Source organism: Pistacia vera, unplaced genomic scaffold (genome assembly GCF_008641045.1).
Source record: "Pistacia vera cultivar Batoury unplaced genomic scaffold, PisVer_v2 Contig344, whole genome shotgun sequence".
In the NCBI taxonomy this organism is placed as follows: Eukaryota; Viridiplantae; Streptophyta; class Magnoliopsida; order Sapindales; family Anacardiaceae; genus Pistacia; species Pistacia vera.
The window spans coordinates 2,065,097-2,209,275 of record NW_022196162.1 but is presented as its reverse complement, the minus strand read 5'-3'; the positions used below and the strand labels follow the sequence as shown (position 1 = coordinate 2,209,275).

Here is a 144,179-nt window from a genome sequence, read left to right as displayed (position 1 = left end):
TTAAAAATATTATAAAACCCCTGGAACCTGAACTAGACGGATAGGCTGTCGGGTCTCGATTTGACCAGCCAATCTGGTCCGGTTTAAAATAGAGGCGGAGGCCTCTATTCCCCACTCCACTTAGGATTTTGGTCCCTATTCAGTATTAACCACTCTATTCCCAAAAATTTAAACGGGGTGGGGTGGGAATCTCCACATAGGAAGAATTCCCTTTCCCTAATTTATTTAAATATAAACTATATAATAAGTATATTAAAAATAAATAGCTTACATAAATAAACTAGTAGTATATATTATTAATGTTCTAAATAAAAAAAGACAGAATAACATAATCTAGTAATATTAAAAATGATGTTTAACTAAGTCATAACCAAACATAAAGAAAAACTAATTATAAAATATTTCAATGTGCTATACCATCATCTATAACCAAGAAAATTTTTCTAAACCAAGTTGAATGTATAAACCGAGGTATTTTAACACTATCCATTTCTAACATAGATAAGACTTCTGTGTATTAGAGTATTTAATGAATAATGCACTAGATAATTTTACTCTTTCCAAAGCAATATATATATATATATATATATATATATATATATATATATATATATATATAGATATATATTTACACTAGATAATTTTACTTTCCAAAGCAATAATATATATATATATATTATATAATATATATATATATTATATCATTATATATAATTATATAATATATTATATATATAATATATATATATATATATAATTTACACTAGTATTTTAGTTTCCAAAGCAATATATATATATATATATATATATATAAAATAAAACTTCTTTATAGTCATAATGGCGGGACTAACTAATTTTATTACTATAAGGAGGTTATAATTTAATGGAGGTGTAATTACAAAAATTATAGTTTTGATTTTTTATTTTTTAATTCATGTTTTAGTAGTATAATATTAGGATTTCAATTCATATTTTAGTAGTATTAGGATTTCAATTCAGCGTTTCAATTGCCTACTTTTGAAATGGATAGAAGACCGTGTCTTGGAACCAGCAAAGATAAGTGTCATTGATATAACTATAAATGCAGTTCATGCATGGTCAATTGATATGAAACCACAGACAATTGTTAGTGGTTTTAAGCATTGCAAAATTAGGACCCTCGATTTCGATGTATTGCAAGTTACAAATGAAGTAGACAAGAAAAATAAAAGAGTCATTGCAAAATTAAGTGATCAGAGTAGACAATTTCACTACACTAATCGAATGGATATTAATGTCTTCCTTGATCATTCAAATGAGCAACAAATCGTGTATACTTTAACCGAAGAAGAAATCATTGCTACAATTAGACAAGGAGATAAAGGAAATAATCCTAAGGATGATAGTACAGAAATACAAAAAGTTTCGTGTCACGAAACTCTAAACATGCTTGAGAAGCTAAAAATATTTTGGTTTCAATAAGAAGGTATCCATGTTAGCAAGTTATTACATACTAGCAAGGTAAAAGATGTAATAACAACTCTAAAAATATAAATCCTTGTCCTATACAACTTTAGATAAATATTTTATTTCATCTTAAACCTTTAATGTAACATAACATATATTTTTTGATAATATACAGATAATTATTACTATGTGGAGGCAACTTTCCTTAAAACGGGGATTAAAAAAATTATAACTTATTACAATGTGGAGTTTATTTTTATTTATAACTATCCCAAATTGGGAATTGAATTTTTTATGACTATGTAGAATTTATTCCTATATTGAGTATCACTATAGAGAGGTTTTACTCTCTCTCTCTCTATATATATATATGAATAAACTCTACATAGTCATAAAAAATTCAATTCCCAATTTGGGATAGTTATAAATAAGAATAAACTCCACATTGTAATAAGTTATAATTTTTTTAATTCCCGTTTTAAGGAAAGTTGCCTTCACATAGTAATAATTATTTGTATATGGCAAAAAAAATATATGCTATGTTACATTAAAGGTTTATGATGAAACAAAATATTTATCTAAAGTTGTTTGGGACAATGATTTATGCTTTAGAGTTGTTATCAAATCCTCTAACTTGCGGGTATATAATAACTCGCTAGCATAGACACCTTCTTGTTAAAGCCAAAATATTTCTAGCTTCTTAAGCATTTTTAGAGCTTCATGGCACGAAACTTTTTATATTTCCGTACATCATCCTCAAGATTATTTCCTTTCTCTTCTTGTCTAATTGCATCAATGATTTCTTCTTCAGTTAAAGCATATATAACTTGTTGCTCATTTTGATGATCGAGGAAGACATTAATATCCATTCGATTAATGTAGTGAAGTTGTTGAATTTGATCACTTAATTCTGCAATGACTTTTCTATTCTCTTCATCCACTTCATTTGTAACTTGCAATTCATCGACATTGGAGGTCCTAATTTTGCAATGCTTAAAACAATTGATATTGATAATTGTCTGTGACTTCACATCAATTGACCATGCAGCAACTGCATTTACAATTCCATCAAGGATAATTATCCTTTCTAGTTCCAATACATGATATTCTATCCGTTTCAAAAGTAAGCGATTAAAGTGTTGCCGATAATAACCTTTGAAATTTCTAATAATGCCTACCTACATCACATGACTGGATTTTGGAAGTGCTAGTTGGTGGTAGGAACATAACAGTTGTGGGATGAAGTGGGGGGAGATTCTCCTTTTTGCCATGTGCGGTACAATTATCCAATATAAGCAAGACATTTCTACCCAAACGGCTATCAAACCACTTAAGCCATTCCATAAAAAACAAAGATGTCATCCATGCATTTGAATTCGCTCGATACTTGCAATTGAGATTGTCACGGTTAACATTATTAAAGCATCTTGGATTAAGAAACTTACCGATGACCCAAAGCGAAAGTTTGTCAGAGTCGTCGCCATTGCAACAAATTACAATTGTAATCCTCTCTTTGTTTTGCTTTCCACCCTCCAATTGCTTTGTTGCAAGAGAGTTATCAGCTTGCATTTGATAAAATAAGTCAGTTTCATCCATATTATAAATGTCCTTCCAAGCCCATTTGTCTAATTCCTCTCTTATTGATGGAAAACTAGCTTCAATTTTCTCCATATTAACTGAACCACTTTCCCCAAAACGACGAAAGGAATGAATTGCATGTCGTTGCTTGAACTTTTCCAACCATCCATTTGAAAATCCAAACGAGGTAGCTTCAGGATAGAGTTTCCTTAGAAAAATATTTCCCTTCTCTTTTAACGATTCACCATTCATATTGACATGCTCTTGATGGCATACAAAACATTCATAGAGGGCAGACTCCATTGCTAGGTACTTTACCATCTTTGAATGTTTTGTGTTTGGGTTCAACAATCCTTCTTCTTGAAGGAGGTCAACTGATCGTTTAAGTGTCTTAGATATTGTTGCTTGTGATACCTTAAGACCATGAGTATCTTCTAACCACTTCACAAGATCTTTCTGCTTCCAACTAGGGTTTGATTCTTTCATTTTGCACAATTCAACACGAATACTTTCAGTCAATTGAGTTCGTGTATTAACTTTGGGTGGCATGATTGATTTGCTAGAGGAAGAAGAAAGGTATCACTTAAATTGGTGGAAGATTTTATTGAAAACTTGATTGAATAAGTTGAAACATAACAACCCTATTCATAGCAGGCTAATCATAATCTACTAGGATAAGTAAATAAGAAATTCTAATACTACTACTAAAACAATGAATTGAAATCCTACTAATACTAAAACATGATATGAAATCCTAGTACTCAAAACATGAATTTTAAAATAGGAAATCAAGTATATATTAAAAGTAAATAGGAAATCCTAATACTACCAAAACATAAATTATAAAATAAGAAACAAGTAATATTAAAAGTAAATAAGAAATCCTAATACTACTAAAACAATTAATTGAAGTCCTAATATATATACTAAAACATGAATTATAAATAAAATCAAAATAGTTTTTTTTGTAATTACACCTCTATTAAGTTATAACCTGCTTATAGTAAAGTTTGATCACAATATTATAACTATAGAGAAGTTTTACTGTATATATATATATATATATAGTATAGTATATATATATATATATATATATAATGGAATGAAGGGTATTTATAGAATTTATGGGGTGCCATAAGGAAAAAAATTAATTTTAGAACTTTGAAATAGGGTGTTTTAAGAAATAGAGTTTTCTTAGTCTATTAGTGGAGTTCTATTGGCTCCAGTTAGCTCCACTGGAGCTTAAATAACACCACTCTTTTGCTAAATTTCTTCTTTTGAAGGGTTTGAGCCTGTACTCCATTTACTTGAGCCTATTCGTGCAAAATACGTATCCAAAACACAAGCCCAATAAAAAACAAATTTGGTTTCTATAGTTAGGACCATGCAAAACATTGTTTGTTCTTTCTATGCAAGGAAAAACGCAAATTCATTTATCCTATTGAGGCGGAGCCACCCTTAGGCCTCAGATTTGTAAGATTTAGAGAATGAGCAAAAAATGTTGTAACCATTATTTTGGTAAAAGCAGTTCAGAATTTCGAACTGAACTTCACAATGAAGAATAATTCTCTTTTATATGAAAGAGAAGAGAATTGAAACTACACCGTTTTTAGTGAAAGAGGATTTTACCGCTAATTTACAACTTTGCCTTTTCTTACTCTTTGGTCAACATCTCCCCTCAATTGAGACTGGGGTATCAATTTTCCTTTCCTTTCTAGTCATCATTTCTCTTCAAGAGCAGGGGCACTTCTTTCACGGCTTGTTACAGCTTCAATGCTGAAATTGAAAGCTTGATATAGCTTCAAAGGAAATTGCTGAACTATTAGTGTTGAAGTTGCTCAGTTGCTGCAGTCAAATCCCCATTCTCTACACAATTAGTTCCAACAGATCTCCATAAATCTGTAAACTCAGAATCACACCCAGTTACTTTGTAAAATTAGAATCACATCAACTGCAGAAGCCTTCCAATCTGAAACTGCACACTCTGGTGCTCCAAAGTCCAAACTGACACTGCATACGCCTTCAACTACATAATTTCCATAAGCTATTTACAAACTGTCATAAACTGCATTGGCTCAAGCTGGAACTGCAGAGTCTGTTTTCAATCATTCTAAAACAACCACAATACTGCTCAACACTCCATGTTTTACACAAAGCAAAAAAAAAAAAAAAAAAATGGAACATAAGCTGACTGAAATTTCAACAGACTGAACAACCACAACATTTGCTCAAGCTGAAACTGCAGAGTCTGTTTTCAACAGACTAAACAACCACAATATTACCCAACACTCCATTTTTCACACAAAAACTTCTCAACCTGCATATCCTATTTTCTCAACACTTCACAAACTGCAACATTCAACACAAAAACAAACACTTTTCAAACTGCACAAAACAAAACTAAAACTGCATATCCTGTTTTCTCAACACTACTCAACCTGCAATATCTTGTTTTCTCAACACTTCACATCCTGTTTTCTCAACACTTCACAAACTGCAACATCCTCACAAACATAAGCTGAAACTGCATTATCACAGGCTACTGAAACTGCATTGTCACAGGCAAGACTGCATTGACACAAGCTAAAACTACATATCATGTTTTTTCAACACTTCTCAACCTGCGATATCCTGTTTTCTCAACACTTCACATCCTGTTTTCTCAACACTTCACAAACTGCAATATCCTCACAAACATAAGCTGAAACTGCATTATCACAGGCAAGACTGCATTAACACAAGCTAAAACTGCATTTTTCACAACTCTTCACAAACTGCAAAAAAAAAAAAAAAAAAAAAAAAATCCTCCACAAGCTTGAAACTTCATAATTTGCTGCTCCACAAAACTAAACTAAAAACTGCAAAACCTGCTACTCCATAAACTGAAACTTCCACAAACTGACAAGCTAACAAGCCTTCCACAAATTAGTTCTAGAGTCTGAACAACTTCATTTTCATTCTTGCTTTGACACTCCCAAATTACTGAAACAGAGGCTATTTCACTAGCACATCAGCCCAGCCAACTACTTAACAGTGTTCTTTTTTTTTTTTTTTTTTTTCTGCAGAAACACTCACTTCAACACCATTGAGTTTTTGTTTGAGCTCTTGAAATTGAGCTACTGATAATGATTTTGTCAAAACATCAGCAATCTGCAATTTGGAAGGGACATATTGCACTATCACTTTCTTGGCTAGAACCTGATCCTTATGTAATGTGTGTCATTTCTATATGCTTGGTTCGAGCATGAAAAACAGGATTGGTTGCCAAAGCTCCTGTACTAAGATTTCACACAAATTACATGAGTTGCAGCACTTAACACCTAATTCTCTGATACGTGTAAGATCTAGAGAATGAGCAAAAAATGTTGGAACATTATTTGGTAAAAGCAGTTCAGAGTTTCGAACTGAACTTTACAATGAAGAATAATTCTCTTTATATGAAAGAGAAGAGAATTGAAACTACACCGTTTTTAGGAGAGGATTTACAGCTAATTTAGCCCTTTCTTCTCTTTGGTCAACAAGATTGCCACCCTTAAGTCTCCATATCTTGAATTTCTTAGGAGAAATCCAAAATCCAAATTTTATTATTCTCTCTCTTACTTATAACTTACTTTGTCCAATATACATATTTTGGATTAAAAATAGAAAAAAAAATAATTTAAAATTTGTTATATATATATATATATAATATATATATATATATATATATATATATATATATAGGGACGTATCTAAGATTTTTAATCAGTGGGGTCAAAACATCAACTATAAACCGAAACCTCAAATCTTATAACTTATACTTTTCAAATAATTTCTACTAATCCAATAAAATTTAACTCATAAACCCATAAAAACTCATCAAATCCAGCTCTAAATATCAAACAATTAACCAATATATAAAAATTAAACCAAATCTCCATATCTCTATAATTTAGAGTTTTATTAATTCTTTAAATCTATTTAAAATTAACTCAATAACTAACCAAAACTTATCAAACTTAACTTAAAACAACAACTAATCAACTCATATCTCAACATAAATAAGACTAAATCCAAACTCACATCAAAATTTAGGAATTTTATCTTCCAATTTCAAACTCATTTATTAAACTCAACAAAAACTCATAATCCATGAATCATGATCTTTCATCAATTAAAACGTAAAAGAAGATATTTTTAAGCAAAATAACAAAAAATGAACATTATCTTACCTTATGACTTCTAAAAGAGTAGTCTTTCTTAATTAATCTAATCAAAAGAAGAAGAAAGTATGAAAAAAGAGAAGAGGAAGAAGGTGAAAAACTATTAATTAATGGGTCAAAACTATCCATTACTATAAAATATAAACCCATATTCTATTAGGAGGTTACGTCCTTTTATATATATATAAAATTTACCGTAAACTAAAATTTTCCCATTTTAGAGTTTATACTGGCTTTTATTTGTGTGGTAGGCAGTATAAAAAATGAACTAGTGCAGTAATACGTGGTGTGGTTTAAACGACCACAAGTGACAGTTTCGGAGTTTTTTTAACCAAACACAAAAGCAATATTGTGGGGTGCTATTTCACTCTATTAGATATATAAAGCTGACTACGTTTTATTCTACAATTTAGAATTTTCTGTACCTGAAAGAGTTACTGTGAGTCTTCTTCTGCCCCTTCTTTTTGTTATGCATTACTTGAATTTTTTATTTTCTTTGATCATAGAATATAAACTAGTAACTTGTTTGTGCTTTTAATTCGTGCCTGTATACATGTGCTATCTACTTCGTTAGAGGCTCTCTGTATTTTTGTTCGTAATCTTTGCCCTCAAGCTAAAAAGTTTCATTGGTTTCAAAATCAGTAAAATGGTCCTTAATCTTAAAGATATAGACATATTGTTAATTTATTCTTGTTTTTTGTTATGTAATGCTTATTTAAGAACATCATTTTGGTGGAAAAGGAAGTCTATAATTTTAACCACCACTAGGTGGTTTGATAGTAAAAAAGTAAAAAGGTCCAACATGGATTCCTAAGTTCGAGTCTTTCTAGGCACTAATAGGGGTGGGTGGCTACTGAGGGGATTTACTCAGTCATTCACTTTAGAGCCTTAGGAGATTAGTTGAAGTACGCACAAACTGGCTCAGATACCCCCGGTCACCAAAAAAAAAAAGTCTATAATCTTTAAAATATGATATATTTTTTTTTTATATATAAAAGAGCTTTTATTCATTTGGGTTGAAGGTAAAATAAAGCATTTGAAGATTTTTCATTAATTTGTTAAATGAAAGAATTATATTGACGGCCTCAATTATTAGGGATCTTTGTGTCTTAATACTCATTGCGGTTGTCAATTCTTTCAATTTATGGTACTTAATTTGTATGACATTCTCATTGTCGCTTTTGGTGTTATACTCTACATGTGAATAATGAATGTTTTCACTTTATTTAAGGAAATATTTATCAAATTACTGGATTATAATTCTTCAATTACAACACATTTAACAAACTGCTGATGATTCTGATTCATCTTTGTTTTCTTGACATCTCACCAATCCCATATAGTATAGTCTTTCCAACATCATACACTTAATTTTTACATTGATAAAGTCATTAAATTTGTAATGATCTTATATGCAGCAATAGAATAATTGAAGGGTTCATCTGCACTAAATATTAACAGATAAAGAAGAGCTCAATTCTGGGATGGAAGGAGAGTCCAAAGAGAATCTTCTAATAAGACAATCTGATATTAATGAGGAAGTGAATCTCAAAGACAAGGTGTGGACTGAGAGCCAAAAGATGTGGTCTGTAGCAGGACCTGCTATTTTCACACGATTTTCTACGTTTGGGTCTGGTTTAGTAACTCAAATCTTTGTTGGCACATTGGATCAACTGAACTTGCTGCCTATTCCCTTGCGGTTACAGTCCTCTTGAGATTCGCTAATGGCTTACTGGTACGCAGTCGCCACTACTTTCATTCATTCTTAAGTTACCATTTCTCAAGTGATAGAATTGGTTTCATTTTCTAAAGTTTATGTTAATTATTAGCTGAATGACAATATTGAGGCTACAAATACACACCGGAGACACACAAAGCGATAAGAAATACTCATATGGGACATTCTTATCACATTAATTAATTATTACGTCACTTGATTGACATGATGAAACAGTTGAATGATATAGTAACATGTGTTGTCATATATATGCCTAATTTCTTTTTTCATCAACCTATTACCATGATTGATCAGTAAAACCACCCTTTATAATTCATTAATAATCACTATCATGATGGGTAGTGTTGATGCTGGATTTTGGCACCAACTAATTGTCACGTGCGCAGTGTTGATTGGTCAAGAAGCACACGTGAGTACGGATATAGAAAGCGAAATAAATACAAAGAGTTTTTAAAGTGGTTCGGATGCTAAGGTAGCAAGTCCTACGTCCACTGATTTGTATTGATATTGATAGTGTGGGTCAGGTCGCAACAGCGGACTGACTTACAAAAGATTTGGAAAGAGTAAATGTGTTGTTTACAGGAGAGAGAGAGAGTTTCTCAGTGTAAAAATGGCCGAATCCCCTTAATGAAGGGGTCTTCTTCATTTTATATCAAACTGAAGCGTGTAATCATCATAAAATCAATGGGTTGGTGAGATTGTCAAGATATAATACAGATTTAAGTCCCATTACTCTCTTACAAAGCTGATTTCGCACGATTTATTGCAGGGGAAAGGGACACATGTGAGCTCCATATCATTTGGCAGGTCTGACGTGTGCTTGTTGCTCTGACAGGAGCAGGTCACTCTCACGTGACTTTCCCACGTCAGCCCCTACTTTCCCAGACATAACAGAAGGCCCCTAGTTTTTAAGGTTTGAGGACCGAACCTTGGAAACTAAGTCACATTGGAGGTTTTGGTCGCTCCGACCTGAATGGGATGAGCTCAGCACAGGGCCTTTGGCGAACACGACCTCGCGTAATTACCAGCCTAAGCGACCTGACAATCTTCATCCTAGCGACCTGGATTCGTCGGACGCTCCTTTCTGTATCTTAGGGATTCAATGAACCTGGTTCTGCGCTGTCAGGCGCTCTGCACGCGCTAAAGCGTTTGTCAGGCACATTAAATGCGGTGTGCTGACCCGACGCCGTTTTGACAGCGTTGGTTGTGCAGCGCATTCGAAACGACGACTCTTATCATGGCATTTAATGCGACGTGGGGCGCATTTAATGCGAGGAGAGAGAGAAGGCTGTCGTTTCGATTCCGAGGGGTGGTAACCGTCGATTCGCAATCCATATAAAATCCCACATTTTCCACATGACGCCACCGAAATCTCTTATGCTTCGAGTGACAAACCTTCGCAAACTGAAAGCTTTTGTTTTTCGATTGGCTTTCTCATATATCTAAAACAAGATTCGACCTTAGTCGCACGTCCCAGAAGGTAAGATCTTTTTCTTCTTCCTTTTTGTTTGGTTGGGCGATGGCGTTGGGTCTCCCGATGTTTCACCAGAGACGTGACGCCGTCATTGGATTCGAGCCGTGGATGGCGACTCGAGTTACTATTAGGGTTTAGGGGATTTGTCCCATGCCGCCGCGCGGGACATGCGATGGCTAAAATGACCTGTCTGTCGATGTTGCAGACTGGAATGGAACCATCAACATCCAGACCCGAGGAAGCAGCCAGCTCGTCCTCGCGGGAAGTTCCCGAGGATGCATCCCTTGATGTCTTCTCGGTTCTCACCCAAGAAGAATTTGATAGGATAAAAAAGCAGTTCGACGTCCGCACGGAGGTGTTCCTCGACCACACCAGGTCGTCACGGCGCCCCTCCGATGGCCTTGCCGCGATCTCCGAAGAGATCTTCAAGGGTGGAGGGAGGATTCCCCTGCATCCTTTCATCAGGTCGGTCCTGGATCACTTCGGGATCGCACCGATGCAACTCACGCCAAACGCGTATGTCATCGCCGTCGCGATGTACATCGCGTGCTACGAAAGCGGTTTGGGCGAACCAACGGCGGTGGAGCTCGGTGTCGCCTACTACCTTAAGAAGAGTAGGGACAAGGACTCATATTATTTGTCTCGGCGACCTACCATTGCCACGGGGATACATAGCTATCCCAGCAATGCGGGGGCCTACGAGACAAAGTTCTTCTTTTTCTGTTATGACGGCTACTGCCGCTTTCAGGAACCAAGTAAGTTTTTCTTCGCTGGGTTCATTATCTGCTCGCATGATTTATAATAACGACATGTTTTTTCCTTTTGCAGTTAACAGAACGACCAGACAAGCCCTACTCGCCGACCTAGATAGGCTCGTGTCTTTTGGAGTACTGGACGAGGAGAACCGGGACGCGAGGAAGCTTGTGACAACCGCAAACTTGCAGAAGTACGGTTTACAGCTACAAAGCGTCTTTAGAACCCCTAGAAGGTAAGTTATATTGGTTTACTTCTGGTCGTAACTAACGTACTTGCGTGCAGCAGCTATGCCTCCAAAGGAGTCTGAGCAGCCTCACCGAGCGCCGTTCGTCTTCCCTCGATCGAGGAGAGAGAGAGCAGTCGAAACTGCTCGTCCTATTCTGGCGTAGCCGGTGCGAACAGTCGCGCCTCCCCAGCCCCGTCCCGTGCAAGAAGCGACCAGGACAGAACAGGTCCCTCAGGCACCATCTGCTCGCCCAAGGCGGAAGGCTCCGACCCAGAGGTCGAAGAAGAGGAAGCAGATTCAGGCCGAAGAGTCGGAGACTGAATCTGAGGAAGAGCCTTTGAGGTCGCGACAAGAATCAAGGAGGTCGGGCAAGGAGCCCGTGAGCGAGGCGGTCGCTATCGACAAGGCGAAGGACGCACCAGTGCTAGACTCATTGGGGAGTCTGCCCGAATACCTGTAGCCAATAGTCTATGGTCTGCTCGAGTGCGAGCTATCGGAGTCATACGACGAGTTTGCTGATACAGTCAACGACCTGATGGCCACGTCGTTCCAGCATCTAAGCAAGGTAAACGAGTTGTATTTGAAACTTCATTCTAATTTATTTCTAACTCATATCTTGCTCGCCGGCGTTGCTTGCGATGAGGATGTCTATGGAGAAGACACGGCTGGGGGCCGCAAAGGGGACAAGCGACCTAAAGAAGGAGGTCGCAAAGCTAAAGCAGAGCTTGGAGTCCGTCGAAGCGGAGAGAACACAAGCGTTTGAAGCGGCGAATAGGTATCTGAACCAAAAAGACGCTGCTTTATGAACAGTGGACTTCCAAAAGACGGAGCTCGATCGACGTGCAGAGGAAGTTAAGGAACTCCAAAGGACAACCGCCAGGCTCTCTAAGGAGGTTGGAGAGAAGGACCAGGAGATCCAGGCAACCTTCACACGGGCTCAGCGAGCTGAACAAGAGAGGGAGGCCTCCGAACAGGAAAGGCAAGCTCTTGAGGCCAAACTCCAGGAGAGTCGGGAGAGAATCACTTCTCTGACTGAAGAAATGTGGAATCAGTCAGAGGAGCTGGAGGAAAAGGCCGCAGACTGGGCAATCGGGTCTATTTACTCCCTGCGAGCAAAGAATCCAGATTTGGACATGTCCGACCTCCCGGAGGGTTGGCGAGAAGCCCTGCGGATTCTGGCAGAAGAAGACGACCAAGCAGCAGCTGCCTCCCGACGATCCGACCAGGCAGGGAGTTCTGGTTCGAAGGATCCCCCCGACCAACCTTAGTGTAACAAGTCGCCCCCATTGTAATTGGGTCTTTTGTTTGTACATAAATGAGAATACATTTTGCTTTTAATTGCTGTTTGCCTTTTCATATATATGTACAATTTACAATCGTGATTTACATAGGCAATTACATACAAATTCTTACATGCGAACAGAACACATGCGAACTGTTTCGAGCGAACAAAGTAATACTTGACATTAAAGAAATTAACAAAAACTGAGCTGAGTTCGGGATTACTGATAGTATGGCCGGAGGTGCTCGGCATTCCAAGATCGGGGCACTTTGGAGCCGTTCAATCTTTTGAGGTGGTAAGTCCCCGGTCTGATCACTTTGTCGACCCAGTACGGACCTTCCCAGTTAGGTCCTAATACCCCCGCACTTGGCTCTCTGGTCCTGAGGAGAACTTCCTTTAGCACAAGGTCTCCGACCTGGAAGTCTCTTCGCTTGACCTTTGAGTCGAAGAACCTCTTTGCGCGCTGCTGGTAGGCTGCTATCCTTAGCGAAGCCTTGTTGCGGTGCTCTTCGACCAGATCCAAACTTGCACTCATAAGTGCTTCGTTCTCAACCTCATTGTACAAGTCCCTCCGAAGAGAACCGGTCCCGACCTCTACAGGGATCATCGCTTCGCAGCCATAGGCTAACGAAAAAGGGGTTTCCGAGGTGGAGGTTCTTGGAGTTGTCCTGTACGCCCATAAGACTTCAGGGAGGTCGTCAGCCCAATTTCCTTTGGCTGCCCCGAGCTTGGCCTTCAGAGTGTGCTTGATGGTCTTGTTGACTGCTTCAACTTGGCCATTCGCTTGCGGTCTGGCGACTGAGGCAAATTTTTTATGGATGCCCAGCTCGTCGCAGAACTGCTTGAACTCCTCATTATCGAATTGCTTTCCATTATCTGAGATGAGGGTGTGAGGAATTCCGTAGCGGCACACTATGTTCTTGAAAACGAAGTCTTTTAGCTTTCTGGTCGTGATCGCGGCTAGTGGTTCGGCTTCAACCCATTTTGTGAAATAGTCTACCGCGACCACGGCATACTTGACCCCTCCCTTTCCAACTGGCATGGGGCCGATAAGGTCGATCCCCCACATGGAAAATGGCCAGGGGCTAGACATAGTAATCAGCTCGTGAGATGGGGCTCGCGGAATGTTCGCGAACCGCTGGCACTTGTCACATTTCTTGACAAAGTTGTGCGCATCTTCTTGGATCCGGGGCCAATAATATCCCTGACGAACAACCTTGTTCGCAAGAGATCGAGCTGCTGTGTGGTTACCGCAGATCCCTTCATGAATTTCCCTCATGATGTAGTCTGCTTCTTCACTGGTTACACATCGGAGGAGAGGGGCACTGAATCCTCTCCTGTACAGCTGATCCCCGATGAGTGTGAAACGAGCAGACCTTACTCGTAGGACCCTTGCCTCGACCTTGTCGCTAGGCAAGGTCCCATCCTTGAGGTACTGGACGATAGGAGTCATCCAGGAACCCGGTTAGGCCACATTTAAGACCTGTTCGGTTGAGCTAATAGTTAGAGCATCGACGAAGCGAACAGGAATATTATCAGGAGCCTCAGAATCCAACGATGAGGCTATCTTTGCCAAGGCGTCCGCTATAGAATTGCTCTCTCTGGGGATCTGAGCGATTTCAAAGTGCTTAAACGACCCCAGAGAGGTCTTAGCCTCTTTCAGGTAGCGGACCATGTTCTCTTCCTTGGCTTGGTATTCCCCTAGGATTTGGTTGACGACCAGCATAGAGTCGCTGTAAATACTGATCGCGGTTGCACCCATTTCTTTGGCAAGTCGCAACCCGGCGAGCAGGGCTTCGTACTCGGCCTCATTGTTGGTCGCTTTAAACCCGAACCGGAGAATACCATGAATTCGAGCCCCCTCGGGGCTCACAAGGAGAAGACCCGCACCGGCTCTTTTCCTGTTTGATGACCCGTCGACGTAGAGGTTCCAGGTCGACAGGTTCTGAATACTTTCTTGCCCGACTTCGCTAGGCTGTTGCTCGCTTGGGAGATAGGAAAATTCCGAGATGAAGTCTGCAACAGCCTGCCCTTTGATGGTCGACCTGGGCTTATACTTTAGGTCGAACTGGCTCAATTACATGGCCCATTTGAGCAGTTTACCCGAGGCCTCTAGTTTCTGGAGGACCTACCTGAGGGGGTAATTTGTCATTACATTGATCGTATGGGCATGGAAGTAAGGTCACAGTTTTCTAGACGCGACCAGCAGAGCAAAAGCTAGTCGCTCCATTTCTAGATACCGCATCTCGGCATCCGATAGACGCTTACTTGCATAATATACTGGCCACTGAGCCTTTTCCTCTTCCCGTATTAAAGCTGCACTGACCGCGAACTGAGACACGGACAGGTAGATGAGCAAGATCTCCTGTGGAAAAGGCTTAGAGAGGAGAGGTGGCTTCCCAAGATGTTCTTTTATACTCTGGAATGCCTGCTCGCATTCGAGAGTCCACTTGAATTTCTTATTGACCTTTAGGACGCTGAAGAATGGTAAACAGCGGTTTGTTAGCCTTGATATGAAGTGACTAAGTGCCGCTATTCGCCTGTTCAGACTCATGACCTGCTTTTTACTGGTCGGGCTCTCCATATCGAGCAGAGCTTGAATCTTCTCGGGGTTTATTTCTATGCCCCGCTGATTGACCATATATCCGGGAAACTTTCCTGACGATACCCCGAATGAACATTTGAGAGGGTTCAGCTTCATTCTGTAGAGTCGGAGTATGTCAAAAATCTCAGCGAGATGCGCAATATGTTCTGAGGCGACCTGGGATTTGACCAGCATGTCGTCCACATAGACCTCTATTGTCCTCCCGATCTGATCGGAGAACATTCGGTTGACCAACCTCTGATAGGTCACACCCGCATTCTTGAGGCCGAAAGGCATGACTTTGTAACAGTATAGCCCCCGGTCTGTAATGAAGGTCGTATGCTCCTCATCTGGCCTATACATCGGGATTTGAATGTACCCCGAGTATGCATCCATGAAGCTTAACAGCTCGTGCCCCGAGGTAGCATCAACGAGCTGATCGATTCTTGGCAGGGGGAAGCTGTCTTTCGGGCAAGCTTTGTTGAGGTCGCTGAAGTCTACACAGGTCCGCCACTTACCATTTGGCTTCTTTACCAAGACCGGGTTAGCAACCAAGGTCGAGTAGAGAGCCTCGCGAATGGATCCATTTCGGAGAAGGTTCTCCACTTCTGATTTTAGTGTGGCGTACCGCTTCGGATCCATCGCCCTTCTTTTTTGGCGAACTGGCTTGGCTTCACTGCTGACGTTCAGTGAATGGAAAATAATGTCCGGGCTGATCCTGACCATATCTACATGCGACCAAGCGAACACGTCAATGTTCTCCTTCAAGAAGCTTACCAGCTCGGAAGCGAGCTGAGGGTTGAGACAGCTTCCGATCTTTAGCACTCGGCTCAGCTCTTTTGGATCAACCGAAACTTCGGACAGATCCTCAACTGGGCCGCTCGGGGGGATTTCCTGAATTCGCGGATCTATGCTATCCTCTGCCGAACCAGGCTGTTGCTCGATCCGGCTGATCGCCATAGCCTGGTGAGGCGAACATCGCGAAGTGCCCTTTCCCTTGTCGGCCATTTGGATCGCTTTTACATAGCATTCGCGAGATGCGCTTTGCGATCCGCTCACCTCCCCTATCCCCGTTGGAGTGGGGAACTTCATCTTGAGATGATAAATAGAAGTGACTGCCCTGAAGGTTCTCAGTAGAGGTCACCCCAAGATTCCATTGAAGGCCGATGGGCAGTCCACGACCAAAAATTCGGTAACCCTAGTCACCTCATTGTGGTCGCCGAGCGTGACTGGCAGCTGGATTGTTCCGTTGGGGATCAGGTGATCCCCTGTAAAACCGTATAGAGGCATCGAGGCTGACTTCAGGTCGGCCTCGACTAGGTTCATTCTATCGAAAGTGGACTTGAACAGGATGTTCACAGCGCTTCCGTTGTCTACAAGCATTCTGCAGACATTATGACACCCTATCAGGGGCGTGATCACCAGAGCATCCTCATGAGGATGCTCTGGTGCAAGCGAGCTGCCTCTTTCTCGCAGAAGGTGATCGGTTCCTCCTTTCTGGCTTTTTGAGGTCGCTGCGAAGTGTTCATTACCCTGATCGGGTCGTGATGCGCTTCGCGAGCATACCTTTCCTGCGCTCCTCGCGTGTTTCCCGCAAGGTGCGGACCTTCGAAAATTATGTTCACACTGCTATACCCGCTGCGATCATGACGCTTTTTCTTTTGCTCCCCTTGGTTTTCTTTTGGGGAGTCATCAATGTACTCCTTGAAGTGCCCCTTCTTGATGAGCTCTTCGATAGCCTGCTTTAAAGCTCGGCATTCATCAATGAGATGCCCATTATCCTGATGGTAACGACAATATTTTTTGTTGTTTCTGGCCGTAGCAGGGGTTTTCATGGGTTCGGGCTCACCAAGCAGGCTGGCCTCCTCGGATTTGTCGAGGATTACAGATATGGACACGTTTAGCGGAGTGTATTGAGTCCTGTCATGGTTGCGACGAGGAACAGGAGCATAGGACTTTTTCTGCTCGTAGAGGGGTTTCTTCCCTTTTCGCTGATCGTCAATGTCTTCTTTGCGATCAGCTCTCCTATTATCTCCCCGACCAGACATGCTACTGGAAGTGTCGTGATCGCGACAGCGGAGCACTGCCAATGAATTCTTTATTCGGAGATACTTTTCTGCCAGGTTATAGAATCTGGTGAGGGAAACATTGTCCTCAGCCTGCAGTTCTTTCCACAGGTCGGTTTGCGGGCGAACTCCAGCTATTATAAGTGTTCGGATGGACTCTTCTGGAGCGTGGGTCACCTTGTTGAGTTCCCTGTGGAAACAGTCAATGTAAGACTGTAGGGATTCGTCTCTTTCTTGCCTTATGTTGCTGAGGTAGCTCAAAGGCATTGAAAACTTTCGATTGGCTTGAAAATGCCGCAGGAACGTCGTGCTCATCTGAGGCCACGAACTGATCGATCCCGCTGGGAGCGACCTTAACCACCGCTTCGCGTGAGAAGTCAGCGTCGGCCAAACAACGACATTTTGCAAGGTCCGAAACCTGGTGGAGCTCCATCAGGTCATTGAACTCATATAAATGATCCTGCGAATCATAGTTTCCATCAAACGGTTGCATGTCTGGCATCCTGAACCCTGGTAGAAGTGGAGCAGCTAGCACTTCGAGAGAAAAAGGGGATGCAGAGGCGACCTGCGCCTGTTCATTTTGCTGCTCCCTTAACCTGTCCAGAGCTCACTATAGCTCCTCAATTTGTGGTAACGGAGCCAATCGGGGATTGCTTTCACCCGTGCGAGCTCAGCCTTATCGGTTGCGGTTCAGGAAAGTCCGGAGGTCGAATTCCTCCTCGCCTCGGCCGGCATTTCCGGTCGCACTTGACACACGCTGACTAGAGGCGTGTGAAGGCGATGGATTGTGCGGGGTATTTTCACCACCCTCGCGGTGGTACGAACCGCCCTGCGAGGTGTGGGGGCCACCGGCATGATAACGATCAGGATCGTTCTACTGGTGGTGATAGGAATCATCGCGCCCAGCATTTTCGCTTGGGTTTGCCTGCGACGTGGCATGGGACAGCTCGAGATTCACTTTTTCACCGAGTCTCAGCTTTGCCGACACCCTGCTCCGGGCGCCTTTTGTATTCGCTGGTCCTTGGGAGCCCGTAGGCTTACTTTTTGCCACTTGCTTACCCTTGCGCCTACGTGCTGTAGTGCTTGCGGCACGGGCTATCACCCTTTGCCGCCCTTTCGGGTGACCTACAGGCGTCTTTGACGGTTGTACCGTCCCGACTGTCGTAGATGACATGCCTTGGTCCAAACGGTCCAGCCTCTAGTTGACCGTCTGGAGAGTATTGTCGAACCTCTCCAAGTAGCTTCTGATAGCAGGGTCGAGTTGCGGAGCTGCCAGGATATCCCCAGCAGCATTTTGCGAAACTGGAGGTATGTTGGAAGGGGTGTCCCTCTAGGCTAAGGGGACTCCTTCAGCACGCTGGTTAGCTTGCTCAGGTTCAGATTGACGGGCCATTTGTAGCTGTAGGACCAATGGGTCGAAGATTCTCCTGATGAAGGGTAGACACTAAATCCGCCCTCCTTCTAGCGCCAAACTGTTGATGCTGGATTTTGGCACCAACTAATTGTCACGTGCGCAGCGTTGATTGGTCAAGAAGCACACGTGAGTATGAATATAGAAAGCGAAATAAATGCAAAGAGAGTTTTTAAAGTGGTTCAGATGCTAAGGTAGCAAGTCCTACGTCCACTGATTTGTATTGATATTGATAGTGTGGGTCAGGTCGCAACAGCGAACTGACTTACAAAAGATTTGGAAAAAGTAAATGTGTTGTTTACAGGAGAGAGAGAGAGAGTTTTTTAGTGCAAGAATGGCTGAATCCCCTTAGTGAAGGGGTCTTCTTCATTTTATATCAAACTGAAGCGTGTAATCATCATTAAATCCATGGGTTGGTGTGATTGTCAGGATATAATCCGGCTTTATGTCCCATTGCACTCTTCCCAAGCTGATTTTGCAGGATTTATTGCAGGGGAAAGGGACACATGTGAGCTCCATATCATTTGGCAGGTCTGACATGTGCTTGTTGCTCTGATGGGAGCAGGTCACTCTTCACGTGACTTTCCCACGTCAGCCCTTACTTTCCCAGGCATAACAAATAACTATGGAAGGGTTTAATGTAATGAATGAAGGAGAGAGAAAAATAAAGCATTATAGCAGTGCTCACCAAATACTACTGGTGGGGGAGGGAGATTTCTCTTTTGCAGCATGCTTGGCCAAAGCTTTTGGCTTTGCTACCAATATGATTGCCACTTCTCTCGACTCCAGAGGTATAAAGAACCGAAGAGCCTGTTAATTTTATATTGCTTATAAATTTTTATGTTGGACTTATTGATTCTAAAACCTTTGTATCGTTTGATCGTGGAAATACTAGAAATGTTAACTCAGAAATACTCGTGTGCAAACTCAAACTTGATAGGGCTGGAGAAGCGTGGATGTACAATTGTGCATGGAGTAGATGCCAATACCATGAGCCATTACCCTCTTTTACGTGGCAAATCATTCGATCGAATTGTCTTTAATTTTCCTCATGCAGGTTTCTTTTTCAGGGAACATGACTCTCTACAAATTGGGTAAGTTAGTAATTATCTAAAAACTAGCTTCAACATTTTATTTGGAGGATCGACCAGGTAAATTTATTAAGTCATGGATAATAATGGACATTCCTTTTTTTTTAAGGATGCATCAAACCCTGGTGAGAGGCTTTCTAAGCAGTGCAGGGAACATGCTAAAGGAAAAAGGGGAAGTTCATGTAACCCATAAAATGGCTGATCCATTTGATAGGTGGGAGATAGAGAAATTAGCAGCGAAAGTAGGGCTGTCTTTGGTTGAAAAAACATGGTTTTACAAATCGGATTATCCAGGTTATGAAAATAAGAGAGGCTTTTGGCACAAATTCAATAAGCTTTTTCCTGTTGGTTTATGCATGACTGTTAGTGTTTTGTTAATGCCGGTTGTGCAAAGAAAAGAGAAAAAGGAATGAAAAACTGGACTGAATTTCATTAGACAAAAGTCTGCATATAACATACTTTTGCTTACTGTTTCAACAACTATCAGAGACTTTTACTTAATCTTAGCTAAACCACTCAAGTTTAACAACTTCATTACAAAATAAGCTGAGTCAACAAATTCAAAAATTTACAAAAGACTTAAACTACTGAACTCTAGAACAGCACCATGCACGTCCATCTACAATAGCAAAATAGCTTCAAACTTTCAGCAACCATACTTCCAGCACAGCACCAACCTTTAACACTCCACCTTGGTGCTTTGGTTAGAAACACCAAGTTCTAGCCTTAAGGCTTCAAACTTGGATTTGCACAATGCCTTTGTCATAATGTCAGCGACTTGATCTTCCCCTCTGCAGTGCACTAAATTAACTTCTCCACACTGTTCAGCTTCCCTAACAGCATGATACTTAATCTTAATATGCTTAGTTCTACCGTGGAGTATAAGATTCTTTGCCATTGCAACAGCCGACTAGTTATCACATAAAATCAAAGTAGGACCACCTTGCACTTGATGCAAATCATTTACCATCTTCCTAAGCCACACAGCCTAGTTCACAGCTGCTGCGGCAGAGACGTATTTAGCTTCAGCAGTAGACTGTGCCACAGTTTCCTACTTCCTTGACAGCCAACTGATTGCACCCTTATTCAGATAGAACACATAACCAGAGGTGCTCCTAGCATCATCCAGGGATCCACCCAAACCACTGTTAAAGTACCCAGCAACCTCAAACTTTCATATTTCCTAAACTAGATGCCTAACATGCTGGTTCCTTTCACATACCTCAGCACACGTTTGGCAGCTTTAAGGTGCAATTCACTTGGATTGCTCATAAACCTTGAGAGGTAGCTTGCAGTGAACATTAGATCAGGTCTGGTGGCTATGTAATATAGCAAACTTCCCACTAAGCTTCTGTATTTCCCTTCATCTACCGTCTCTACACCATCTGTTTTGCTTAATTTTAGGTTGGGAACCAGTGGAGTATTCACTGGTTTGCAATTCTCCATTCCAAACCTCAAGAGAATCTCGGTTGCATAACTTTGTTGACATACAAAAATCTCACCAACTGCCTAATTTATCTCCATGCCAAGGAAGTACTTCATCAATCCCAAATCTGTCATTTCAAATTCAGCTTGCATATCCAACTTAAACTGGTCCAATTCATTAGGATTACTCCCTATCACCAACAAGTCATCAACATATAGAGAAACCACAGCCACTCCCTTCTCAGTTTTCCTAATGTAAAGAGTGTGTTCATTAGGACTTCTAGTGTATCTAAGGCTACATAAATGGTCATTTATTCAGCTGTACCAGGTTTTAGGGGCCTGCTTCAAGCCATACAAGGCCTTCCTTAGTAGGTACACATAGTCCTCCTTTCCTTCAACCTTTTAGCCTTCGGGTTACTCTACATACAGCTCCTCTAAAATCCATCCATTTAGGAATGTTGACTTGACATCCAACTGGAAAATTTTCCAGTTGAACTGAGCTGCAAGTGCCAATAGCAGCCTGATTGTGTCTTGCCTAGCAACCGGGGCAAAAGTTTCTGAAAAATCAATGCCTGGTTGCTGTGCAAAACCCTTCACCACCAGCCTTGCTTTGTGCTTGTAGATTGAGCCATCAAGGTTGATTTTCAGTTTGAAAATCCATTTCACCTAAATAAATTTCCTTTTTTCAGGTCTTGGTACTAATTTCCAGGTTTGATTTTTGTCAATCATGCTCAGTTCTTCCTGCATTGCAGCCCTCCATAATTCAGATTTTGCAACATCAAAATAGCATCTTTGTTCCACCACTGCCACATTGCACCTTTCATACACATCAGCCAGAGTTCTAATTCCTCTAACAGAATGTTTTTCTTCCTCATCAGAATCTGCCTCTTGAATCAGAACCTCATTTCTCTCTTCTTGACATGATTCAGCTTGCACATCAACCCTTTTTTCTTCCCAGTTCCAGACTCCACATTCATCAACCTTTATGTCCCTTGTGATTACAATCCTCTTGGACTCAGGAACATAAACTCTATAAGCTTTAGAGTTGCTGCTGTAGCCTATAAATATCCCAATTTCTGTCTTGTCATCCAGTTTGGACCTTTTGCTAGCTAGGATCATCACATAGGCTATGCTTCCAAATTCTTTCAGGTTCCCTACTGTTGGCTTGACTCCACTCCATGCCTCAATTGGTGTTTGATGTTTGACTACCCTGGTGGGCAGCCTATTCAGTAGGAAAACTGCTATATTAACAACTTCTGCCCAGAACACTTTAGGGAGGTTCTTTCCAACCATCATACACCTGGCCATTTCCATAATGGTTCGGTTTCTTCTTTCACAAACACCATTCTGTTGAGGGGTGTATGCTACTGTGAACTGCTGTTGAATTCCAGCTAGGCTGCAGATTGTCTTGAACTCATTTGAAGTGTACTCCGTTCCATTGTCACTCCTTACTGTTTTGATCAAGGTTCCAGCTTCATTCTCCACCAGCAACTTAAATTGTTTGAACATAGCAGCCACTTCATTTTTCTGCTTCAAGAAATAAACCCAAGCCACCCTTGAGAAGTCATCTATGAAGAGTACAAAGTACCTGCTGCCTTTTAAAGATTCAGTCTTCATTGGACCACACACATCCGAGTAGATCAATTGCAGCTTGTGACTTGCTCTCCAGGCTTGATCTAAAGGGAATAATGGCCTGCTGAGTTTGCCAAGCTGGCAAGCTGTGCACAAAGTCCTCTTCTCTCCTATCTCGAGTAGGTCTAATACCATGTCCCTTGACTTGAGCTCTTTAATCCCAGGCCTGAACCAGCACTTGCTGTCTGGATGTCCTTTCTTTTTGCAGTGGGAACATGATGGATAATTTCTTCCTCCACTCTGCCTTCCCCACTAACCACTAGCCTTCTCTTTTCCTCTCTTATCTCCAGCATATTTTCTATTACATCCCTGCATGTTTACTCCCTTTTGAGCAGCCAACATAGCACCTTCATTTGAGTCCTCCTGCCTCATCAACTTTCTTTGTTCTTGGGCCTGCAGGGCATGAACCAATTCAATGAGACTAATTTGGGAGAGATCTTTTGAATCCTCTAAGGAGGATATCTTGGACTCAAATCTTTCTGGTAGGCTGACCAACACTTTCTCAACTATCATCTTGTCACTCATCTCAACTCCCAACAACCTGATTTTGTTCACCACACTCATGAGTCTATCTACATACTCTTTAACTTTCTCTACCTCTTGCATTCTCAGCATTTCAAACTCTCTGTGCAGGTTCATGACTTGCATGTTTCGGGTTGTATCACTTCCCATGAACTCTTCTCTCAATCTATCCCAAACTTCCTTTGCAGCTTCACATGCCATTATCCTTGTAAAAACAAGGTCTGTTACTGGAGAATGTATGTGAGAAAGGGCTCTTGGAGCTTTTGACATTTCCTCATACATCCTCATTTGATTCAAGGTTGGGTTTGGACCAAGCTATGGTGGTTGTTTCTCCTCTTCCACATATAGCCACAGCCCTTGCCCTCTTAGGTAGGCTCTCATTCTAACAGCCCAGATGTGATACTGGTCTCCATTGAACACTGGAGGTGAGAGGGAAGCCGATTGAGTAGCCATGTAAAAACTGGTTGCAGTTTTTGGAAGTTTTGTTCTTGCGGAAGATTGGTGATTTGGGATGAGTTTTTGAGTGAATTTTTAGATGATAGTTGGTTAATGCAGCTCTGATACCATGTTAGTGTTTTGTTAATGCCAGTTGTGCAAAGAAAAGAGAAAAAGGAATGAAAAACTGGATTGAATTTTCATTAGACAAAAGTCTGCATATAACATACTTTTGCTCACTGTTTCAACAACTATCAGAGACTTTTTCTTAATCTTAGCTAAACCACTCAAGTTTAACAACTTCATTACAAAATAAGCTGAGTCAACAAATTCAAAAATTAACATTAAAATTTACAAAGGACTTAAACTATTGAACTCTAGAACAACACCATGCACGTCCATTTGCAACAGCAAAACAGCTTCAAACTTTCAGCAACCATACTTCCAGCACAGCACCAACCTTCAACAGTGACATTCAAATTTGCTAAGGCATCAGAAAATGAATAATAATAAAAGTTGAAGCTCTGCTGACCAAGGCCAGCTCCCAAGTTCAGATTGTCTTTTACTTGAGCTACAAGTTCTGTATATAAATAATTAATAAGTTTCCAAGTAGTATCCTGACTGTTAATGATTATGTTCTGCAGTATTTCTGTTCAAATTTTAATATTAGTTTATGATCTTATTATTTAATCATTTGTTTCATTATTTCAGATTATTTATTCAAGGAATGATAAAATATTAAAAATCTCCTATCCTATGTAATCAATTTATAGAAAAAAAAATAAAGAGATATATACTACGAATCCTCTGTTGGCATCATACCTTTTGATTTGAACAACTTTAACAAGCTTTTGATGGTGGGAATCAGATTGGCTGTGGTGGATACAGAACTTTCTAATGTTTCTACAAATCGCAATAAATGTTGCATTTCTTTCTCTCTGTTACTTCAAAATGCACAGTTGTGCTGCAGGGAAATTCATTTGAATGTCGAGTTAATAGTTCTTCCACCAAGAATTGATAATTTTGCAATTACGCATTAAGCATTTTAGTTGTTGTTTTTCCGGATACTTCATTGTCAACTCTATTTCCTTCATATGCTAAGTACTTAATTTTGTCAGGTTAACGGACAGTTTGGTGAAAGAAGTGAAGATAATCCTTGACTTATCCACATAGGGATAATGCCACTGTTTTTGAGTGACATTAAATTAGAAAGTGTATTGGAATTTACTATTAATTGATAATCCATGACATATCCTTTCATTTTCCACTGTATATCCTGCGTTTCCCTAGATAAGTGAATTTAAGGAAATGAAGAAAACTAAGAGACATATCTCACAATCACAGATAATGAATCGTGAATCTAACCAAGAGTTTTTGGCTGTATATAAATACCTCTTGACATAATTATATTCTTCAATTAAACTTGGATATAAGTTTATGGCTAAGTAATTTCAGAAAAGGATGCAAACTATGGAAGGGTTTAGTGTAGTAAATGCAGGAGAGAAAAAAATAAAGCATTATAGCAGTGCTCACCAAATACTACTGGCGGGGGAGGGAGATTTCTCCTTTGCAGCATGCTTGGCCTATGCTTTTGGCTCTACTGCCAACATGATTGCCACTTCTCGCGACTCCAGTGTATAAAGAACTAGAGAGCCTGTTAATTTTATTTTTTTTATAAATGTATATGTTCGACGTATTGATTCTAAAACTTTTGTATCTTCTGATCCTGGAAATACTAGAAATGTTAATGCAAAATTATTCCAGAGCAAACTTAAACTTGATAGAGCTGAAGGAGCGTACAAGGAAAACAGCTATCAACAATTCATTCGATCGAATTGTCGTTAATTTTCCTCATGCAGGTTTCATGTACAAGGAAAACAGCTATCAGCAAATTGAGTGAGTTAGCTAAACGTAGTTATCTAAAAACAAGCTTCAAAATTTTATTTTAAGGATCGACAAGGTAAATTTATTTAGTCACGGATAACAATGGACATTTTTATTTTTATTTTTCTAAGGATGCATCAAAATCTGGTGATAGGCTTTCTGAGAAGTGCAAGGAACATGCTGAAGAAGAAAGGGGAAATTCATGTAACCCATAAAACTTCTAATCCATTTGATAGGTGGGAGATAGAGAAATTAGCGGCGGAAGTAGGGCTGTCTTTGGTTGAAAAAATACGGTTTCACACATGGAATTATCCAGGTTATGGAAATAAGAGAGGGTCTGGGTCCAAATGCAATGAGAGCTTTAATGTTGGTTTAAGCATGACATTCAAATTTGCTGAGGCATGAGAAATTTTGTATTAATGCATATCTGCACAGTACTGCCATCGCCCCTTCGAATATTATGGAGTGGTTTGTGAGGAGTACCCAAATAATAACTGTCCAATCCTGTGAAATTTGCTTGTATTATCTAAAAAATCTTCTTGTTTGAACATCAATCTGTAACTTGCAACATTGTCTAATTCGGTTCAAGAGTTCATATATTAGGATCCTCGTGATCCAAGTGCACTTACCAAATCAAACATGTGATTGGAGAACTTAGTCATGGACTTCGCTTTGTTTAATATACAATGCAAATACTTAATTGTTACAGGTAAGGGTGAAATCAAGTCGAGTTAATTGAACTCGACTCAAGTGTTATAGTACCGAATTTAAGTTCGAGTTTAAGCCTAATCGAGCCTGAGAAATCGAGTTCGAATTTGAATTTGGTACCTGAAATTGGAATTCAAGTTTGAATTCAAATTCGTATAATCGAGTTTTACTCAAGTTTTATTCAAGTTCCATTATTAGAGTTTGAGAATACGAACTTCAATCGAATTCGGGCATTCGAGCTTTAATCAAGTTCAAGTTCAAGTTCAAGTTCAAGTTCTAGAGTGATTGAACTCAACTCGACTATGTCGAGCTGAGTTCGAGCCAAAATCAAGCTTAGCTCGATTTTCACCCTAGTTACTGCCCAGTAGAAGTGAGAGAAGACGGTTGACTTTCATTTAGTGATAGATTAAACCAGGTTGCTGCTGTTTATGCATTTTAGTAAGGAAATTACCAGGCCAATTGATAGTGTTGAAGGTTGATGCTGTGTTGGAAGTATGGTTTGCCAAATGTATGAAAGACTGAAAATGTTTTTGCTGTGCATGGAAGTGCATGGGGTTGCTTCACGGTTCAGTAGTTTAAGTTCTACCGTAATTTTTAATGTTAATCTTTGCATTTGTTGGCTCAGCTTTTTTGTAATGAAGTTGTTAGACTTGAGTGGTTTACCTGAGATTAAGTAAAAGTTTCTGATAGTTATTGAAACAGTAAGTGAAAGTATGTTATATGCAGACTTTTGTCTAATGAAAAGTAGTCCAGTTTTTCCATTCCATTCTCTCTTTTCTTGGTACAACCGACATTATCAAAAACTAACATGGTATTAGAGCTTCATTAACCAACAATCATCTAGCAAGTTCACTAGAAAAAACTCATCCCAAATCACCATCAAACTTCAACCTTTCCGCAAGAACAAAACTTTCAAAAACTGCAACCAGTTTTTTGTGCATGGCTACTCAATCTGCTTCTCTCTCACCTCTAGTGTTCAATGAGGACCAGTATCACATTTGGGCTATTAGAATGAGAGCCTACCTAAGAGGGCAAGGGTTGTGGCAATATGTGGAAGAGGAGAAACAGCCACCTCAACTTGGTCCAAACCCAACTTTGAATCAAATGAGAATGTATGAAGAGGAAATGTCCAAAGCTCCAAGAGCTCTTTCTCACATACATTCAGCAGTAACAGACCTTGTATTTACAAGGATAATGGCGTGTGAAACTGCAAACGAAGCTTGGGATAGACTTAGAAAAGAGTTCATGGGAAGTGATACAACCCGAAACATGCAAGTTATGAACCTGCGCAGAGAGTTTGAAATGCTGAGAATGCAGGAGGTAGAGAAAGTTAAAGAGTATGTAGATAGACTCATGAGTGTGGTGAACAAAATCAGATTGTTGGGAGTTGAGATGAGCGACAAGATGATAGTTGAGAAAGTGTTGGTCAGCCTTCTGAAAAGATTTGAGTCCAAGATATCTTCCTTAGAAGATTCAAAAGATCTCTCCCAAATCAGCCTCACTGAATTGGTTCATGCCCTGCAGGCCTAGGAACAAAGAAGGTTGATGAGGCAGGAGGACTCAAATGAAGGTGCTATGTTGGCTACTCAAAAAGGAGTGAATATGCAGGGAAGTAATAGAAAATATGCTGGGGATAAGAGAGGAAAAGAGAGAGCTAGTGGACAGTGGGGAAAGCAGAGTGGAGGAAGAAACTATCCACCATGTTCCCGCTGTAAAAAGAAGGGACATCCGGACAGCAAGTGCTGGTTCAGGCTTGGGATTCAATGCAGGGGATGCAAGCAGTTCGGCCACATTGAAAAGGTGTGTAGGAACAAGGCTGCACAGCCACCACAGCAAGCACAAAGTGCAGATGACCAGCAGTAAACCAGTGAACCAGAACAGCTATTTGTAGCTTCATGCTACTCAATGCAGACTAGCAGAGATGTTTGGCTGATAGACAGCGGATGCATTAACCACATGGCAGCAAATCTGGAGAATTTTGTTAGGCTGGACAGGACCTATAGCTCCAAGGTTAAGATTGGAAATGGTGACTATATGGAAGCAAGAGGGATTGGAGATGTGGCAGTCCAAACTCAAGCAGGAACTAAGGTTATTTCTAATGTTCTATTTGTACCTGATATTGCATAAAATTTGTTAAGTGTAGGTCAAATGTTAGAGAGAAATTATACATTGCATTTCCAAAACCATTCATGCATTATAAAGGATAGTGAGGGAAATGAGTTGTTGAGTGTAAGGATGCTGGGTAAAAGTTTTCCTCTGGACTAGAAGAAACCAGAAAACTCAGCATTAATCACCAAGGTTGAAGAGTCTGAGTTATGGCATAGAAGACTAGGACATTTTCATTACCTTGGAATTAAAGAGCTCAAGTCAAGAGATATGGTATTAGACTTGCCCAAGATAGAATAGAAGAGGACCTTATGCACAGCCTGCCAGCTTGGCAAACTCAGTAGGCCATAATTCCCTTCGGATCAAACCTGGAGAGCAAGTCACAAGCTGCAATTGATCCACTCAGATGTGTGTGGTCCAATGAATACTGAATCTTTAAATGGCAGTAGGTACTTTGTACTCTTCATTGATGACTTCTCAAGGGTGGCTTGGGTTTATTTCTTGAAGCAGAAAAATGAAGTAGTTGCTGTGTTCAAACAATTCAAGTTGCTGGTGGAGAATGAAGCTGGAACCTTGATCAAAATAGTAAGAAGTGACAATGGAACAGAGTACACTTCAAATGAGTTCAAAACAATCTGCAGCCTAGCTGGAATTCAGTAGCAGTTCACAGCACCATACACCCCTCAACAGAATGGCGTTTGTGAAAGAAGAAACCGAACCATTATGGAAATGGCCAGGTGTATGATGGCTGGAAAGAATCTCCCTAAAGTGTTCTAGGCAGAAGCTGTTAATACAGCAGTTTTCTTGTTGAATAGGCTGCCCACCAGGGCAGTCAAACATCAAACACCAATTGAGGCATGGACTGGAGTCAAGCCAGCAATAGGGAACCTGAAAGAATTTGGAAACATAGCCTATGTGATGATCCCAGCCAGCAAAAGGTCCAAATTGGATGACAAGGCTGAAATTGGGATATTTATAGGCTACAACAGCAACTCTAAAGCTTATAGAGTTTATGTTCCTGAGTCCAAAAGGATTGTAATCACAAGGGACATAAAGGTTAATGAATGTGGAGTCTGGAATTAGGAAGAAAAAAGGTTTGATGTGCAACCTGAATCAAGTCAGAATGAGAGAAATGAGGGACTGATTCAAGAGGCAGATTCAGATAAGGAAGATGATCATGCTGTTAGAGGAACTAGAACTTTGGCTGATGTGTATGAAAGGTGTAATATGGCAGTGGTGGAACCAAGATGCTATTTTGATGCTACAAAATCTGAATTGTGGAGGGCTGCAATGCAGGAAGAACTAGGCATGATCAATAAAAATCAAACCTGGAAATTGGTACCAAGACCTGAAAAGAGAAAAGTCATTCAGGTGAAATGGATTTTCAAACTAAAAATCAACCCTGATGGCTCAATCTACAAGCACAAAGCAAGGCTGGTGGTGAAGGGTTTTGCATAGCAACCAGGCATTGATTTTTCAGAAACTTTTGCCCCGGTTGCTAGGCAAGACACAATCAGGCTGTTGTTGGCTCTTGCAGCTCAGTTCAACTGGAAAATTTTCCAGTTGAATGTCAAGTCAGCATTCCTGAATGGATGGATTTCAGAGGAGTTGTATGTAGAGCAACCTGAAGGCTACAAGGTTGAAGGAAAGGAGGACTATGTGTACCTACTAAGGAAGGCTTTGTATGGCTTGAAGCAGGCCCCTAAAGCCTGGTACAACCAAATAAATGACCATTTATGCAACCTTGGATACACTAGAAGTCCTAATGAACACACTCTCTACATTAGGAAAACTAAGAAAGGAGTGGCTGTGGTTTCTCTCTATGTTGATGACCTGTTGGTGACAGGGAGTAATCCTGATGAATTGGACCAATTTAAGTTGGATATGCAAGCTGAATTTGAATTGACAGATTTGGGATTGATGAAGTACTTCCTTGGCATGGAGATAAATCAGGTTGCTAGTGAGATTTTTGTATGTAAATAAAGGTATGCAACCGAGCTTCTCTTGAGGTTTGGAATGGAGAATTGCAAACCAGTGAATACTCCACTGGTTCCCAACCTGAAATTAAGCAAAACAGATGGTGCAGAGAGTGTAGATGAATGGAAATACAGAAGCTTAGTGGGAAGTTTCTGTATTACATAGCCACCAGACCTGATCTTATGTTCACTGCAAGTTACCTCTCAAGATTTATGAGCAACCCAAGTGAATTTCATTTTAAAGCTGCCAAACGTGTGCTGAGGTATGTGAAAGGAACCAGCATGTTAGGCATCTGGTTTAAGAAATCTGAAAGTCTGAAGTTGTTGGGGTACAGTGACAGTGATTGGGGTGGATCCCTGGATGATGTAAGAAGCACCTCTGGTTATGTGTTCTATCTGAATGACGGTGCAATCAGTTGGCTGTCAAGGAAGCAGGAAACTATGGCACAATCTACTGCTGAAGCTGAATATGTATCTGCCGCAGCAGCTGTGAACCAAGCTGTGTGGCTTAGGAAGATGCTGAATGACTTGCATCAAATGCAAGGAGGTCCTACTTTGATTCTATGTGATAACCAGTCGGCTATAGCAATGGCAAAGAATCATGTACTTCACGGCAGAACAAAGCATATTAAGATTAAGTATCATGCTGTTAGGAAAGCTGAACAGTGTGGAGAAGTGAACTTAGTTCACTGCAGAGGGGAAGACCAAGTTGCAAACATCATGACAAAGGCATTATGCAAATCCAAGTTTGAAGCCTTAAGGCTAAAACTTGGTGTTTCCAGCCAAAGCACCAAGGTGGAGTGTTGAAGGTTGATGCTGTGCTGGAAGTATGGTTTGCCGAATGTATGAAAGACTGAAAATGTTTGTGCTGTGCATGGACGTGCATGGGGCTGCTTCATGGTTCAGTAGTTTAAGTTCTACTGTAATTTTTAATGTTAATCTTTGCATTTGTTGGCTCAGCTTTTTTGTAATGAAGTTGTTAGACTTGAGTGGTTTAACTGAGATTAAGTAAAAGTTTATGCTAGTTGTTGAAACAGTAAGTGAAAGTATGTTATATGCAGACTTTTGTCTAATGAAAAGAAGTCCTGTTTTTCCATTCCATTCTCTCTTTTCTTAGTACAACCGGCATTATCAAAAACTAACAGATTGTAAATAATGGGCTTCAAACTCTGAACCCAACTATCAAGAACAAGTCTGGAAGCCTAATACTTAAATAGCAGAATCTTAAATCACATAGACAAACCTGAAAAGCCTCCTCAAATACTGCCTATCTGCCAGTGGGCTAATGACTTTACTATTATACATGTTAGGTCCCTCAATATGCATCATTTCTTCCCAATCAAAATGCAGAAAATTTGATCAACATTACATTAGAAATCTTCAATGGAAAATGGGAGTATCGTAACACATCCAACATTCCAGAAAATCTTATTGCTAATGAGAGGTTCGTAATACTGGACCAATGATGTGGTGCGCCTATCTTATTTAACACATTAATGGTCTCATTTATATGTGTTTATTTAAAGGGTATTCAAGGCTTCTTATGTAGATTTTCATTGACTGGTGATGTCAAATTAAAATATTTACTCAGTGACGGGGGTATTTTGACATGAAATTGACAAAGCTCTTCAACAATCGTATCTATGGCTTTTAAGATAGTTAATATATGTGTATATATATAATCAAATACAAAGAGTTCACTATCTAGTTTAAGTAGTTCTGTATATTCTACCTTTATTATTCATCACAGTAAGAGCTCCTCTCTCTGTAGAGCTGCTCTAAACTAGTACTATTAAACATGACAATCAGTTGGCTTGTAGTTTTTGAACGCAACCCCAAATTGACTTTTAGTGTGTAAAACAAAAAAGTAATTATTTAACTTCAAATATGAAACCAGAAAACAAGTATCCTGCGTTTAATATTGAAGGCTAATTGCAAGGAATTGGGTTAGAAACTCTGAACTAAATACTTCAATAACAAAGTCTACACGCCAATGACTAGAGTTGTCAACAAATATGAAGCCCTCTTTGAAAAACTGAATATGCCAATGGGTAAATTAATTAAGACTTTAACTACTGAATTACTTGTGAAGTACTTAAATTTTGGTCTCTTTTTGGATTCTACCTGCGAACAATACACCAGAAATTAATTCTCATGTCTGGAAACACTTTTAGAAGTCAAAAAAAATCATCTTGCCGTAGACGTAGGGTTTGATAATTCTTTGAATAAGGCCAATCAAACAGCTAAAGTGAAACTTAATGTAAGGTTCCATGACAAGTGACATGTTCGGCATCCCCTTGGAGACTTAATTTCTTGAATTCTTCAAGCTAATTCTACATCAAAAACGTATATAAATCCCATGTTCTGAACGTTGTGAGATCCAAGTTAAGAAAGAAAAAGATGTGGGCCTGTACTTGTAGCCTGGCTTAATTACAGTAAATTTACCCCCGTTAAAACACATATATATAAAGTGTGATTTTAATAATCAATCTAATTTATCACGGTGATGAGAATTCGATTTTGATTTGTCTTTGAAAATGAAAGTCCACCAAGTTGATCTATCTAAAGAAAACATGTGGATCTAGATGGAAAGTGATTGATCAATTTGACTACCAATTTCTGAATAATGAAGAAGCATAGACCACGCAAAGTACTTTTTTGGAATATTTTTCCTTTGGAATACTTTTCCACCCTTTATTTCATTGATGTAATTTTTTTTTTATTTTTTTTGATGTAATTGAATATATATATATATATAGAGAGAGCACAGGAATTGAACGTGTAAACTTCAAAATTTAATTAAACTGACTCCTAGAATAAAAGGAACAGCTTGAGAACTAAATACAAAGTCAAATAAAATACAATAAAAAATAAGTTGCAACAGCAACGACAAAGTTCTTGTATATTGCAAAAATATATATGCTATATTTCATTAAATGTTTAAAATAAAATAAAATATTTATCTAAAATTATTTGGGACAATGATTTATGCTTGAGAGTTGTTACCAGCACATAATAACTCACTAGCATAGACATTTTCTTGTTGAAACCAAAATATTTCTAGTTTCTCAAGCCTGTTTAGAGCTTTTTGGCACGAAATTTTTTGTATTTCTGTACTATCATCCTCAGGATTATTTATTTTCTCCTTTTATCTAATTACAACAATGACTACTAAAACAATGAATTGAAATCCTAATACATACTACTAAAACGTGAATTATAAAATAAGAAATCAAAACAGTATTTTTTATAATTACTCCTCTATTAAGTTACAACATTCTTATAGTAATAAATTAGTTTGATCCTATCATTATGATTATAGAGAGATTTTACAGTATATAATCAAGTTCACAAGCCATATGTATAAAATTCTAGTGAAATTTATTTTCTCTTAATTTATGTATCTATATCCATATTAATTTTCATGAATCCGTATATGTTGACAGAGTAATTATGATGTACAGTGATTATTTTATTTCTACTTTCACATACCACTGAAAACCTGAGTTCCAACTATGTCCCCCTGATTGCATTAATTTTTAATTTCAATCAATTGCAATACACGTGATGACGTGAAGAAAAAACCAGGCAAAGATGTCCCCATAATTGACCTCTCTCCCATATAAATAGTGTCATTGTCTTTTATTTGTCTATTGTGAGGTTCATCAGAGAAATAATGACTCTCCAATATTCAGCAAATTAAGCTGCCTTTGCTTTCAAATTACTCTGTAAACTTGAATATGTAGGTGAATCTAGTTTAAATTTGATTTATGCATAAGTTTTTGCAGTAGATTTGATAAATATTTTCATTTTGCATGCTTGCATGCTTGCATTCAGCAACAAATAGTTATAAAGGTGAAAATGAACTGCGAGAAATGCAGATAAAAAGCCATGGAGATTGCTGCTATGGCAGATGGTTAGCTTTAATTACTATTAGGAAAACCTATGTCCTAATCCAATACTAATTTGGATTGAATTTGACTCCACAATCTCAACAATAAGTATTGCTTTGGTTATCTCTTTTTAAATGATCAGTATGTAATATCTACTATTTTCTTATTAATTGTTAGTGTTTCGGACGACACAATTCCAGGATTCGGATTTCTAGATGATATTTTCTCCTACTTGAACTTGATAGTAAGTAACCGTTCCTGCTATATGATCACTGGGTTAAACATTAAGCATGCAGTGCAAATTTGAAGTGTATTTGATGAACAATTTGATAATTTCAATCCTCCATATTCCATGCTGAAACTGAAACTTCTTCCAATAAATTATACGCCTTTTGGGGAAATAGTTGCCAATTGAAAACAGGGTCCCCTGTTTTCCTCTGTGAGTAATGCTAAATGCATAACCCAACTCACAATTTTCTTTCACAACCCTCGACATGATAGTTCATAATTTGTCAGTTCGCAAAATGGGTCTCGCCTGTTTTATGGGTCATGTATGTCCATTTGCGAGCTATCCAATGACGAGTTACCACGTCAGGGGTTATGAGAGAAGGTTGTAGACTTAACATTACTCTTTCCTCTGTTCCCTTTTAACAAAGGCCTCACAAATTTCTCGTTTCCACATCTTTCATTTAAATCGGTCAACATTTTTAAATTCATTGATTGTGGACTCAATGATGTAATGTTTTCACCGACTATTATTTGTATTGACAAGAAACATAGTGATGGTTAAAATTTCTACTAAAGAAAAACTAAAGGTTGCGTTTGTTTCATTTTTTCCAATCCTAACCTATCCAATTCTACCCAAAATACATATTTGTTTCAATATTCTCAAAATCAAATCCTATTTTATTCAATTCAAAATAATATTATACATTTGATTTGACAAGTTTTCTTCAACTTTATTATAATTTACCAAGTTCTCACTGGTACCGTCTATTGAGAGTTTTTTGTTTGATTATGTTATTGTTTGGTAAGTTATATCCAATTCCACTATGTCGTTCAAGAGATATTAAACTCTTCTCTTTCTCTTGGTATAGTTGTGCACTTTCCGTGGAAGCTTATTGGTAGCTACTTCCATTGAAACTTCATGAAAGTATAAGCCGTTTTTGGAACAAGTTCTGCCAACCAAAAACAAGTCCCCTATTTTACCATGTTTCCATGGATTTAGTTGGTTTTTTCTATGAAACTGCATCTACATAAAATAGTTTTGTAGCTAATTAAACAATTGTGAATAGTTCTATGGGAGTTTGACAGACATAAACCAAAACTGAGCCTAATAGCATACTTGATCTTTTCTAAGTAAATAATTAAGGACAAAATTGTATATAACAAAGCAATAAATACTGTTTTTAAGATTAAATTTTATGTTTAGCCAAGCTAAAAAAAATAATTAATTTTGCTTTTGTTAAAATTTTCGGGAAATATTTGATCCACTAATTAAAGTAGCAAACATTCTTGATATTATATTACTTTAATTAATTATTCAATAAAAGCTATGTCATCTCTTATTGTCTTTATCTAACTCGTGGGTCCATTCCAAACGTAAAGGATTTTGACTCATTTTCTTTTATAAATTTCTTATAGTTTATATGTCTTTCATGTGTAGATGTAAGCATTGTGCTCAACCACGTTAAATTATTGTCTCGTTTGCATAATTAGTGATTTATTCCACATTTTGCTAATTTTAATATTATAGGTTTCCATAGATTTACAAGGATTTTTTTGGTGTTGAAATAAATAATATCCTTAATTTAAGAAGGATTTTTTTTGGTATTGCGTGTCATCTTTTTCATTTGGTTTTTGGTATGTTAAAGACAAAACATAATATATTAATGATACGATTCTTACGTTTACATCAGTCAAATACGATTCTAAACAATGATATTCTTAATGTAGCTTTGTTGACTTAATATATGGGACCCATCTCCACCTTTGCGTTACGGAGGGTGAAGGGTTTAACTGCTACAACTTTTTCACAGTAATATATGTTTAACACTAGCTGTTTACAGCTAAGTTATACGGAGTCAACTAAGTTATCGTCGTTCAATTCTTATCGTGGACTCCCAAAAGCTTTTATTCACACTTCTGTCCAACCCACTGGCTTCGTAACACAACAATCAAACATTGTATACGCCATCATACATCTTAACAATTAAGATGGATTGAACAAGAAAAAGGTTTTGAGATATGGCAGAGTTTACAGTGAACTTTGCTATAGAAACCTTGGGTTCCTTGCTTCTCCAAGAAACCAAGTTGTTGACAAGTGTAAAGAAAGAAGTCGAAAGCATTAAAAGAGAATTGGAGTTCATCAGACCTTTCCTCAGGGATGCAGATACAAGGGCAGCAGCCGAAGAAGAAGCAGAAAGCAACGGAGGTGTCGTAAGTATTTGGGTAAAACAAGTAAGGGAAGAAGCTTATCACATTGAAGACGTCATAGATGAGTACATACTTAATGAGGCAAAGCATCATGAACATAGAGACAAAGGTCTCACTGGTTTCCTTCGAAAAATGAGTTGCTTCATCAATGAACTTAAGGTGCGTCATGGAATTTCATCTGAGATTAAAGATATCAAATCATCACTTGTTGATATACAGAGAAGAGCAGAACACTATAACTTAAGGCACATAGATCAAGGAGATGTTGTACCGCATGACTCTCGAGTTGGTTCCTTTTTCATCCAAGGTGATGAAGTTGTGGGCAGCGATTCTACTAGAGACCAATTGATTGGTTTGTTGGTAAATGGAAGATCCAACCGTTCAGTGGTTGCAGTTGTAGGCGAAGGAGGACTTGGCAAGACCACTCTTGCCGGGATAATTTATAAGAATGATACAGTGAAGAAGCATTTCGATTGCCAAGCTTGGATCACGGTTGGGAAAGAATGCACCAAAATGGATATACTAAGAAAAACTATACAAGAATTTGAGGGTATAACAGGGTCTACTCATGGAGAGATGGACAAAATGGGAGAGAATGATTTGCTCGCCACACTAGAGAGACAATTAAAAGAAGTGTTACATGGTTGTGTTCGATGATGTGTGGAAAACAGATTTTTGGGGATATATAGAGTATGCTTTAATTGAGAACAACAAAAGTAGTAGGATTATGCTCACAGCCAGAAATAAGGGCATTGTTGATCTGATTCCTTTTGTTAATGTCCATAGGCTACAACCCTTGTCTCCAGATAAGGCGTTTGAACTTTTTTGTAGAAAGGCTTTTGGTCCTCAAGAATGTTGTCCCCTCGAGTTGGAGAAATTGTCTTGTGACATCCTTCGGAAATGTGGAGGTCTACCACTAGCAATTGTTGCCGTAGGCGGTCTTCTCTCAAACAAGAACAAGGTTGCTTTTGAATGGAAACAGGTACTTGATGACTTGGGGTCACAATTTAGAAGCGATTCTCATCTAAAAGATTGCAACAAAGTTTTATTAGAAGGTTATCATGGTCTACCTCACCATCTCAGATCTTGTCTCTTGTATTTTGGTTTTCTTCCAGAAAGCTACTCAATCAATTGTGCAAGATTGATTCGCCTATGGATTGCTGAAGGCTTTGTCCCTCATTCCAAACGTCTCACATCTGAACAAGTTGCTGAAGAATTCTTGATTGATCTCATTAATAGAAGCTTGGTTCAAGTGGTAGAGATGGATTTCTTGGGAAGACCTAGATACTGTCGAGTCCATGATCTGATGTATGAGATTATCCTTAGAAAGACCGAATATTTGGGCTTCTCTCATTTTGTGAATAGAGAACACTTAAATCTCTCTAGCAAAATCAGGCGCATTTCAATACAAGGAAGCGCTGATAGTGTTCTTGAGAGCATCAAGGACTCAAAGATACGTTCTGTTTCTCTTTTCAATATTGATAGGATGCCTAACTCTTTCATGACGACACTTGTGGATTTCAAACTTATAAAAGTACTTGATTTTGAAGATAGTCCTATAGAGTATCTTCCTGAAGGAGTGGGAAACCTCTTCCATCTGCAATACTTAAGCGTGAAAAATACAAAAGTAAATGTACTTCCCAAGTCCATTGGTAAGCTTCTCAACTTGGAGACATTGAATTTGAAGCAATCTCACGTGAGTATGCTCCCAATTGAAATCAAGAATCTGAAAAAATTGCGCTATCTAGCGGCATACAGTTTGGGCGAGCATGGTACTTATGGAAGAGCAGTGAAAATACCCAAGGGATTAGGGTCTTTAATTGATCTTCTGAAACTATTTTTTGTGGAAGCTAACACATATGAGAAAGTTAGGAGTTTGGCTGAAAAATGGAAATGGAAATGATCTTTGTGCATGCATTGCAAATATGGGAAAACTTGAATCTTTGGTTGTACAGTCGACAAGTAGAGACGAGGTTCTTGACATAGAATCCATGGCTTCTCCTTCTCATGGTCTTCAACGCCTCTACTTCAAAGGAAATATGAAGAAGCTACCAAATTGGATTTTTAAACTTGAATATCTTGTTAGAATTGGTTTGGATTTGTCAGGATTAACTGATGATCCCATAAAAGTCCTTCAAGCCCTACCTAACATATTGGAGCTTAGGCTACACAACACATGCCATGATGAGCAATTACATTTCAAAGAAGGTTGGTTCCCAAAACTAAAAGTTTTGTTCCTCTTTGACTTTAAAGGGGTGGAGTTGATGATTATAGAGCAAGGTGCAATGTGTAACCTTGAAAACTTACATATTGGACCATGCCCTCGATTGAAAGAGATTCCAATTGGAATTGAGCATCTAAGAAACCTAAAGATTCTTTTGTTTATTCTTATGTTGAAAGAAATTTATTATATGATAAAAGATGAGAAATGGAAAAAAGTTACTCAACATATACCCGAAGTCCTTGTCACTTTTGAAAAGGAAGGAAAACTATCTTATCACACTATTAAGCATCTCTCATCTGTCTTGCCTGTGGATTTTGAGCAATTGATTGCAAAAGTGGAGCAAAGTAACGAGTCATCTCATTCGTCAACAACAGGTATTCCATTTAAATTGTATAAGCCTTAGAGTGATCTTGATTTTATATCTTTTGTCCAACTATAAAAGGAAAAATCCTATAATTTTTCATGGCAAATGAGCCAATGATTTAGGGTGTGTTTTGACTTTTCACTTAATATAAAAGTATAATTTTGTAATTTACTTCTAAAATGTGAAATTATATACATACATACATATATATATATATATATATATATATATATATGCACAAGTCTAACTATCATAATAAATGTAAATGTAAATAAAAATATTCTTATAATTTTTTTATTTAAAACATTTTGTTTTAAATAACCTTAGCTAATTGATTAAGTTTTGGTTGCCGGAATCCAATACCGACAGTCGCGGTTCCGGTCGCCATTTTTTTCTTTTTGTGGCAATATTAGGTAACGATGTTGGTATGAAAATAATTCAATTTTAAAGATCTATCTATATCTACAATTATTTTTAGCAATATATGCAATCAAAACAAGTCCCCTATTTTACCCTGTTTCCCTAGAAACCATACTTTGTGTTGGTTTAAGTTCATGGAGTTTTGGCCTGGTAGGCTTCTTCTCTCCTGGAAGTTTTACAGGATTTCTGCTAATTGATTTGATAGATCATTGCATGGCTCTTTAGGTGAAATTCTTTTAGTATCGATTGATTTGTAGGTGAACAGTTTGTAGAAAGAAACTTTATTAATGAACAAAATTTCATGTTCCAATCAATCTCATGGGCAATTAGGCAATCACATTAACATTTCCTCGAGTTAATCATCAATGTACATTGATTACTTCCTTATGCAGTGTTCAAAATATGAAATTCCAGGATAAGATTTATATAGGATGCATGTTCTCTGCTTTACTCCTCTATAACTTTAATTTTTTTTAGATTTTTTTTATTCATAGACTAGACTNATAAAAATATTAAAAGAACTCTAATAATCTATTTTATTTAGAACAATTTTTTTTAACTGAAAACCCAGCCCAGAATCTTACTTGAGTCAATGAGTATGGACTGCATTGCTGTTCTTAACCAGATAAGAAACGATCTTAAAGCCAATTTAGAAATGTTATTTTATCTTATAAAGATTGAAAACTGGTTGATGAAGTTACTGATCACAACACTGTCGATACCATTAAGATCAACGACAATGTTTGATGGTGACTTTAACTATGTGCATAAATATATAATTATAAATTAAACATGAATTACGGATAATTTTTACGGATTACCTTTTCATTACTTAAATTTGATTATATTTCATCTATTGCTATGAACAGAGATCAAACAACTGCGGACACGTTGAAGAATCTTTCCCATTTGTTGACCTGATGAAGTGAAGAAATGAGAGCTGTTGAGTTTGAGTTTAGAGTTCAAAAATCAGTTGAGTTTGGTAACGTTTTGATGGACCGGTGGTGTCTCAACAATGCAAAAAAGGAAGGGGCAGAAAAGGGAATTACTGAAAGCAGCAGGTGGCAGAGTTAGTTACAAAGAATCTGAGTGTGTCAGTAATAAAATGAGAGACGTGAGGTGTAGACTGTAGAGGGTATTCTGATTAGTGTCTGGAGGTACTGGCCCTCGAAGTCCAGCTGTTATGTTGCATTTGGGGTCTGTTGTTATTTGCTTATTTTGCTTGTTGAACTACTGTTCTATTGAATATTAATACCATCTGTTATTTTCTTCTGAGATTGTTCCATTTTTATTCTTGTTGTTGCTTGGTTGTTGAGTTAATGGGTTATTGTGCATGCTGAGTTGCTGAGTGTGAGTGAAAGAAGGTGAGTTTGGGTTATTTACAGACGGCAGTATCCATCACGTTATAATCCAACAGAAGTCCAGGGTTCCCTTATGCACTCCATTAGTTTGGTACTTGAAGTGCTATGTTTTGATACTTGGAGTGTTATTTGAAGCAGTGCGTTTTGATTATTGAACTGAACTTTGCACCCTAAGTGTTGGAGAATGTCAGGCATTAGGATGACGAATGGAAATGAGAAGGATCTGTGAGCTTGCCTTGCTACTATGGAAAAACCTGAGTCCTTGGCTGTACAATTACAAATAGAGATGAAATTCTGGACATAGAAGCTACCAGACTGGACTTTCAATTGACAGAGATTCCAATTGGAATTGAGCTTCTAAGAAACCTTTAAGATTCTTGTGAATGGTGTTGCATTGCATTGGTTCAGCTTCGTCATATTGTTCTATTTTCTGGAAAATGCTGGTAGAGATGCCGTGTTGCTGCAGGCACAATGTTCATCAACTTTCTAGTAAAATTCCTTCGTAATTTCTACTGAGTTTGTTATCGTTGCTGATGTTATTGTGATAGTCTTCGTGTTTGTTAACTTCTATCAACTGTGTTGCTCAAAACATATTAAAGTCTTTTCTTTTTCTTGGATTGTTTAGTACTTTCAATACATGCTTATTGATGGCTACTTCCGTTGGAAGTTGAAGAAAGTATAAGCATTTTTGAGAATATAGTTTCCATGGATTTGGTTAGTTTTTTTTCTATGAACCTGCATATATACGTCAAATAGTTTTATAACTAATTAAACTTCAAAATGAATTTGTTCTATAAGGGTGATTTCCCACACGTTACTATCAATATATCCTATTCATGAAGCACTGGTATATGATCCATACCCAGATAGCTTTTGTACAGTTTTGTAATCAACAGTAATTCACTAATATTGAGCTCGAATTAGCATCCTAAGCTTATTTGGTCCTTACGGAGTTGCAGAAGCTACTTCAGGTGCATGCAAATTCTGAAGTGCTTAATGAGCTTAGGATGCTAAAGCAGTTGAGAAAGTAGGGCATTAGGCTCGGATATAGAGATGTGAAGGTATCTATTTTCTATTGTCGAGAATATGGAAAACCTTGAACGGTTGAGTATATTAGTGTAGACAAGTGGTAAAAGTTTTTGTTCGTTGAGGATCCGTTAAGCTTACTGATGGCCACAGAATTGAACTTTACCCTCTTACAGTTTCTTCTGTCCAGCCCTTGGTACTGATATTTTGTTAAACATCAATCAAACCATGCACATTTGAGATGTACTTTGGATGAAGTAGTTGATAATTTCAAACCTTCATTCTCCATGCTGAAACTGAAACTTCGTCCAGTAAAGTAGACACCTTTTGGGGAAAGCTTTGCCACCAAAAAACAGGGTACCCTGTTTTCCTCTGTTCTGTTTTCACAAANCCGCCTTATAGACGGTCCGGGTTGAACCCCCTTTAATGCGAGCCGGGTTAGAGTTGACCTGCCTAACCCGGCCCATTTGTTCCACCTCTACCGTTGAGGGTCGGGGCTGAGGTTGGTGGGCATGGATGGTAAGGTTATTAAAGTCATTTACCTTCATACAGTGGGTTGATAGTTGGTAATACCCATATCATAGGGTGTTTATGTGATTTTGGTAAACCTCAGGGTGTTTAAGTAATTGTCCCTTCTTTTGATTACCAATTCATTTATGGAGAGTCTGCTTTTCTACAAATGATTGCATAGTTGACAATGTAATTGAACATAATACTAGTAAACAAATTGTGAGTTTGATAATTTTATTATGCTAGTAGAATAATATGAGCAATTACAACTTATAAGTTGTCCCATTACATCCTTTTAAAATGTGGAGGATTACTGGTAGCCGTTGTTGCGGTAGTTGGTCTTCTCTCAAACAAGAAGAACGTAGCATATGAATGAAAAATTTCACTGAATAGTGTGAACTCAAAGTCAGAAATGGGCAACACAGTTTTATCTGAAAGTTATTATGATCTACCTCACCATCTCAAGTCATGTTTCATGTGTTTTGTTTTGTTTCCAGCAGGTTATTCGACACTAGTTCACCAATGGATAGCTGAGGGCTTTGTTCCATACTATAAACGCCACCCATCTGAACACATTGCAAAGAATTCTTAGATAATTATAAACGTTTCATTTCTTAAAATTTAACTAATAGCACTGTATTCTTGAAATGATTGCCATGAACAGATGAAGTATCTACAGTCGTGCAAATAAACTAATGGGTCATCTTCTGAATTCCTCAATTAGAAATCCAATGGCCATTTCTTGTTCCCGGGGTTATAGTTGTGTTTGTTAATTCATATCCACTATGTTGTTCATTGAATTCTTTTCTTTCTTTTGGGTTTCTATAGTACTTCTGTTTTACTCTATCCGCATAGAGAGCTTTTTATTTGTACATATTCCCTGAGGAATCATGCATTTGAGAAAGATAAAACTCACATAATGTTCTCCAGAGCAATTCAAATGAAAGAGTGAGCATCAGGCAAGGCACAAAATGAACTCAAAATTAAGATAGTGTTTGTTTGGCAATTAAACAAAGCATAGATACTTTACTTCAAATAGCCAAAAGATGAATAAAGAAAAATTATTTTCCCTTCCAAATCCAAGCTCCAACCAATTCCCACCTTATAAAAACTAATTTGTAAAGGCCAAACGAAATCCCCTCCTGCTTGATATTGCTTATACAACTTGGCTCTTGTCTCAACTACAATTCTAAACTATTCAATATTTTTAAGTTAAACTGCTGATAGTTTGAATTTTGTTTTGTGGCTTAGACAATTTTGAAGGTGCCAGTTTTCTTCTGTTTCTACAATTTTTTTTTTTTTTTTTAGTCATCTTTTCTTTTATTCTAACAAATGTTTAAGTTTTAACTTCTTTTTTTCTTTGAATTGAAAGGCTTCTATAAACAAAGAAGAACAGTGTGCTATTTCTTATATCACATTCAAATATATCATCCTAATAGGTAATCAATTAACTTAGCTTCTTTGATAGTTATAATTTTGAAGCAAATATTTAAACTCAAATTATTGTAAATTGATATGCTTATTCATCACTACAGAAAATTGAATTTCGACAACTATATATTTTCATAACAAAATCATTGTAGTTTTGAATATGATATTTTACGATGTATTTATTGCAAAATGACTGCAGTTAGCTATTGAATGCATTCTATTATAAGTATGGTAGACATAGATTGCTAGAAATTATTTAGGTTGGATTAGATTTTTAATGCTGTTTTGAATAAGATATACGCTTTGGTAAAATAGTTTAAGCGGCCTTGATTATATAAAAAAAATATTTTCATATTGTGCTTTCCCATTAATAGATATGTTATGAATTAAAAAAAAAAGCAAAAATAAAAAATAAAAAATACTAGTGAAACAGAAATTTGGAATTTTTTATATTAATGCAGTAAGTAACAGAAAAGGGTGGATACGAGATATGGCAGAGGGTGCAGTGACTCTGTATACAAGCTTGAGTCTTTGCTCATCGAAGAAATCAATTTGTTGGGAAATGCAAAACAAGAGTTGAACATAAACGGAATTAGAGAGCATCAGATCTTTCCTCAAGGATGCTGATACAAGACTGCACAAGAAAGGAGGAGTAGCAGGGAGCAATGAAGCTATCAAAACTTGGGAAACAATTGAGGAAGAAGCTTTCCGATTGAAGATGCCATTGATGAGTACACAATGAAGGTGGCGAGACTTCCTCATGGCAAACGTCTCATTGGTTACATTCATAAAGCGTGCTACTTTATAAAGATTCTAAAACTGCGTCATGGAATCGCCACTGAGAAATAAGATATCAACTATCACTTGCCGATATAAAGAGAAGAGTGGGAGACTCTATACTTCAACCATCAAGTCGAGGCGTGAGGGAGAAGTATTTACCTCACGACTCTAGAGTTGATGCTTTTTTCATTGAAGACGCTGAAGTTGTGGGCATGAATCACCTAACACAAAATTGATTGATTTATTGTGGAAGGAACATCCAATATTTGCTCAGTGATTGTAGTGTGGGCGAAGGAGGACTAGCAAAACTACTCTTGTCGGAAAAATTTATAACAACAATACGTGAAGAAGCATTTTATTGCCAGACTTGGATCACAGTTGGGAAAGAATACTTGAAGAAAGATTTACTAAGGACAATTTACAGAACTTTATCAGTCACAGGGTCCACTCTATGGAGCAGACAAAATGGGAGAAAGGGGTTTGATCATGATGTTGAGGGAACACTTAAGGATAAGTGTTTACATGATTGTGTTCAATGATGTGTGGAAAATTGAATTTTGGGAAGATGTGAGCATGCTTTACTTGATACACAAAAAAAAACAGTAGAGTAATGCTAACGACACGGAATAAAGCAGTTGTTGAATCTCGTACCGTTGTCAATAGTTCATGTTCACAAGCTAGACCCTTGTCTTCAGAGAAGGTGGAACTTTTTTGCATGAAGGCATTGGTTCTGAGTTGTTTGCCTCCAAACTTAAAGACAACCCCTACAATTGTTTGCGATGTTGCGAGGGTCTACCCCTAGCAATTGTTGCGATGGGTAGCTTCTCTCAGAAAAACAAGATTGTTTCTGAATGGAAAATATACTTGATGCTTGGGCTCAAAATCAAGCAGTGATTCCCATCTCAAAGTTTGCAACAAATTTTTGTCTGAAGGTTATTATGACCTCCCTCACCATCTCAAGTCATTCCTCTTATACTTTGGTGTGTTTCCACGAAGGCTATGAAATTAGATTTGGAAGATTAATTCGCCCTCTGGATAGCTGAGGGCTTTGTCCAATGCAACACCACCTTCCATCTGAGCATGTTGCAAAGAATACTTGAAAGATCTTATTGATAGAACCTTGGTTCAGTTTCAAAAAGAATCCTTCTAGACAAGTTTGGAAGTTGTGGAGTCATGATTTGATGTACGAATCATTCGCCGAGATGACGGATGTGATTTTTGTCATTTCTTTATGAAAAAGATCTTGAGTCACCTATAAACAACTCAGCTATTTCAATAGCAAATGCGCAAATGTGCTTTAGAGAGCATAAAAAATTCAAAGATCTGTTCCATTGTCTTTCAATGTAGACAATTACCCGAGGCTTCATGACTACATTTGTTGCTGATTTCAAGCTCTTAAAGATACTTGATTTTGAAAATGCCCCTTTTGATTTTTCTTTTCCTGGAGTGGGGGAAAGCTCTTCCATTTGCACTACTTGTTTTGAAAAATCCAAAAGTTAAGAACTTCCCAAGTCCATAGGCATGCTTTCTCACTTAGAGACTCTGTTTTGAAGTGGACTTTTGTGAGTGAGCTCCCGTTTGAGTCAAGAATTTGAAAAAATTGTGTTTTCTAATTGCACATCGCTTGGACAACAAAGGTCCTTACGGAATTAGAGCAAAAATACAAGAAGGTTTTGGGCTTTAACAGAGTTGCAGCAGCTACGGTATGTGCATGCAAACAGTGAATACTTGAAGAGCTTAAGAACTGAGGCATATAGAAAGTTGGGCATTAGGTCGCAGATGAGATGTGAAGTATTTGTTTGCTATTGTCCAGAATATAGAAAACCTTTAGATTTGAGTGTATTAGCGTTTACAAGTGAGAGAGCCTCTGTCCTTGGCTTCTCCCTTGATGTCTTCAGAGATTTCATTTGGGAGGGATGTTTAGGAAATTCCAACTGTTGGATTTCTAAACTTCAAAATCTAATCAGATTAGATTGAATAATTTGGTTGAATGTCCAATATTTCATGACAATCCTTCAAGCTCTGCCTCATTTATCTACTCTGATTCTCGAGGTGCATGATTGGTGATGACAATTGCTTTTCAAAGAAGGCTGGTTTCCAGCTTCAATACTTGTAGCTCTACCACTCAAAAGATTGAAATGCATGATGATAGAGAAGTGTGCAATGCCTAGTCTTATAGACCTGGTGATGGGACCATGCCCATTGTTGAAGGAGATTCCAACTGGAATCGAGCAGCTCAATACCTAAAGAGACTTGTATTTGAAATGATGTTGAAGGAGGTTTATTGCATGATAAAAAATGGAACTAGGAGAATTCCAAACACATTCCACAAGTACATGTCACTATAAGCAACAAATAGGGAAAATACCTTTTTTACACTAGTAAATATCTGTCATCTCTTTCGCCAGAAGATTTTGAGGAGCTTATTAAACAAATTGAGGCAGAGTTACGAGTACCCCCATCATAGGATCAATAATCAGTCTCCTAAAACAAGTAAGCCTTTTGGATAGTGTGTTTCTCTACATAAATGTTCTTTTAGGGCAAGATTAGTTTTTTTTTTTAATATTTAATAGTTGGATTAATTCTAATCTGCTAGTAATTGTATTAATCATCAATTATCTGAATTTTTTTTTTTTAAATACTACCAGTCTAATTATCATAATAAAAATATTCTATATTTTATTTATTTAAATTAACTTAATAATTGATAAGTTTCGGCTACTGGAATCTGGTACCCGCAACCACAAGTCCGTCACGAGAATTTATTTTGCAATATTAGGTAACAATATTGGTATCAAAATAATTGATTTTAACGATCTACCTGTATCTACAATTAATGTTAGCAATATGTGCAACGTTTGGCCATGATCTGCAAAGAAAGTTTTGGATGGCCCACATTTCTCGGTCAAATCCCCAAACGCAATCATTTTTCCAGTTTAAAATTATATAGACAAATAGATCATTTAGAGATGATCATTTTAATATCAATTTTGTGTAACCCTAGCATGCCGAAAAGTCAACTGCCCACTGCCCCGGAACAAAATTATCAGTTTTTTTTTTCTTTTTTTACTTATTCTATGAATTAATTTAGTTGATTGTGTAAATGGCCGCACTTTCTCGGTCAGATCCTGGCCAAGCCAATTATTCTTCCAGTTTAAAATTATATGACAAAGATCGTTTAGAGACGATCATTTTAATATCAATTTCGTTACCCCCAGCATGTTGAAAAAGTTTGCGGTTACCGAAACTGCCTGCTACCGCCAGAAACGAATATCGATTTTTTTTTTTTTACATTTTTTTTTTTTTTTTTTTTTTACTTATTCTATGAATTAATTTAGCTGACTAATGTAAATCTTCTATTGTCATAAACAGATGAAGTATGATGATGAAAATCCATATTTTCCATTGATCACCTAGGATGACTATGGCTTTTTCTTGTAATAAAGGTTCAGTATTGCTTGTAATTCATGTGTGTAGTTTCGCGCCATATGGTGTAGTATTTGCCAGTTATCAGCATGCAGTATCTAATGTCAATGTTTTCTTCTTGTAATTTCCATGTTGTAGGGGCAGGGAGTTTTCTTAAACTTTCTGTGTAATATCAACTTTGAAATGTGGTTGTTGTTGCAACTGTTATGGTCATCGTGTTGTCTGTCCTGTAAAAACATCTCCCCTGTTTTAAACCCTTTTTTCAATGGGTTTCGGAAAATTGGAAACACATTAGCATATCTGTCTTTTTTTTCTAGGAGAACAATAAGGGAAAAATAATATATTACAGAGTGAACTGATATTGTTCTTAATGTTAAATTTAAAGTTAAACTCACCTAAGAAATACTGTTTTTAAAGGTTAAATTTGGCCGTCTAAAATCATATCCTAGTGCCATCAGCTCATTGTATGACAGCCTAAGACCTACGCATAAGCCATTGTATAACAGTGTAGAGTCTCTCAAACATAAGCTCATGTATAACAGCGTAAGAGTCTCTCAAATTTATCCATCCATATCTTTCATTTATATCAGTCAATATATGTTCCAAACTTATGCATCTAAAATTTCAGTTTTTCCAATTCAAAATTGAAAATCTTCATGGTAATTTTTGCGCTAATTAACTACTAAATTACTATTTTTTTCTATTGTAATGACTGGAATATTAGTAAACAAGGGAAATTAAATTGTTTGTGCTAGATCTCAATCCATATACATTTTCATTGACAACTGGCAAATAAAATTAGTGCCCTGTTTTGCCCTGTTTCCATGGAACATATCAATAATCAGTCATTTTAAAAATAATAAATACCTCTGACATAATTAGATTCTTCCATTAAACTTGATATAAGTTTATGGCTAGTAATTTCAGAAAAGGATGCAAACTACGGAAGGGTTAATGTATTAATGCAAGAGAGAAAAAAATAAAGCATTATAGCAGCGCTCACCAAATACTACTGGTGGGGAGGGAGATTTCTCCTTTGCAGCTTGCTTGGCCAATGCTTTTGGCTCTGCTGCCAACATGATTGCCACTTCTCGCGCTCCAGAGGTATAAAGAACCAGAGAGCCTGTTAATTTTTTTTTTTTATAAATGTATATGTTGGACGTATTGATTCTAAAACTTTTGTATCTTCTGATCCTGGAAATACTAGAAATGTTAATGCAAACCAGAGCAAACTTAAACTTGATAGAGCTGAAGGAGCGTGGATGTACAATTGTGCATGGATAGATGCCAATACTATGAGCTATCACCCCCTCTTTTATGTGGCAAATCATTCAATCGAATTGTCGTTAATTATCCTCCATGCAGCAAATTAAGTAAGTTAGCTAAACGTAATTATCTAAAAACACTTCAAAATTTTATTTTAAGGATCAACAAGGTAAATTTATTTAGTCATGGATACCAATGGACATTTTTATTTTTATTTTTCTAAGGATGCATCAAAATCTGGTGAGAGGCTTTCTGAGAAGTGCAAGGAACATGCTGAAGAGAAAGGGGAAGTTCATGTAACCCATAAAACTTCTAATCCATTTGATAGGTGGGAGATAGAGAATTAGCGGCGGAAGTAGGGCTGTCTTTGGTTGAAAAAATACGGTTTCACACTGGGATTATCCAGGTTTGGAAATAAGAGAGGGTCTAGGTCCAAATGCAATGAGAGCTTTAATGTGGTTTATGCATGACATTCAAATTTGCTGAGGCATGAGAAATTTTGCATTAATGCATATCTTACTACTGTTGCATCGCCCCCATCGAATATTATGGAGTGGTTTGTGAGTAGTACCCAAATAATAATGTTGATGCTGGATTTTGGCACCAACTAATTGTCACGTGCGTAGCGTTGATTGGTCAAGAAGCACACGTGATGTACGAATATAGAAGCGAAATAATGCAAAGAGAGTTTTTAAAGTGGTTCGGATGCTAAGGTAGCAAGTCCTACGTCCACTGATTTGTATTGATATTGATAGTGTGGGTCAGGTCGCAACACGGACTGACTTACAAAAGATTTGAAAAAGTAAATGTGTTGTTTACGAGAGAGAGAGAGTTTTTTAGTGCAAGAATGGCTGAATCCCCTTAGTGAAGGGGTCTTCTTCATTTTTATCAAACTGAAGCGTGTACACATCATTAAATCCATGGGTTGGTGTGATGTGTCATTATATATCGGCTTTACTTCCCATTACTCTCTTCCCAAGCTGATTTCGCACGATTTATTGCAGGGAAAGGGACACGTGTAAGCTCCATATCATTTGGCAGGTCTGACGTGTGCTTGTTGCTTTGACGGGAGCAGGTCACTCTTCACGTGACTTTCCCACGTCAGCTCTTACTTTCCCAGGCATAACAGAAGCCCCCTAGTTTTTAAGGTTTGAGGATCGAACCTTGGAAACTAGTCACATTGGAGGTTCTGGTCGCTCCGACCTGAATGGGATGGGCTCAGCACAGGGCCTTTGGCGAACACGACCATCAGCGCAATTCCTTGCCTAAGCGACCTGACAATCTTCATCCTAGCGACCTGGATTCGTCGGACGCTCCTTTCTGTATCTTGGTTAGGATTCATGAACCTGGTTCTACGCTGTCAGCGCTCTGCACGCGCTAAAGCGTTTTGTCAGGCACATTAAATGCGTGTGTGCTGACCCGATGCCGTTTTGACAGCGTTGGTTGTGCAACGCATTCGAAACGACGACTCTTATCACGTATTTAATGCGACATGGGCGCATTTAATACGGAGAAGAGAGAAAGCTGTCGTTTCGATCTGAGGGGTGGTAACCGTCGATTCGCATCCATATAAATCCTACATTTTCTAGATGACGCCACCAAAATCTCTTTTGCTTCGAGTGACAAACCTTCGCAAACTGAAAGCTTTTGTTTTTTCGATTGGCGTTTCTCATATATCTGAAACAAGATTCGACCTTAGTCGCATGTCCCAGAAGGTAAGATCTTTTTCTTCTTCCTTCCTTTTGTTTGGTGGGCAATGGCGTTGGTCTCCCGGTGTTTCAACCAGAAGACGTGACGCCGTCATTGGATTCGAGCCGTGGATGACGGCTCGAGTTACTGTTAGGGTTTAAGGATTTGTCCCACGCCTCCGTGCGGGACATGCGATGCTAAATGACCCGTCTGTCGATGTTGCAAACTGGAATGGAACCGTTAACATCCAGACCCAGGAAGATCCCCAGCTCGTCCTCGTGGAAGTTTCCCGAGGATGCATCCCTTATGTCTTTTCGTTCTCACCCAAGAAGAGTTTGATAGATAAAAAGCAGTTTATGACGTCCGCACGGAGGTGTTCTTGACAGCCTCTCGGTCGTCATGGCATCCTTCAGAACAGCCTAGCTGTGATCTCCGAAGAGATCTTCAGGGTGAGGGATGATTCCATTCCTCCTTTCATCAGTTAGTCCTAGATCATTTCGGATCGCACCTGCAGCTGACCTGCCAAACGCGTATGTCATCGCCGTCATGATGTACATCGCATGCTGCGAGAATGTTTTGGGGCGAGCCAACGACGGTGGAGCTCGGCGTCGCCTACTACCTATAAGAGTAGGACAAGGACTCATATTTTGTCTCGTGACCTAACCATTGCCGCGGATACATACTATCCCAGCAATGCGGGGCCTACGAGAAAAGTTCTTCTTTTTCTGTTATGATGGCTACTGCCCGCGCTTTCAGGAACCAAGTAGGTGTTTTCTTCGCTAGGTTTCATTATCTGCTCGCATTGATTTATAATAACGACATGCTTTTTTTTCCTTTGCATTAACAGAACGACCAGACAAGCCCTACTCGCCGACCCAGATAGGCTCGTATCTTTTGGAGTACTGGACGAGGAGAGCCGAGACGCAAAGAAGCTTATGATAACAGCAACTTGCGAAAGTACGGTTTTTTTAGCAACAAGCGTCTCTAGAACCCTAGAAGTAAGTTATACTGGTTTCCTTCTGGTCGTAGAATAATTTCGTTTACTAACTACTTGCGTGCGCAGCTATGCCTCCAAAAGAGTTCGAGCAGCCTCACCAAGCGTCGTTCGTCTTCCCTGGATCGGGAGAGAGAGAGCGGTCGAACTGCTTGTCTTATTCCGGCACAGCCGGTGCGAACAGTCGCGCCCCCCCTTCCCGTCCTGTGCAAGAAGCGACCAGGACTGAACAGGTCGCTCAGGCACCATCTGCTCACCCAAGGCGAAGGCTCCGGCCCAGAGGTCGAAAAGAGGAAGCAGATTTAGGCTGAAGAGTCGAGACTGAATCTGAGGAGAGCCTTTAGGTCGCACAAGAATTAAGGAGGTCGGCAGGTGCCCGTGAGCGAGGCGGTCGCTGTCGACAAGGCGAAGGACGTACCAGTGCTAGACTCATTGGGGAGTCTGCCCGAATACCTGCAGCCGATAGTTTTATTGGTCTGCTCGAGTGCGAGCTATCGGGTCATACGACGAGTTTGCTGATACTGGCGACGACCTGATGACCAAGTCGTTCCAGCATCTAAGCAAGGTAAACGAGCTGTATTTGAAACTTTCATTCTGATTTATTTCTAACTCATATCTTGCTCGCAGGCGTTCCTTGCGATGGGATGTCTATGGAGAAGACACGACTGGGGGCCGCAAAAGGGACAAGCGACCTGAAGGAGAAGGTCGCGAAGCTGAAGCAAGAGCTTGGAGTTTGTCAAAGAGGAAAAACACAGGCGTTCGAAGCAGCGAACGGTATCTGAACCAAAAGGACGCTGCTTAACTAACAGTGGACTTCCAAAAGACGGAGCTCGATTGGCATGCGAGAGAAGTTAAGGAACTTCAAAGGACAACCGCCAGCTCTCTTAAACGGAGGTCGAGAGAAAAGGACCAGAGATCTAGCGACCTTCGCACGGCTCAGCGAGCTGAACAAGAGAGGGAGGCCTCCAAAAGAGGAAGCAAGCTCTTGACCGAACTCCAGAAGAGTCGGGAGAGAATTGCTTCTCTGACTGAAGAAATGCGGAATCAGTTCAGAGGAGCTGGAGGAAAAGGCCGCAGACTAGGCAATCGGGTCTATCTACTCCCTGCGAGCAAAGAACCCAGATTTGGACATGTCCGACCTCCTGGAGGGTTGGTGAGAGCCCTGCTGATTCTGGCGGAAGAAGACGACCAAGCAGTAGCTGCCTCCCGACAATCCGACCAGGCAAGGAGTTTCTGGTTCGAAGGATCCCCCTGACCACCTTAGTGTAACGAGTCACCCCCATTGTAATTGGGTCTTTTGTTTGTACATAATGAGAATACATTTTGCTTTAATTGCTGTTCGCCTTTTCATATATATGTACAATTTACAATCTTGATTTACATAGGCAATTACATACAAATTCTTACATGCGAACGAACACATGCGAACTGTTTCGAGCGAACAAAGTAATACTTGACATTAAGAAATTAACAAAAACTGAGAGTTGAGTTCGGGATTACTGATAGTATGGCCGGAGGTGCTCGGCATTCCAAGCTCGAGGTACTTTAGAGCCGTTCAATCTTTTGAGGTGGTAAGTCCCCGGTCTGATCACTTTGTCGACCCGGTACAACCTTCCCAGTTAGGTCCTAGTACCCCCGCACTTGGCTCTCTGGTCCCGATGAGACTTCCTTTAGCAAAGGTCTCCGACCTGGAAGTCTCTTCGCTTTGACCTTTAAGTCGAAGAACCTCTTTGCGCGCTGCTGGTAGGCTGCTATCCTTAGCGAAGCCTTGCTGCGGTGCTCTCGACCAGATCCAAACTTGCTCTCATATGTGCTGTTTCGTTTCGACCTCATTGTACAAGTCCCTCCAAAGAGAACCGATCCCGACCTCTACAGGGATCATCGCTTCGCAGCCATAGGCTAGCGAAAAAGGGGTTTCCGAGGTGGAGGTTCTTGGAGTTGTCCTGTACGCCCATAAACTTCGGGAGATCGTCAGCCCAATTTCCTTTGGTTGCCCCGGCTTGGCCTTTAGATTGTGCTTGATGGTCTTGGTTGACTGCTTCAACTTGGCCATTCGCTTTGCGGTCTGGCGACTGAGGCAAATTTTTTATGGATGCCCAGCTCGTCGCAGAACTGCTTGAACTCCTCATTATCGAATTGCTTTCCATTATCCGAGATGAGGTGTGAGAATTCCGTAGCGCACACTATGTTTCTTGAAAACGAAGTCTTTTAGCTTTCTAATCGTGATCGCGGCTAGCGTTTCGGCTTCAACCATTTTTGTGAAATAGTCTACCACGACCACGGCATACTTGACCCCCTCCCTTTCTTGACTGGCATGGGACCGTAAGGTCGATCCCCCCACATGGAAAATGGTCAGGGCTAGACATAGTAATTAGCTCGTGAGATGGGGCTCGTCGCAGAATGTTCGCGAACCGCTGGCACTTGTCACATTTTTTGACAAAATTGTGCGCATCTTCTTGGATCTGGGCCAATAATATCCCTGACGACCAACCTTGTTCGCAAGAGATCGAGCGCTGTGTGGTTACCGCAGATCCCTCATGAATTTCCCTCATGATGTAGTCTGCTTCTTCACTGGTTACACATCGGAGGAGAAGGGCACTGAATCCTCTCCTGTACAGCTGATCCCCGATGAGTGTGAAACAAGCAGACCTTACCGTAGGACCCTTTGCCTCGACCTTGTCGCTCGGCAAGGTCCCATCCTTGAGTATTGACAAACGGGAGTCACCCGGAAATCCAGCTAAAAACCACATTCACAGGCCTGTTCGGTCGAGCTGATAGTTTGGAGCATCGACGAAACAATAGGAATGTTTCAGTAGCCTCAAATCTAACGACGAGGCTATTTTTTGCCAAGGCGTCCGCTATAGAAATTGGCTCTCTCTGGGATCTGAGCGATTTCAAGTGCTTAAACCGACCCTAGAGAGGTCTTAGCCTCTTTCGGTAGCGGACCATGTTTTTCTTCCTTGCCTTGGTATTCCCCTAGGATTTGGTTGACGACCAACATAGAGTCGCCGTAAATGCTGATCGCGGTTGCACCCATTTCTTTGGCAAGTCGCAACCCGACGAGCAGGGCTTCATACTCGCCTCATTGTTGGTCGCTTTAAACCCAAACCGGAGAATACCATGAATTCGAGCCCCCTCGGGCTCACAAGGAGAAGACCCTCACCTGCTCTTTTCCTATTTGATAACTCATCGACATAGAGTTCCAGGTTGACAGGTTCTGAATACTTTTCTTGCCCGACTTCGCTAGGCTGTTGCTCGCTTGGGAGATAGGAAAATTCCGAGATGAAGTCTGCAACAGCCTGCCCTTTGATGGTCGACCTGGGCTTATACTTTAGGGTCGAACTGGCTCAATTACATGGCCCATTTGATCAGTTTACCCCGAGGCCTCTATTTCTGGAGGACCTACCTGAGGGGTAATTTGTCATTACATTGATCGTATGGGCATGGAAGTAAGGTCACAGTTTTCTAGACGCGACCAGCAGAGCAAAAGCTAGTCGCTCCATTTCTAGATACCGCAGCTCGGCATCCGATAGACGCTTACTTGCATATCTACTGGCCACTGAGCCTTTTCCCCCTCTTCCCCGTATTAAAGCTGCACTGACCGCGACTGAGACACGGACGGTAGATGAGCAAGATCTCCTGTGGAAAAGGCTTAGAGAGGAGAGGTGGCTTCCCAAGATGTTCTTTTTATAACCTGGAATGCCTGCTCCATTCGATAGTCCACTTGAATTTCTTATTGACCTTTAGGACGCTGAAGAATGGTAAACAGCGGTTTGTTAGCCTTGATAGTGAAGTGACTAAGTGCCGCTATTCGCCTGTTCAGACTCATGACCTGCTTTTTACTGGTCGGGTGCTCTCCATATCGAGCAGAGCTTGAATCTTCTCGGGGTTTATTCTCTTGCCCCGCTGATTGACCATATATCCGGAAACTTTCCTGACGATACCCCCGAATGAACATTTGAAGGGTTCAGCTTCATTCTGTAGAGTCGAGTAATGTCAAAAATCTCAGCGAGATGCGCATATGTTCTGAGGCGACCTGGGATTTGACCAGCATGTCGTCCACATAGACCTCTATTGTCCTCCCCGATCTGATCGGAGAACATTCGGTTGACCAACCTCTGATAGGTCACACCCCGCATTCTTGAGGCCGAAAGGCATGACTTTGTACAAGTATAGCCCCCGGTCTGTAATGAAGGTCGTATGCCTCCTCATCTGGCCTAACATCGGGATTTGAATGTACCCCGAGTATGCATCCATGAAGCTTAACAGCTCGTGCCCCGAGGTAGCATCAACGAGCTGATCGAATTCTTGGCAGGGGAAGCTGTCTTTCGGGCAAGCTCTTGTTGAGGTCCGCTGAAGTCTACCACAGGTCCGCCACTTGCCTTTGGCTTCTTTACCAGACCGCGGGTTGCAACCCAGGTCGGGTAGAGAGCCTCGCGAATGGATCCATTTCGGAAGAAGGTTCTCCCTCTTCTGATTTTAGTGTGGCGTACCGCTTCGGATCCATCGCCCCTTTTTTTTTGGCGAACTGGCTTGGCTTCACTGCTGACGTTCAGTGAATGGAAAATATGTCCGGGCTGATCCTGACCATCTACATGCGACCAAGCGAACACGAGTCAATGTTCTCCTTCAGAAGCTACCAGCTCGGAAGCGAGCTGAGGGTTGAGACAGCTTCCGATCTTTAGCACTCGGCTCAGCCTCTTTGGATCAACCGAAACTTCGGACAGATCCTCAACTGGGCCGCTCGGGGGATTTCCTGAATTCGCGGGATCTATCTATCCTCTGCCGAACCAGGCTGTTGCTCGCATCCGGCTGATCGCCATAGCCTGGTGAGCAACATCGCGAAGTGCCCTTTCCCTTGTCGGCCATTTGGATCGCTTTTAACATAGCATTTCGCGACATGCGCTTTGCGATCCGCTCACCTCCCCTATCCCCGGTGGAGGGTGGGGAACTTCATCTTGAGATGATAAATATAAGTGACTTGCCCTGAAGTTCTCGTAGAGGTCACCCCAAGATTCCATTAGCCGATGGGCAGTCCACGACCAAAAATTCGGTAACCCTAGTCACCTCAATTGTGGTCGCCGAGCGTGACTGGCAGCTGGATTGTTCCGTTGGGGATCAGGTGGATCCCCTGTAAAACCGTATAGAGGCATCGAGGGCTACTTCAGGTCGCCTCGACTAGTTCATTCTATCGAAATGGACTTGACAGGATGTTCACAGCGCTTCGTTGTCTACAAGCATTCTGCAGACATTATGACACCCTATCAGGGCGTGATCACCAGAGCATCCTCATAGGATGCTCTGGTGCAAGCGAGCTGCCTCTCTCTCTCCTCGCAGAAGGTGATCGTTCCTCCTTCCTTTCTGGCTTTTTGAGGTCGCTGCGAAGTGTTCATTACCCTGATCGGGTCGTGATGCGCTTCGCGGCATACCTTTCCTCCTGCGCTCCTCGCGTGTTTCCCGCAAGGTGGGACCTTCGAAAATTATGTTCACACTGCTATACCCCGCTGCGATCATGACGCTTTTTTCTTTTGCTCCCCCCTTGGTTTTCTTTGGGAGTCATCAATGTACTCCTTGAAGTGCCCCTTCTTGATGAGCTCTTCGATAGCCTGCTTTATAGCTCGGCATTCATCAATGAGATCCCATTATCCTGATGGTAACGACAATATTTTTTGTTGTTTCTGGCCGTAGCAGGGGTTTTCATGGGTTCGGGCTCACCAAGCAGGCTGGCCTCCTCGATTTTGTCGAGGATTACAAATGGACACGTTTAGCGGAGTGTATTGAGTCCTGTCCTGGTTGCGACGAGGAACAGAGCATAGGACTTTTTCTGCTCGTAAGGGGTTCTTTTCTTCCCTTCTTCCCGCTGATCGTCAATGTCTTCTTCTTTGCGATCATCCTCCTATTATCCCCCGACCAGACATGCTACTGGAAGTGTCGTGATCGCGACAGCGAGCACCTGCCAATGAATTCTTTATTCGGAGATACTTTTCTGCCAGGTTATAGAATCTGTGAGGGAAACTTGTCCTCAGCCTGCAGTTCTTTCACAGGTCGTTTTTGCGGGCGAACTCCAGCATTTAAGTGTTCGGATGGACTCTTCTGGAGCGTGGGTCACCTTGTTGAGTTCCCTTGGAAACAGTCAATGTAAGACTGTAGGGATTCGTCTCTTTCTTGCCTTATTTTGCTGAGGTAGCTCAAGGCATTGAAAACTTTCGATTGGCTTGAAAATGCCGCAGGAACGTCGTGCTCATCTGGGCCACGAACTGATCGATCCCGCTGGGAGCGACCTTACCACCCGCTTCGCGTGAGAAGTCAGCGTCGGCCAAACAACGACATTTTGCAAGGTCCGAAACCTGGTGGAGCTCTCCATCAGTTCATTGAACTCTCATATAAATGATCCTTGCGAATCATAGTTTCCATCAAACGGTTGTCATGTCTGGCATCCTGAACCTGGTAGAAGTGGAGCAGCTAGCACTTCGAGAGAAAAAGGTGATGCAGAGGCGACCTGCGCCTGTTCATTTTGCTGCTCCCTTACCCTGCCATGTCACCTATAGCTCCTCATTTGTGGTACGGAGCCATCGGGATTGCTTTCATCACCCGTGCGAGCTCAGCCTTATCGTGTTGCGGTTCAGGAAAGTCCGGAGGTCGATTCCTCCTCGCCTCGGCCGGCATTTCCGTCGCACTTGACACCCGAGCTGACTAAGGCGTGTGAAGGCTGGTTGGTGCGGGGTATTTTCACCACCCTCGCGGTGGTACTAACCGCCCTTGCGAGGTGTGGGGGCCACCGGCATGATAACGATCAGGATCGTTCTACGGTGGTGATAGGAATCAGATCTCGCGCCCAGCATTTTTCGCTTGGGTTTGCCTGCGACGTGGCATGGACAGCTCTCGAGATTCACTTTTTCACCGAGTCCAGCTTTGGCCACACCCTGCTCCTCCGTGCGCCTTTTGTATTCGCTGGTCCTTGGGAGCCCGTAGGCTTACTTTTTTGCCACTTGCTTACCCTTGCGCCTACGTGCTGTAGTGCTTGCGGCACGGGCTATCACCCTTTGCCGCCCTTTCGGGTGACCTACAGGCGTCTTTGACGGTTGTACCGTCCCGACTGTCGTAGATGAATGCCTTGGTCCAAACGGTCCAGCCTCTAGTTGACCGTCTGGAGAGTATTGTCGAACCTCTCCAAGTAGCTTCTGATAGCATGTCGAGTTGGCGGAGCTGCCAGGATATCCCCAGCAGCATTTTCGAAACTGGAGTATGTTGGAAGGTGTGTCCCTCTAGCTAAGGGGACTCCTTCAGCACGCTGGTTAGCTTGCTCAGGTTCAGATTGACGGGCCATTTGTAGCTGTAGGACCAATGGGTCGAAGATTCTCCTGATGAAGGGTAGACACTAAATCCGCCCTCCTTCTAGCGCCAAACTGTTGATGCTGGATTTTGGCACCAACTAATTGTCACGTGCGCAGCGTTGATTGGTCAAGAAGCACACGTGATATGAATATAAAAGCGAAATAAATGCAAAGAGAGTTTTTAAAGTGGTTCAGATGCTAAGGTAGCAAGTCCTACGTCCACTGATTTGTATTGATATTGATGTGTTGGGTCAGGTCGCAACAGCGAACTGACTTACAAAAGATTTGGAAAAAGTAATGTGTTGTTTACAGGGAGAGAGAGAGAGTTTTTTAGTGCGAATGGCTGAATCCCCTTAGTGAAGGGGTCTTCTTCTTTATATCAAACTGAAGCGTGTAATCATCATTAAATCCATGGGTTGGTGTGATTGTCAGGATATAATCCGGCTTTATGTCCCATTGCACTCTTCCCAAGCTGATTTTGCAGGATTTATTGCAGGGGAAAGGGACACATGTGAGCTCCATATCATTTGGCAGTCTGACATGTGCTTGTTGCTCTGATGGGAGCAGGTCACTCTTCACGTGACTTTCCCACGTCAGCCCTTACTTTCCCAGGCATAACAAATAACTATGGAAGGTTTTAATGTAATGAATGAAGGAGAGAGAAAATAACAGCATTATAGGCAGTGCTCACCAAATACTACTGGTGGGGGAGGGAGATTTCTCTTTTGCAGCATGCTTGGCCAAAGCTTTTGGCTTTGCTACCATATGATTGCCACTTCTCTCGACTCCAGAGGTATAAAACCGAAGAGCCTGTTAATTTTATATTTGCTTATAAATTTTTATGTTGGACTTATTGATTCTAAAACCTTTGTATCGTTTGATCGTGGAATACTAGAAATGTTAACTCAGAAATACTCGTGTGCAAACTCAAACTTGATAGGGCTGGAGAAGCGTGGATGTACAATTGTGCTGGAGTAGATGCCAATACCTAGCCCTTACCCTCTTTTACGTGGCAAATCATTCGATCGAATTGTCTTTTAATTTTCCTCATGCAGGTTTCTTTTTCAGGGAACATGACTCTCTACAAATTGGGTAAGTTAGTATTATCTAAAAACTAGCTTCAACATTTTATTTGGAGGATCGACCAGGTAATTTATTAATCATGGATAATAATGGACATTCCTTTTTTTTTAAGGATGCATCAAACCCTGGTTGAGGCTTTCTAAGCATGCAGGGAACATGCTAAGGAAAAGGGGGAAGTTCATGTAACCCATAAATGGCTGATCCATTTGATAGGTGTGGAGATAGAGAATTAGCAGCGAAGTAGGGCTGTCTTTGGTTGAAAAAACATGGTTTTACAAATCGGATTATCCGGTTATGAAAATAAGAGAGGCTTTTGGCACAAATTCAATAAGCTTTTTTCCTGTTGGTTTATGCATGACTGTTGTTTTTGTTAATGCCGGTTGTGCAAAGAAAAGAGAAAAAGGATGAAAAACTGGACTGAATTTCATTAGACAAAGTCTGCATATAACATACTTTTGCTTACTGTTTCACAACTATCAGTGACTTTTACTTAATCTAGCTAAACCACTCAAGTTTAACAACTTCATTAAAATAAGCTGAGTCAACAAATTCAAAATTTACAAAAGACTTAAACTACTGACTCTAGAACAGCACCATGCACGTCCATCTACAATAGCAAATAGCTTCAAACTTTCAGCAACCATAACTTCCAGCACAGCACCAACCTTTAACACTCCACCTTGGTGCTTTGGTTAGAAACACCAAGTTCTAGCCTTAAGGCTTCAACTTGGATTTGCACAATGCCTTTGTCATAATGTCAGCGACTTGATCTTCCCCTCTGCAGTGCACTAAATTACTTCTCCACACTGTTCAGCTTCCCTAACAGCATGATACTTATCTTAATATGCTTAGTTCTACTCGGGAGTATAAGATTCTTTCCATTGCAACACCGACTAGTTATCACATAAAATCAAAGTAGGACCACCTTGCACTTGATGCAAATCATTTACCATCTTCCTAAGCCACACAGCCTAGTTCACAGCTGCTGCGGCAAGACGTATTTAGCTTCACAGTAGACTGTGCCACAGTTTCCTACTTCCTTGACAGCCAACTGATTGCACCCTTATTCAGATAGAACACATAACCATGTGCTCCTAGCATCATCCAGGGATCCACCCAAACCACTGTTAAAGTACCCACAACCTCAAACTTTCATATTTCCTAAACTAGATGCCTAACATGCTGGTTTCCTTTCACATACCTCACACACGTTTGGCAGCTTTAGTGCAATTCACTTGGATTGCTCATAAACCTTGAGAGGTAGCTTGCAGTGAACATTAGATCAGGGTCTGGTGGCTATGTAATATGCAAACTTCCCACTAACACTTCTGTATTTCCCTTCATCTACCGTCTCTACAACCATCTGTTTTGCTTATTTTAGGTTGGGAACCAGTGGAGTATTCACTGGTTTGCAATTCTCCATTCCAACCTCAAGAGATCTCGTTGCATAACTTTGTTGACATACAAAAAATCTCACCAACTGCCTAATTTTCTCCATGCCAAGGAAGTACTTCATCAATCCCAATCTGTCATTTCAATTCAGCTTGCATATCCACTTAAACTGGTCCAATTCATTAGGATTACTCCCTATCACCACCAGTCATCACATATAGAGAAACCACAGCACTCGTCTCTTCTCAGTTTTCCTAATGTAAAGATGTGTTCATTAGGACTTCTAGTGTATCTAAGGCTACATAAATGTCATTTATTCAGCTGTACCAGGTTTTAGGGGCCTGCTTCAAGCCATACAGGCCTTCTTAGTAGGTACACATCTTCCTCCTTTCCTTCAACCTTTAGCCTTCGGTTACTCTACATACCAGCTCCTCTAAAATCCATCCATTTAGGAATTTGACTTGACATCCAACTGGAAATTTTCCAGTTGAACTGAGCTGCAAGTGCCAATAGCACCTGATTGTGTCTTGCCTAGCAACCGGGGCAAAAGTTTCTGAAAAATCAATGCCTGGTTGCTGTGCAAAACCCTTCACCACCAGCCTGCTTTGTGCTTGAGAATTGAGCCACAAGGTGAATTTTCAGTTTGAAATCCATTTCACCTAATAAATTCCTTTTTTCAGGTCTTGGTACTAATTTCCAGGTTTGATTTTTGTCATCATGCTCAGTTCTTCCTGCATTGCAGCCCTCCATATTCAGATTTTGCACATCAAAATAGCATCTTTGTTCCACCACTGCCACTTGCACCTTTCATACACATCAGCCAGAGTTCTAATTCCTCTAACAGAATGTTTTCTCTTCCTCATCAAATCTGCCTCTTGAATCAGAACCTCATTCTCTCTTCTTGACATGATTCAGCTTGCACATCAATCCCCTTTTTTCTTCCCAGTTCCAGACTCCACATTCATCAACCTTTATGTCCCTTGTGATTACAATCCTCTTGGACTCAGGAACATAAACTCTATAAGCTTTAGAGTTGCTGCTGTAGCCTATAATATCCCAATTTCTGTCTTGTCATCCAGTTTGGACCTTTTGCTAGCTAGGATCATCACATAGGCTATGCTTCCAAATTCTTTCAGGTTCCCTACTGTTGGCTTGACTCCACTCCATGCCTCAATTGGTGTTTGATGTTTGACTACCCTGGTGGCAGCCTATTCAGTAGGAAACTGCTATATTAACAACTTCGCTCGCCCAGAACACTTTAGGGAGGTTCTTTCCAACCATCATACCCTGGCCATTTCCATAGTTCGGTTTTCTTCTTTCACAAACACCATTCTGTTGAGGGGTGTATGCTACTGTGAACTGCTGTTGAATTCCAGCTAGGCTCAGATTGTCTTGAACTCATTTGAAGTGTACTCCGTTCCATTGTCACTCCTTACTGTTTTGATCAAGGTTCCAGCTTCATTCTCCACCAGCAACTTAAATTGTTGAACATAGCCAGCCACTTCTTTTTTTCTGCTTCAAGAAATAAACCCAAGCCACCCTTGGAAGTCTCTATGAAAAGTTACAAAGTACCTGCTCCTTTAAAGATTCCAGTCTTCATTGGACCACACACATCGCGTAGATCAATTGCAGCTTGTGACTTGCTCTCCAGGCTTGATCTAAAGGGAATAAGGCCCTGCTGATTTGCCAAGCTGGCAAGCTGTGCACAAAGTCCTCTTCTCTCCTATCTCGAGTAGGTCTATATACCATGTCCCTTGACTTGAGGCTCTTTAATCCCAGGCCTGACCAGCACTTGCTGTCTGGATGTCCTTTCTTTTTGCTGGGAACATGATGGATAATTTTCTTCCTCCACTCTCCTCTTCCCCACTAACACTAGCCTTCTCTTTTTCCTCTCTATCTCCAGCATATTTTCTATTACATCCCTGCATGTTTACTCCCTTTTGACAGCCAACTAGCACCTTCATTTGAGTCCTCCTGCCTCATCAACTTTCTTTGTTCTTGGGCCGCAGGCATGAACCAATTCATGAGACTAATTTGGGAGAGATCTTTTGAATCCTCTAAGGAGGATATCTTGGACTCAATCTTTCTGGTAGGCTGACCAACACTTTCTCAACTCATCATCTTTGTCACCCATCTCAACTCCCAACAACCCTGATTTTGTTCACCACACTCATGATCTATCTACATACTCTTTAACTTTCTCTAACTCTTGCATTCCCTCAGGCATTTCAAACTCTCTGTGCAGGTTCATGACTTGCATGTTTCGGGTTGTATCACTCCCATGACCTCTTCTCTCCAATCTATCCCAACTTCCTTTGCAGCTTCACATGCATTATCCTTGTAAAAACAAGGTCTGTTACTCGGAGAATGTAGTGAGAAAGGGCTCTTGGAGCTTTTGACATTTCCTCATACTCCTCATTTGATTCAAGGTTGGGTTTGGACCAAGCTATGGTGGTTGTTTCTCCTCTTCCACATATAGCCACAGCCCTTGCCCTCTTAGGTAGGCTCTCCATTCTAACAGCCCAGATGTGATACTGGTCTCCATTGACACACTGGAGGTGAGAGGGAAGCCGATTGAGTAGCCATGTAAAAACTGGTTGCAGTTTTTTGGAAGTTTTTGTTCTTGCGGAAGATTGGTGATTTGGGATGAGTTTTTGAGTGAATTTTTAGATGATAGTTGGTTAATGCAGCTCTGATACCATGTTTAGTGTTTTGTTAATGCCAGTTGTGCAAAGAAAGAGAAAAAGGAATGAAAAACTGGATTGATTTTCATTAGACAAAGTCTGCATATAACATACTTTTGCTCACTGTTTCAACAACTATCAGAGACTTTTTCTTAATCTTAGCTAAAACCACTCAGTTTAACAACTTCATTACAAAATAAGCTGAGTCACAAAATTAAAAATTAACTTAAATTTACAAAGGACTTAAACTATTGAACTCTAGAACACACCATGCACGTCCATTTGCAACAGCAAAAAGCTTCAAACTTTCAGCAACCATACTTTCCAGCACAGCACCAACCTTCAACAGTGACATTCAATTTGCTAAGGCATCAGAAAATGAATAATAATAAAGTTGAAGCTCTGCTGACCAAGGCCAGCTCCCAGTTCAGATTGTCTTTTACTTGAGCTACAAGTTTGTATATAAATAATTATATATTTCCAAGTAGTATCCTGACTGTTAATGATTATGTTCTGCAGTATTTCTGTTCAAATTTAATATTAGTTTATGATCTTATTATTAATCATTTGTTTCATTATTTCAGATTATTTATTCAAGGAATGATAAAATATTAAAATCTCCTATCCTATGTAATCAATTTATAGAAAAAAATAAAGAGATATATAACTACGAATCCTCTGTTGGCATCATACCTTTTGATTTGAACAACTTTAACAGCTTTTGATGGTGGAATCAATTGGCTGTGGTGGATACAGAACTTTCTAATGTTTCCTACAAATCGCAATAAATGTTGCATTTCTTTCTCTCTGTTACTACTTCAAAATGCACAGTTGTGCTTGCAGGGAAATTCATTTGAATGTCGAGTTAATAGTTCTTCCCCAAGAATTGATAATTTTGCAATTACGCATTAAGCATTTTAGTTGTTGTTTTTTCTTCGGATACTTCATTGTCAACTCTATTTCCTTCTATGCTAAGTACTTAATTTGTCAGTTTAACGGACAGTTTGGTGAAAGAAGTGAAGATAATCCTTGACTTATCCAATAGGGATAATGCCACTGTTTTTGAGTGACATTAAATTAGAAAGTGGATTGGAATTTACTATTAATTGATAATCCATGACATATCCTTTCATTTTCCACTGTATCTACTCTGCGTTTCCCTAGATAAGTGATTTAAGGAAATGAAAAAACTAGAGACATTCTCCAATCACAGATAATGAATCGTGAATCTAACCAAGAGTTTTTTGGCTGTATATAATACCTCTTGACATAATTATATTCTTCAATTAAACTTGGATATAAGTTTATGGCTAAGTAATTTCAGAAAGGATGCAAACTTGGAAGGGTTTAGTGTAGTAAATGCAGGAGAGAAAAAATAAAGCATATAGCAGTGCTCACCAAATACTACTGGCGGGGGAGGGAGATTTCTCCTTTGCAGCATGCTTGGCCTATGCTTTTGGCTCTACTGCCACACATGATTGCCACTTTCTTCTCGTCGCGACTCCAGTGTATAAAGAACTAAGAGCCTGTTTAATTTTATTTTTTTTATAAATGTATATGTTCGACGTATTGATTCTAAACTTTTGTATCTTCTGATCCTGGAAATACTAGAAATGTTAATGCAAAATTATTCCAGAGCAAACTTAAACTTGATAGAGCTGAAGGAGCGTACAGGAAAACAGCTATCAACAATTCATTCGATCGAATTGTCGTTAATTTCCTCATGCAGGTTTCATGTACAAGGAAACAGCTATCAGCAAATTGAGTGAGTTAGCTAAACGTAGTTATCTAAAACAAGCTTCAAATTTTTTTAAAGGATCGACAAGGTAAATTTATTTAGTCCACGGATAACAATGGACATTTTTATTTTTATTTTTCTAAGGATGCATCAAAATCTGGTGATAGCTTTCTGAGAAGTGCAAGGAACATGCTGAAGAAGAAAGGGAAATTCATGTAACCCAAAAACTTCTAATCCATTTGATAGGTGGGAGATAGAGAAATTAGCGGCGGAAGTAGGGCTGTCTTTGGTTGAAAAAATACGGTTTCACACTGGAATTATCCAGGTTATGGAAATAAAGAGGGTCCTGGGTCCAAATGCAATGAGAGCTTTAATGTTGGTTAAGCATGACATTCAAATTTGCTGGGCATGAGAAATTTTGTATTAATGCATATCTGCACAGTACTGCCATCGCCCCTTCGAATATTATGGAGTGGTTTGTGAGGAGTACCCCAATAATAACTGTCCAATCCTGTGAATTTGCTTGTATTATCTAAAAAATCTTCTGTTTGAACATCAATCGTACTTGCAACATTGTCTAATTCGGTTCAAGAGTTCATATATTAGGATCCTCGTGATCCAAGTGCACTTACCAAATCAAACATGTGATTGGAGAACTTAGTCATGGACTTCGCTTTGTTTAATATACAATGCAAATACTTAATTGTTACAGGTAGGGTGAAATCAGTCGAGTTAATTGAACTCGACTCAAGTGTTATAGTACCGAATTTAGTTCGAGTTTAAGCCTAACGAGCCTGAGAAATCGAGTTCGAATTGAATTTGGTACCTGAAATTGGAATTCAAGTTTGAATTCAAATTCGTATAATCGAGTTTTACTCAAGTTTTATTCAAGTTCCATTATTAGAGTTTGAGAATACGAACTTCAATCGAATTCGGCATTCGAGCTTTAATCAAGTTCAAGTTCAATTCAAGTTCAAGTTCTAGAGTGATTGAACTCAACTCGACTATGTCGAGTGAGTTCGAGCCAAAATCAAGCTTAGCTCGATTTTCACCCTAGTTACTGCCCAGTAGAAGTGAGAAAGACGGTTGACTTTCATTTAGTGAATAGATTAAACCAGGTTGCTGCTGTTTATGCTTTTAGTAAGGAAATTACCAGGCCAATTGATAGTGTTGAAGGTTGATGCTGTGTTGGAAGTATGGTTTGCCAAATGTATGAAAGACTGAAATGTTTTTGCTGTGCATGGAAGTGCATGGGGTTGCTTCAACGGTTCAGTAGTTTGTTCTACACTACCGTAATTTTTAATGTTAATCTTTGCATTTGTTGGCTCAGCTTTTTGTAATGAAGTTGTTAGCCTTGAGTGGTTTACCTGAGATTAAGTAAAAGTTTCTGATAGTTATTGAAACAGTACAGTGAAAGTATGTTATATGCAGACTTTTGTCTAATGAAAAGTAGTCCAGTTTTTCATTCCTTCTCTCTCTTTTCTTGGTACAACCGACATATCAAAAACTAACATGGTATTAGAGCTTCATTAACCAACAATCATCTAGCAAGTTCACTAAAAAAACTCATCCCAAATCACCATCAAACTTCAACCTTTCCGCAGAACAAAACTTTCAAAAACTGCAACCAGTTTTTTTGTGCATGGCTACTCAATCTGCTTCTCTCTCACTCTAGTGTTCATGAGGACCAGTATCACATTTGGGCTATTAGAAGTGAGAGCCTACCTAATAGGGCAAGGGTTGTGGCAATATGTGGAAGAGGAGAAACAGCCACCTCAACTTGGTCCAAACCCAACTTTGAATCAAATGAGAATGTATGAAGAGAAATGTCCAAAGCTCCAGAGCTCTTTCTCACATACATTCAGCAGTAACAGACCTTGTATTTACAAGGATAATGGCGTGTGAAACTGCAAACGAAGCTTGGGATAGACTTAGAAAAGAGTTCATGGGAAGTGATACAACCCGAACATGCAAGTTATGAACCTGCGCAGAGAGTTTGAAATGCTGAGAATGCAGGGTAGAGAAAGTTAAAGAGTATGTAGATAGACTCATGAGTGTGGTGAACAAAATCAGATTGTTGGGAGTTGAGATGAGCGACAGATTGTAGTTGAGAAAGTGTGGTCAGCCTTCTGAAAAGATTTGAGTCCAAGATATCTTCCTTAGAAGATTCAAAAGATCTCTCCCAAACCCTCACTGAATTGGTTCATGCCCTGCAGGCCTAGAACAAAGAAGGTTGATGAGGCAGGAGGACTCAATGAAGGTGCTATGTTGGCTACTCAAAAAGGAGTGAATATGCAGGGAAGTAATAGAAAATATGCTGGGATAAAGAGGAAAAGAGAGAGCTAGTGGACAGTGGGAAAGCAAGTGGAGGAAGAAACTATCCACCATGTTCCCGCTGTAAAAAGAAGGGACATCCGGACAGCACGTGCTGGTTCAGGCTTGGGATTCAATGCAGGGGATGCAAGCACTCGGCCACATTGAAAAGGTGTGTAGGAACAAGGCTGCACAGCCACCACAGCAAGCACAAAGTGCAGATGACCGCAGTAAACCAGTGAACCAGAACACTATTTGTAGCTTCATGCTACTCAATGCAGACTAGCAGAGATGTTTGGCTGATAGACAGCGGATGCATTACCACATGGCACAAATCTGGAAATTTTGTTAGGCTGGACAGGACCTATAGCTCCAAGGTTAAGATTGGAAATGGTGACTATATGGAAGCAAGAGGATTGGAGATGGGCAGTCCAAACTCAAGCAGGAACTAAGGTTATTTCTAATGTTCTATTTGTACCTGATATTGCATAAATTTGTTAAGTGTAGGTCAAATGTTAGAGAGAAATTATACATTGCTTTCCAAAACCATTCATGCATTATAAAGGATAGTGAGGGAAATGAGTTGTTGAGTGTAAGGATGCTGGGTAAAAGTTTTTCCTCTGGACTAGAAGAACCAGAAAACTCAGCATTAATCACCAAGGTTGAAGATCTGAGTTATGGCATAGAAGACTAGGACATTTTCATTACCTTGGAATTAAAGAGCTCAAGTCAAGAGATATGGTATTAGACTTGCCCAGAATGAATAGAAGAGGACCTTATGCACAGCCTGCCAGCTTGGCAAACTCAGTAGGGCCTATCCCCTTCGGATCAAACCTGGAGAGCAAGTCACAAGCTGCAATTGATCCACTCAGATGTGTGTGGTCCAATGAATACTGAATCTTTAAATGGCAGTAGGTACTTTGTACTCTTCATTGATGACTTCCAAGGGTGGCTTGGGTTTATTTCTTGAAGCAAAAAATGAGTAGTTTGCTGTGTTCAAACATTCAAGTTGCTGGTGAGAATGAAGCTGGAACCTTGATCAAAATAGTAAGAAGTGACAATGGAACAGAGTACACTTCAAATGAGTTCAAACAATCTGCAGCCTAGCTGGAATTCATGTAGCATTCACAGCACCATACACCCCTCAACAGAATGGCGTTTGTGAAAGAAGAAACCGAACCATTATAGAATGGCCAGGTGTATGATGGCTGGAAAGAATCTCCCTAAAGTGTTCTAGCAGAAGCTGTTAATACAGCAGTTTTCTTGTTGAATAGGCTGCCCACCAGGGCAGTCAAACATCAACAACCAATTGAGGCATGGACTGGAGTCAAGCCAGCAATAGGGAACCCTGAAAGAATTTGGAACATAGCCTATGTGATGATCCCAGCCAGCAAAAGGTCCAAATTGGATGACAAGGCTGAAATTGGGATATTTATAGGCTACAACAGCAACTCTAAAGCTTATAGAGTTTATGTTCCTGAGTCCAAAAGGATTGTAATCACAAGGACATAAAGGTTAATGAATGTGAGTCTGGAATTAGGAAGAAAAAAGGTTTGATGTGCACCTGAATCAGTCAGAATGAGAGGAATGAGGGACTGATTCAAGAGGCAGATTCAGATAAGGAAGATATCATGCTGTTAGAGGAACTAGAACTTTGGCTGATGTGTATTGAAAGGTGTATATGGCAGTGGTGGAACCAAGTGCTATTTTGATGCTACAAAATCTGAATTGTGGAGGGCTGCAATGCAGGAAGAACTAGGCATGATCAATAAAAATCAAACCTGGAAATTGGTACAAGACCTGAAAAGAGAAAAGTCATTCAGGTGAAATGGATTTTCAAACTAAAAATCAACCCTGATGGCTCAATCTACAAGCACAAAGCAGGCTGGTGGTGAAGGGTTTTGCATAGCAACCAGGCATTGATTTTTCAGAAACTTTTGCCCCGGTTGCTAGGCAAGACACAATCAGGCTGTTGTTGGCTCTTGCAGCTCATTTCAACTGGAAAATTTTCCAGTTGAATGTCAAGTCAGCATTCCTGAATGGATGGATTTCAGAGGAGTTGTATGTAGAGCAACCTGAAGGCTACAGGGTTGAAGAAAGAGGACTATGTGTACCTACTAAGGAAGCTTTGTATGGCTTGAAGCAGGCCCTAAAGCCTGGTACAACCAAATAAATGACCATTTATGCAACCTTGGATACACTAGAATCCTAATGAACACACTCTCTACATTAGGAAAACTAGAAAGAGTGGCTGTGGTTTCTCTCTATGTTGATGACCTGTTTGGTGACAGGGAGTATCCTGATGAATTGGACCATTTAAGTTGGATAGCAAGCTGAATTTGAATTGACAGATTTGGGATTGATAAGTACTTTCTTGGCTGGAGATAATCAGGTTGCTAGTGAGATTTTTGTATGTAAATAAAGGTATGCAACCGAGCTTCTCTTTGAGGTTTGGAATGGAGAATTGCAAACCAGTGAATACTCCACTGTTCCCAACCTGAATTAGCAAAACAGATGGTGCAGAGAGTGTAGATGAATGGAAATACAGAAGCTTAGTGGGAAGTTTCTGTATTACATAGCCACCAGACCTGATCTTATGTTCACTGCAAGTTACCTCTCAAGATTTATGAGCAACCCAAGTGAATTTCATTTAAAAGCTGCCAAACGTGTGCTGAGGTATGTGAAAGGAACCAGCATGTTAGGCATCTGGTTTAGAAATCTGAAAGTCTGAAGTTGTTGGGGTACATTGACAGTGATTGGGGTGGATCCCTGGATGATGTAAGAAGCACCTCTGGTTATGTGTTCTATCTGAATGACGGTGCAATCAGTTGGCTGTCAAGGAAGCAGGAAACTATGGCACATCTACTCTGCTGAAGCTGAATATGTTCTGCCGCAGCAGCTGTGAACCAAGCTGGTGGCTTAGAAGATGCTGAATGACTTGGCATCAAATGCAAGGAGGTCCTACTTTGATTCTATGTGATAACCAGTCGGCTATAGCAATGGCAAAGAATCATGTACTTCACGGCAGAACAAAGCATATTAAGTTAAGTATCATGCTGTTAGGAAAGCTGAACATGTGGAGAAGTGAACTTAGTTCACTGCAGGGGGAAGACCAAGTTGCAAACATCATGACAAAGGCATTATGCAAATCCAAGTTTGAAGCCTTAAGGCTAAAACTTGGTGTTTCCAGCCAAAGCACCAAGGTGGAGTGTTGAAGGTTGATGCTGTGCTGGAAGTATGGTTTGGCCGAATGTATGAAAGACTGAAAATGTTTGTGCTGTGCATGGACTGCATGGGGCTGCTTCATGGTTCATATTTTAAGTTCTACTGTAATTTTAATGTTAATCTTTGCATTTGTTGGCTCAGCTTTTTTTGAATGAAGTTGTTAGACTTGAGTGGTTTAACTGAGATTAAGTAAAAGTTTATGCTAGTTGTTGAAACAGTAAGTGAAAGTATGTTATTGCAGACTTTTGTCTAATGAAAAGAAGTCCTGTTTTTCCATTCCATTCTCCTCTTTTCTTAGTACAACCGGCATTATCAAAAACTAACAGATTGTAATAATGGGCTTCAAACTCTTGAACCCAACTATCAAGAACAAGTCTGGAAGCCTAATACTTAAATAGCAGAATCTTAATCACATAGACAAACCTGAAAAGCCTCCTCAAATACTGCCTATCGGCCAGTGGGCTAATGACTTAACTATTATACATGTTAGGTCCCTCAATATGCTCATTCTTCTCTTCCCAATCAAAATGCAGAAAATTTGATCAACATTACATTAGAAATCTTCAATGGAAATGGGAGTATCGTACACATCCAACTTCCAAAATCTTATTGCTAATGAGTTCGTAATACTGGACCAATGATGTGGTGCGCCTATCTTATTTAACAACACTTAATGTCTCATTTATATGTGTTTATTTAAAGGGTATTCAAGGCTTCTATGTAGATTTTCATTGACTGGTGATGTCAAATTAAAATTTACTCAGTGACGGGGGTTTTTGACATGAATTGACAAAGCTCTTCAAAATCGTATCTATGGCTTTTAAGATAGTTAATATATGTTATATATAATTCAAATACAAAGAGTTTCACTATCTAGTTTAAGTAGTTCTGTATATTCTACCTTTATTATTCATCACAGTAAGAGCTCCTCTCTCGTAAGCTGCTCTAACTAGTACTATTAACATGACAATCAGTTGGCTTGTAGTTTTTGAACGCACCCCCAAATTGACTTTTAGTGTGTAAAACAAAAAGTAATTATTTAACTTCAATATGAAACCAGAAAACAAGTATCCTGCGTTTAATATTGAAGGCTAATTGCAAGGAATGGGTTAGAAACTCTGAACTAAATACTTCAATAACAAAGTCTACACGCCAATGACTAGAGTTGTCAACAAATATGAAGCCCTCTTTGAAAAACTGAATATGCCAATGGGTAAATTAATTAAGACTTAACTACTGAATTACTTGTGAAGTACTTAATTTTGGTCTCTTTTTGGATTCTACCTGCGAACAATACACCAGAAATTAATTCCATGTCTGGAAACACTTTTAGAAGTCAAAAAAAATCATCTTGCCGTAGACGTAGGGTTTGATATTCTTTGAATAAGGCCAACTCAAACAGCTAAAGTGAAACTTAATGTAGGTTCCATGACAAGTGACATGTTTCGCATCCCCTTGGAGACTTAATTTCTTGAATTCTTCAAGCTAATTCTACATCAAAAACGTATATAAATCCCATGTTCTGAACGTTGTGAGATCCAAGTTAAGAAGAAAAAGATGTGGGCCTGTACTTGTAGCCTGGCTTAATTACAGTAAATTTACCCCCGTTAAAACACATAATATAAAGTGTGATTTTAATAATCAATCTAATTTATCACGGTGATGAGAATTCGATTTTGATTTGTCTTTGAAAATGAAAGTCCACCAAGTTGATCTATCTAAAGAAAACATGTGGATCTAGATGGAAAGTGATTGATCAATTTGACTACCAATTTCTGAATAATGAAGAAGCATAGACCACGCAAAGTACTTTTTTGGAATATTTTTCCTTTGGATACTTTCCACCCTTTATTTCATTGATGTATTTTTTTTTTATTTTTTTGATGTAATTGAATATATATATATATATAGAGAGCACAGGAATTGAACGTGTAAACTTCAAAATTTAATTAAAACTGACTCCTAGAATAAAGGAACAGCTTGAGAACTAAATACAAAGTCAAATAAAATACAATAAAAAATAAGTTGCAACAGCCACGACAAAGTTCTTGTATATTTGCAAAAATATATATGCTATATTTCATAAATGTTTAAAATAAATAAATATTTATCTAAAATTATTTGGGACAATGATTGATTTATGCTTGAGAGTTGTTACCAGCACATAAACTCACTAGCATAGACTTTTCTGTTGAATAAACCAAAATATTTCTAGTTTCTCAAGCCTGTTTAGAGCTTTTTGGCACGAATTTTTTGTATTTCTTGTACTATCATCCTCAGGATTATTTATTTTCTCCTTTTATCTAATTACAACAATGACTACTAAACACTGAATTGAAATCCTAATACATACTACTAAAACGTGAATTAATAATAAGAAATCAAACAGTATTTTTATATAATTACTCCTCTATTAAGTTACAACATTCTTATAGTAATAAATTAGTTTGATCCTATCATTATGATTATAAGAGATTTTACAGTATATAATCAAGTTCACAAGCCATATGTATAAAATTCTAGTGAAATTTATTTTCTCTTAATTTATGTATCTATATCCATATTAATTTTCATGAATCCGTATATGTTGACAGAGTAATTATGATGTACAGTGATTATTTTATTTCTACTTTCACATACCACTGAAAACCTGAGTTCCAACATGTCCCCCTGATTGCATTAATTTTTAATTTCAATCAATTGCAATACACGTGATGACGTGAAGAAAAAACCAGGCAAAGATGTCCCCATAATTGACCTCTCTCCCATATAATAGTGTCATTGTCTTTTATTTGTCTATTGTGAGGTTCATCAGAGAAAATAATGACTCTCCTATTCAGCAAATTAAGCTGCCTTTGCTTTCAAATTACTCTGTAAACTTGAATATGTAGGTGAATCTAGTTTAAATTTGATTTATGCAAGTTTTTGCAGTAGATTTGATAAATATTTTCATTTTGCATGCTTGCATGCTTGCATTCAGCAACAATAGTTTATAAAGGTGAAAATGAACTGCGAGAAATGCAGATAAAAAAGCCATGGAGATTGCTGCTATGGCAGATGGTTAGCTTTAATTACTATTAGGAAAACCTAGGTCCTAATCCAATACTATTTGGATTGAATTTGACTCCACAATCTCAATAATGTATTGCTTTGGTTATCTCTTTTTAAATGATCAGTATGTATATCTACTATTTTCTTATTAATTGTTTAGTGTTTCGGACGACACAATTCCAGGATTCGGATTTCTAGATGATTTTTCTCCTACTTGAACTTGATAGTAAGTAAACCGTTCCTGCTATATGATCACTGGGTTAAACATTAACATGCAGTGCAAATTTGAAGTGTATTTGATGAACATTTGATAATTTCAATCCTCCATATTCCATGCTGAAACTGAAACTTCTTCCAATAAATTATACGCCTTTTGGGGAAATAGTTGCCAATTGAAAACAGGGTCCCCTGTTTCCTCTGTGAGTAATGCTAAATGCATAACCCAACTCACAATTTTCTTTCACAACCCTCGACATGATAGTTCATAATTTTGTCAGTTCGCAAATGGGTCTCGCTGTTTTATGGTCATGTATGTCCATTTGCGAGCTATCCAATACGAGTTCCACGTCAGGGGTTATGAGAGAAGGTTGTAGACTTAACATTACTCTTTCCTCTGTTCCCTTTTAACAAAGGCCTCACAAATTTCTCTCGTTTCCACATCTTTCACTTTAAATCGGTCAACATTTTTAAATTCATTGATTGTGGCTCAATGATGTAATGTTTCACCGACTATTATTTGTATTGACAGAAACATAGTGATGGTTAAAATTTCTACTAAAGAAAAACTAAAGGTTGCGTTTGTTTCATTTTTTTTCCAATCCTAACCTACCAATTCTACCCAAAATACATATTTGTTTAATATTCTCAAAATCAAATCCTATTTTATTCAATTCAAAATAATATTATACATTTGATTTGACAAGTTTTCTTCAACTTTATTATAATTTACCAGTTCTCACTGGTACCGTCTATTGAGAGTTTTTTTGTTGATTATGTTATTGTTTTGGTAAGTTATATCCAATTCACTATGTCGTTCAAGAGAATTAACTACTCTTCTCTTCTCTTGGTATAGTTGTGCACTTTCCGTGGAAGCTTATTGGTAGCTACTTCCATTGAAACTTCATGAAGTATAAGCCGTTTTTGGAACAAGTTCTGCCAACCAAAAACAAGTCCCCTATTTTACCATGTTTCCATGGATTTAGTTGGTTTTTTCTATGAAACTGCATCTACATAAAATAGTTTTGTAGCTAATTAAATCATTGTGAATAGTTCTATGGAGTTTGACAGACATAAACCAAAACTGAGCCTAATAGCATACTTGATCTTTTCTAAGTAAATAATTAAGGACAAATTGTATATAACAAAGCAATAAATACTGTTTTTAAGATTAAATTTTATGTTTAGCCAAGCTAAAAAAAATAATTAATTTTGCTTTTGTTAAATTTTCGGGAAATATTTGATCCACTAATTAAAGTAGCAAACATTCTTGATATATATTACTTTATTTTATTCAATAAAAGCTATGTCATCTCTTTTGTCTTTATCTAACTCGTGGGTCCATTCCAAACGTAAAGGATTTTGACTCATTTTCTTTTATAAATTTCTTATAGTTTATATGTCTTTCATGTGTAGATGTAAGCATTGTGCTCAACCACGTAAATTATTGTCTCGTTTGCATAATTAGTGATTTATTCCACATTTTGCTAATTTTAATATTATAGGTTTCCATAGATTTACAAGGATTTTTTTGGTGTTGAAATAATAATATCCTTAATTTAGAAGGATTTTTTTTTGGTATTGCGTGTCATCTTTTTCATTTGGTTTTTGGTATGTTAAAGACAAACATAATATTAATGTACGTATCTTACGTTTACATCAGTCAATACGATTCTAACCAATGATATTCTTAATGTAGCTTTGTTGACTTAATATTGGGACCCATCTCCACCTTTGCGTTACGGAGGGTGAAGGGTTTAACTGCTACAACTTTTTCACAGTAATATATGTTTAACACTAGCTGTTTACAGCTAAGTTATACGGAGTCAACTAAGTTATCGTCGTTCAATTCTTATCGTGGACTCCCAAAAGCTTTTATTCACACTTCTGTCCAACCCACTGGCTTCGTACACAACAATCAACATTGTATACGCCATCATACATCTTACATTAAGATGGATTGAACAAGAAAAAGGTTTTGAGATATGGCAGAGTTTACAGTGAACTTTGCTAAGAAACCTGGGTTCCTTGCTTCTCCAAGAAACCAAGTTGTTGACAAGTGTAAAGAAAGTCGAAAGCATTAAAGAGAATTGGAGTTCATCAGACCTTTCCTCAGGATGCAGATACAGGGCAGCACCGAAGAAGAAGCAGAAAGCAACGGAGGTGTCGTAATATTTGGGTAAAACAATGTAAGGGAAAGCTTATCACATTGAAGACGTCATAGATGATACATACTTAATGAGGCAAAGCATCATGAACATAGAGACAAAGGTCTCACTGGTTTCCTTCGAAAAATGAGTTGCTTCATCAATGAACTTAAGTGCGTCATGGAATTTCATCTGAGATTAAAGATATCAATCATCACTTGTTGATAACAGAGAAAGCAAACACTAATACTTAAGGCACATAGATCAGGAGATGTTGTACCGCATGACTCTCATTTGGTTCCTTTTTCATCCAAGTGATGAGTTTGTGGGCAGCGATTCTACTAGAGACCAATTGATTGGTTTGTGTGGTAAATGGAAGATCCAACCGTTCAGTGGTTGCAGTTGTAGGCGAAGGAGGACTTGGCAAGACCACTCTTGCGGGATAATTTATAAGAATGATACAGTGAAGAAGCATTTCGATTGCCAAGCTTGGATCACGGTTGGAAAGAATGCACCAAATGGATATACTAAGAAAAACTATACAAGAATTTGAGGGTATAACAGGGTCTACTCAGGAGAGATGGACAAATGGGAGAGAATGATTTGCTCGCCACACTAGAGAGACAATTAAAAGAAGTGTTTACATGGTTGTGTTCGATGATGTGTGGAAAACAGATTTTTGGGATTATAGAGTATGCTTTAATTGAGAACACAAAAGTAGTGATTATGCTCACAGCCAGAAATAAGGGCATGTTGATCTGATTCCTTTTGTTAATGTCCTAGGCTACAACCCTTGTCTCCAGATAAGGCGTTTGAACTTTTTGTAGAAAGCTTTTGTCCTCAAGAATGTGGTCCCCCTCGAGTTGGAGAAATTGTCTTGTGACATCCTTCCTGGAAATGTGGGGTCTACCACTAGCAATTGTTGCCGTAGGCGGTCTTCTCTCAAACAAGAACAGGTTGCTTTTGAATGGAAACAGGTACTTGATGACTTGGGTCAGCACAATTTAGAAGCGATTCTCATCTAAAAGATTGCAACAAAGTTTTATTAGATTATCATGGTCTCCTCACCATCTCAATCTTGTCTCTTGTATTTGGTTTTCTTCCAGAAAGCTACTCAATCATTGTGCAAGATTGATTCGCCTATGGATTGCTGAAGGCTTTGTCCCTCATTCCAACGTCTCACATCGAACAAGTTGCTGAAGAATTCTTGATTGATCTCATTAATAGAAGCTTGGTTCAGTGGTAGAGATGGATTTCTTGGGAAGACCTAGATACTGTCGAGTCCATGATCTGATGTATGAGATTATCCTTAGAAAGACCGAATTTGGGCTTCTCTCATTTTGTGAATAGAGAACCTTAAATCTCTCTAGCATCGGCGCATTTCAATACAAGGAAGCGCTGATAGTGTTCTTGAGAGCATCAAGGACTCAAAGATACTTTCTGTTTCTCTTTTCAATATTGATAGGATGCCTAACTCTTTCATGACGACACTTGTGATTTCAACTTATAAAAGTACTTGATTTTGAAGATAGTCCTATAGAGTATCTTCCTGAAGGAGTGGGAAACCTCTTCATCTGCAATACTTAAGCGTGAAAATACAAAATAATGTACTTCCCAAGTCCATTGGTAAGCTCTCAACTTGGAGACATTGAATTTGAAGCAATCTCACGTGAGTATGCTCCCATTGAAATCAAGAATCTGAAAAATTGCGCTATCTAGCGGCATACGTTTGGGCGAGCTGGTACTTATGAAGAGCATTGAAAATACCCAAGGGATTAGGTCTTTAATTGATCTTCTGAAACTATTTTTTGTGGAAGCTAACACATAGAAAAGTTGGAGTTTGGCTGAAAAATGGAAAGGAAATGATCTTTGTGCATGCATTGCAAATATGGGAAAACTTGAATCTTTGGTTGTACATCGACAAGTAGAGACAGGTTCTTGACATAGAATCCATGGCTTCTCCTTCTCATGGTCTTCAACGCCTCTACTTCAAGGAAATATGAAGACTACCCAAATTGGATTTTTAAACTTATACTTGTTAGAATTGTTTGGATTTGTCAGATAACTGATGTCCCATAAAAGTCCTTCAAGCCCTACCTAACCTATTGGAGCTTAGGCTACACAACCATGCCATGATGAGCAATTACATTTCAAAGAAGGTTGGTTTCCAAAACTAAAAATTTTGTTCCTGTTTGACTTTAAAGGGGTGGAGTTGATGATTATGAGCAAGTGCATGTGTACCTTGAAAACTTACGTATTGGACCATGCCCTCATTGAAAGAGATTCCAATTGGAATTGAGCATCTAAGAAACCTAAGATTCTTTTGTTTATTTCTATGTTGAAAAAAATTTATTATATGATAAAAGATAAGAATGGAAAAAAGTTACTCAACATATACCCGAAGTCCTTGTCACTTTGAAAAGGAGGAAAACTATCTTATCACACTATACTCATCTCTCATCTGTCTTGCCTGTGGATTTTGAGCAATTGATTGCAAAGTGGAGCAAAGTAACGAGTCATCTCATTCGTCACAACAGTGTCCATTTAAATTGTATAAGCCTTAGAGTGATCTTGATTTTATATCTTTTGTCCACTATAAAAGGAAAAATCCTATAATTTTCATGGCAAATGAGCCAATGATTTAGGGTTTGTTTTGACTTTTCACTTATATAAAAGTATAATTTGTAATTTACTTCTAAAATGTGAAATTAATACATACATACATATATATATATATATATATATATATAGCACAAGTCTAACTATCATAATAATGTAATGTAATAAAAAATATTCTATATTTTTTTATTTAAAACATTTTGTTTTAAATAACCTTAGCAATTGATTAAGTTTTGTTGCCGGAATCCAATACCGACAGTCGCGGTTCCGGTCGCCATTTTTTTCTTTTTGTGGCAATATTAGGTAACGATGTTGGTATGAAATAATTCAATTTTAAAGATCTATCTATATCTACAATTATTTTTAGCAATATATTGCAATCAAAACAGTCCCCTATTTTACCCTGTTTCCCTAAACCATACTTGTGTTGGTTAAGTTCATGGAGTTTTGGCCTGGTAGGCTTCTTCTCTCCTGGAAGTTTTACAGGATTTCTGCTAATTGATTTGATACATCATTGCATGGCTCTTTAGGTGAATTCTTTTAGTATCGATTGATTGGGTATGAACAGTTTGTAGAAAGAAACTTTATTAATGAACAAAATTTCATGTTCCAATCAATCTCATGGGCAATTACGCAATCACATTAACATTTCCTCGAGTTAATCATCAATGTACATTGATTACTTCCTTATGCAGTGTTCAAAATATGAAATTCCAGGATAAGATTTATATGGGATGCATGTTCTCTGCTTTACTCCTCTATAACTTTAATTTTTTTTAGATTTTTTTATTCATAGACTAGACTGATTATTATTTTATTTGATAAAAAATTTTAACCTTCACACGTTTAGAGCACGCTGGGTAAATCAATATTCATATATGGAATTGATCTAAAATTAATTGTTCTGACGATAAATTTGGAGCAAGCGTAGCAGCATTCTTAATTTCTTGGTCATTAAACACAATTTTCTTGGTTCTCTGACAATTCAAAGATAGATTTTCTCCTTTATGATGGAGAGGTATCAATAAGTCTATTTTAGAGCAGCAGCTTACTCGTTTTAAAACTCAAGTTGATGGAAATGTATGATTTAAAAATCAGTCAGATGGATTGATCTAAGAATAATGAAAAGCACCAAATTCCGCTTTCACCTTAAAACTTGCTCTTATGTTATACTTAATCTGGTTGCTTTGCACGTGCTTCTGAAGTTCCACCCAAAATTTTGTGGTACATAGACCAAGCTTGATATCATGTGAACTGATGCTAACCTTTGTTCCCCAGGTTGCTGACTGAAAGGCTGCTAACCTGAGTCGAAATCAGCTTGTTGAGAAGTAAAGCTCTATTTCCAGGGACTCAAATCTCGCACCAATTTCTGATTTGGGTTGGAAAATTTGCGAGTCAAAGTGATGGTGCTGAGAGTAGCACTGGGACGTCAAACACAGGGCTTCTTGGTTAACAACCAAGATGATGATCAGAGTTGCGATTCCAAAGAAGATGAGAAGAAGACTGAATATGAGCAAGAACTGCACCAAACCATATAAACAGGTGGGTGCGGCGGGGGCAAGGTGATGAAGTTTGTTGCCTGGTTGATCTTATGATGTCAGAATTTTGTGCAGCTAATTTGGACTATGTTGTTTTGTTATAGATGGCTTTGAGATGACAATTTAAATAAGAAGCTTGAGTGGCCTGCTTTGCGGGTGGTGGCGTAGTGGTGTTGGTTGTGAAAGGGTGGAGGAGGTGGAGCGGGTTAAGTGGTGATGGTGGGGGAGGGAGGTGGAGGGGAAGGGAATTCTTTGAGACTAAAGTGCTTTGGAGAAAACAACTTGTGAGTTAAGTAATGAGAAGAAGGTGGAGAGTAAGGATGGTTTGTTCAAATAATTTGTTAGTGAATAAAGAAAGTGATATGAAAAAAGAAGCTTTTGATTGAGTGGCAGTGGTCAAATGTGTTTTTGAGTTGCAAAAGGAAATGCAAGTGGATGTAAAGTTGGCAGATTACAGATGTTAGTTTAATTTGCTTTTTGGCTTTTGAAATTGTAGAAGTTGCTTAATTACATGTGCTTCTGCAAAAGTCTGAAGTGTTATTGCTGGAGTTATGAATATGGTTATTGTTAAATAGATATATATAGAGAAAATTGTACTACTGAGGCCATAAATGAAGTTGTCAAGGCTCATGAATTACATCAATTAAATAGGCTCTTCTTTCATTCTCTAGTTATCAACTCAATTAGCTAACATTGGAGGAAGAAAGCCTTGTTTAAGCCCAAAATTTCAGTACACAAAGTAACACATGAGCCCAATACAAACAACCTAAGCTAGCTTGCTCCAGCCCGCAAGAACATAATTCCTGGATGGGATCCTCACTTAAAACCTCCTTTCATATGGGTATTTACTTTGAACCCCTGCCAGTAATGACTTACAAAACTAAGAGAGTAAATGCGCTGGTGATTGCCGCTGAGTAGAGGTGGAAAAGCGACCCGACCTGCCTCATGGCGGGTTCACTAAATTTGGCGAGTCAGTCCAAACGCGCCGCCACAAAGGCAGTCGGGTTAGCCCACCCTTTTTGGGCTTTTTTTTTTTTTAATACTTTTTATCTTTAATATTAAAAGTTGTGTTTAAAGTTTAATTTTTTATGTGAAAACTTTTTATAAATTAATATCAACCACATTTTCAATACCAAAATATTGTAATAAAACTAAAAAATTGAAAAATATTTAGCTTTTGAATTTTTTAAATCATAATCAAACCCACCCTAATTTTTTATCAATCAAAGAATTTCCCTTGAATTCTCTCAAAAATCATTTTCATAGATTCAGATTCTATAATATTTTAATGACAACCATTTATTTCCACTCCATAATTATATATTTTAGTTTTAATTGTCATTTGTTACATATGTGATAATTAATTTCATTTGCTTTATTCATTATACAATAATTACTTTTTTTTCCTTTTATGGTAGTTTATTTATTTAAAAAATTTCAGAAGGCAAAGATTTAAGACACTTTTAACTAGTGACGGAGGCAGGAATTTTTTACGTTCCCTGTTTCATGTTGGTTCGTGTCAAAATGTCATTGATTTAAGAGGTTATGTCTCATTAAGCCTGATAACATGTCACATCATAAAAAAAATTTATGAAATGACGATAAATCAGATAAAATGTATAAAAAACATTAAAGGCAACTGCAACACCGCGGGTTTTTAAAAAAACAAAAAAGCAACCTGCCGGGTTTCCATATACAACCCACCCACCCGGTTGCATGCGGGTTGGGTTCAACCCGTCCGCCTTATAGACGGTCCGGTTGAACCCTCTTTATGCGGGCCGGGTTAGGGTTGACCCGCCTACCTAGGCCTATTTGTTCCACCTCTACCGTTGAGGGTCGGGGCTGAGTTATTGATAGAAGCTTGGTTCAAGTTTCAAAAAGAAATCCTTCTAGACAAGTTGGAATTTTGGAGTTCATGATTTGATGTACGAGATCATTCGCCGAAAATGAAGGAATGTGATTTTTGTCATTTCTTTAATGAAAAAGACTTGAGTCACTTTAATAAAACTCGGCGTATTTCAATAGACAAATGCGCAAATGGTGCTTTAGAGAGCAATAAAAATTCAAGATCCGTTCCATTTGTCTTTTCAATGTAGACAATTACTCGAGGCTTTCATGCACTACATTGTTGTTGATTTCAAGCTCTTAAAGATACTTGATTTTGAAAATGCCCCTTTGGATTGTCTTCCATTTGCACTACTTAAGTTTGAAAATACAAAAGTTAAAAAACTCTCCCAAGTCCTAGGCATGCTTCTCAACTTAGAGACTCTTGATTTGAAGTGGACTTTGTGAGTGAGCTCCCGATTGAGGTCAAGAATTTGAAAAAATTGTGTTTTCTAATTGCACATCGCTTGGACAACAAAGGTCCTTACGGAAGTAGAGCAAAATACAAGAAGTTTTTGGGGCTTTAACAAAGTTGCAGCAGCTACGATATGTGCATGCAAACAGTGAAGTCATTGAAGAGCTTAAAAACTGAGGCAGAAAGAAAGTTGGCATTGGGTCGCAGATAGAGATGTGAAGGATTTGTTTGCTACTGTCCAGAATATAGAAACCTTGAAGATTTGAGTTTATTAGCGTTTACAAGTGAGAAGGAGCCTCTTGATACACAATCCTTGGCTTCTCCTCCTTTATGTCTTCAGAGATTTCATTTGGGAGGGATGTTTATGAAATTCCACAAGTTTGGATTTGTAAACTTCAAAATCTAATCAGATTAGAATTGAATAATTTGGTTGAATGTACCAATGATTTCATGACAATCCTTCAAGCTCTGCCTCATATCTCCTCTGATTCTCGAGGTGCATGATTGTGATGAACAATTGCATTCAAAGAAGGCTGGTTTCCAAGCTTCATACTTTTACTCTACAACTTCAAAGGTTGAAATGCATGATGATAGAGAAAGGTGCAATGCCTAGTCTTATGACCTGGTGATTGGACCATGCCCATGTTGAAGGAGATTCCAACTGGAATCGAGCAGCTCAATAACCTAAGGAGACTTGTATTTGAAATGATATTGAAGGAGTTTATTGCATGATAAAAATGAGAACTGGAGAATGCACTAAACACATTCCACAAGTACATGTCAGCTATAAGCAAACAAATAGGGGAAAATACTTTTTACACTAGTAAATATCTGTCATCTTTTCGGCAGAAGATTTTGAGAAGCTTATTGAACAAATTGAGGCAGAGTTACGAGCACCCCATCATAGGATCAACAGTCAGTCTCCTAAACAGTAAGCTTTTGGATATTTGTTTCTCTCACATAAATGTTCTTTACAGCAAAGATTATATTTATTTTTTTTTTTTTACTAATTTAATAGTGGATTAATTCTAATCGGCTAGTAATTGTATTACATCAATATATCTGAATTTTTTTTTAAATAAATACACAAGTCTAATTATCATAATAAAATATTCTTATATTTTATTTTATTTAAATTACACTTAATTAATTGATAAGTTTCGGCTACGGGAATCTGTGTACCCGCAACCACAAGTCCGTCACAGAATTTATTTGACGATATAGGTAACATATTGGTATTAAATAATTTAATTTTAACGATCTACCTGTATATGCAATTAATGTTAGCAATATGTGCAACGTTTGGCCACATCTAAAGAAGAAAGTTTGGATGGCCACACTTTCTCAGTCAAATCCGCCAAACGCAATCATTTTTCCATTTAAAATTATATAGACAAATAGATCATTTAGAGATGATCATTTAATATCAATTTTGTTACCCTACATGCCGAAAAAGTCAACTGCCCGCTGCCCACAAACCAATTATCAGTTTTTTTTTTTTTTTTTACTTATTCTATGAATTAATTTAGCTGATTGGTGTAAATGGCCGCACTTTCTCGGTCAGTCCTGCCAAGCACATTATTCTTCCAGTTTAAATTATAAGCAGATAGATCGTTTAGAGACGATCATTTTAATATCAATTTCGTTACCCTAGCATGTCGAAAAAGTCTGCGGTTACCGTAAACTGCCTGTTGCCGCCAGAACAAATTATCAATTTTTTTTTTTTACTTTTTTTTTTTAACTTATTCTATGAATTAATTTAGTTGACTAATGAAATCTTCTATTGTCATGAACAGATGAAGTAGTGCTGATGAATCCATATTTTCCATTGATCACCTAGGATGACTATGGCTTTTTCTTGTAATAAAGGTTCAGTATTGCTTGTAATCATGTGGTGTAGTTTCGCCAATAATGTGTAGTATTTGCTTGTTATCAGCATGCATATCTAATTCAGTTTTCTTCTTGTAATTTCCATGTTGTAGGGCAGGGATTTTTCTTAAACTTTCTGTGTAATATCAACTTTGAAATGTGTTGTTGTTGTTACTGTTATGGTCATCGTTGTTGTCTGCCTGTAAAAAACATCTTCCCTGTTTTCCACTTTTTTCAATGGATTTCGGAAAATTGGAGAACACATTAGCATATCTGGCTTTTTCTAGGAGAACAATAAGGAAAAATAATACATTACAGAGTGAACTGATATTGTTCTTAATGTTAAATTTAAAGTTAAACTCACCTAAGAAATACTGTTTAAAAGGTTAAATTTGGCCGTCTAGATCAATCCTAGTGCACCTAAGCTCATTGTATGACAGCCTAAGAGCCCTACGCATAAGCTCATTGTATAACAGTGTAAGAGTCTCTCAACATAGCTCTGTATAACAGTGTAGATCTCTCAAATTTATCCCATCCTATCTTTCATTATATCATTCAATAATGTTACCAGACTTATGCATCTAAATCCATATACATTTTCATTGACAACTGGCAACACAAAATTAGGTGCCCTGTTTTGCCCTGTTTCCATGGAACATTATCACTAATCATCAATTAAAAAAAAAAAATAAAAAATAAAAATTAAGTTTCCTAGTACTCGAAGAAGCATTTTGATTGCCATGCTTGTATCACAGTTGGGAAAGAATACTTGAAGAAAGATCTACCATGACAATTATACTGAACTTTCGTTCACAGGGTCCGCTCTAATGGGAACAAACAAAATGGAAGAAGAATCAGATCATGACTCTGAGAGAGCACTTGTAGGACAAGCGTTACATGATTGTGTTCGATGAAGTGTGGAAAACTGAATTTTGGAGAGATGTAGAGCATGCTTTACTTAAAACACAAAAACAATAGTGTAATCCTAACTACTCGGAATAAGGCCATTGCTGATTCCGTATGATTCTCATTTTTCATATCTACATGCTTGAGCCTTTACCTTCAGAGAAAGCATAGGAACTTTTTTTCAGAAAGATATTGGCTCTGACGGCAGTACATCTACTGTTACGGTCATGGTGGTTGTATTTATAAATTTTCTACTCTGTTTGTTTAAAATAAACTTGAGTACTAGATAAGGATACTATAGCTTTCTTAATTGCCAATAAGCTTCAGTTGAAAGGCTTTAAGAGACACCAGCTTTGCGTATAAAAAAGAGGTCCTCTGTTTTACCCTGTTTGCATGGAATATAAAAAGACTTGCTTCACATTGTCTTAATTGTCTATGCATTCCTCAACTTTCTTCTCAAATAACCAAGATGCCAGAATTGCGCAATGAAGAAGACAATAAAAATGTGATCAATTTATAGTAATCTGTTAGTAATGTGTGAAATAATTTATGATCAATTTCTTATGTCCTGACTGTCGCGCTAATTCTCTATTCCTCGCTTTATTTATCCTTTAAAATGTTATAGAGAAGAAGAATGCCAAAGAGGAAGAATCTACCTACCAGTTGCCTCCTCCACCACCCTCACCATCTTCGTCGCCGGGCTGGAAATCCAGTTCCACATCATCAGTTTCGGTGATGCGCCATTTGATTAAACGTTATTAACCAATTAAATAACTTAAAGTAATATCTCTGTTTTCAGGGCCTCATTCCCAACTTATAGTACTTCAAGCCCTGCCTAATTATTGCTCTTGATCTCAAGAATTGAAAGTGATGAGCAGTTCCATTTCAGGAAGGTTGGTTTCCAAAACTCGAAGAACTGCCATCTCTACAACTACAAAGAATTGAAATTGATTAGGTCCCCTATTACCCTATTCGCACAAATATGGAAGACCTTCCACACCATTATCGTAATTGTCCATGCATTCCTGAACTTCCTTTAAACCCATCTGACATGTTGTCTACTCTTACAAATATGACGATCAGATATTACTATTTCTTTAAACCCTATTAAGGATATGAAGCATTGGCTTTGAAGGTTTCTGACAACACATCGTATATATCTTTCTTCAGGTCAGAATCAACATATTGCTTGGACAATACAGTGATGAGGAATCAGGTAACTTTGTGGATGAGGAATCATGAACAACTTTAACAAGCTGTTGATGATGGGAATCAGTAACTTTGTGGAATACTGCAACCATTCTTTACTTAAGTTTTAAGGATCAGAAGTATGATGTCTCTCACATAACAATATTCTTCAATCAAACTGGATATAGTTTATGGCTGAGTAATTTTATAAAAGGATACAAACTATGGAAGGGTTTAATGTAATGAAAGAAGGAGAGAGAAAATTAAGCTATAGCGTGCTCACCAAATCTACTGGTGGGGAGGGAGTTTCTCTTTTGCAGCATGCTTGGCCAAAGCTTTGGCTCTGCTGCCAATATGATTGCCACTTCTCTCGACTCCAAGGTAAAAGAACCAGAGAGCCTGTTAATTTTAATTGCTTATAAATGTTAATGTTGGACTTATTGATTCTAAAACCTTTGTATCATTTGATCCTGGAATTACTAGAAATGTTAACAAAGAAATATTCGAGTGCAAACTCAAACTTGATAGAGCGGAGAAGCGTGGATGTACATTGTGCATGGGATTAGATGCCAACCATGAGCCATCACCCTCTGTTTTGTGGCAAATCATTCGATCGAATTGTCTTTAATTTTTCCTCATGCAGGTTTCTTTTTCAGGGAACATGATCTCACAAAATTGGGTAAGTTAGCAATTATCTAAAAACCAGCTTCAACATTTTATTTGGAGGATCGACCAGGTAAATTTATTAAGTCATGGATAATAATGGACATTCCTTTTTTTTTAAGGATGCATCAAACCCTGGTGAGAGGCTTTCTAAGCAGTGCAAGGAACATGCTGAAGGAAAAAGGGGAAGTTCATGTAACCCATAAAATCGCTGATCCATTTGATAGGTGGGAGATAGAGAAATTAGCAGCGGAAGTAGGGCTGTCTTTGGTTGAAAAAGCATGGTTTTACAAATCAGATTATCCAGGTTATGAAAATAAGAGAGGCTCTGGGCAAAAATTCAATAAGGGCTTTCCTGTTGGTTTATGCATGACATTCAAATTTGCTAAGGCATCAGAAAATGAGCAATAATAAAAGTTGAAGCTCGGCTGACCAAGGCCAGCTCCCAAGTTCAGATTGTCTTTTACTTGAGCTACAAGTTCTGTATATAAATAATTAATAAGTTTCCAAGTAGTATCCTGACTGTTAATGATTATGTTCTACAGTATTTCTGTTCAAATTTTAATATTAGTTTATGATCTTATTATTTAATCATTTGCTTCATTATTTCAGATTATTTATTCGAGGAATGATAAAATATTAAAATCTCCTATCCTATGTAATCAATTTATAGAAAAAAATAAAGAGATATGTACTACGAATCCTCTGTTGGCATCATACCTTTTGATTTGAACAACTTTAACAAGCTTTTGATGGTGGGAATCAGATTGGCTGTGGTGGATACAGAACTTTCTAATGTTTCTGCAAATCGCGATAAATGTTCCATTTATTTCTCTCTGTTACTCCAAAATGCATAGTTGTGCTGCAGGGAAATTCATTTGAATGTCGAGTTAATAGTTCTTCCACCAAGAATTAATAATTTTGCAATTACCCATTAAGTATTTTAGTTGTTGTTTTTCCGGATACTTCATTGTCAACTCTATTTCCTTCATATGCTAAGTACATAATTTTGTCAGGTTAACGGACAGTTTGGTGAAAGAAGTGAAGATAATCCTTGACTTATCCATATAGGGTTAATGCCATTACATTAAATTAGAAAGTGTATTGCAATGAGAGCTTTAATGGTGGTTTATGCATGACATTCAAATTTGCTGAGGCATGAGAAATTTTGTATTAATGCATATCTGCATAGTACTGCCATCGCCCCATCGAATATTATGGAGTGGTTTGTGAGTAGTACCCAAATAATAACTGTCCAATCCTGTGAAATTTGCTTGTATTATCTGAAAAATCTTCTTGTTTGAACATCAATCTTTAACTTGCAATATTGTCTAATTCGGTTCAAGAGTTCATATATCAGGATCCTCGTGATCCAAGTGCACTTACCAAATCAAACATGTGATTGGAGAACTTAGTCATGGACTTCGCTTTGTTTAATATACAATGCAAATACTCAATTGTTACAAGTAAGGGTGAAATCGAGTCGAGTTAATTGAACTCGACTCAAGCGTTATAGTACCAAATTTAAGTTCAAGTTTAAGCCTAATCGAGCCTGAGAAATCGAATTCAAATTCGAATTCGGTACCTGAAATTGGAATTCAAGTTTGAATTCAAATTCGTATAATCGAGTTTTAGTTGAGTTTTATTCAAGTTCCATTATTAGAGTTTGAGAATATGAACTTCAATCGAATTCGGACATTTGAGCTTTAATCAAGTTCAAGTTCGAGTTCTAGAGTGATCAAACTCAACTTGACTATATCGAGCTGAGTTCGAGCCAAAATCGGGCTCAGCTCGATTTTCACCCTAGTTACTGCCTAGTAGAAGTGGGAGAAGACGGTTGACTTTCATTTAGTGATAGATTAAGCCAAGTTGCTGCTGTTTATACATTTTAGTAAGGAAGTTACCAGGCCAATTGATAGTAAATAATGGGCTTCAAACTCTGAACCCAACTATCAAGAACAAGTCTGGAAGCCTAAGACTTAAATAGCAGAATCTTAAATCACATAATGACACATAGACAAACCTGAAAAGCCTCCTCAAATACTGCCTATCTGCCAATGGGCTAATGACTTTACTATTATACATGTTAGGTCCCTCAATATGCATCATGTCTTCTCAACCAAAATGCAGTGTTATAACCACACACACACAAGAATCAACCAAACAAAGACCACAATCAAGAATCACAACCAAAATGCACAAGAACAACTAGAATTTTACCATGGTTCACTTGCTCTATTTCGAGTAAGCTACGTCCACATTGAGCTCGGGAAACACACAAGCTCGCTGCACTAAATCACTGTCAAGATTACAGATTACACACAGCACCACAAAACCCTCAAATCCCTTCTACAACTTGTAACTCACCCTAGAGATTATACCCTTTCAGTCCCTACTAACTGCGTATACAAATACACCCAGAATGACCTGACCCAACCACTCAATCACCAAGTTACAAGATTCACACAACCCAAATTGAAACCCTAACAGACTCAATATTGTGTCAACGAAGAAGAGAGAGTTCGCACAAGAATTACTGCATACAATATGCCAAAAGAGTTCTTCTTTTATATGGTTGATTGAAGGGTTAATTCCAACCGTTGGATCTTCTCTTCATCAACGCTCAGGATTGCTTCTTCAGTTCAGTTCAAAACGACGTCGTCTCATTTAAGTTCTAATACGACAGTGTTTCAAGCCATCACACCAACATGCAGAAAATTTGATCACCATTACAATAGAAATCTTGAATGGAAAATGGGAGTATCGTAACACATCCAACATTCCAGAAAATCTTATTGTTAATTTAACACATTAATGGTCTCATTTATATGTGTTTATTTAATCAAGCGTATTCAAGGCTTCTTATATAGATTTTCATTGACTGGTGATGTCAAATTAACATAATTACTCAGTGACAGGGGTATGTTGACATGAAATTGACAAAGCTCTTCAACAACCGTTTCTATAGCTATTAAGATAGTATATATATATAATCAAATACAAAGAGTTTACGGTATGCATCACTATCTAGTTTAAGTAGTTCTGTATATTCTACCTTTATTATTCATCACAGTAAGAGATCCTCTCTCTGTAGAGCTGCTCTAAACTAGCTAGTACTATTAAACATGACAATCAGTTGGCTTGTAGTTTTTGAACGCAACCCCAAAATTGACTTTTAGTGTGTAAAACAAAAAAGTAATTATTTAACTTCAAATATGAAACCAGAAAACAAGTTTCCTACGTTTAATATTGAAGGCTAATTGCAAGGAATTGGGTTAGAAACTCTGAACTAAATACTTCAATAACAAAGTCTACACGCCAATGACTAAACTTGTCAACATATACGAAGCCCTCTTTGAAAAACTGAATATGCCAATGGGTAAATTAATTAAGACTTTAACTACTGAATTACATGTAAAGTACTTAAATTTTGGTCTCTTTTTGGATTCTACCTGCGAACAATACACCAGAAATTAATTCCCATGTCTGGAAACATTTTAGAAGTCAAAAAAATCATCTTGCCGTAGACGTAGGGTTTGATAATTCTTTGAATAAGGCCAATCAAACAGCTAAAGTGAAACTTAATGCAAGTTTCCATGACAAGTGACATGTTCGGCATCCCCTTGGATACTTAATTTCTTGAATTCTTCAAGCTAATTCTACATCAAAAAAGTATATAAATCCCATGTTTTGAACGTTGCGAGATCTAAGTCAAGAAAGAAAGAGATGTGGGCCTGTACTTGTAATCTGACTTAATTACAGTAAATTTATCTGGTTAAAACACATGTACATAAAACCTTTCTACAGCGATATTCTATATAAGAATAAACTCTATATAGTCAAAAAAAAAAATTATAGTCTCAATTTGGGATAGTTATAAATAAGAATAAATTCCACATTGTAATGAGTTATAATTTTTCTAATTCCAATCTGAAGGAAAGTTGCCTCCACATAATAATAATTATCTGTATATTACTAAAAAATATATATTATGTTACATTAAAAGTTTAAGATGAAATAAAATCTTTATTTAAAGTTGTTTGGGATAATGATTTATATTTTAGAGTTGTTACCACATCTTTTACCTTACTAGTATGTAATAATTTGCTAACATGGATACCTTTTTATTGAAGCCAAAATATTTTTAGCTTCTCAAGCATATTTAGAGCTTCATGGCACGAAACTTTTTGTATTCCCGTACTATCATCCTTAAGATTATTTGTTTTATCTTCTTGTCTAATTGTAGCAATGATTTCTTCTTTGGTTAAAGTACACACGATTTATTGCTCATTTGTATGATCGAGGAAGACATTAATATCCATTCAATTAGTATAGTGAAATTATCGAATCTCATCACTTAATTTTGCAATGACTCTTTTACTTTCTTATCGAATCTGATCATTTAATTTTGCAATGACTCTTTAATTTTTCTCGTCCACTTCATTTGTAACTTGCAATTCATCGAAATCGGGATCCTAATTTTGAAATGATTAAAAACCATTGACAATTGTCTTTGATTTCACATCAATTGATCATCCATCAATTGCATTTATAATTCCATCAATGACATTTATCTTTGCTGATTCCAAGACACGGTCTTCTATCAATTTCAAAAGTAGGCAATGGAAGCACTGAGTTAAAATCCTAATACTACTCAAATATGAATTGAAATCCTAATACTATAGTACTAAAACATAAATTAAAAAATAAGAAATCAAAATTATAATTTTTGTAACTATATATCTATGAAATTATAACCTCTTTATAGTAACAAAATTAATTAATCCTATCATTATGAGTATAGAAAGGTTTCACTGTATAAATTATGATTTTAATAATCAATCTAATTTATCACGGTGATGTGAAATCGATTTTGATTTGTCTGTGAAAATGAAATCTATCTAAAGGAAACATGTGGGTGAGTGGGTGTAGATAGAAAGTGATTGATAATTTTGACTAACAGTTTCCTGAATAATGAAGAAGCATACACCACGCAAACTACTTTTTGGAATAAATTTCCACCCTTTATTTCATTGATGTAATTGAATATATATGGAACACAGGAATTGAACATGTAAACTTCAAAATTTAATTAAACTGACTCCTAGAATAAAAGGAACAGCTGGAGAACGAAATACAAAGTCAAATAAAATACAATGAAAAATAAGTTGCAACAGCAACGACAAAGATGGAGTTCCACTGTTAGTGGAAACAGCTTTACAAACTGGAGAGAAGAATCAGATCATGACTCTGAGAGAGCACTTGTAGGACAAGCGTACATGATGTGTGTCGATGAAGTGTGGAAAACTGAATTTTGGAGAGATGTAGAGCATGCTTTACTTAATAACAGCAAAAACAATAGTGTAATCCTAACTACTCGGAATAAGGCATTGCTGATGATTCCGTATGATTCTCAATTTTCATATCACATGCTTGAGCCTTACTCAGAGAAAGCATAGGAACTTTTTTTCAGAAAGATATTTGGCTCTGACGGCAGTACCATCACTGTTACGGTCATGGTGGTTGTATTTATAAATTTATCTACTCTGTTTGTTTAATAATACTTGAGTTACTAGATAAGATACCTATAGCTTTCTTAATTGCCAATAAGCTTCAGTTGAAAGGCTTTAAGAGAACACAGCTTTGCGTATAAAAAAGAGGTCCTCTGTTTTACCCTGTTTGCATGGATATAAAAAGACCTTGCTTCACAATTGTCTAATTGTCTAGCATTCCTCAACTTTCTTCTCAGAAATAACCAAGAATGCCAGAATTGCGCAATGAAGAAGACAATAAAAATGTGATCAATTTATAGTAATCTGTTAATGTAATGTGTGAAATAATTTATGATCAATTTCTTATGTCCTGACTGTCGCGTAATTCTCTATTCTCGCTTTATTTATCCTTTAAAATGTATATAGAGAAGCAAGAAATGCCAAAGAGGAAGAATCACCTTACCAGTTGCCTCCTCCACCACCCATCACCATCTTCGTCGCGGGCTGGAAATCCAGTTCCACATCATCAAGTTTCGGTGATGCTGCCATTTGATTAAACGTTATTAACCAATTAAATAACTTAAAGTGAATATCTCGTTTTCAGGGCCTCATTCTCAAACTTATAGTACTTCAAGCCCTGCCTAATTTATTGCTCTTGATCTCAAAGAATTGAAAGTGATGAGCAGTTCCATTTCAAGGAAGGTTGGTTTCCAAAACTCGAAGAACTGCATCTCTACAACACAAAGAATTGAAATTGATTAGGTCCCCTATTAACCCTATTCGCACAAAATATGGAAGACCTTCCATCACCATTATCGTAATTGTCCATGCATTCCTGAACTTCCTTTAAACCCATCTGACAGTGGTCTACTCTTACAAATATGACGAGTCAGATATTACTATTTCTTTAAACCCTATTAAGGATATGAAGCATTGGCTTTGAAGGTTTCTGACAACATCGATATATCTTGTCTTCAGGTCAGAATCAACTATATTGCTTGGACAATACAGTGATGAGGAATCAGGTAACTTTGTGGATGAGGAATCAAATGAACAACTTTAACAAGCTGTTGATGATGGGAATAGGTAACTTTGTGGAATACTGCAACCATTCTTTACTTAAGTTTTAAGGGATCAGAAGTGATGTCTCTCACTAACAATATTCTTCAATCAAACTTGGATATAAGTTTGGCTGAGTAATTTTATAAAAGGATACAAACTATGGAAGGGTTTAATGTAATGAAAGAAGGAGAGAGAAATTAAAGCATTATAGCAGTGCTCACCAAATACTATGGTGGGGGAGGGAGATTTCTCTTTTGCAGCATGCTTGGCCAAAGCTTTTGGCTCTGCTGCCAATATGATTGCCATTCTCTCGACTCCAGAGGTATAAAGAACCAGAGAGCTGTTAATTTTATATTGCTTATAAATGTTAATGTTGGACTTATTGATTCTAAACTTTGTATCATTTGATCCTGGAATTACTAGAAATGTTAACGAAGAAATATTCGAGTGCAAACTCAAACTTGATAGAGCTGGAGAAGCGTGGATGTACAATTGGCATGGAGAGATGCCAATACCATGAGCCATCACCCTCTGTTATGTGGCAAATCATTCGATCGAATTGTCTTTAATTTTCCTCATGCAGGTTTCTTTTTCAGGGAACATGACTCTCTACAAATGGGTAAGTTAGCAATATCTAAAAACCAGCTTCAACATTTTTATTGGAGGATCGCCAGGTAAATTTATTAAGTCATGGATAATAATGGACATTCCTTTTTTTTTTAAGGATGCATCAAACCTGGTGAGAGGCTTTCTAAGCAGTGCAAGGAACATGCTGAAGGAAAAAGGGGAAGTTCATGTAACCCATAAATCGCTGATCCATTTGATAGGTGGGAGATAGAGAAATTAGCAGCGGAAGGAGGGCTGTCTTTGGTTGAAAAAGCATGGTTTTACAAATCAGATTATCCAGGTTATGAAAATAAGAGAGGCTCTGGGCAAAATTCAATAAGGGCTTTCCTGTTGGTTTATGCAGACATTCAAATTTGCTAAGGCATCAGAAAATGAGCAATAATAAAAGTTGAAGCTCGGCTGACCAAGGCCAGTCCCAAGTTCAGATTGTCTTTTACTTGAGCTACAGTTCTGTATATAAAAATTAATAAGTTTCCAAGTAGTATCCTACTGTTAATGATTATGTTTACAGTATTTCTGTTCAAATTTTAATATTAGTTTATGATCTTATTATTAATCATTTGCTTCATTATTTCAGATTATTTATTCGAGGAATGATAAAATATAAAATCTCCTATCCTATGTAATCAATTTATAGAAAAAAATAAAGAGATATGTACTACGAATCTCTGTTGGCATCATACCTTTTGATTGAACAACTTTAACAAGCTTTTGATGGGGGAATCAGATTGGCTTGGTGGATACAGACTTTCTAATGTTTCTGCAAATCGCGATAAATGTTCATTTTTTCTCTCTGTTACTCCAAAATGCATAGTTGTGCTGCAGGGAAATTCATTTGAATGTCGAGTTAATAGTTCTTCCACCAAGAATTAATAATTTTGCAATTACCCATTAAGTATTTTAGTTGTTGTTTTTCCGGATATTCATTGTCAACTCTATTCTCTTCATATGCTAAGTACATAATTTGTCAGGTTAAGGACAGTTTGGTGAAAGAAGTGAAGATAATCCTTGACTTATCCATATAGGGTTAGCCATTACATTAAATTAGAAAGTGTATTGCAATGAGAGCTTTAATGGTGGTTTAGCATGACATTCAAATTTGCTGAGGCATGAGAAAATTTTGTATTAATGCATATCTGCATAGTACTGCCATCGCCCCATCGAATATTATGAGTGGTTTGTGAGTAGTACCCAAATAAACTGTCCAATCCTGTGAAATTTGCTTGTATTATCTGAAAAATCTTCTGTTTGAACATCATCTTAACTTGCAATATTGTCTAATTCGGTTCAAGAGTTCATATATCAGGATCCTCGTGATCCAAGTGCACTACCAAATCAAACAGTGATTGGAGAACTTAGTCATGGACTTCGCTTTGTTTAATATACAATGCAAATACTCAATGTTTACAAGTAAGGGTGAAATCGAGTCGAGTTAATTGAACTCGACTCAAGCGTTATAGTACCAAATTTAAGTTCAAGTTTAAGCCTAATCGAGCGAGAAATCGAATTCAAATTCGAATTCGGTACCTGAAATTGGAATTCAAGTTTGAATCAAATTCGTATAATCGAGTTTTAGTTGAGTTTTATTCAAGTTCCATTATTAGAGTTTGAGAATATGAACTTCAATCGAATTCGGACATTTGAGCTTTAATCAAGTTCAAGTTCGAGTTCTAGAGTGATCAAACTCAACTTGACTATATCGAGCTGAGTTCGAGCCAAAATCGGGCTCAGCTCGATTTTCACCCTAGTTATGCCTAGTAGAAGTGGGAGAAGACGGTTGACTTTCATTTAGTGATAGATTAAGCCAAGTTGCTGCTGTTATACATTTTAGTAAGGAAGTTACCAGGCCAATTGATAGTAAATAATGGGCTTCAAACTCTGAACCCAACTATCAAGAACAAGTCTGGAAGCCTAAGACTAAATAGCAGAATCTTAAATCACATAATGACACATAGACAAACCTGAAAAGCCTCCTCAAAACTGCCTATCTGCCAATGGGCTATGACTTTACTATTATACATGTTAGGTCCCTCAATATGCATCATGTCTTCTCAACCAAATGCAGTGTATAACCACACACACACAAGAATCAACCAAACAAAGACCACAATCAAGAATCACACCAAAATGACAAGAACAACTAGAATTTTACCATGGTTCACTTGCTCTATTTCGAGTAAGCTACGTCCACATTGAGCTCGGGAAACACACAAGCTCGCTGCACTAAATCACTGTCAAGATTACAGATTACACACGCACCCACAAACCCTCAAATCCCTTCTACAACTTGTACTCACCCTAGAGTTATACCCTTTCAGTCCCTACTAACTGCGTATACAAATACACCCAGAATGACCTGACCCAACCACTCAATCACCAAGTTACAAGATTCACACAACCCAAATTGAAACCCTAACAGACTCAATATTGTGTCAACGAAGAAGAGAGAGTTCGCACAAGAATTACTGCATACAATATGCCAAAAGAGTTCTTCTTTTATATGGTTGATTGAAGGGTTAATTCCAACCGTTGGATCTTCTCTTCATCAACGCTCAGGATTGCTTCTTCAGTTCAGTTAAAACGACGTCGTCTCATTAAGTTCTAATACGACGTGTTTCAGCCATCACACCAACATGCAGAAAATTTGAGAATTTGAAAAAAATTGTGTTTTCTAATTGCACATCGCTTGGACAACAAAGGTCCTTACGGAAGTAGAGCAAAAATACAAGAAGGTTTTGGGGCTTTAACAAAGTTGCAGCAGCTACGATATGTGCATGCAAACAGTGAAATACTTGAAGAGCTTAAGAAACTGAGGCAGATAAGAAAGTTGGGCATTAGGGTCGCAGATAGAGATGTGAAGGATTTGTTTGCTACTGTCCAGAATATAGAAAACCTTGAAGATTTGAGTGTATTAGCGTTTACAAGTGGAGAAGAGCCTCTTGATACACAATCCTTGGCTTCTCCTCCTTTATGTCTTCAGAGATTTCATTTGGGAGGGATGTTTATGGAAATTCCAACTGTTTGGATTTCTAAACTTCAAAATCTAATCAGATTAGAATTGAATAATTTGGTTGAATGTACCAATGATTTCATGACAATCCTTCAAGCTCTGCCTCATTTATCTACTCTGATTCTCGAGGTGCATGATTGTGATGAACAATTGCATTTCAAAGAAGGCTGGTTTCCAGAGCTTCAATACTTGTATCTCTACAACTTCAAAAGATTGAAATGCATGATGATAGAGAAAGGTGCAATGCCTAGTCTTATAGACCTGGTGATTGGACCATGCCCATTGTTGAAGGAGATTCCAACTGGAATCGAGCAGCTCAATAACCTAAAGAGACTTGTATTTGAAATGATATTGAAGGAGGTTTATTGCATGATAAAAAATGAGAACTGGGAGAATGTCACTAAACACATTCCACAAGTACATGTCAGCTATAAGCAAACAAATAGGGGAAAATACTCTTTTTACACTAGTAAATATCTGTCATCTCTTTCGGCAGAAGATTTTGAGGAGCTTATTAAACAAATTGAGGCAGAGTTACGAGCAGCCCCATCATAGGATCAACAAGTCAGTCTCCTAAAACAAGTAAGCCTTTTGGATAGTGTGTTTCTCTCACATAAATGTTCTTTACAGGCAAAGATTATTATTTATTTTTTTTTTTTTACTAATTTAATAGTTGGATTAATTCTAATCTGCTAGTAATTGTAATTAATCATCAATTATCTGAATTTTTTTTTTAAATAAATACACAAGTCTAATTATCATAATAAAAATATTCTTATATTTTATTTTATTTAAATTAACTTAATTAATTGATAAAGTTTCGGCTACTGGAATCTGGTACCCGCAACCACAAGTCCGTCACGAGAATTTATTTTGGCAATATTAGGTAACAATATTGGTATCAAAATAATTCGATTTTAACGATCTACCTGTATCTACAATTAATGTTAGCAATATGTGCAACGATTTTTCCAGTTTAAAATTATATAGACAGATAGATCGTTTAGAGACGATCATTTTAATATCAATTTCGTTACCCTAGCATGTCGAAAAAGTCTGCGGTTACCGTAAACTGCCTGTTGCCGCCAGAAACGAAATTATCAATTTTTTTTTTTTACTTTTTTTTTTTTAACTTATTCTATGAATTAATTTAGTTGACTAATGTAAATCTTCTATTGTCATGAACAGATGAAGTATGATGCTGATGAATCCATATTTTCCATTGATCACCTAGGATGACTATGGCTTTTTCTTGTAATAAAGGTTCAGTATTGCTTGTAATTCATGTGTGTAGTTTCGCCAATAATGGTGTAGTATTTGCTTGTTATCAGCATGCAATATCTAATGTCAATGTTTTCTTCTTGTAATTTCCATGTTGTAGGGCAGGGAGTTTTCTTAAACTTTCTGTGTAATATCAACTTTGAAATGTGGTTGTTGTTGTTACTGTTATGGTCATCGTTGTTGTCTGCCTGTAAAAAACATCTTCCCTGTTTTACACTTTTTTCAATGGATTTCGGAAAATTGGAGAACACATTAGCATATCTGGCTTTTTCTAGGAGAACAATAAGGGAAAAATAATACATTACAGAGTGAACTGATATTGTTCTTAATGTTAAATTTAAAGTTAAACTCACCTAAGAAATACTGTTTTAAAGGTTAAATTTGGCCGTCTAAGATCATATCCTAGTGCACCTAAGCTCATTGTATGACAGCCTAAGAGCCCTACGCATAAGCTCATTGTATAACAGTGTAAGAGTCTCTCAAACATAAGCTCATTGTATAACAGTGTAAGAGTCTCTCAAATTTATCCCATCCATATCTTTCATTTATATCAGTCAATAGATGTTACCAGACTTATGCATCTAAATCCATATACATTTTCATTGACAACTGGCAAATCAAAATTAGGTGCCCTGTTTTGCCCTGTTTCCATGGAACATTATCACTAATCAGTCAATTTAAAAAAATAAAAAAATAAAAAAATAAAAATTAAGTTTCCTAGTACTCGAAGAAGCATTTTGATTGCCATGCTTGGATCACAGTTGGGAAAGAATACTTGAAGAAAGATCTACCAATGACAATTATACATGAACTTGTCGTTCAACAGGGTCCGCTCTAATGGGAACAAACAAAATGGAAGAGAAGAATCAGATCATGACTCTGAGAGAGCACTTGTAGGACAAGCGTTACATGATTGTGTTCGATGAAGTGTGGAAAACTGAATTTTGGAGAGATGTAGAGCATGCTTTACTTAATAACAGCAAAAACAATAGTGTAATCCTAACTACTCGGAATAAGGCCATTGCTGATTCCGTATGATTCTCAATTTTTCATATCTACATGCTTGAGCCTTTACCTTCAGAGAAAGCATAGGAACTTTTTTTCAGAAAGATATTTGGCTCTGACGGCAGTACCATCTACTGTTACGGTCATGGTGGTTGTATTTATAAATTTATCTACTCTGTTTGTTTAATAATACTTGAGTTACTAGATAAGGATACCTATAGCTTTCTTAATTGCCAATAAGCTTCAGTTGAAAGGCTTTAAGAGAACACAGCTTTGCGTATAAAAAAGAGGTCCTCTGTTTTACCCTGTTTGCATGGAATATAAAAAGACCTTGCTTCACAATTGTCCTAATTGTCTATGCATTCCTCAACTTTCTTCTCAGAAATAACCAAGAATGCCAGAATTGCGCAATGAAGAAGACAATAAAAATGTGATCAATTTATAGTAATCTGTAATGTAATGTGTGAAATAATTTATGATCAATTTCTTATGTCCTGACTGTCGCGCTAATTCTCTAGTCCTCGCTTTATTTATCCTTTAAAATGTATATAGAGAAGCAAGAAATGCCAAAGAGGAAGAATCTACCTTACCAGTTGCCTCCTCCACCACCCATCACCATCTTCGTCGCCGGGCTGGAAATCCAGTTCCACCATCATCAAGTTTCGGTGATGCTGCCATTTGATTAAACGTTATTAACCAATTAAATAACTTAAAGTGAATATCTCTGTTTTCAGGGCCTCATTCTCAAACTTATAGTACTTCAAGCCCTGCCTAATTTATTGCTCTTGATCTCAAAGAATTGAAAGGGATGAGCAGTTCCATTTCAAGGAAGGTTGGTTTCCAAAACTCGAAGAACTGTATCTCTACAACTACAAAGAATTGAAATTGATTAGGTCCCCTATTAACCCTATTCGCACAAAATATGGAAGACCTTCCATCACCATTATCGTAATTGTCCATGCATTCCTGAACTTCCTTTAAACCCATCTGACATGTTGTCTACTCTTACAAATATGACGAGTCAGATATTACTATTTCTTTAAACCCTATTAAGGATATGAAGCATTGGTTTTGAAGGTTTCTGACAACATCGTATATATCTTGTCTTCAGGTCAGAATCAACTAATATTGCTTGGACAATACAGTGATGAGGAATCAGGTAACTTTGTGGATGAGGAATCAAATGAACAACTTTAACAAGCTGTTGATGATGGGAATCAGGTAACTTTGTGAAATACTGCAACCATTCTTTACTTAAGTTTTAAGGGATCAGAAGTATGATGTCTCTCACATAACCAANACTATGGCTTTTTCTTGTAATAAAGGTTCAGTATTGCTTGTAATTCATGTGTGTAGTTTCGCCAATAATGGTGTAGTATTTGCCTGTTATCAGCATGCAGTATCTAATGTCAATGTTTTCTTCTTGTAATTTCCATGTTGTAGGGCAGGGAGTTTTCTTAAACTTTCTGTGTAATATCAACTTTGAAATGTGGTTGTTGTTGCAACTGTTATGGTCATCGTTGTTGTCTGCCTGTAAAAAACATCTCCCCTGTTTTACCCTTTTTTCAATGGGTTTCGGAAAATTGGAGAACACATTAGCATATCTGTCTTTTTCTAGGAGAACAATAAGGGAAAAATAATATATTACAGAGTGAACTGATATTGTTCTTAATGTTAAATTTAAAGTTAAACTCACCTAAGAAATACTGTTTTAAAGGTTAAATTTGGCCGTCTAAGATCATATCCTAGTGCACATCAGCTCATTGTATGACAGCCTAAGAGCCCTACGCATAAGCTCATTGTATAACAGTGTAAGAGTCTCTCAAACATAAGCTCATTGTATAACAGCGTAAGAGTCTCTCAAATTTATCCCATCCATATCTTTCATTTATATCAGTCAATATATGTTACCAGACTTATGCATCTAAAATTTCAGTTTTTCCAATTCAAAATTGAAAATCTTCATGGTAATTTTTGCCTAATTAACTACTAAATTACTATTTTTTTCTATTGTAATGACTGGAATATTAGTAAACAAGGGAAATTAAATTGTTTGTGCTAGATCTCAATCCATATACATTTTCATTGACAACTGGCAAATAAAAAATTAGGTGCCCTGTTTTGCCCTGTTTCCATGGAACATTATCAATAATCAGTCATTTTAAAAAATAATAAATACCTCTGACATAATTAGATTCTTCAATTAAACTTGGATATAAGTTTATGGCTAAGTAATTTCAGAAAAGGATGCAAACTACGGAAGGGTTTAATGTATTAAATGCAAGAGAGAAAAAAATAAAGCATTATAGCAGCGCTCACCAAATACTACTGGTGGGGGAGGGAGATTTCTCCTTTGCAGCTTGCTTGGCCAATGCTTTTGGCTCTGCTGCCAACATGATTGCCACTTCTCGCGACTCCAGAGGTATAAAGAACCAGAGAGCCTGTTAATTTTTTTTTTTTATAAATGTATATGTTGGACGTATTGATTCTAAAACTTTTGTATCTTCTGATCCTGGAAATACTAGAAATGTTAATGCAAACCAGAGCAAACTTAAACTTGATAGAGCTGAAGGAGCGTGGATGTACAATTGTGCATGGAGTAGATGCCAATACTATGAGCTATCACCCTCTTTTATGTGGCAAATCATTCAATCGAATTGTCGTTAATTATCCTCATGCAGCAAATTAAGTAAGTTAGCTAAACGTAATTATCTAAAAACAACTTCAAAATTTTATTTTAAGGATCAACAAGGTAAATTTATTTAGTCATGGATAACAATGGACATTTTTATTTTTATTTTTCTAAGGATGCATCAAAATCTGGTGAGAGGCTTTCTGAGAAGTGCAAGGAACATGCTGAAGAAGAAAGGGGAAGTTCATGTAACCCATAAAACTTCTAATCCATTTGATAGGTGGGAGATAGAGAAATTAGCGGCGGAAGTAGGGCTGTCTTTGGTTGAAAAAATACGGTTTCACACATGGAATTATCCAGGTTATGGAAATAAGAGAGGGTCTATTGGGAACTGGTATCTCCATTGCTGCACAAATCTTATCTGATATGCCCTCCACAGGCACAGGGTGAGGAACTGAAACCAAAGCATGACACTCAAAATCTTCCTTCAGCTTTTCATGAACTTCCTCAATGAGAGTGGTTTTACCTGAGCCACGATCTCCAAACACTGAAACCACCATCTTCCTCGATTCTCGACTTCTTATGAGATTAATAAGTTCATCTCTACGCTTCTCAATGCCTACTAATTCATAATCCATGACTTTGGGATAACAAACTGCACCAGAACTCCTCGAGGCTCGTTCAGATGGAAGTATGCGGAAACGATCTAATTCTTCTATACCTTTCATCATGACCTTGATAGTCTCCACGCTTGAGAGCAACCGAGAGAGGGGTTTCTTGTCAGTTACAGGGTGAGCCACACGATGAAGAATTTTTGTGATTTTATGCTCATGAAAGTGATCAGGAACCTCAAGCATATACTCTTCAATTGCATCCTTTATTTCATATGCTAAATCACGTACTTGTTTCACCTGATCCTTGAAGCCTTCAGTGACTTCTCTTATTTCTTCTGTATCCTTCAAGTAGGCTTGCATCGTGTTTAGACACTTTTTTATGGAATCAAAATCAGTGACGGTGGCCTGTTCCTTGCGCTGGGAATTTGCTAGAAAACCGTTAATGAGCCTATTGATTATGGATATTGCGGCTCCAACTGCTATCTCTGCCATTTTTCTATCTCTGCCTTGAATTTGCCTGGCATTTTAACTCCAGTAGTACTGTTTTTACGCCTTCAGTTTACTTGGTCCGCCATTTAACTCTGTGTCTACCGTGATGTAACTGTGAAACAGTAACCAAATCAAAATTAATTGAGTAAATATAATAAACTAGATTTTATCTTATTTGGCTTTTGATTTCATGCAATCGTTTCCCACTCCAATTGGTACAATACTTTATCAAGAATATACTAAACCCCCTCAAGTTTTTCATAAGTAGGATAAATCCTTTATGGAATCTATAATAACTATGAACCTCCTGGTGTCTGTTGTTTGTTACTAAAAAATACTTATGACGCAGACAAAGAAGTTAAATTTCTATAGTGGCCCTGTTACGATATTACAATAATTATCCTAGTAAAAAAATTATTTTAAAACGCTTAATTCTTAAAATAATACTCTTTCCTCCTTCCCCGTCCCCCATTTTCTCCCACCGCAACCCACCTTTGCAATCGCCACTCCATACTTCATCCACCAAAAAAAATAAAAAAATGTAGATGCATTTTACTCTTATACCCTTGATTCTATTAAAAGTGAACAAAAGGAACCTTAGGGGGTTGACAACAAAAGGTTCAGAGTTATTGTCAGTATCACAGAGGGTTTAATTTAGCAGGACTAGGGTAAATATGGAGGGGTTTAAATTAATCCCATATTTCGGGCATGGCTATGTCGTAATCCGAATGATGAATCAAAGCAGGTGTAGCAGATATTTTCCTTACGTTTCTATCAAGAGAAAATATGGGAGATGAATCATATCAGAAAAGATTCATCTTTAGACGTCTTTGAAGAGTTTGAACCATAAAAAATTCCCAACCAGTTGATTTTTATTTTAAACGAGGAAGCTGTTGGTCTAAACTAGACTTATTGATGTCTCTCCACCATAAATAAAGGATTAAATATTATCTTTTGAATTGTCAAAGAAATAGAGGTTGTAATTAAGTAATTCAAAAAGAAAGAAAATTCAGAAACAAATACTTCTGGTAAACGTGTTTACTTGACCAAGTATTAGGTTCTGCAAATAAATGATCATGTTTTCATTATTTGCGAAGGTAAAAAACGACATTTTTACTATTTTTAATGAGATTGATTGATTGTTATAGTTAATGCCCGTAAAACATGAAAGCCTTATCAAAGATATCAATAAGGAATTGTATTGGAGGTATAAGTTGACACGATGCAAAGTGAATAGATCGAATGAGTGTATTGAAAAGAGTTATGTTATATCAGATTGTATATATATATGACACAGCCCTGCGGATTAAAGTGTCAGAATTCAGAAGATGAGGACTTTGTTGATATTTAGCTAAGTGATAACAAAACACAGTCGTTTTGTGTCTCTGTTAAAGTTGAACGAACTTTCTTCTCCACTTTCTGCTTTTTATCTTTATTTCATTTCAGCTACTGTCTTCACTTAAGTAGCTGCGAAACCCTCATTGTAATTCATTGATTCATTTACTCAATTGAATATAGTAATTGAAGTCAAATTTGTTTCTCATTTTCTTTCAATTAACAAATCTTTCATATTCCAAGAAAGTAGTGGACTGATCCTAAAACTTTTAAAGAGAATTGATCAAGGTTTGCATCTCAAACAAACCAAATATATTATTGACTTACTTGCTAAAACAAGAATGGCTGATGCACACCCTTGTCCAACACCTCTTGCTGTTGGTACCAAACTGTTTTCTGGAGACAGTGCATGCTTTCAAGATCCTACTTTGTATAGGAGCACAGTTGGTGCCTTGTTAACAAACTTAGTCAATATTTGCAAGCTCCCACAGAAATTCAATGGTAAACTTGTAAAATAGTCCTTAGATATCTCAAAGGGACTTCAAATCATGGTATTCAATTTAGACCAGCAGCATCAATGAGTGTTGAATGCTATGCTGATGCAGATTGTGGAAGTAACATTGATGATAGGAGGTCAACTAGTGGATTTTGCATTTTCTTAGATCCAAATCTGATTCAATAGAGTTCTAGAAAGCAAAGGGTTTTTGCTTTGTCATCAACCGAAGCTGAATATAGAGCTCTAGCCAATACAACAACTGAAGTTTCCTGGTTAAAAAGTCTTTTCTCAGACTTAGGCTTAAGTTTTCCAAAGTCCCCTATCATATGGTGTAACAATCTTAGTGCAGGAGCCCTAGCATCTAATCCTGTATTTCATGCTAGAATTAAACATATTAAAGTAGATGTCCATTACATAAGAGATCAAGTTTTAGCCAAGCAGATTCTTGTTGTTGAGAAGGAAAGGTCAATGATACCTGGTCATTCATTGACAAATATATTGTATTAATTGTATATTTGTTTAATTGCCTTTCATACTTAGACTACCTAGAATAGATTAGCATGATTGTAGGACATATTTGTTTTGTTGTCTTTTATATGTAGACTACCTAGAGTAGACTAGCATGATTGTAGGAAAACTTTTGTAGAAAGCCGAGCCTCCTAATTCAATAAAATACAATTTAAAAGAAAATATTTTTCTCTTCTTTTCACTTGTTCAATATGTACCTACTAAGCTGCAAATTGCAGATGTCTTAACAAAAGCTCTCTCCACTGCTCAGTTTCTTGAGTTAAAGGCTAAACTTAATGTTGTTGATCTACACTTTTCCAATTAAAGGGTTATCTAAATTGTTCAGATGTGGTGGTACCTGCAATGTCAAAAGTTTTGTTTTTTTTTTCTGCTCCAATTTGATGACAATCTGCAGTGCTCATTTCTGCTTCAATTTGACGGCAATCTGCAGTGCTCTAATATGGTGCTTTCTGATTGATTGATAAACTGTTGTTCTTATGATTAGAATTATTCTGCTTCAGTGGTGTATGATTAGAAGTGTTCTGCTTCAGTGGTGTATGATTAGAAGTGTGTTCTGCTTCAGTGGTGACTGCCATGTAGTTTTATGGATTATGGATTGTGTGTGTGGGAATACTGATGTTGAAAGGATTTTTTTTTTTTTTTTTTTTTTTGTGTTGAATTTTATATGCCAATGTTGCAAGTTGTTGTGTGAGCTGAAGGCTGCTGTGTGTGTTGATTCTTTTGGAAAATGGTGAATTAGTATATGCTGGAGGTTGTTGTGTAAACTGCAGGTTGATTGTGGAATCTGTCGGCAGTTTTATGCAGTTTTATGATTTCTGGAGATTGTTGTGTAAACTGCAGGTTGATTGTGTGATGATTTGTTTGTGAAATAGTGAGTCGGTAAAGTTTATTGGTGTGAAATCTGTCGACAGTTTTATGATTTCTGAAGATTGTTGTGTAAACTGCAAGTTGATTGTGTGATGATTTGTTTGTGAAATAGTGAGTTGGTAAAGTGTATTGGTGGTGAAATCTGTCGGCAGTTTTGTGATTTTTGGTGAAATGCTATCTTCTATAGTCTTGTAGTGGTGCAGTTTTCTGGTAGTACAATGGTGTTTGCAGTCTTACAGTTTACATCTTTGTGGACTACATTAACAGTGGAGTACTGATGAAAAACTGCTATTTGTAGTTTTATAGTTTGCAGTTTTGTGGTTTACGATTGAATTATATGAAGAATGGAAATGGTGAATGTAATCTGATAAAGACATGGTCTGCTGAAGTTGGTGAAGACATGACCTACTGCTGACTGCTATTTGCAGTTTTATGGTTTGCAGTTTTGTGGTTTATGACTGAATTATATGAAGAATGGAAATGGTGAACGTAATCTGATAAAGACATGATCTGCTGAAGTTGGTGAAGACATGACCTACTGCTGCTGAAGTTTTATTTTGAAGAAGATTCATATTTTAGTGGGCATGTGAATTAAAGTGTCAGAATTCAGAAATTTGGACTAGGGAGTTCATTTTTGAGAGGGCATGTGGATTAAAGTGTCAGAATTCAGAAGATGAGGACTTAGTTGATAATTAGCTAAGTGATAACAAAACACAGTCGTTTTGTGTCCCTCTTAAAGTTGAACGAACTTTCTTCTCCACTTTCCCCCTTTTCTCTTTACTTCATTTCAGCTACTATTTTCACTTAAGTAGCTGCGAAACGCTCATTGTAATTAATTGATTCATTTACTCAATTGAATATAGTAATTGAAGTCAAATTTGTTTCTTATTTTCTTTCAATTAACAAATCTTTCAAGCCCGTCAAATAACATTCTATTTTAGGCCTTTGCACAAGATTTCTTTGTCTAAAATGTATCTACTAAGTTGAAGGGACTCAAGACTTATTAATAACCATGAATCTCATTTGTTTTGCAACGCCGGACGTTAAGGTTTGATAACCAAAGTTCCATGTTAAATTTTAGGTCGTGTAGTCAGGAGAAGGCGGCAAAGAGTGTGAATAGACCCATTCAATTTTTGAAGCTACCAGCAACTACTTGTGCATTGATAACATCTAATGACTTATGTGATTGCAAACGTGGAAGCCACAAATTTTGTAAGGGGTTTGTTAGGAGGGGTCAAAAGAAAAGAGGAGACCTTGTTTTTGATTGGAAAGGTTTTCACAATCGATGTTACAGGTATACTTTCTTTAATTTTTAGTGTAACGTCATCCATCTCTTGATCAATATAAATTCACAACCACTCACTAATTTTCTTTTTTCTTGAAGTAAAAAAAGGATTGTAATTGTTGAAGAGAGTGAAAATAGTGCAAGAGAGAAAAACAGGATTATATCAAGAATATTCCTAAACCCCCTCAAGTTTTTCATAAATAAAATAAATACTTTTTGGAATCCATAATAACTATGAACCCCCTGCTGTCTGTTGTTTGTTACTAAAGAATACTTATGACGCAGACAAAGAAGTTAAATTTCTATATTGGCCCTGTTACGATATTGCAATAATTATCCTAGTCAAATTTTTTTTGAAAAAGTTTTAACACTTAAAATAATACTTTCTCCTCCTTCACCCTTCCCCATTTTCTCCCACCGCAACCCACCTTTCCAATCTCCACTCCATACTTCATCCACCCTAAAAAATAGAACTATGAAATTCATCCACCAAAGTTTACAAACAATTTGCCATCACAACAACCAAAAAAAAAAAAAAAAAAAAATCACTCACACAACAAAATACAAAGAAAAATTGGAAGATAAAAATAATATAAGCAACATCACAATAGCGGACTTGCTTGCTAGTGCTATGGCCTCACACGGCCACCAGCGATATAGCCTTGCAATGCCATTATTGTGGCTTCACTTCGTTATGGCCTCAAGTGAGGTCTCAAAAATGGCCTCGTGAGGCCAACATACAACAATGTGGGGATGGGCGAGAGGAAGTGTGGTTTGGGTGGAGCTGAAGGTGGGAAAATGGGAGAGACAAAGGCTGAATAATAATGTTTTGCTTATAACTAAGTGATACATACAGACAAAAATTGTATAAAATTTATGTAAAATGACTACTCTATTCTTTGTTTTTTATATGTTTGTATGATTCAGTTGTAAACATAACGTTGCTCAAGGCTAAGAGAGGTTATTAGGTTTTATGATGTTTTATTATTATTGATTTAAAAAATACTAATCATTTATTTTTTAATTAATTGTTGGTGTCTACATGATAGTTTTCTGAATTTTTGAGATGAGATTTAATTTTACAAGTTTTAGGGGGTGTAAAATATTATTAAACCCTTAATAATTATAAAATTTAGATGCATTTTACTCTTTTACTCTTGATTCTATTAAAAGTAAACAAAAGGAACTTTAGGGCGTTGACAACAAAAGGTTCAAAATAATTACTAGTATCACAGAGGGTTTATCAGGACTAGGGTGAACATTGAGGGGTTTAAATTAATCCCATATTTCGGGCATGGCGCTATGTCATAGCCCGAATGATGAATCAAAGCAAGTGTAGCTAGGGCTGTCCGACGAGTCGAGTAGCTCGCGAACCGGCTCGACTTGTCTGACGCTCGTCAAGAGAAATGTCGAGTCGACTTAGCTCGAACTTAGGTGCTAACTCGAGTCTAGTTCGAATAAGTGGGGGCTCGGCTAGTGGGCTTGCGATCTTGGGGTGGCTAGCGAAAACAGGTTTTTTTTTTTTTTTTTTTTTTTTTTAAGTTTTATAAACATCGTGGGACTGAAAAAGTAGTATTGCATTGTCAAATATTTAAAAAAAAAGGGACATTTAGCCCCCTAATTGCAAAAGAGTAAAACCCGATCTAAACCCAAAAACACCCCCTAATTGAATTTCCCCCAAATCGACCAAGCCCTAACCTTAAACCTAATTTCACAATCCACAAACCCTAAATCCTCAAATCACGACAGCCCTATATCCCGAATCGACCCTATGCTTGCCGACGTTGCCATAGACCATCACCCTTGCCATGTTCTTGCCGTTGCCAAAGAGATTGCAAACATGGGGGAATCACGACTTCAACAGTTCACTCCCAAGTCACGAAACGCAGTCTTCTCCTCCAAATCAAGCACAAAATCAGTAGGATTAAGTTAGTAAGTATCTAAACTCGCCGTTTCGTTCTCTGAATTTGCTTGATATTGTGGATTTTTCTGCTGATTTCACTCCATGTTAGTGAGAATTCTAGAATGCTACAATTTCAGTTTGATTATGTTCCTTTAGGGGTATTATTTGCATCACATGTGGCACATTTATTGTAGGGTGATAGGGTTTGAAATCTGAATTCGTGGGGCTTTATTTCACATGGTTTATTTGCACACACACATGTTTTACATGTTCATGCGTTGACTGTTGAGATTGGAATATTGCAAAGGGCGGTGACTAGGTTTATAATTGAGCCAGGATGGGTAGTTTGGAATATTGCAAAGGGCAGTTTCTGTGTTGACTGTTTTACATGTTACCTAATACAATTTATTTCTGTTTTACGAGGGCAGTTTGTGTATTTTGTTAATGATGGATTCTTGTTTATTAATTATAGGTATGGCCTCCGAAGGCAGTTCCTCAATCACCCCGACCTTGGATGACGTCGACGATACAATTGCAATCAGAGCAGTTGATCGTAGCCCCGAATATGTAGTGGACAATGAGAATCCACTTCACAGGAAGAAAAGAGCCAAGACAACAACGGTGTGGACTGAATTTAGGGAGGTGGTTGTCCCAGGTGGTGCAAATGCTGATACTATTTGGGATGCCTTGTATGAGGTATATAGGGAGTATATTGATGCTAATAAAGCATTCAATGCTTCCCACGCTTCTACATCAGAAGGGGATGAAGTTCAGGCTATTGGTGAAGGTCTTTACACATCGCTTGGACAACAAAGGTCTTTACGGAAGTAGGGCAAAAATACAAGAAGGTTTTGGGGCTTTAACAAAGTTGCAGCAGCTACGGTATGTGCATGCAAACAGTGAAGTACTTGAAGAGCTTAAGAAACTGAGGCAGATGAGAAAGTTGCATTAGGGTCGTAGATAGAGACATGAAAGATTTGTTTGCTATTGTCCAGAATATGGAAAACCTTGAAGATTTGAGTGTATTAGCGTTTACAAGTGGAGAAGAGCCTCTTGATACACAATCCTTGGCTTCTCCTCCTTTATGTCTTCAGCGATTTCATTTGGGAGGGATGTTTATGGAAATTCCACCGGTTTGGATTTCTAAACTTCAAAATCTAATTAGATTAGAATTGAATAATTTGGTTGAATGTACCAATGATTTCATGACAATCCTCCAAGCTCTGCCTCATTTATCTACTCTGATTCTCGATGTGCATGACTGTGATGAACAATTGCATTTCAAAGAAGGTTGGTTTCCAAAGCTTCAATACTTGTATCTCTACAACTTCAAAGGATTGTAATGCATGATGATAGAGAAAAGGTGCAATGCCTAGTCTTATAGACTTGGTGATTGGACCATGCCCATTGTTGAAGGAGATTCCAATTGGAATTGAGCAGCTCAATAACCTAAAGAGACTTGTATTTGAAATGATGTTGAAGGAGGCTTATTGCATGATAAAAAATAAGAACTAGGAGAATGTCACTAAACACATTCCACAAGTACATGTCAGCTATAAGCAGACGAATAGAGGAAAATACTCTTTTTACACTAGTAAATATCTGTCATCTCTTTCGGCAAAAGATTGTGAGGAGCTTATTGAAGAAATTGAAGCAGAGTTACGAGTAGCCCCATCACAGGATCAATAGGTCAGTCTCCTAAAACAAGTAAGCCTTTTGAATAGTGTGTTTCTTTTAAATTCACTTATCTGCTATTAAATATTAGGTTATGCCTAAAGTATGAAGTTTAATTTCTTTCATAATATTTGTTGCATTCTCTAGACTAGGACAATCAGTTATATCTTCATGGCATCGATTAGGGAAGAGAAAGTTTTTACTCACATAAATGTTCTTTACAGGCAAAGATTAGTTTTTTTAATTTTTAATTTTTAATTTTTATAATTTAATAGTTGGATTAATTCTAATCTGGTAGTAATTGTAATTAATCGTCAATTATCTGAATCTTTTTTTTTTTATTAATACACAAGTCTAATTTAATAATAAAAATATTCTTATATTTTATTTTATTTAAATTACCTTAATTAATTGATAAAGTTCCGGCTACCGGAATCCGGTACCCGCAATCACAGGTCCATCATGAGAATTTATTTTGGTAATATTAGGTAACAATATTGGTATCAAAATAATTCAATTTTAACGATCTATCTATATCTGCAATTAATGTTAGCAATATGTGTAACATTTGGCCAGGATCTAACGAAGAAAGTTTAGATGGCCGCACTTTCTCGGTCAGATCCCTGCCAAACGCAATCATTTTTCTAGTTTAAAATTATATAGACAAATAGATCATTTAGAGACAATCATTTTAATCTCAATTTTGTTACCCTAGCATGCCGAAAAAGTCTACGGTTACCGAAAACTGCCCGCTACCACTGGAAACGAAATTATCAATTTTTACTTATTCTATGAATTAATTTAGCTGACTGGTGTAAATGGCAGCACTTTCTCGGTCAGATCTTGGCCAAACGCACTCATTTTTACAATTTAAAATTATATAGATAGATAGATCGTTTAGAGACAATCATTTTAATATCAATTTTGTTACCCTAGCATGCTGAAAAAGTCTGCGATTATCGAAAACTGCCTGTTGCCGCCGGAAACAAAATTATCAGTTTTTTTTACTTATTCTATGAATTAATTTAGTTGACTAATGTAAATCTTCTATTGTCATGAACAGATGAAATATGATGCTGATGAATCCATCTTTTCCATTGATCACCTAGGATTACAATGGCTCTTTCTTGTAATAAAGGTTATGTATTTCTTGTAATTCATGTGTGTAGTGTCGCCAATAATGGTGTAGTATTTGCTTGTTATCAAAATGCAATATCTACTGTCAATGTTTTCTTCTTGCAATTTCCATGTTGTAGGGCAAGGAGTTTTCTTAAACTTTCTGTGTAATATCAACTTTGAAATGTGGTTGTTGTTGCTACAGTGATGGTCATCGTTGTTGTCTGTCTGTAAAAAACATCTCCTGTATTTTACCCTTTTTCAATGGATATCATTGGTTTTGGTATAAAAGAAACTTGGAGAACACATTAGCATATTTGGCTTTTTCTAGAAGAACAATAAGGGAAAAATAATATATAACAGAGTGAACTGATATTGTTCTTAATGTTAAATTTAAAGTTAAACTCACCTAAGAAATATTGTTTTTAAGGTTAAATTTGGCCATCTAAGATCATATCCTAGTGCACATTAGCTCATTGTATGATAGCCTAAGAGCCCTACACATAAGCTTATTGTATAACAATGTAAGAGTCTTTCAAACATAAGCTCATTGTATAACAGCGTGAGAGTCTCTCAAATTTATCCCATCCACATGTTTTGTTTACATAAGTCAACATATGTTATCAGACTTATGCATCTAAAATTTCAGTTTTTCCAATTCAAATTTGAAAATCTTCATGGTAATTTTTGCCTAATTAACTACTAAATTACTAATTTTTTTTTCTATTGTAATGACTAGGTTGTATGTGCTAGATCTCAATCCATATACATTTTCATTGACAACTGGCAAATCAAAATTAGGTGCCCTGTTTCATGGAACAATATCAATAATCAGTCATTTAAAAAAAAAAAATAATAAAGTTTCCTAGTACTCGAAGAAGCATTTTGATTGCCATGTGATGGGACTCCCCTACAAAACAAATCCAAGCAACAACTGCAAAACACAAGGACAATAGCAAACAACTACACAATCTCATAAGAACTAAAATAGTATTAATTAGGATTGAAAATATCTCTTGAAAGAGCAATTCACTCAACAAGCAGGTTCCCAGCAGTTCGAGGAGCTGGTGACCTCCCAATTTGTCCTATGAAGATATCACTCAATAATGATCCGCCTCTCTCTTTCCTCTCCATATACTAATTACTCTATTCTATTTAACTGATATTAGCCACGTGTACTTTCTTATAACAAACTCTCCACACTTATAACAAACTCACCACATTCATTGTCTCGTCACACTCACTGAACCTTAACGCCTATTCCTACTTTTGCCTTTCAATTTATAAACCTTGCTTATGGGTTAGGGGAAGTGAGAAAATTGGTTGTTGATGACATCAAATGATTCCCAGGTAGCATCAAAGGAAGGCAGATCGTGCCAACGGATGAGGACTTCCTTGGAACCATAAAAAAGGGTGCGCACAACCAGGACCTCCACAGGTTGAACCTGAAGTTCCAGGTCATCCGTGAAAAATAAGGGCAGAGGTTAAATGGGTACTAAGCTATGCAGGTTGTGCTTCAGATGTGAAACATGAAAAATGGGATGAATACAGGCTGTAGGGGGAAGTTCCAACTTGTAGGCAACCTGACCGATTTTCTCCAGTACTTGGAAAGGTCCATAAAACCTTGGGCTAAGTTTTTCATTCAACCGTGTGGCCAAGGACTTAAATTTGTAGGGCTAGAGCTTAAGGTAAACATGATCACTTGGAGAAAATTGGATATCCCATCGATGGCAGTCTGCATATTCTTTCATGTGGACTTGTGCCACTTCCAGGTTTTTTTAAAGTTCCTGGAGGATGGCATTGCGCTCAAGAATCTGATGGTTCACATCGTCCAACTGAGAGGGGTAATCGATGAACTTAAGAAGAGTCGGAGGGTCACGACCGTATAGAGCTTTGAAGGAGGTTATCTTGGTTGACCGATGATATGTCATGTTATACCAAAACTCAGCCCAAGATACCCGATTTGGCCATTGACGGGGCTATGAACTGCATAAACAACTGAGGTATGCCTCTAAGCACATATTCAGCACTTCAGATTGGCCATCCGTTTAGAGATGGTAAGCGGAGCTAAATTTCAAAGCTGGTCCTGAAACTCTGAAGATCTCTTACCAAAATTGGCTCATGAAAAGTCTGTCGCTGTTAGAAATTATGGACTTGGGAAACCCATAAAGTCTGTCCCTGTTAGAAATTTAGGAATAAACCGTGAGCCCTTAGGCAAAACCAACCTATCTTTGTAGAATAAATAGCCATGGCGGAGCTTGTAATTAGGTTGGCTGTTGGCATCCATAATCAGGTCTTGAATCAAGTGCTTAAGCTTGGGGTCCTGTTGGGCTTCATTTGCCAAGTCCTTATATTCTACAAATTGGATCACCGATAGGGACTTAACTTCGGGTCCCTCATCTCTTCTGGATAAGACGTCAGCCACCTTATTAGTGGTTCTTGGCCAATAATGAATGTCAAACTAAAATCCCATTAACTGGGACAACCATTTCTGTTGCTTCGTAGTCTTAATCCACTGATCCTTGAGAAATTGGAGACTTTTGTGATCTGTTCTATTGATAAACTTCCTACCCAACAAGTAAGGACTCCATAGACCTAGTCAAGGACCAGTCCCAAGCGGGCCCGGGCCTGGGCCCATTTGGGACCAGTTGCGCTGGGCCTGGGACCGGTCCCATCCCATGAGCAATTTTAGGACCCCCCCTGTAAATGCTTTTTTCCCCCCTTATCTTTTTTTATATTTTAGAGGCGAAATGAAATTCTGTAGGGGGTTTTAGTAATTTTTAGGGGTAGATTAGTAAGTTTTTAAAAGTTTAATTAATTTTAAAAAATAATAAAATAATAGTTAATTTTAACATAAATGTAATATCCACACATTCACACTTCACAAATAAACAATTAAATAAATTTTTATATTAAATTATTCATCTTCATCCTTATCAATATTTAAATCATTAAAATCTGTGTTCCAAAAGAGTTTGAGTGCTTCAGGATCTTTAGGGTGCTGTTGTAGTCTTCTGTTTGCATGAGTCCAATCCCGTAAACACGTTATCACTTCAATCATCTCATCGATCAAAGAGCATCTTCTGTCTTCAGCAATCTGGCCACTCGTTGAAAATGCTGACTTGGATGCTATTGTAAAAACCGACACAGATAAAATGTCATGTGCTATTTGGGCTACAATGGGGAATCGACTTTCATGTTGGTTCCACCATTGAAGCAAATCCATCTCACGTTTCTCCTTCATCGTTATGTAGGACAAGTCCATTTGTAGGTAGCTATTCAGCTCATTTGGTCCATGTATGTACGAGCTGGAGCTGCTACTTCCGCCGTGTTCCATATACGTCCACTTACTCGATCCTTGATGGAGGTCTGCATCAGAGTCCTGATCGTCTCTCTTGAACGTTCCACTTCCACTTCCATTGTACCTGTTCTGATATAAAGAAAAAATGCTTTCTAATTTTTGCTTAAAGTCAGTCAAATAAGACGTATAATCATGTCCAAAATGCTGGCCTATCTCAGTAGTTATACAGTTAACTACATGTAATTTAAACCTAGGATCTACAACAAGGCCTAATCCATATAAGAATGGAATATCTAACCAATATTTATCGTATTTTTCTTCCATCTTTGAAACAGTTTCCATTAAAACATCATTATATCTATATTTAGCTAAAGTTTTAGAAATTTGAAGTAAAATATCTAACGCCAAATTAGTAGTCAGATAATAAATACCACTTAATGTATTAGTAGAATCATAAATTTTTTTTTAGAAATGAATAAAAAAGTTCACAAACTGCCCAATCATCATAGCTGACAACTTCCTCTAGATAGTTCTTCCGGTTAACGAAATTTGTAATTTGTCTTGCGGTTGGCAAAGCTTTTTCCAACATCAAGTAGGTGGAGTTCTAACGGATAGACATGTCTGTACATGACTTTAAAGGTCAAACCGGTGGGTCCTCTTGCCTACAATATTTGACGTACTCCTGACATCTTTTATTGCTACCGTCGATGATAAATCTGATTGTTGTACGCACCCTCTCCATCTTCGAATGTATAGCATCTAAACCTTCTTTAACAATCAAATTGATGATGTGACAAGCACATCTCTGGTGAAAAAAATTTCCTTCACCACGCGAATCCAATCTCTTTTCAAATAAAGAGATTTTCGCGGTGTTAACAGCTGCATTATCAAGCGTTAGCGCTACAACTTTATCAGTTAATAGATATTCTTGCAAAACTTCAAGAATTGTAAAATAAATAGTGTCAACACTATGTTTTTCATATAATGGTTTAAAACCCATTAATTTTTGTTATAAACCCCAATTATGATCTAAGAAATGTATTGTGACAGTTAAAAAATATGTTTTTGATCTACAAGCCCATATGTCTAATGTAAGTGCAATAGATATATTCCTAAAATTTAGAAATTCATTTTTAAGTTTATTATTTATTTTGTTATAAAGTTTAAGTATATCTCTTCTACTTGTACTTCTACTAACAGGGGTATATGCTGGACAAAATGCAGTTTTAATCATGTGAATAAAATAAGGATTTTCACATAAACAAATGGGAGAGTCCGTAGCAACTATGAATCTTGCTATTTCCTCTCGTGCAACATATGCATTGTATTTCCATGTTGAGAGAGTTGAGGATTGTGGATTAAAATTAAGTTGAGTTTGAATTTACCTACCTGATTCGGTTGAAGATGTACCAGACAGCTGCATTATTTGGGGGTGCTTCTTCTCCAAGTGTCGTCGCATCGTCGAAGTCCCATTCTCAGCGCCAATAATGGTTCCACAGAAATTACATACCTCACACAATTCTTCCCCCTCCACATTTGTCTTTGGCCATTTTGATTTGGTGAAGTGTCGCCATACATCAGACACGACCCTGTTTGACAGTCGAGGGGGTTGGGCTATGCCCATGCCTGTTGAGTCGCATCTCACTTGTGTTTGGCTGCACCTCGTCTCAGCCAAATGTGGTTGTTGAATTATAGTTGATGCCTCTAGAGGAAAGGGTGAAATGGATTGAACCCTTCCATTTCTTCGGTGGACAGAACGTAAAACTCATTTAGGGATGATCCTTCGAATGCATCATTTCGGGAATCCATTATCAATTTATGATAAAATAATAAATAATTAAAATGAAAAAAAAAATAATAATACAAATAAGAGATGATATTGAAAAATAGAAAAATCTGAATAATATAAATATAAATTGAATGAGAATTTGATTGGAGATTTGGAGTAGAGAGATTAAGAGAATGAGAGATTGAGTGGTGTGGAAAAAATGAGAGATTTGGGGGATGTTTATAGTGTAGTTGTTTTAACCCCTATAATTTATGTTTATTTCAAAATTTATAGGGGGTTTTATGTAATTATATAAAGGGCTAAAAAGAAAAAAACCAAAAGGGTTTGAACTTTGGCCTGGGACCGGAAGAGGGCCTAGTGGAGGGACCGGGCCCTCCTCCTTAGGCCTGGTCCGGTTTTGGGACCAGGCTTGCTAGGACCAATCCTAAGTCCGGGTTTTGGACTCGGTCCCAAATGCCTAGCTCTAGGAATCCAATTGTGCATTGCAAAGACAACGACCATTATCTCCCTCTCATAGACTGATTTTTGTTTAGCTTAAGGTGAAAAAACCTTACTCAAGTAAGCTATGGGCATTGCTTGTTGAACTAATACGGCCCCCATGCCTTGGTCCGATGCATCAGTGTCTACCTCAAAAGGAATGTTGAAATTAGGGTCTGCCAAAACCGGAACAGAAGTCATAGCCTCCTTCAACGTTTCAAAGGCCTGTTGTGCCTCCACAATCTAACTAAAAGAGTCTTTCTTAAGCAACATCGTGAGTGGTTGGGCTATACTCCCATACCCCTTAATGAACCTGCAATAGTACCTCGTTAGCCCCAAAAATCCGCATAAACTTTTCACACTTGCTGGAGTTGGCCACGAAACCATAGCTGTAATTTTCTGGGGGTTGGCTTCTACCCCTTTAGCCGAAATTAAGTGACCCAAATACTCTAGTTTCTACTGCCTAAACAAACATTTTTTCAAATTCACTACCAATTCGTTCTCATCCAATATTCGAAGAGCTTGTTGAAGATGTATTAGGTGGGACTCCAAGTCAAGGCTGTAGATAAGAATATCGTAAAAAAAAACCAACACAAACTTTCGCAGGACTGACTTAAAGATGGTATCTATCAGTGACTGAAACATGAAGGAGCATTGTTCAAGCCGAAAGGCATGACAAGGAACTTGTAGTGCCCTCATGCGTTCAAAAAGCTGTTTTGGGAATATCGTCCTCTTTGATCCTGATTTGGTGGTACCTCGACCTAAGATCCAACTTAGAGAATATGGTTGCCCCTGCTAATTTATCCAACAACTCCTCAATGGTAGGAATAGGAAATTTGTCGAGAATGATTATTTTGTTGAGGACTTTGTAGTTTAAACAAAACCTCCAACTTCCATCTTTTTTCTTGACTAACAACGCTGGACTGGCGAATGGGCTAGTACTAGGTTGGATAATTTGGGAAGCTAACATCTCTTCCACCAATTTTTCAATTTCATTTTTATGGAAATAAGGGTACCTATAGGGTCTAATGTTGGGGGGTTGGGCATCTTCTTTAAGGGTTATGGCATGGTCATGAGTATGATGTGGAGGAAGTTTGGATGGCTGGTTGAAAAGGTGTATATACTGATCCAAAACTGCTTGAACTCTATGATCGACATCCTCTCCCTTTGACATCATACTTCCCTCAATCGAACAGTATTCCACCAAACAACCCCCCCCCCCCCCCCCCCCCCCCCCCCCCCCCGTGTTATTAATGGATCATAACATGGATTTAAGGGAAACCATTGACTTCACTAAAGAGGGATCTCGTTGTAAACCAACTCTGGCCCCATCCACCTCAAATTTCATTGTCAACTTCTTCCAATTGGCACACACATCACCTAAAGAACTCAGCCATGTAACACCCAACACAACATCATCACCTTCTAACTCAAAAGGGAAAAAAAATCATCCATAATTCGGATCCTTTGTACCTCCAGAGGAACCCTTTGACACACCCATTTCACCCTTCACCGTGACCCCATTGCCCACCATTACCCCAAACAAATTTTCTTTTTCAACCGAAATTCCAAGCCTACACACCAACTCATGTGAAATAAAATTATGGGATGCCCCCACTGTCAACCAACACCACCACATCTATGTTCCCAATTTGCCCCTTAACCTTTAAGGTTTTGTTAGAAGTTATACCTATAATAGAATTCATAGACAGGGCTAAAGCATTACCTTCTAGGTTGGAAATTTTGTCACTGTCAGGAGTGGATTCAGCCTTCTCAAAGTCATCATCTTCCCATGCAAACAGAATCTGTAATGATTTACTCTTACAATGGTGATTAGGGTTGAACTTTTCATCACATAAAAAACAAAGTCCTCTTTCCCTCTCATGCTGGATATCAGCCTCTGAAAGTCGTTGGAAATTTCTGCCAGTTTCGCCTCTGAAGCTCGAAGGCCAAGTCTACGTTGTTCTTTCTTTCCTTTCTGGTGCCCGAGTTGACGTAACATGAATAGGATCTAGAGTTTTTGTTGAATTGGGCCACCAAGTGCGTTGGGTCAAATCTGGGCTACTAGACACTCTTGAATAATGCTCTCTTATTCCTTGGGGTTTAAAGAATTTGGGTCGACATTTTTCAAGGACTAGTTTTTTCCCTCCACCCTATGGGCTTGTTCAATAACATCTTGAAGTGAATTGGGCCTTAGCAATCTCAACTCAGCTCTAATCTCCTCTTTAAGCCCATTGATAAAGACTCCCATCAACATTTCTTCCCCCAAATCCTTCAACGATGCCATGTGAGACTCAAATTCTTCCCTATTTTCAGTCACCGTGGATGTTTGCTTCAGCGCCACCAGAGCTTTATGTGCAGAACCTTGGAACGACGATCGAAATCTAGCAATTAAAGCTACCTTTAACTCTTCCCATGACTTGAAAGGTTCTCGTACTTCAACCCATTGGTACCAATTCAATGCCCTACCCTCCATACACACAACGATGGCTTCAACCATCTTCGATGCTCCATATCTGTTAATGGAAAAGTAGCGATCTGCTCAAAATGTCCACCTAAATGGATCCTCTCCATTGAAGATTGGAAGCTCAAGTTTCTTGACTTTCTTCTCCTCTTTCCAAATATCTCAATTAATTTCTCGTCCTTGTTCTCGGACAACACCAAAATCATGATTCTCGAAGGACGACAATGTCTTCTCCTTCTCGCGATAACGTTTTTCATCCCTTTCTTCCCTCATTCTCATTAACTCTTGCATCTCGGTCAAGTATTCTTTAAGGCTACCCAAATCAATCTTCAATGAGCTCATGTCTTCCTTCACTGATTTCATTTCTTTTTTCACATTTTCTATTCTGTTCTCTATCTTTGATTTGACCAGTCCTTAGCCAAGCTCTGATACCAAGCTGACGGGACTCCCTTGTAAAACAAATCCAAACAACAATTATAAAACACAAGCACAATAGGAAACAACTGCACAATCTGATAAGAACTGAAATAGTATTAATTAGGATTGAAAATATCTCTTGAAAGAGCAATTCACTCAACAAGCAGGTTCCCAGCAGTTCGAGGAGCTGGGGGCCTCCCAATTTTTCCTATGAAGATATCACTCGATAATGACCTGCCTCTCTCTTTCCTCTGTATATACTAATGATTCTATTCTATATTAACTGATATCAACCACGTGTACTTTCTTATAACAAAATCTCCACACTCATAACAAACTCACCGCACTTCCACATTCATTGTCTCGACACACTCACTGCACCTTAACGCTTATTCCTACTCTTGCCTTTCAATTTATAAACCTTGCTTATGGGTGGTCTAACACCATGCTTGGATCACAGTTGGGAAAGAATACTTGAAGAAAGATCTACCAAGGACAATTATACATGAACTTGTCGTTCAACAGGGTCCGTTCTAATGGGGACAAACAAAACGAAAGAGAAGAATCTGATCATGACCCTGAGAGAACACTTGTAGGACAAACGTTACATGACTGTGTTCGTTAAAGTGTGGAAAACTGAATTTTGAAGAGATGTAGAGCATGATTTACTTAATAACAGCAAAAACAATAGTGTAATACTAACTGCTCGGAATAAGGCCTTTGCTGAATCCGTATGATTCTCAATTGTTCATATCTACATGCTTGAACCTTTACCTTCAGAGAAAGCATAGGAACTTTTTTTCAAAAAGATATTTGGCTCTAACGGCAGTACCATCTACTATTACGATCATGGTGGTTGTATTTATAAATTTATCCACTATGATTGTTTAATAATACTTGAGTTACTATATGAGGATACCTATAGCTTTCTTAATAGCCAATAAGCTCTAATTGAAAGGCTTTAAGAGAACATAACTTTGTGAATAAATAACAAGTCCTCTGTTTTACCCTGTTTGCATGGAATATAAAAAGACCTTACTTCACAATTGTCCTAATTGTCTATGCATTCCTCAACTTTCTTCTTAGAAATAACCAAGTTCAGAAATAACCAAGACAATACCCAAGAATGCCAGAATTACGCAATGAAGAAGACAATTAAAATGTGATCAATTTATAGTAATTTGTTAATGTAATGTGAGAACAAATTTATGATCAATTTCTTATGTCCTGACTATCGTGCTAATTCTCCAGTCCTTGCTTTATTTATCCTTTAAAGTGTATAATGGCCATGGATATGACTAGATCCATCGATTTGGCCAGAAATGGTCAAAATAGATTTGGTCATTTTCGGCCACATTTACTCCGATATGGCCATTTTCGACCATCAATATGGCTAGAAATGGCCATATCAGAGCCTCCTAGCAACTCTCAATGACTTCTAGTGACTTTCGGCAACTTTTGGCGGTAGTCGGCGGTGGTGGTCTGAAATTTGTTTTAAATATAAGGGCATTATTGTCCATAAACTTAATCAAACAAAAGTAAAATTGTAATTGTGGATTAATATAAATTGATTTTAAAACAAGGGCATTATTGTTCAAACAATTTATTAATAAGGAATAAAATTGTAACAAAAATAAAATAACCAAGTAATCTTACAATACCTAAGAAAATGGAGGTTATCATATTATTTCCAATATTACCAACAATAACTATTATTGGTATTGGAAGATTACTGGAATCTTATATTAATTTAACAAGCAAACATGGTCATCAAGTAATATAAGATGACAATATCTTAGTAATCCCATATAACCCCAACCAAACACCCCCTAAAAGTTTTAAATGAGAAGCATAGAGTTAATTGCTATTACCAGGATTGTTGGTAACAAATACTGTTATTGGTAACTATTTTCTTTTAATGCCATTTAAATATCTCTGTTTTCAGGGCCTCATTCTCAAACTCTGATTTCTCAAAGTACTTCAAGCCCTGCCTAATTTATAGCTCTTGATCTCAAAGAATTGAAAGTCATGAGCAGTTCCATTTCAAGGAAGGTTGGTTTACGAACTCTAAGAACTGTAATCTACAACTACAAAGAACTGAAATTGATTATGATGGACAAAAGATGCAATGCCAATAAAAAATAGGTCCCATATTAACCCTATTCGCATAGAATATGGAAGACATTCCATCACTATTATCCTAATTGTCAATGCATTCCTGAACTTTTTTAAACCCATATGACATGTTGTCCACTCTTACAAATATGACGGATCAGCTATTACTATTTCTTTAAACCCTATTAAGGATATGAAGCATTGGTTTTGAAGGTTTTAACAACATCGTATATATCTTGTCTTCAGGTCAGAATCCACTACTATTGCTTGGACAATATAGTGATGAGGAATCAAGTAACTTTGTTTATGAGGAATCAAGTAACTTTGTGTATGAGGAATCAAATTGTTGATGCGTGATTTTGACACCAACTAATCGCACGTGGGAAATGCTGAGTTGACTCAAAAGACACACGTGTATATGGGGGGTATTAGATTGAATAAAGGACGAGGAACAATGTTTAAAATGGTTTGAATGCTTAAACAAGCGAATCCTATGTCCACTGATATTGTATTAGTGTATGAGATCAGGTCGCGTTCAACGAGCTGATTTATAGCCTTGAGAGTATCAAGGAAATACAAGTGAGAGAGAGAGAGAGAGATAATGCTATTATAGAGTAAAATTAGCTAATCCCACGAACGGGAGAGGAGCCCTCTATTTATAATGGGATGAATTGAGATAATGATTACTAAATCGTCAAGTGGGGTGGATACCGTGCAAATCCATCTCAGCGTCCCACTGCTCACCTGCTCGAGTGATTTCCTTGACTTGTGCAGGGATTGGACACGTGGAACATTTCCAACCCTTCGCCAGACTGGTGCATACCTACTACACTGGTAAGAGCATGCTGCTCATGTCAGGATGCGATGTGGTTGGGTCTGAATGGCTGTAGAACCAACCTAAGCTTTGACCACCCATGCTGACAAGTCTAGGCGTCCCCTAGTTTTCAAGGTTTGATCTTTTTAACGTTTGAGATCAAACCTTGAAAGCTACAAAACCATGCCTTGATTTGATATGCGTCGAATGGACACTGGCAACTCCGACTTGGTTGCAAAGAGGTCACAAAACATTTTCATTCAAGCGACCTGAAATGACCTTCCTTAAGGTCCATGACCTGTTCTATACCTTATTCAGCGCCGTAACGTTGATTCTGGTCTTCGATCGAAGTTCACGACCTAAACATACTTCGAGAATTTTCGTTGAGAACGAAGTCACGTCGCTTTGCAACTGACATGCGACGAGGGCGAAGAGTCACGTCGCTTCTCGATTGACATGGCGAAGAGTGTTTTATATAACGACTTCTTCAAATGTTATCCGTTGTACATTTGTAGCTGATACATTTAATGAAACACCTTTTGCTTTGACAGACATGTCTTATGCACAATAAGTGCCAGCCATGCGCATTAAATGCAAGCCATGCTGAAACGATATCCCCTATCAGAACATTGAATGTGGATGTGAGCGCATTAAATGTGGAGGAGGGAAACGTGCCGTTGCTTGAGTGTTTCAACAGAAAAGAACGACAATTTTTTTTTTTCTCAAAGTGTGACGATCACTCTTTCTTAGCTGATTAGCGACACGTGGTCAAGATCAATGGTGAGAAGTGATTTCCGTTCAAACCTCGTTTGACTTCAGGAAAACCAAACGCCACCTTCTCTATAAAAGCCCAGGCTCACCTTAAGTAATTGCACAATAATCACTTCTTTAGAGAAAGCCAGAAATTCTCGTGAGCCTTTGATTTTCTATCTTTCAAACTAGTGTGCGCTTTACACTCGGAGCAGGAGGTTCAATCTTCGTACTCAAGAGGTAAGAATGGTTCCTCTGCCACCTTATTTCTTTCTTGTTTTTGATAGTTGCCATGCGATGCAGTGTTTGCTGGTAGTTGATCGGAAATGAAACTTCTCCTAGGGTTTTTTCTAGGGTTTGAGGGAGGAAGCATTTATTTTTTCCTCCACGTCATCATACAAAACAGTGTACGATGACTAAGTGATTCCTGCATGTCACTTTTTTCAGACCGTAGAAGAATGGACCCCTCAACGACCAGGATAGATGATGGAGCTAGCTCGTCGGTGCAGTGTAATGACTTCTTTTTACTAATATGGTCATAAAATATACTTAATAAAAATACATATATATTGACTAAAAAGTAGTAAATTTTTCTTTACTTAATATATACAAAAACTATCAAAATGGTGGACAGTGTAGCCATGTCTCTCTGCTTGCCAACGTCCATCCGACCGCATCCTCACCTATTTCCCACAAAAACATAGAAAGCAACGGGGTGAGTACAAAAATGCTCAGTAAGTAAACCCTCTACTTTGCTATCCTCGTGCATCACTCTTTAATTCTTTCCTTACTCTACTCTTTCTCTTCTTTTTCTTTCTCTGTTTCTTACTCCCATTGTTCTTTTCTTTCTTTCTACTTCTCTCTATTCTTTCTTTCTTATTCTTTCTATTCTTCCTAACCATGATGAAATTCATGGCAATGTACATGAATAAAATGCATATGCAATAATGCACAAAATGCTTTTTCTTTCTTATTTCTATTTTCTTGTTCTATTTCTTTTCTTTTCTTCTTTGTTTTTCTTTTCTTTTCTGTTCTTTTCTTTTCTTATTCTTTGCCGATTGGTCTCGGTTAATGTATGGATTTGGAACCTTAGCCGTGTGAGTGAGTACAGTCCTCATCTACATGCACTCTTATGGACCGTACGAAAGCTTCTTTCTTCTTTCTTCTTAGGCTACTCAATTAAGGTGGCGTGCATGTAGGAAATTCTTCTTAGTACAACCCTCATCCACATACACTCTTATGGGCCGTACAATTTTTCTTCTTCTTATGCCACTCAATTACGGTGGCGTGTATGTGGGAATTTCTTCTTAACACTCACGGTTCCCCGTCACATCAACCTATTCTTTACTTTTCTTTTAACACTCTTTAATTCTGTAATGCTTATTCTTCCTTTCTCTTTATTCTTAGAGTGTTTTATTCTTTCTTTCTTTATTCTTTATTCTTCATTCTTTATTTTTATTCTTTCTTAAATTTCTACACATACCCAATTATATGCATATGGATGCCTCATGCTTAAAATTTCTTACTTAATGCACAAATGCAATGTTGCATCAAAGGTAGTCATTTTGCACAGGTCATATTCAAGAAAGCATATCTCGAGTTATACACATAATATTTCTACAATCGTGGTCTCGTTTTAAAGCTTAAAGATAGGGCTACAACTTTTATGTTTAGGTCTCAGCCCAGTTCAATCAGTAAGATGTCTAAAAATCAGTCAGAAGGTCACGGCTGTGACAGGGCAACCATGGTAACGTGTTTTCACTTAGGCATTTCATCAAACAATAATTGTGCTTAAACAAACCTAATTTAATTATCATTCAATTTGTTTCCTAAACTATCCAAAATGAGGGAAAAACTCTCTTGTATCATCACCATAACCCCATAGCACAAACACTCCCACAATACTTCTCCAATTCTTTCAATTTCAACCCATCATCAACCCATCACATACACTCCTCATATTCAAATAAATCCAACAACAAGCATAAATAATCATCCATCTTATCTCAATTTCTCAATAATCATAACACATGCATAATTAAAAGAAATCTCTACTCACTTGATTTTCTTAAACTTTAACTTGAGTTGGATTTTGAGTGGAATTTACTTACCTTATGCTTGAGTAGTCCTAAGCTCTCTAATCTTGTTGGATTCAAATCTTCTCTTAACCCTAAGCATAAACTTCATAAGAACTCAACTTTTACACAAATAAAACATAGATAAAGAGCATGAATCCTTACCTTTTGATGCCTTGAATCAAAACCCTATGAAAATCTACTCAAAAGCCCTCAAATTCCTTGGAGAAGCGAATGAAAATTTGAGAGAAAAATGAGGAGTGTGGGGGTGGAATGAACGAAATAAGGGTTTCAAACCCTTAACATTTTAGTTTATAAACTCACTTTCCCATTTTGCCCTTACTCTTTCTTTGAAATTCCATCTTTGTCCCTTAGAAAGAAATTTCATCTTTATCCCTTAGTCAATTACCAAAATGCCCTCACTTTTATTGTATTCTCTATGATTTTCTATCTCTTTTCACTACCCACAAAATCAACTAGTTTTGAGTGAAAAGACTATTTTACCCTTAATGCAAGTTTAAGGCATTTTCTTCATATTCTCTTAAAATAATTCTAACAAAATTTAACTAAGGGCTATACAACATAATTTAAATCATGTACCTCCATGTTGGGTGTTACATGCAGGATGCCCCAGCGAGTCCCTCTTAGGAGATTCTATTGGCAATTACTACCGAGGAGATTCAGAAGGTAGTAGAGCCATACGCTCTCAGTGTAGAGGTCTTCCAACATAGGATGTACACAGCTTGAAGTCTGCCAGAATGGTTGCGATCTCTGAGAATATTTTCGAGAGTGGAAGGTTGATCCCTTTCCACCCCTTCGTTAGGTCGGTCTTGGATCACTTCGGGATCACACCGTTATAGCTTACGCCAAATGCATATATGATAGTCGTAGCTATGTATATAGCATGCGGCGAGAACAGTTTGGGTGAGCTAACTGCGCTAGAGCTCTGTTGCTTGTATATCCTGAAGAAGAGTAAGGACAAGAATTCCTTTTACTGCTCGAAGCGACCTATAATCGAAGTGGGAATACACAATTACCCCAGCAATGTTGGGGCGTACAAGACAAAGTTTTTCTTCTTTTGATATGATGGCATTTGCCAATTCAAGGAGCTGAGTAGGTTCTCCTTTCTTTGAGTTCGTGAATTTCCTTTTAGTCTTTGCTAATGAGTTTTTTGTTTCTTCGCAGTTAACAAGATGACCAGGTTATCAGCTCTCGAGGATCTTGATAGAATCACAGCCTTCAGCTTTTTCCCCGAAGAGAGTCACGATGCGAGACTGCTCGTGACGATCGCGAACTTGAGGAAGTACGTTTTTTTCAATCCTAAAGCGACCTTAGAGACCATACCGAGTAAGCACTATAACCTTGGCCTGTTTCTTAATTTTGCATACAACGAACTGTTTTACTAATGACATTCGCATGTAGCGACCATGCCTCCCAAAGTGCCCAGATTACCACGACCAAGGCAGTTTGCCTTCCCTCGGGCAAGCGTCATCGGACTGGCTGGAGCGATTCCCAGTGGTCCCCCCATCGGAGCGACACCGACGGGTGGTCCAGTTCAACCTGCAGGCACTCCCCAGCCTTCGGCTGTTCGCCTAAAGCAAAAGACTATGGCCCAAAAGACCAAGAAGCAAAAGCAGCTTTGGGCTGAAGAGTCTTAGTCTGAGCTGGAGGGCTTGGGCATTCAACCCGAGAGGTCACAGCTTTACCAAGTGTTCTGCTCGGGAGGGCCTTCCAAGGGCGCGACTGGTATTTTCATTGCCCCAAAAGGTCTGTAGACAAAGCAAAGGGAGGCTGTAGGTCCTGGAAGGAGGTCAGGTAAGGAACCAGCAAGGGAAACACTACCTGTTACGGGCACTAGCAAACCTGTGCTGGACTCGATGGGGCAACTTCCGGATCACTTATAGCCAGTGGTTTTTACCTTGTTGGAGTGTGGGCTCGTAGAGGCATTCTAGCAGTTCATGGCCTCCAACCCTATAGACCTGATGTCCACATCCTTCTAGCACCTGAGCCAGGTAAAACGAGTTGTCCTCAATGAGGACTAACTCTTTACATTTGCTTTTTAGCAGAAAAGACTAACTTTTTACTCTCTTCATTACGCAAGCCCTGCTTGCCATACGTTTGTCCATACATATAGAAGGCTCAACTGAGGGCTGCTGAGGGGCTGGTCGAGCTGAGAGAAGAGAACACGCGGCTTAAACGAGACTTAGAAGCCACTCAAGTAGAGAGAAACTTATCTACCATTCAGACGAATCAGTACTTGTCTGAAATGAATGCTGCTCTTCGTACGGTGGACTTCCAGAAGGCCGAGCTAGAGACGTGAGGAGAGGAATTAAAGGAGCTCCAGAGGACAGTGGCCAGGCTCACCAAGGAGGCTGGCGAGAAAGAAAATAATCTACAAACGAACTTCGAGCGAGCCTTGCGAGCAGAGCAGGAAAGGGCGGAGCTGTGGGAGACCACCGAAAAGTAGAGGTGGGCGCTTGAGGCCGAACTCCAATTCACACAAGGCTAGGTCACTTCGCTGACTGAAGAGATGCAGCAGCAAAAATTAGAGATTGAGAGGAGGGCCGCCGAGTGGAAATTCAGTCCATCATCGCCCTTCGACCGAAGAACCCTACGATCGACCTGTTCAACCTTCCTAGAGAGTACCGGGACATTCTCCCCTTTATGGCGTGGGTCGAGGACGAGAAAACAGCTTGAGGACCCGACCTGGAAGATGAGCATCTAGAGTATGTCCCAGAGGAGCTTGCTCTCGAACAGGTGGTTAGCGACCGGCCTAAAGATGAGGTTGGACCACCGGGACTTGGGGATGAGGACCAGGGATTTTCTACCTTTGTACCACCTTCCCTGTGCTTGCTTTTACATGTACTTTTCCCATTTTATTAATAAATAGAAACCTTTCTTTTCTTAATACTTTGCGAGTACAAATGTTATACGTGAGATCGCTCTCTAATTGTTTACAATAACATTCATACAAGTAATGTCTATGCGAATAGAGTAATATACATGCGAAAAAGGCATTTACAAAAGAACTTATATTATTTACAAAGCTTGAGAAAAGTAAAATCTTTACAAGGAAAAATGAGTTCAGATTACTGATAATATGGGCGGAGATGTTCAGTATTCCAAGCTCATGGTACTTCAGAATTCGGCCCCAAAACTCCTTTTGAGGTGATAAGTCCCTGGTCTTATCACTTTGGCTATATGGTACGAGCCTTCCCAATTCGGCCCCAAAACTCCCACACTTGGTTTTCTTGTACCAAGAATGACTTCCTTTAGGACAAGGTCACTGACCTGAAAGTCTCTTCTTCTAACTTTAGAGTCAAAGAACCTTTTCATGCGCTGCTGATAAGCTGCTATTCTTCGCTGAGCCTTGCTACGATATTCTTCAACTAGATCCAAACTTACTCTTATAAAAGCCCCATTGTCTATTTTATCAAATAGGTCTCTCCGAAGTGAACCAGTTCCTACCTCCACTGGGATCATTGCCTCGCAGCCATATGCTAGCAAGAAGGGTGTTTCTGAGGTAGAGGTTCTCACAGTTGTCTTATATGCCCATAGGACTTCAAAGAGGTCGTCGACCCAATTTCCCTTGGATGCGCCAAGTTTGACCTTCAAAGTGTGCTTGATGGTTTTGTTGACAGCTTCAACCTAACCATTTGCCTTTGGTCTTACGATTGAGGCAAATTTCTTATGGATACCCAACTCGTTGCAAAACTGCTTGAATTCCTCGTTATGGAACTGCTTCCCATTATTAGAGATGAGGGTATGAGGAACCCCATAGCGGCACATAATGCTCTTGAAGACGAAGTCCTTGAGATTTTTGGTGGTGATCACGGCCAATGGCTCTGCTTTGACCCACTTGGTGAAGTAGTCTAGTACGACCACCACATACTTGATTCCCTCTTTACCAACCAGCATGGATCTGATGAGATCGATTCCCCACATGGAGAATGGCAAGGGGCTAGTCATGGTTGTTAGCTGGAGGGAAGGAGCTCACGGTATGTTCATGAACTGTTGGCACTTGTCACACTTTTTAACAAAGCTATAGGTGTCTTCTTGGATCAGGGGCTAGTAGTACCCTTGATGAACAACTTTGTTGGCGAGGGATTGTGCAGCCGTGTGATTACCACAGATCCCTTCATATATCTCCCTCATGATATAGTCTGCTTCTTCATTGGTTACACATCAAAGAAAAGGGGCGCTAAACCCTCGCTTGTATAGCTGATCTCCTATAAGCGTGTAACGAGTAGCTCTGGTTTGCAGGGTTCTTGCTTCGACCTTGTCGTTGGGCAAGGTCCCATCTAGGAGATACTGAATGATAGGGGTCATCCGGGAGACCGACTCAGTCACATTCACGGCATGTTCGGGTGAGCTGATATTGGGGACCTCTATGAACCGAACAAGAATGCTCTCTGGTGTATCTGAGTCTAGCGACGAGGCTATCTTTGCCAAGGAATCCGCTACAAAGTTGCTATCTCTGGGAATCTACGTGATTGTGAAGTGCTTAAATGGCTCGAGTACGGCCTTAGCTTTCTTCAAATAGTCGAGCATGTTTTCTTCCTTGGCCTGATACTGTCCCAAAATCTGGTTGACAACCAGCATGGAGTCACTGTTGACGCTGATTGGAATTGATCCTATTTCTCTTGCCAACTGTAATCCAGCGAGCAGAGCTTCATACTCAGCCTCATTGTTGGTCGCTTTAAACCCGAAGTGGAGGATGCTATGAATACGAGTCCCTTCTGGACTTAAGAGCAGAAGGCCAACCCCGACCCTTTTCCTGTTCGATGATCCATCGATGTACAGACTCCAGGTCAATAGATTTTGGACAGTTTCCTGGGTGACTTCACTGGCTTGTTGCTCGGATTCCCTCATTGGACGATATGAGAATTCTGAGATGAAATCGATAACAGCCTACCCTTTGATGGTTGCTTTTGGTCTTTACTACAGATCAAACTGACTTAGTTCCATGGCCCACTTGAGCAATTTACCCAATGCCTCTAGCTTCTGGAGGACTTGTCTGAGCGGGTAACTAGTCATGACATGGATTGTGTGGGCGTGGAAGTAAGGTCGTAACTTTCTGGAAGCGATTAGTAGGGCATAAGCTAATCGTTCCATTTTCGAATACCGTATCTCAGCATCCAGCAGACGCTTGCTCGTGTAATATACTGGCCATTAAACCCTATTCTCTTCTCGAACTAAAGCTGCACTAACTGCGTACTGAGAGACGGACAGATACAGGAGGAGAATTTCTTGTAGGAGAGGCTTGGATAGAAGGGGTGACTTTTTGAGGTGCTCTTTAATGCTCTAGAATGCCTGTTTGCACTCGGGAGTCCACTCAAACTTCTTATTGGCCTGGAGTATATTGAGGAATGACAAGCAGCGATCTATTACCCTCGAGATGGAGCGACTGAGTGCCGCTATTCGCCTATTGAGACTCTGAACCTGTTTTCGGTTGGTCAGGCTTTCCATGTCGAGGAGAGCTTGGATTTTCTTGGGGTTGATCTCTATTCCCCTTTGGTTAACCATGTACCCTAGAAATTTTCTTGAGGAGACTCCTAACGAACATTTGAGAGGATTGATCTTTATTCTATACTTTCAGAGGATGTCGAACATCTCAGCGAGATGTGCTATGTGATCAGAAGTGACATGCAACTTGACTAGCATGTCATCAACATAGACTTCCATCAACTTTTGATATGCTAAAAAAACATCCGATTAACTAACCGCTGGTAAGTTGCTCCAACATTTTCTAGGCTAAAGGGCATAACCTTGTAACAATACAGCCTTCGATCTGTAACAAAGAAGGTATGCTCTTGGTTCAGCTCATACATCGGAATCTGATTGTATCTCGAGAATGTGTCCATAAAACTCAACAACTCATGCCCAGAGGTGGCATCAACGAGCTCGTCAATCCTTGGCAGTGGAAAGTTATCTTTTGGACAGACTTTATTGAGCTCGGTGAAGTCAACACAGGTCAACCATTTGTCATTGGGCTTTTTTTACCAGAACTGGGTTGGCAACCCAGCTCGGGTAGAGCGCTTTCTAGATGGATCCATTCTGAAAGAGGTTATCCACCTCATCCTTTAGGGCAACATATTGCTCTGGGTCCATCTGGCGGACCGACATGGCCTCACTATCGATATTCAAGGCATGACAAATGATGTTCGGGCTGATCCCGACCATGTTGGCATGTGTCCATGCGAACACATCGACATTTTCTCTGAGGAAGTTGTCAGGTGGTCGGCGAGCTGGGGATTAAGATTGCTTCCAATCCTCAACACTCAGCTCGACTCGCTCTGGTCGATTGACACCTCAGATAAATCCTCAACCGACCCATTTGCAGGGCATTCTTTGATACGAGGATCCATATTATCCTCGACTGGGCTAGGCTATGGTTCGATCCGGTTGATTGCCATTGCTTGTTCGGGAATGCCATGTAGATTACCTTTTTCCTTACACGCCATTTGCACTACCCTTACATAGCAGTCGCGAGACGTGCGCTGAGATCCTCTTACTTCCCCTATCCCTATCGGGGTGGGGAGCTTCATCTTGAGATGGTAAATTGAGGTGACTGCTTTGAAGTTTCTCTATAGAGGTCGCCCTAGGATGCCTTTGAAAGCGGACGGGCAATCCACTACTAAGAACTCAGTGATCTTGGTCACCTCGTCAAAGTCACCCAATGTGACCAGGAGTGAGATCGTCCCTTTGGGGATCAGATGATTCTCGGTGAAACCATACAGCGGGATGGAGGCAGGCTTCAGATCGGCCCCATCCAGTTTAATTCTTTCGAAAGCTCGCTAAAACAGGATGTTCACAACGCTTCCGTTATCCACTAACATTCTGTGGACGTTGCAATGCCCTATCTGGGGCGTGATGACGAGAGCATCGTCATGGGGATGATGCAATTAGATTGTGTCTTTTTCAGAGAAGGTGATTTCCTCCTCTTTGCGAACCTTAGATGGTTGTGGCGTCGTGCTCATTACACAGGTAGGGTCATGATGTGCTGCATGAGTATATCTTTCTTGGGCACCTCGCGAATTCCCTCTGAGGTGTGGTCCCCTAAAGATTATCCCTACGCTGCAAATACCCTTGCAACCACGATGGTTCTTACCTAGTTCCTCTTGATTTTTCCTTTCCTTTGATCGTTGTTAGCCCATCGGTGATCAGCCCTCCTATTTTCCCCCCGACCAGGCGCACTGCCCAAAGGGCCGAGGTCATGGCGGTTGAGCGCCACCATGGAGTTTTCAATACAGAGGTATTTCTCCATAAGGCTATAGAAGCGGGTGAGGGAAACATTGTCCTCTGATTGTAGCTCTTTCGACAGATCTATCTGTGGACGAACTCCCACAATGATAAGAGTTTGAACGGATTCTTCGGGAGTATGAGCTACTTTATGAAGCTCCCTATGGAATCTGTCGATATAGGATTGGAGGGATTCATCCCTCTCTTGCCTTATGTTGCTGAGGTAGGTCAAAGGCATTGAGAACTTCCTGTTAGCTTAGAAGTGTCTTAGGAATGTCGAGCTTATCTAAGGCCACGAGCTGACCGATCCTACTGGGAGCGACCTGAACCATTACTTGGCATGAGAAGTAAGAGTTACTACCAAGCAACGACACTTTGCCAAGTCGGAGACTTGGTGGAGTTCCATCAGGTCGTTTAATTCGTACAGTTGATCCTACGGATTAGAATTTCCAACGAATGCTTGCATATCGGGCATTCTGAATCTGGATGGAAGAGGGGCAGCTAACACTATCGAAGAGAAGGAAGACGCCTCTATAACCTGCCCTTGCTCATCTCGGTAAGCCTTCAGCTAATCCAGAGCTTGTTACAGCTCCTCAATCTGAGGTAGTGGAGCTACCTGGGGATCACTTTCCGCAACGTGGGTTCGACCCTCACAATTGCAATTGAGGAAAAACCGTAGGTTTGATTCCTCCTCGCCTTGGCCGACAGTTCCCGCCAATCTCGACACACACTGGATAGGGTCGTGTGATGGCGTTACATGGTTCAGGGAACCTTCTCAACCTCCATGGTGGTACGAACTACCCTGCGGACGGTGGGAACTTCCCGCATGATGACGATTGGAATCTTCATTTTGGTGATGATGGGAATCTCCTCGCCTTGCAACTTTATGGGAGTGCTCGCACGATGTGGCACGAGACGGCTTAGGTCATGACATGTCACCGAGCCTTAATGCCACAAATATTCTACCCGGGGCACGTTTGGTATTCGCTGGCTCCTCGGAGCCTCTAGGCCCGCTCTTCGTCACTTGCTTTCCCTTTCTTTGATGCGCTGTAGTGTGTGTGGCATGGGCTATTACCTTTTTCCGCTCTTTCATGCGACTTGCAAACATTTTTGGTAGTGGCACCACCTCATTCGATTCGGGTGGCACGACTTGATCCAAGTGGTCCAGCCTTTTGCCGACCGTTTAGAAAGTGTTGTTGAACTTCTCTAGGTGGCTCATGACGGCTGGGTCAAGCCGTGAGCTTGAAGGGATATCCCCCATGGTATTTTGTGAGACTAAGGGCACCTCAGGAGAAGTGTCCTCTTGTACCTGGGGAATCTCCTCATCACTATGATTGGTTTGCTCATATTCAAATTAGCAAGCCATTTGCTCTCGTGGGACCGATTAGTCAGAGATTCTCCTGATGAAGAATAGGTACTAAATCAGGCCCTCCTTCTAGTGCCAAACTATTAATGCATGATTTTGACACCAACTAATCGCACGTGGGAAATGCTGAGCTAACTGAGAAGACACACATGTATATGGGGGGTATTAGATTGAATAAAGGATGAGGAATAATGTTTAAAGTGGTTCGGATGCTTAAACAAGCGAATCCTACATCCACTGATATTGTATTAGTGTATGAGATCAGGTTGCGTTCAGCGAGTTGATTTATAGCCTTGAGAGTATCAAGGAAATACAAGTGAGAGAGAAAGAGAGAGAGATAATGCTATTACAGAGTAAAATTAGCTAATCCCACAAACAGGAGATGAGCCCTCTATCTATAGTAGGATGAATTGAGGTAATGATTACTAAATCGTTAAGTGGGGTGGATACCGTGCAAATCCTTCTTAGCGTCCCATTGCTCACCTGCTCGAGTGATTTCCTCAACTTGTGCAGGGATTGGACACGTGGAACGTTTCCAACCCTTCGTCAGAATGGCGCATACCTATTGCATTGGTAGACGCATGCTGCTCACGTCAGGATGCGATGTGGCTGGGTCTGAATGGTTGCAGAACCTACCTAAGCTTTGACCGCCCATGCTGACAAGTCTCAGCGTCAACCTTACTTTTTCAGGCATAACACAAATGAACAACGTTAGCAAGCTGTTGATGATGGGAATCAGGTAACTTTTGGAATTCTGCAACCATTCTTTACTTAAGTTTTAAGGGATCAGAAGTATGATGTCTCTCACATAACCAATATTCTTCAATCAAACTTGGATATAAGTTTATGGCTAAGTAATTTTAGAAAAGGATACAAATTATGGAAGGGTTCAATGTAATGAATGAAGGAGAGAGAAAAATAAAGCATTATAGCAGTGCTCACCAAATACTACTGGTGGGGGAGGGAGATTTCTCTTTTGCAGCATGCTTGGCCAAAGCTTTTGGCTCTGCTGCCAATATGATTGCCACTTCTCTCGACTCCAGAGGTATAAAGAACCAGAAAGCCTGTTAATTTTATATTGCTTATAAATGTTAATGTTGGACTTATTGATTCTAAAACCTTTGTATCGTTTGATCGTGGAAATACTAGAAATGTTAACGCAGAAATATTCGAGTGCAAACTCAAACTTGATAGAGCTGGAGGAGCATGGATGTACAATTGCCCATGGAGTAGATGCCAATACCATGAGCTATTACCCTCTTCTGTATTGCAAATCTTTCGATCGAATTGTCTTTAATTTTCCTCATGCAGGTTTCTTTTTCAGGGAACACGATTCTCTACAAATTGGGTAAGTTAGTAATTATCTGAAAACAAGCTTCAACATTTTATTTGGAGGATTGACAAGGTAAATTTATTAAGTCATGGATAATAATGGACATTCCCTTTTTTTTAAGGATGCATCAAACTTTGGTGAGAGGCTTTCTAAGCAGTGCAAGGAACATGCTGAAGGAGAAAGGGGAAGTTCATGTAACCCATAAAATTGCTTATCCATTTGATAGGTGGGAGATAGAGAAATTAGCGGCGGAAGTAGGGTTGTCTTTGGTTGAAAAAGCATGGTTTCACAAATGGGATTATCCAGGTTATAAAAATAAGAAAGGCTTTGGGTACCAATGCAATGAGAGCTTTCCTGTTGGTTTATGCATGACATTCAAATTTGCTAAGGCATCAGAAAATGAGCAATAATAAAAGTTGACCAAGGCCAGTTCCCAATTTCAGATTGTCTTTTACTTAAGCTACGAGTTTTGTATATAAATAGTTAATAAGTTTCCAAGCAGTATCCTGACTGTCAATGATTATGTTCTGCAGTATTTCTGTTCAAATTATTTCAGATTATTTATTCTTTCAAGGAATGATAAAATATTAAAAATCTCCTATCCTATGTAATCACTTTATAGAAAAATAAAGAGATACATACTACGAATCCTCTGTTGCCATCATGCCTTTTGATTTTAATAACTTTAACAAGCTTTTGACGGTGGGAATCAGATAATTTTGTGGATTCTGCGACCATTCTTTACTTAAGTTTTAAGGGATCAGAAGTAAGATGTCTGGTCAGATTGAGCTTATTATAAGGTTTGTGAGCTTAAAAATCTTGCATATAAGCTTGCTCAATTCTTTGGAGCTTGGCTGTGGTGGATATAGAACTTTCTAATATTTCTGCAAATCGCAATAAATGTTCCATTTCTGTCTCTCTGTTACTCCAAAATGCATGGTTGTGCTGTAGGAACATTCATTTGAATGTGGACTTAATAGTTCTTCCAGCAAGAACTAATATTTTTTAGTTGTTGTTTAGCCGGACACTTCATTGTCAACTGTATTTCCTTCATCTGCTAAGTACTGTTGAAGTAAATGATATTTTGCTGGAAATCATTTTGCGTGGTTGGTTTGAAAGTTTGGCGCCAGGTTTTTGAATTAAAAGGGTTGTCTGTCATGTGCAGTTCCCATCCTTTTTTGGAAGTTATTTGAATGATGTTTTAGGTGAAGACAACCGGTGATTAAGCCACAAAATCTCAGTGAATTTTGTGTTTGTTAAGAGTGGTTCAAATTGTAGTATATTTAAAGATTATTTATACTGAAAAGTAGTTGTAACAGTGGTGTATTAGGTTCATATATTTCTCTATTTTGAATGAAAAACATAGACTGTTTTTGTATTAGTTCTTTCTCTTCTGTTTTTGCTCTCTCTTATGCACAAATAACCTTCTTTCTCTTAGCTTTAGAACCCTGAAAAACCTACAATTGGTATCAGAGATGTTTTGATCCTTCAGGACCAGAATACTAACTCAAAAAAGCTTCTCCATGGCATCCAGTTCTGCTCCAATCTCTACTCCAGTTTTCAACGTTGACTAGTACCATGTTTGGGCTATCAAGATGAAAACATATCTAAGGGGCCATGGCTTGTGGCAATATGTGGAAGAGGAGAAGCAAGTTCCCCACCTTGGACCCAACCCGACGCTGAACCAGATGAGAGTTCATGAAGAAGAAGCAGCCAAAGCTCCAAGAGCATTGTCTTGTATACATTCAGCCATGACAGATCAGGTCTTTTCCAGGATCATGGCATGTGAGACACCTAAACAAGCCTGGGACACTCTCAAGAAGGAGTTTGGAGGGAGTAACCAGACAAGAAATATGCAGGTTCTAAACTTGAGAAGAGAATTTGAAGTACTCAAAATGCAGGAGGCAGAATCTGTCAAGGAATATGTGGACAGACTCATGGCTATGGTGAACAAACAAAATCAATCTGCTAGGGGAAGAACTAACCAACCAGAGAGTGGTGGAGAAGGTTCTGGTCAGCTTACATGAGAGGTTTGAAGCAAAAATTTCGTCCCTAGATGACTCCAAATATCTGTCCCGAATCAGCTTGGCTGAGCTAGTTCATTCACTTCAAGCCCAGGAACAAAGAGGGCAGCTGAGACAAGAAGACTCAACTGAGACAACCATGTATGTAGGTCAAAAAGGAAGAGTACAAGGAAGAGAAGACAAGAAATATAGTGGTGAAAAGAAAGGAAAAGAGAAGAGCTACAATCAAGGAGGGAAACGTGGTGGACAAAGATCATTTCCTCCATGTGTGCACTGCAAAAAGAAGAACCATCCAGAATATAAGTGTTGGTTCAAACTTGGCATACAATGCAGGTCATGCAAGCAGTATGGACACATAGAAAAAGTGTGTAAAAGCAAAGGAAATCAGCAGGAGCAGCAGGCTGCAGTGGTGGAGGTCCAGCAACCAAATCCAGAAGCAAAACAACTCTTCATGCCTTCATGCACAAACCACAACATGTGTGATGATGTATGGCTAATTGATAGTGGTTGCACAAACCACATGACTCCAAATCTGTCAAGTTTTGTGAGCATTGATAGACTCTTTCACTCCAAAGTCAAGATTGGCAATGGAGAATTTGTGGAAGTCAAAGGAAGAGGTAAGGTTGCTGTCCCAACTACATTAGGCACCAAATATATTAAAAATATTCTTTATGTACCCGAAATCAACCAAAGCTTGCTGAGTGTAGGTCAAATGCTAGAAAAGAACTACTCCCTACATTTTCAAAATATGTCTTGAATTGTAGTTGACAACTTAGGGAATGAATTGATGAATGTGAAAATGCTAGGAAAAAGTTTTCCAATTGAATGGAAAAACTCAGCCTTGCATGCCTTGTCTGCAAAATGTGTTGAAACTGAAACTTGGCATAAAAGATTTGGGCATTATCATTATTCAGGTCTTAAAGAAATGAGGAGGAGAGAACTTGTTCAATGTATGCCTGAAATTGAGGAGAAGAAAGGGGTATGTCAAGTTTGCCAACTAGGAAAAATCAGTAGGCAACCATTTCCAGCAAAACAATCCTGGAGAGCTGCTGAAAAGTTTTAGCTTGTACACACAGATGTGTGTGGTCCAATGCAGGTGCCTTCTCTGAATGGCAGCAAGTATTTTCTGCTGTTTATAGATGATTTCACCAGGTTGTGTTAGGTCTACTTCTTGAAACAAAAAGGTGAGGTGGCTGCAATATTTAAGGGGTTTAAGCAAATGGTGGAAAATGAAACAGGTTTGAGTTTGAAAACCATCTGGAGTGACAATGGTTCAGAGTATACCTCAAATCAATTTCAAGAACTGTGTGCAGGGTCTGGAATAAAGCACCAACTGAGCTCCCTTTACACACCACAGCAAAATGGTGTGAGTGAAAGGAAAAATAAAACAGTAATAGAAATGGAAAGATGTATGCTGTTTGAGAAAAAAACTGCCCAAATTTTTCTGGGCTGAAGCTGTGAATACAACAGTCTATCTTCTCAACAGGCTGCCAACTAAAGCCTTGGATAACAAAACACCATTTGAGGCTTGGTATGGAGTAAAGCCAAGCATCAACCACTTCAAAGTGTTTGGAAGCATTTGTTATGCTCACATTCCAGCCAACAAGAGGAGTAAGCTGGATGAGAAACCTGAAACTGGAATTTTTGTTGGTTATAGTAGCTTATCCAAAGCATATAGGATTTACAATCCTAAGACCAAAAAATTCCTGGTTAACCGTGATGTAAAAGTAGATGAAGAAGGGCTGTGGAACTGGGACAGAAATGAGATTGAAGGAAGTAATATACAAGAACAAAGAGGAGACTTGATAGCTACTCAAGATGCTCCAGATTTCAGTTCTGATTCTGAAGCTGATTCTCCAGTCAGGGGAACTAGACCTTTGGCTGAAATTTATGACAGATGCAACTTGGCCTTGATGGAACCATCATGTTATGCTGAAGCAGCCCAAGTTAAAGAATGGAGGACAGCAATGGATGAAGAATTTGACATGATAGAGAAGAATGCAACCTGAGAACTAATAACCAGACCTATCGGAAGAAAAATCATTAAGGTGAAATGGATTTATAAAAAGAAACTGAATCCTGATGGTTCAGTTAACAGACACAAGGCAAAGCTTGTAGTGAAGGATTATGCACAGCAGTTTGGGGTGGACTTTACTGACACTTTCGCACCAGTTGCAAGGCATGACACCATCAGAATTCTACTTGCAACTGCAGCCCATTTCAAGTGGAAAGTCTTCTAAATGGATGTGAAATCTACTTTCTTAAATGGGTGGCTTAATGAAGAGATCTTTATGGAGCAACCTGAAGGGTATACGGTTGAAGGGCAAGAGGATAAAGTGTATCTCCTTAGGAAGGCTCTTTATGGATTAAAACAGGCCCATAGGGCCTAGTACAGTAGAATCAATAAGTTCTTGATGAGTTTGGGGTTTGAAAGAAGTCCAAATGAGCACACTCTATATGTTAGAGAGGTTGATGATGAAAGGATATTTGTATCCTTGTATGTTGATGACCTTCTGGTGACAGGGACTAACTCCACTAGGCTGCTAGATTTCAAGAAAGAGCTACACAAGGAATTTGAGATGACTGATTTAGGGGAGATGAGTTTCTTTTTGGGAATGGAAGTATGGCAGTCTCCTTATGGGATATTTATCTCCCAAGAGAGGTATGCTAATAAAGTTCTCAAAAAATTTGCAATGGAGAACTGCAAACCTGCCAACACACCTCTGATGCAAAATGTGAAGCTATGTAAAAATGATGGTGCTGCTAAGGTTGATGAAACTAAGTACAGAAGCATAGTTGGGTGCTTGTTGTACTTGACTACAACAAGGCCAGACATTATGTTTGTAGCAAGTTTACTCTCTAGGTTCATGAATGAACCAAGTGAGCTGCATTTGCAAGTAGCAAAAAGAGTCCTCAGATACATTAGAGGATGTCCAGACCTGGGAATATGGTTTAAGGAAGCTGAAAATTTCAATTTGCATGGTTTCACTAATAGTGATTGGGGTGGCTCCTTGGATGACATGAAAAGCACCTCTGGATATGTTTTCTTTGTGAATGCAAGTGCCATAAGCTAGAATTCAAAAAAGCAAGAGGTGGTAGCACAATCCACTGCTGAAGCTAAATATGTAGCTACTGTTGCTGCAGTCAACCAACTGGTTTGGCTGAGAAAGATCTTGAAAGACTTAAGACTGGAACAGACTCAAGGAAATGTGCTGCACTGTGACAACCAATCAGCAATTGCTATGTCCAAGAATCCAGTACTCCATGGTCGCACAAAGCATATCAGAATCAAATATCATGTAGTGAGAGAGGCAGAGCAAGATGGTGAAGTAAATTTGATTCATTGCAGGGGAGAGGAGCAAGTGGCTGACATAATGAACAAACACTTAGGCAGATCCAAGTTTGAAGAATTAAGATTCAAACTTGGAGTTTTCAGCAAAAATATCAAGGAGGAGTGTTGAAGTAAATGATATTTTGCTGGAAATCATTTTGCATGGTTGGTTTGAAATGTTGGCTCCAGGTTTTTAAATTAAAAGGGCTGTCTGTCATGTGCAGTTCCCATCCTTTTTTGGAAGTTATTTGAATGATGTTTTAGGTGAAGACAGCCGGTGATTAAGCCACAAAATCTCAGTGAATTTTGTGTTTGTTAAGAGTGGTTCAAATTGTAGTATATTTAAAGATTATTTATACTGAAAAGTAGTTGTAACAGTGATGTATTAGGTTCATATATTTCTCTGTTTTGAATGAAAAACATAGACTATTTTTGTATCAGTTCTTTCTCTTCTGTTTTTGCTCTCTCTTATGCACAAATAACCTTCTTTCTCTTAGCTTTAGAACCCTGAAAAACCTACAAGTACTTAATTTTTTCAGGTTAAGGGATAATTTGGTGAAGGTAGTGAAGATAATCCATGACTTATCCATATAGGGTTAATGCCACTGTTTTGAGTGACATTAAATTAGAAAGTGTAT

At 38.5% G+C, this 144,179-nt stretch overlaps 5 protein-coding genes and 1 long non-coding RNA gene across 6 annotated transcripts; 3 read left to right on the top strand and 3 right to left on the bottom strand.

The window, feature by feature from the left end:
- Positions 1-2,610: 2,610 nt before the first annotated feature.
- LOC116138842 (CENP-B homolog protein 2-like) lies at positions 2,611-3,573 on the bottom strand. The gene has a single exon (XM_031424501.1). It carries the CDS (start codon positions 3,571-3,573, stop codon positions 2,611-2,613), a length of 963 nt encoding a protein of 320 aa, XP_031280361.1.
- A 17,332-nt stretch (positions 3,574-20,905) lies between these two features.
- LOC116138841 (secreted RxLR effector protein 161-like) lies at positions 20,906-21,300 on the bottom strand. The gene is made up of 2 exons (XM_031424499.1): positions 21,077-21,300; positions 20,906-20,999 (listed from the first exon to the last, which is right to left on the bottom strand). Exons 1-2 carry the CDS (start codon positions 21,298-21,300, stop codon positions 20,906-20,908), a joined length of 318 nt encoding a protein of 105 aa, XP_031280359.1.
- Positions 21,301-27,399: 6,099 nt separating this feature from the next.
- On the top strand, positions 27,400-27,990 carry LOC116138840. Its single transcript, XM_031424498.1, has one exon. It carries the CDS (start codon positions 27,400-27,402, stop codon positions 27,988-27,990), a length of 591 nt encoding a protein of 196 aa, XP_031280358.1.
- A 9,608-nt stretch (positions 27,991-37,598) lies between these two features.
- On the top strand, positions 37,599-38,774 carry LOC116138839 (disease resistance protein RPM1-like). Its single transcript, XM_031424497.1, has one exon. The coding sequence runs from the start codon at positions 37,599-37,601 to the stop codon at positions 38,772-38,774; it is 1,176 nt and encodes a 391-aa protein (XP_031280357.1).
- A 21,958-nt stretch (positions 38,775-60,732) lies between these two features.
- On the top strand, positions 60,733-89,218 carry LOC116138787. The gene is made up of 2 exons (XR_004129350.1): positions 60,733-60,788; positions 88,750-89,218. It is a non-coding gene; the product is annotated as an uncharacterized LOC116138787 (long non-coding RNA).
- Positions 89,219-104,032: 14,814 nt separating this feature from the next.
- LOC116138838 (disease resistance protein Pik-2-like) lies at positions 104,033-104,842 on the bottom strand. The gene has a single exon (XM_031424496.1). It carries the CDS (start codon positions 104,840-104,842, stop codon positions 104,033-104,035), a length of 810 nt encoding a protein of 269 aa, XP_031280356.1.
- Positions 104,843-144,179: the final 39,337 nt, after the last annotated feature.

Coding starts and splice junctions, on each gene's coding strand:
- LOC116138841 (XM_031424499.1), bottom strand. CDS start 21,300: ATGGAGAATTGCAAACCAGTGAATACTCCACTGGTTCCCAACCTAAAA. Junction 21,000..21,076: donor GCTGCCAAACGTGTGCTGAG/GTATGTGAAAGG, acceptor GTACTTTAACAG/TGGTTTGGGTGGATCCCTGG.
- LOC116138838 (XM_031424496.1), bottom strand. CDS start 104,842: ATGGCAGAGATAGCAGTTGGAGCCGCAATATCCATAATCAATAGGCTC.
- LOC116138840 (XM_031424498.1), top strand. CDS start 27,400: ATGGCTACTCAATCTGCTTCTCTCTCACCTCTAGTGTTCAATGAGGAC.
- LOC116138842 (XM_031424501.1), bottom strand. CDS start 3,573: ATGCCACCCAAAGTTAATACACGAACTCAATTGACTGAAAGTATTCGT.
- LOC116138839 (XM_031424497.1), top strand. CDS start 37,599: ATGCTCACAGCCAGAAATAAGGGCATTGTTGATCTGATTCCTTTTGTT.